We start from the raw sequence: 121,896 nt of genomic DNA on the forward strand, positions 1-121,896 counted from the left end.
AAAACACACCAATATCAAATGTTACCCTAATGCGGAGCAGCAGCTTAATTCCAAAGGTCTTCTTTCTAATTAGGAACCCTGTTCACATAAGTCCAACTAAGTTCACTTAAGTCCAACTGCCATCCAAAAAAAAAAAGCCCGCAAAAATTACACCCCACAGAAAGCAGCCTTACCATCTTTGAGATACTGTCTCCTTCACTAACCGTGAACAACCTCTCCAAATTAGCTCCGCCTATGCCAGCGCCCACTAATGAAACACCCGTCCACACAGCCTCCTGAGACCTAATCGATTCGAAATGACTACGCAACCTTCGCCTGGGTCTAGGCAGATCCTCATATTCACTACAGACTCTCATCGTGATTCTGCCTACCCTGGACACTACGCACCCGGGCAGGGCAGCCCCGAGCCAAACACACACAGTCATAGACCAACCCTATGAAGAACACCATGAAGGACACGCCTGAAAAGATGAGAGAAAACTCTCAGCAAGAAGAATGACACTGGGACCAAAGTCACCATCGGGCAAGAAGACCTGCCGGACTGCAGTGGCGATGATGTGAAGAGGCTCCACAGAACCCCCTGAAACAAAACGTAGGACTTCACGGTCCCTGACGAGAAGGGATTGTCGAGCCCGACAAGACGTATGCGCAGGAAGCCTGGCTTCAAGACCTAAGAACATAACGATGCAGGGAAGAAGTCCCAGTCGCGGAAGTGGGTCGTCCAGAAACTTCCGAGACACAAGACCGATGCATGCTTTAAGATGCTAACACAAGAAGAGCAGCAGCCAAATAGTGCTATGCCCACGGATCCAAGCATTCGAGACCCTAAGGACGATGCTCAAGTCCTCACACCACAGTCGTTGAGCTTAAAGATGACCTCGAGTCCCGAGAAAGGGCCAAGATACACAACACAGACCACACAAATGACACAACACCACACACAGGCTGGAACTGCCCTGCCCAGGATGCGCTAGCATCACATCCTTTACCTTCCCAAATATGACTGTGCCCCGGGACAGCCCTCGCCACTATGCTAACGTCAAAGACCCCATTTTGCAATCGTCCACCTCGGCCCCTCTCCAGCGCCTGATTATCTAGTTAACTTTTGGATGCCCGGGTGGCATCCAAGTCCATCCTTGATGCAGTCCATCCAGCACACTTACCTGAAAAGTAAAATTACTGAAAGGAAAACTGGTTCTGTTGTACCTCAGACCAGCACATTCACACATGACTACTCAACCTCACATTCACATGAAAAAAAAAAGTACCCAGTTGTATTCATAGAGGCGCCAGTCACATCTTCACTCTAATACCACATGCCAAGCCACCTCCGTACAGCGCTCCTCTCGGCTCTACTGCGTCACCCTGCACATCTTGTCTCTCCACATCTAAAAAGAGAAAAAAAAAATATCAAACATTACCCTGATGCAGAGCAATAGCTTAATTCCAAAGGTCTTGTTTCTACTTTGGAACACTGTTCAACTAGGACCAACTACAGCCTGCCACCAAAACAAAAAAAAAAGTAAGCCCACAAACATTACACCCCACACAAATCAGCCTAAACATCTTTGAGGTAGCATCTCCTTCGCTAACTGTGAACAGCCTCTCTGACTTGGCTCTGCTTATGCCAACACCCACTAATGAAACGCCCACGCACCCAACCTACTGAGAGCAAATCGATTCCAGATGACTACCCAACCTTTGCCTCAGTCTCAACAGATCCACATATTAACTATCAACTCTCATCACTGTTCTGCCTGCCCTGAACTCTACACACCCAGGCAGGGGGGCTCCAAGCCAGACACACACACACACACAAGACCTAAGAATGTAATGACATAGGGAAGAAGCTCCAGTCGCAGAAGTGGGCCATCCGGAAACTTCCGAGACACAAGACCGAAGCATGCTTTAAGATTCTAACGCAAGAAGACCAGCAGCCGATTGGTGCTATGCGCAGGGGTGCAAGCATTCGAGACCCTAGGGAGGGTGCCCGAGGCACCACACGGTGCTTCTGGAGCTTAAAGACGACCTCGAGACCCGAGAAAGGTCTAAGACGCAGAACATGGACCACACGAACAACATGACAACAGACAGGCTGGAACTGCCCTGCCCGGGATGCGCTAGTGTCACACTGAACAGTAAGCCACATCTTTTACCTGCCTAAAGGAGACTGTGCCCCAGGACAGCCCTCGCCACTACGCTAACTTCAGAGACCCCTTTTTACAACTATCAACCTCATCCCCTTGGCCCCTCACGGGCGCCAGTCTCTCAACTTAGCTTTTGGATGGCCAGGGGTTGGAAACCATCCTTGACGCAATCCACAAAAAACAGCCATCCGATATCTTCCTGCAGTCACCAGCTTCCTCCTCTTCCTCTGCAAAAGGAAAAAAAAAAAAAAAATCTCAAAAACAACCACAGCACCAGCAATAAGCATCTTGAGAGGAGATGCCAACCTCTTCCACAACACCCGCATCCTCCCAAATGCCGTGGCGTTCCGCTCGCCTGCTCCACACTGATTCTGGAGGCCAAAGCTACAGTGACAATTATTTATGGCTCCTAAGATACCAAGAAACACAACGTTACCAATGCGCTTATGTGAAATCACCAGCTCTGTGCTCATCCTTGCTACTATCGGGCTCACCTCAAATGCGAGAGGCTAGAACAGACCAGACCCCATCAACGCCCAAACCCAACTGCAAAACCTGTCTAAGACAGAATCGTGAACCCGCCTCCCTTTCCCAGCCATCCCCCAGCGCCAAAACTTTAGAAACCCCTTCTCTTCTCCCGAGCCATCAGGGAAGGAGCCCCACTTCTTCTTGACAGATCTGCACATTAACTATAAACTCTCATCCCTATTGTGCCTGCCCTGGACTCTACACACCCAGCCAGCGAGGCTCCGAGCCAAACACACACAGTTACAGACCGGTGCTACACAGAACACTAAAAACAACGCACCACAAAGATGAGAGAAAACTCTCAGCAAGAAGGATGACACATGGACCAAAGTCACCGTCAAGCAAGAAGACCTGGGGGACCATGACGATGATGTGAAGAGGCTCGACGGAACCCCCTGAAACAAAGTGCAGAACATCATCTGTGATAAGAGACTGCCGAGACTGACAAGATGTATGCGCAGGAAGCCTGGCTTCAAGACCTAAGAACATAATGACAAAGGAAGGAAGTCCCAGTCATGGAAGTGAGCCATCCATAAGCTTCTGAGACACAAGACCAATGTACGCTTTAAGCATGTAACACAAGAAGAACGGTAGCCAACTGGTGCTATGACCACAGGTGCAGGCATTCCAGACCCTAGGGATGGCACCTGAGGCGCCACACCATGCTCCTTGAGCTTAAAGACGACCTCGAGACCCAAAAAAGGTCTAAGATGCAGAACATATGAATGACACTACAACAGACACAGGCTGGAACTGCCCTGTGCGGGACATGCTAGTGTCACGCTGAACAGTAAGCCACATCCTTTACCTGCCCAAAGGGGACTATGCTCCAGGACAGCCCTCTCTGCTATGCTAACTTCAAAGACTCCTTTTTGCAACTGTCAACCTTGTCCCCTTGGCCCCTCTCCAGCACTGGTCTCTCAACTTAGCTTTTGGAGGGCCCGGGGTTAGAAACCATCCTTGATGCAATCCACAGAAAACAGCCATCTGATATGTTCCTGTGGTCACCAGGTGTCTCCTCTTCCTCTGCAAAAGAAAAACCAAAAACTTAAAAGTAACCACAGCACCAGCAATAAGCATCTTGAAAGGAAATGCCAACTTCTTCCACAACATCCTCATCCTCCTAAACATCGTCACATTTTGCTTGCCTGCTCTGCGCCAATTCCAGAGTCCGAGGCTGCAGCAACAATTATTTATGGCACCTAAGATACCAAGAAATACAACATTACCACTGCGTTTCTGCCAAATCACCAGTCCCATGCTCCTCCTCGATACTATCTGGCTCGCCTCAAATGTGGACCTGAGCCATCTCCAAAGCTGCAATCGATAGAAGGACCGGCAGAGCTCTGACCCTGGAGAAGCCCAGCAGCAGAATGAGCTGCCCCAGCAGAGGCCATGGTTTATGTACCCCAGGCACCCCCCGCCGCTCTTCCCACAATCACCAGGGAAAGGGGTCGGGTGGACCGCTGCAAGGCATGGAGTCTGCTGGAGGAGCGGTGAGCCTCTCTGCAAACCATTCCTTGGTATTCACTGTAAGAGTCCGACCTTATCTGCTAGAAGCACATACCATCTAAAAAATAAGCTGTGAATCTCAAGGAATGCAATTAGAAGCTGAGCTATCAAGTATAACTAGCAAATTTTCATTCAGATTAACCTCAAACCAGGACATTTGCACATGGCTTCGCAACCTCAAACTTAAAACCCTAATGTCACATAAACACTGATTGCATCTTCTCTCTAATACCACACACCGACCCACCTTCTTTTGCTACTCCGCTCTCCTCCTACACAGCTTGTCCCTCTGCATCTGAAAAACAACAATAAGAAACACATTACCCAGACACACATCAATTTCTACTTAAGAATACCATCTAGAGTGCAAAGACAGCATGCCAGTAAAAAAAAAAACAAAAAACACACACACACGTTACGACCCACGCAAAGCAGCCTTAATAACTTTGAGATCCCTACTCCTCCACTACTGCTGAATAGCCCTGCCTACATAGCTCTGCTTTTCCCAAAGAACATTAATGAAACAACTTTCCGCACAACCTGCTGATGGCTACTCCAGCTGGAATGACCATACCACCTTTGCTTCAACAGTCTAGGCAGACCCACATATTAACAGTAGATTCTCATCGCTACTGCAGCTACCCCTGACGTTACGTTCCCGGACAGGGTGGCTCAGAGCCAGAACACACACGCACAAACCGACAGTACATGGAACGCGTCTCAAAGATGAGAGAAAACCCTCAGCAAGAAGGATGACACCTGAATGGAAGTCATTATCAGGCAAGATGACCTGCAGGACTGTAAATGTGACTTGAGGAGGCTCTGCGGAAGCCCCAGAAAATGTGTAGATCGTAGCCTGTGACAAGTAACAACTACCAAAACTGAGAAGATGTAGGCCTGGGAAGCCTGCCTTCAAGACCTAAGAAATTAAGGATGCAGGGCTAAAAACCCAGTCCCTGAAAATGGACTGCTAGAAGGCAGAACCGCTGGGAATAAAACCACAGGTGAGAACCGTTCAGAGTTTTCCATCGCAGAAGACCGAGCCACACTTTAAGCTTGTAACTCAAGAAAATCAGCACCTAAATACAGGCATTTGAGACTCTATGGATGGTGCCCAAGGTGCATGCCTTGCTCCTTGAGTGTTAAGAGGACATCAAGACTCAAAAGTTTAAGACGCAGAAGAGGCAACACAAACTACACAGACACAGGCTGGAACCGCCCTGCCCAGCGCAACATAGCATCATGCCGAAGACTAACCCGCTCCCTTTATCTGCCCAAAGGGGACCGTTCCCAGACGTCCCTCTGCCCTACACTAACTTTAAAACCCCTCCCTGCAATTGTCAACCCTGTCTGCTTCCTCCAGGTCCTTCCCTAGCCCTGGCCCCTCCACTTAGCTTTCAGAGGGCCGGGGGTCCAAAGCCGCTGTCAATGAAAGAATGATGTGTCAGCTATCTGGGACTTTCTTGCAGTCACCAGGTTCCTCCTCATCATCTGAAATAAAAAAAAGCAACCACACTAAACAGTGCTGGCAAGAAGTATCACAGAAGTCAATGCTGACCTCTTCCACAACTCCCCCTTCCTCAAAAGCGTAATGGCATTCTGCTCATTGCAGAGTCTGATGCCGTGGCCATCTCAGCTCCTAGCACCTGAGATACCAAGAAATTAGCATTAGATACCAAAATTAGCATTGCACTTGTGAGTAATGACTGGCCCCATGATCCTCCTCGCTACTGCCCCGGCTCACCTCAAATGCTTCTCTAATTCCAAAAGATGGCTTGCAGAGCCCCTACAAAACCAAACGTTAAATTCGTAACCGAGTCACCATATACTACTTCACTATGAGACACTGACATGGCTCACACCTGCCTCATCTGCTTGGCCCGCTCATCCCCATGTGGCTGTGCCCCTCTGAGCCTGCGTGCCGCACCTGACAAAAAAACCCCACCCAAACAGAAGGCACAAGCTGAGATACTGCCAAAACCCTCAGCCTGAGTGCAATAATTCTCATACCCCACTCAGTTACCTTGCCCGCTAGTCCACCTGGCCTCCATACTGTGGGGCTGCCACCTTGAGGCTTGCGCACCCCCTGTAAGGCAGAACCAAAGGACTTTTAGAACTTTGCCCACAATACAACACCTGAAAGAGAACTGTGACTTCAGCCCTACCCACTGCTACTCACCTTGCCCCCGCTCAGCCCCTGTGCCCATATCGAATATTGCCCATTGCTTCAAATCAAAAAAATAGGATACCACAGTGTAGTCATAGAACCACCGGGCACATCGCCCCTCTCAGACCACACGCCGACCCACCTTCTTACCGCACGGCTCTCCTACGTTGCCTGATACAGCTTGTCCCTCGTGCTTCTGATAAACAATATCAAACTAATAACCTGAATGCAGAGCGATACCTTCATAATACGAAAAGTCTTGTTCCAATTTAGAAATACTATCTCAGCTCCAACTGCAGCCTACCATTAAAAACCCCACTGAATTTAAGGCCCACACAAAGCACCCTGGACATCTCTGAAATGCGGTCTCCTTCAGTACCGCTGAACAGCCCCTCCCACATATCTCTGCTCTTCCCCATAAAACATTACTCTAAGTCATGTCCGTACAACATGCTGATGTCTACTCCAGCTGAGGCGACTGTACCGCCCTGGCCTCAGTCTAGGCAGATCCACATACTAACCGTAGACTCTTACCGCTGTTCAGCCTACCCCCTTACTCTACATCCCTGGGCAGGCCGGCTCTGAACCAAACACACACAAGCACAGACCAACACTACACAGAATACTATAAAAAGTGTGCCTCAGAGATGAGAGAAACCTCTCTGCAAGAAGAATGACACCAGGACGGAAGTCACCGTCGGGCAAGACGACCTGCGGGTCCCTGATGGTGATGTGAAGAGGCTCTACGGAACTCCCTGAAACCACGTGTAGAATGTCTGGGTCCGTGATAAGAAGAGACTCTCTAAAATGAGAAGATGTGTGCACAGGAAACCTGGCTTTGAGACCTAAGAACATAACGACGCACAGCAGAAATCCCAGAAGTCCCTGAAAATGGACCGCTTAGAGAGAAGAACTGCTCATCCAACCGGGAACAACTCTGCAAGAGACCGACTGGAAACTTCCCAGACTCGAGAGCAATCCATCATTTAAGCTTGTAATGCAACGAAAAAAGCTTTGCCCGATTGATGCTCTGCCAATATGTACTGACATTTGAGACCCTAGGGGCTGCGACCGAGGTGCATGCTGTTGCCCTTCAGCACAGAGGGCACCAAGGACATGGACAATCCAGGAAGGTCTAAAACACAGAAGACAGACCACACCAACTACACAGCAACAGACACAGGCTGGAACTGCCCTGCCCAGTGCAACCTAGCATCATGCCGAAGACTAACCCGCTCCCTTTACCTGCCCCGAGGGGACCACCCCTGGAAACGCCTCTGCTCTATGCTGACTTTAAGTCCCCTCCCTGCAACTGCCATCCTTGTCCCCTCCCTGCAACTGCCATCCTTGTCCCCTCCCTGCAACTGCCATCCTTGTCCCCTCCCTGCAACTGCCATCCTTGTCCCCTCCCTGCAACTGCCATCCTTGTCCCCTCCCTGCAACTGCCATCCTTGTCCCCTCCCTGCAACTGCCATCCTTGTCCCCTCCCTGCAACTGCCATCCTTGTCCCCTCCCTCCCCTGACTCCGCTCCAGTGCTGGTCCCTCAACTTACCTTTTGGGGAGCGGGGAGTCTGACTCCATCCTCAACAAAGAAAACCACAATCAGCCAACAGGATGAACCCTTCAGTTGTCAGGTTCTTCATCTACAAAAGAGTCCACACGCAACAGGGCGGTCGGTCAACAACGCATCAGCCAACACAGACCCTTCCTCCAACAACCTACTCCTCTGAAGGCTCTGGCCTTCTGCTCGCTTGCACTGTGCAAACTCTAAAGTCAGATGCTGCAGCTGTATCTGAGCTGGCAGAGGCAGGACACGTTAACAACCACAAAACAACAGAAAAACTGCAAAGAATAAATGTGGTTTTGTTACATCGGCAACAAAGGAATGCCAAAAGCGGCACCTGGGCAAAGGCCCACAAGCAACGCTGTAGCTGCCGCAGAGCTCAGCTGATGCTAGCTGATTGCCAAGCACCCTGTTTTCACTGGTCTATCGGGATTGACGCAGGTAGAGTTTAACCACTGTGCTTCAGTCTTTCCCACAGCAGAGCAAGGGTCTCAAGTGTGTTCCTTAGGGTGCTTCTGAGCCTACAACAGGCCTCTTATAAGTCAACAGGTGTTCTACTTGTTAAGCACAGAAGACTGAATACCGCTTAAGATACAAATCTTTTTCTACACCCCACCCTTAGAGTGACCTCTAAGTCACTTGAGCATGTTTAGAACCGTGCTCACCAACATTCCCTTTTCACCGGCCCCCACAGGCTATCTTTGGTTGTGCCATCTAAGAGACCAAGACAGAGAAAATAATGATTGCACTTAAAGCAATCACCAGCCCCATGCACCTGCTCTCTACTACCCTGCTCACCTCAAACACTCATCCGGTTCCATAGGCTGCCCGCACATACCTGAAAACCAAAGACAAGCACTCCACTGAGCTGCCGGACACCGATTGTACTAGAACCACCTGACCTGTTTGAGTCCCTTATCAGCATGTGGCATCACCCCTCTGAGCCTGGGTGGGGCACCTGCAAAAACCCAAGCAAGACAGTACATGCTGAGATACCGCCCAAATCCATAGCCTGCGTGCACCGATTCCCTTCTCCCGCCCCTTTACCTTGACAGCTTGCCGGCCCATCCTCCATCAGTTTGGGTTGCTGCCTGAAGGCTTGCACGCCACCTGTAAAATCCACATCAAACGGGTTGCTTAAAACTTGACCCACAATACAACACCTGAAAAAGTAACTGCAACTTCAGCCCATCGCTTACCTTGCCCTAGTCAGCCCTGGCAGCTAAATCCAATATCGCTTCAAGCTCCAAACTGAAAAAATACATTACCATACTGCAGTCATAGATCCACACATCCCATCTTCACTTTAATACCACCCACTGACCCACTTTGTTATGATGCTCCCCTCCGCTCTCCCATGTTGTTCTGCACAGCTTGTCCCTCATACATCTGATATAACTATATCAAACCAGTCAGCTGGATGCAGATCAATACCTTCATAACACTGAAATTCTTCTTCCTATTTAGAAAGACCACCTTGGCTGTAACTACAGCCTAACATTAGAAAAACCACATTAACTTTAAGCCCCACACAAAACAGCCTTGACATCTTTGAGATGCAATCTCCTTCACTATTGAACACTATTGAACAACCCCTCCCACATAGCTCTGCTCTTCCCGTAAAAGATTAATGAAGAACCTGTCCACACAGCCTGCTGATGACTACAAAAACCTTTACCTCAGTCTAAGCAGATCAACATATTAACCACAGACTCTTATTGCTGCACCTCCTACTCCTGACGCTACACACCCAGGCACGGCAGCCCCGAGCCAAACATACGTATATGCACAAACCAACACTACACATAACACTACAAACAATGTGCCTCCAAAATGAGGGAAAACTCTCAGCAGGAAAAGTGATGCTTATGAAAGAAAAATCTCATCAAGAAGAACGCACCTAAATGGAAGTCACCCTTGGGGAAGAAGGCCTGCGTGCCCCTCATGGTGACATGAGGAGGCTCTAGAGAAGCCCCAGAAAATGGGTAGAATGACATGGCCCAAGACAAGAAGTGACTTTCAAAACTGAGTGGACATATGCACAGGAAGCCTGGCTTCAAGACCTAAGAACATAATGATGCATCTCAGAAGTTTCCAAATGACCCACTTACACAACTAGGACTTCTTCCCTGCAAGACCGATCTACACGTTAAGCATGTAAGACAAGAATAGCAGCAGATGATTGGTGCTGCGCCCACAGGTGCAGGCATTCAAGACTGTAGGGATGGCACCTGAGGCACTACGCTGTGCTCCTGGAGCTTAAAGATGACCTTGCAACCCAAGAAAGGTCTAAGACACAGAACATGGACCACACGAACGACATGACAACAGACACAGGCTGGCACTGCCCTGCCCGGGATGTGCTAGCATCATGCTGAACAGTAAGCCACATCCTTTACTTGCCCAAAGGGGACTGTGCCCCAGGACAGCCCTCACCACTACGCTAACTTCAAAGACCCCTTTCAGCAACTGTCAACCCCATCCCCTTGGCCCCTCTCAGGCATCAGTGTCTCAACTTAGCTTGCGGATGGCCAGGGGTTGGAAACCATCCTTGACACAATCCACAAAAAACAGCCATCCGATATCTTCCTGCAGTCACCAGCTTCCTCCTCTTCCTCTGCAAAAGGAAAAAACCCATGAATCCCCAGAGCAACCACAGCATCAGCAATGAGCATCTTGAGAGGAGATGCCAACCTCTTCCACAACACCCGCATCCTCCCAAACGCCGTGGCATTCCACTTACCTGTTCCACACTGATTCTGGAGGCCAAAGCTACAGTGACAAAATTATTTATGGCACCTAAGATACCAAGAAACACAACGTTACCAATGCGCTTATGTGAAATCACCAGTTCTGTGCTCATCCTCGCTACTATCGGGCTCACCTCAAATGCGAGAGGCTAGAACAGACCAGACCCCATCAACACCCAAACCCAACTGCAAAACCTGTCTAAGACAGAATCATGAACCCGCCTCCCTTTCCCAGCCATCCCCCAGCGCCAAAACTTTAGAAACCCCTTCTCTTCTCCTGAGCCATCAAAGAAAGAATCCCACTTCTTCCTGACAGCTCCTGCCCTCCGTTGGCTGGCTTGAGCCCCTGCATCAGTCACTCCTTGGGAGCTGCTCTTCCAAGCCCTGCCCTGTGTTCAGCAGTCACCTCCTGTCTTGTGTGTTACTACGGACTCCAGGCTCTGCTACAAATCCATAAAGTCAGTGAAACCCTGATATGATCTACCAGGGGCCTGCCGCAAGCCACAACAGCTCTAGGGCCACCATGATACTCTGCATACCACTGGGGAAGAAAATGAGCTGTCCCATACCCTGAAAGGCAACATGCCTTACATCCCTGCCGCTTCCTCAAATCGCTAAAATCCAATATATATACACATACAAGACATTCATCTTAACTCCTACTCAATAGTCTCATAACTGGCCCAATTAAGGCTAATAAAAACAATTACTAAGAGTGTTGTACAAAGCTAGAAAACACAGAATTCTATCTTCAATAAAGTGCGGAATTACAGTAAGACACACAGTACCTGGAATAACAAAAGAAGAGAGACATACTATTAAACCACCTAGCCAAACTAAACATTCATTGCAAAACTACTGTTCTGAAAAAAAAAACATACAAGAAAAGTAACATACAAGTCCATTTTCTACTATATATGGCATTAAGCCTTACATTAGTTGAAAAGTCTTACCTCTAATTTCTTACCTATACTAGTCTTAATATTAAAAGAGAGCTACCCAAACAGCTGAAAAAGCTCCAAAGCTGCACTTTACTTAATAAACCACAGAGCTCTCACCCTGGAAAAGCCCAGCAGCACAACCAGCTCCTGAGCCCAGGCTGTGGCTCATATACCCCGGGCCCCGCCCACTGCCCTTCCCACAATCCTCTGGGTAAAGGGCGGGGCCAAGAAGCATAAAAGTGCCCAGAGGAGCAGCATGTTTTGTTATTTGCCTTAAGTTTACAGTGTGTGAGGTAGCAAAGAAGGAGGGTGACCTTTACTAGAGGAGATACCTGCTATTTTACTACAACCCTATTGCATCAACAACATGACCAGGTAGGCAATTAGACTGTTTTTTTTGTGGAACGTAGGTAGAAAAAAAACCACCACAATTTATGTACTGGAGTATCATTTAAAAAAAAAATCCCAACATACTACTATGGGCTTATTCTTTGTTTCTAGTAAGACCATGTGTGTTACTGAGCTTCTGCCCATATTCTGGATGAGACTGAATGACAAAACAGAATCAGATTCCATAAGAAAACGTTCTCAACAATATCTTCCTCTGCAAAATAAGTTATTTACTCTAAATTAGCAGCAATGTTGAGTCATATTGATGATCTCTTTTTGACTTACTTATTCAACAGCGCTACTTCAGTCACAAAAGACAGAAAGCAACAAAAAAGCATGGAAATATAAGTAATGTACCTGAAACTGCATAAAGTACATTGATTAATGTCTAAGTAGCTAGAACAAAAATAAGTTGTAAAAGGCAACAAAAATAATCATGGCAGATATATTGATAAAAGTAGATAAAGGCTAAGAAAAGATCCAAGCCTACAATAGACATCGTTAGGGTACCAGATACAAAATAGAAACATAATATAATGCAGAAACCAAACAGACTGCTCTAGAGCACAGAGATGATTTTGGAAAAGGCTCTGGCAGAATGAGAGGCCTTGTCAGAGAGATTAGAGAGGTCCCGAAGGGGCCAGAGAAACCAAAGATGTCTTGGGATATGATGAGCTCAAAAGGGAATCGAGCAAAGATATGGTTGTTCTCAGGGGACAGACTGCAAGTGCACCAAAAAGATGAGAGGAACAAAAGACTGATGGGGTTAGCGGTTGTGGACTCTGGAAAGGTTCTGAGGGGAAAAGAGGGGTTCAAAGTGCCCTCCGGGACTAAAACAGGGCTCTGGGGCATAGGGGATGTCTCATGAGAGCTCGGTGATGGGAGCGGGAGAGTACCAGTAAGCCTCAGAGATAACAAGGCAGAACTCTGAAGGGGATTTTGACAAAGTACAGATGATGTTAGGGGGCCGGGGACAGAATGAAGGCATCCTAAACAGCAAAGAGGAAGTTAAGGGCACTCTGAAGAGTGCAAAAAAAAAAACACAATCAAAAGGGAGCTGAAGTGCTGACAGTGCTGTGGGGTATGAGAAAGGACTCGGAGGACACAGCTTTAGAAAGCAGAGGCATTATGGGGGGCAGGGTAGGAAAAGAAGGCTCAGAGACACAGCGAGGGCTTAGGAGTCTTGGGAGGGGGTCTGGGCAAACTACATGAATGAATGAGAGAGGAACTGAACAGAGATGCCCTCGATGGCAGAGAGAAACATGACAGGGCGCCACGTAGCAAAGAAAGACGAGAGGCTCTGATGGAACAAAAGACATAGGGAGGTAAAATGCTAGGAGAGGCTGTGGAGTTTGAGAAAAGTCTTGGGAAGCTTCGTGAGGGTGGAGAGGCGTCGAGCAGGGCGGGTAGACAAAAGAAGGCTGGGGAGGACAAGGAGGAACTCGGATGATCATCTGAGGGGAGTATGGATGTTCCCATGTGGCCGGGGACTGAACGCAGGAATCCTAGGTAGCATAGAGGAACAAATGAGAGCTCTACGACTCAAAGATGGACCCACCTAAAATGCTACGAGATGGATGTGGAGGGCCAGGAAACTCCTGGGGGGCATCGTGACCAGGAGAAGAAAAGTCCCGATGGAGCCAGAGAGACAGAAAAATGATAGGAAGCGTGATGATTAAATCCAGGGGGAATCTGAACTGAGTAAATGTTGCCTTGGAGGCCAGGGAACTAATAGAGGCAGGGCTAGAAGGAGAAGACAACAGAGGAATGGGGCTGGGTGTTGAAGAAGAGCCTGGGAAGACCCTCCTGACGAGCAGCGAGGTTCAGACTGGACTCCCTTGCTTTCTAAACTCCTTCTCGGAGAGGAGTCCGGGTGCGGCTGGATCCAGTCTTAGCCTCCAACTGTAAAGGACAATTTGGACCCGGGTTCTGTCACAGAGTCGGTTTAATACAGCTTGAGCTGGGTACCTTGGAAGAGGGACCCCCTCAATACTTTTCCTGTGCTTTGTAAAGCCTCAAAATCTATGACATAAGCAGTTTGTGCCCCTGTTCACAGGACAAGCGTGTGTCTCATCTCTGATAAAATTGTTTGGCCATTATGTGTCCTCTTTGATGACTGGAGTTTTGGTGCAAATGCTTTTACCTTCTGACCTGGTTTTGTGACCTCTTTGTCACATCTGCACCTGTATTTTATCCTCCTTCTGCTGACTCGGGATAGAATGGTCCCTTTCTTCATTTCCAAGAATTAGAGTTCCCTTTCCTTTGATCATAACGGTCACTGTAGTTCATAATGTTAAGCATATAATCTTCCTTAGTGTTACTTATACAATTTCATTGTGTTAGTTAAGTTAAAATGTATCAAAGTAAAACAAAACTACTATCCATCCTTCTAGGACTAAGAAGGAGTTCAGCCAAAGTTTGCTATGTTGCTGGGTTACATCTTGCAGGTAAGGCTTCACCAGTCTAGGTGCTTATGCTAAGCAAAACTTCAGTGTTGGACACCGGCTCACAGATACGGAGTCGGTAAGCCTTCTGAGGGAAAGAGAGGTGTGTGCGAGGTCCACGACAAAGATGAAGATGTACTGAGGGCAACCCTGAAGGCATCTATAGCGGTTGTGACACCATGAGAGGGGTCCTGAATGGGCCAGAGAGACCAAAGAAGGTACAGGAACATGAGGAGGAAGTCCGGGGGGGATTGCAATGGAGTACGGATGTCCTCAGGAGGCCGGGGACCAAATGGAAGCATCCTAGGTGGCGCAGAGGATGATAGGAGGGCTCTGAGGCACGAACAAACCTGAGGACGGGTTTCTGAGGGAAAGAGCTCAAACATAATTTTATAAGTAACAGGGATTAAGAAAATAAGGAAAAAAATTAAAAGATAGAAACAGTGAACTCAAAATGTGTAGAAAGAAAATCAAAAACCAGAATGTGCTAAGGAAAGACAAGAAATAATTAAAACTAAAGACGGCAAAGGAGATAAATGTAGACAGAAAATCTTAAGAGCATCCATGATTAAAGAAGCAAGGAAACAAATTACAAAATAACAATGGCAAACTAAATCGGAGATGTAGAAGGAAAAATTAAAAAGCAACAGCACTAAGGAAAGACAATAAATAATTTTAAAATGACAGCAAAGGGAACAAAAGTAGGCATAGTAAGATCAGTTAAAAAGTGCTAGCTGGTAGGGTAAATAAAGAGAAATATTACTAAATAGGGATGGCGAACAAAAACAGATGTAGAAAGAAACTTTTAAATGCGACGGCAGTAAGAAAAGACAAGAAATAAAAGAGAAGCAATAAAGATAACAAACAGGATAAAAGTAAGGAATTTAAGAAGTGATGGGGACTGGGGAAACAAAAGGAAATAACTAGGAAATATGGAATGCAAAGTGTAATGGAGATGTAGAAAGAAAATTCTAAAAAGGCTCTGCATTAATGAAATAAAAAAATTTAAAATATACCCAGTGAATGAGATAAAAGTGGACAGAAAGAACCTTTTAAAAGCAAGAGTGGTTATGGAAAGAAAGGAAAAAAGATAAAAACATAGGACAGCAAACTAAATAAAAATGTTTACAGGCAACGAAGTACAAAACCAATGCAGAACAAAGAAAAATCGGTATTGGCAGCTTCATGAAAGTAGACAGAGAATTTTTAAAGTGAGGTGGTAAGAGAAAGACAGGAAAAATTAAAAGGTGAGGATGGCAAACTGGATAAAAGTTGACATAGTAAGAAAATTTAAAAACCAAACAGATTAAGAAAAGAGGGAGAAAAAAATAGGGTCAGCAACCTGAATAAATAAAGACAATGAAACAAAATGTTAAAAGTAACAAAGCAGAGGACAAGCAAGAAGAATTAAAAAACGCAGATGGGAACCTGCGTAAGTGGAGACACAGAAAGAAAATTTGGAAAGCAACGGGGCACTGGCCATACAGGTAGTTAGTTAAATAGCAGGAGATAGAGTTGGACTAACAGCCACAGACAGACAATGGAAGAGGGATGGAGGGTGGAGCAGAGGGAGTCACTGGAAATAGAGATGGGTCACTGGGTAGAGGGAGACCTACAAATGCAATTTTCACAAGCAATAGTGAAGAAGGCAGTGTGGGAAGAATGAAATAATAGCAGATAGGGAGCTGGGAAGGCAGAGGCACAGAAAGGAAACGGAGAAGGGGACAGAGTACAGGGTGGCATTGGCAGAAGAGCAAAAACTTTTGGGGAGCCAGAGTCTAGGACAGGCAAGGACACGGGCAGAGATCACGAGAAGCATGGCAGGGAAGGGCCTGGACACACATGAGAGGGCATGTGACTCGCCACAGCTCCTAGCGCAGGTGGGAGACCTTCATGGCCCAGAGGCTTCTCTCTCTGCCCCTTGCTCCTCAGTGGTGCTGGCAGCCTGACCCTTGCCTGCCTAGGAGCGGGTGGTGGGTGCCTCGATGCTCTTCTCCCATGAGGCATCCCAGAGGCACGGTGGCTCACACGTGCAGACGACAGGCAGTGAGCTCCTGGCGCTCTGTGCTGGTGGTGCGCTCTGTCGGGGATGGCTGGGAGGGATCCTTCCTTGCTGTGGGAACTGTCTGTGCCTTGCTGGAGGCACATGCCTGTGGAACCCCCTTTGTGTCACTCTTCAGCCAGCTCCAGCAGGCAGCTGTGCCCAGGCAGGCCCCTCAGCACAGCAGAGCCAGCTGTGACCTCAGCCTCACTGGCTGAACCTGAGCCTGGCCCAGCCCATCCTCCCCTCATGGGTCTCACCTGGGCTGCCTCAGCCCCAGCTGGAGCCCACTGGGAAGAGGGGCCATTGCCAAAGCCCCACAGCACATCACCCCCTCCCCTGAGCCTGTCCCCAGCAATGAGCTCTGCACCCTGGGGGCAGCAAGTGCCTCCAGGGACACAGAGGAGGCAGGAAGTGTTTATTCCTTAACGTGCCCAGGAAATCCCGGCAGTGAGTTGGCTACAAGGCTCAGTGCCCAAAGGCGGCAGGACAGAGGGACAGAAGGGAAGAAAAAAGCAAAAAAACCACAAGAGATAGAGAAATAAATGAGACAGACGGGGACCAGGGGAGAGAGGTGGAAGTAACCAGCAGGATAAGACGAGACAACACACAGGAGCAGGGGAAAAGCTTAATAGAAGTAATCTGTGGTGGATTGACCTTGGCTGGCCCCTGGGTACCCACCCAGCCTCTCTATCGTTGCCCTTCCTCAACGAGACAAGGGGAGAAGTTAAAATGAAAAAGCTTGTAGGTTGAGACAAGGACAAAGAGATCGCTCATAGTCACAAGAACAACAGACTCAACTTGGGGAAATTCACTTATTGTCAATCAAATAACAAGAAATAAGAACGAATTTAAAAAAACACCTTCCCACCACCCCTCTCTTTTTCTGGGATCATCTTCACTCATGACTTCCCTACATTGTACCCCCAGACAATGGAGGTGTCAGGGAGTTGGGATTGTGGTCAGTTCATCTCGCATTGTCTCTGCTGCTCCTTCCTCCTCACACTATTTTTCCACTCCAACAGCAGGGCCGCCACGTGTTGCAGGGACTCTCTGCTCCACTCCTGGCCAGTGTTGCTGATGGGCTCAGCTTTGACCAACGGCAGGTCCCTCTCTGAGCTGGCTGCACCCAACATGGTCTTCTCACAGAACCCACCCCCGCAGCCCCTGCCCCCTGCAACTCAGCCAACAAAACCTTGTCACTTAAACCCAATGCAACAGCAATCTACTACAGTGCAAAGAAGGGGGGGTGAAAAAACAGGGAAAGGGAGCCACAGGGGAAAGAAGACAGCTATGGGCTACGGAGGAAGCAACAGGGAGCGAGACAGAGAGAGAACCATGAAGGCAAAAATTGGCTATGAGACAGATCTTTTAATACGATAAAATCCTTTATATAATATAGTAGATACAGGTTTTTATTTTGAACTCCTTTTTATATACATACACTCATATTTTTCAATATGTATAAAAATGAGAAATTGTTCTTTATTTCAATGCCTCATACCCATATATACAGGTTTTATTAAACACACATTCCCCACATGAATTTTCAGGCATTTTTTCGGCTGTGAGCTGCGTCTTTTAGGGGGAACCCCATGTGACATGTGCACACCCTCAAAAAGGTCTTGTTTTGCCTTAGAAATACCATCTGGAGTACAATTACAGCCTGACATTAAAAAAAAAAACACACAACATACAAACATTACACCCCACACAAAGCAGCCTTAACATCTTCGTGATGCAGTCTGCTTCACTACTGCTGAACAGCCCCTCCCACATAGCTCTGCTCATCCCAAAACAACCCCATTAATTAAAGAGCTGCCCACACACCCTGCTGATGGCTACTTGATGGGAGTTGACTGTACCACCTTTGCCTCAACAGTCTAGGTAGATCAACAAACTAACCATAGACTCTTATTGATGTTCCACCTATCCCAGAGTTTACATGACCGGGCAGAGCAGCTTTGAGCCAAACACACACAAGCACAGACCAACATTACACAGAACACTACAAACCTCACAAAAGAGGGAAAACTCTCAGCAAGAAGGATGACACCAACATAAGCGACTGTCGGGCAAGAAGACCTGCAAGACCACAATGGTGACACGAGAAGGCTCTAGGGAAACCCCAAGAAATGAGTACAATGTAATGGTCCAGGACAACAAGTGACTCAAACTGAGATGTACGTGCAGGAAGCCTGGCTTCAAGACCTAAGAACTTAAGGATGCAGGGAAGAAGTCCCAGTCACTGAAAATGGATGGCTAGAGAACAGAGCTGCTCACGCAACCAGAAACAATGCTGCAGTTGAGGACCACCCAGAAACTTCCGAGATGCAAGGCCGATCCACTGTTTAAGCTTATAATGCAAGAAAAGTGGGGCCTGACTAGGGCAGTGCCAATGAGTACTGGCATTCAGGACTCTTGGGATGGTGCCTGAAGTACAGGCTGTGCTCCTCAAGTGTAAAGAGAGCATCGAGACCCAAGGAAGGTTTAGGACACAGAAGACAGACCACACAAACAACACAACAGATGCAGGCTGGAACCGCCCTGCCCGGCTCATGCTACCATTGTGCTGAAGACTAACCCGTTCCCTTTACCTGCCCAAAGGGGATGGCTCCAGGACAGCCCTCTGCCCTTCTCTAACTTTAAGATGCCTCCCTGCAAATGACAAACTTCTCCTCTTCCAGCCCCTCCCCAACCCTGGCCACTCAGCTTAGCTTTCAGAGGGCTGGAGGTCTTAAATCCGATGTCGACAGAAAAAAAAAAAAAAACACACACACACACAGCACATCGACTGTCTGGGACATTCCTGTAGTCACCAGGTTCATCATCATCATCTACAATTAAAGAAAACCAAACAGTGACAGCAAGAAGTTTCAGAGAGGCCACCGCCAACCTCTTCCACAATTTCCCCTTCCTCAAAAGCACAATGGGATTCCACTCACCTGCTCCTTCCAGAGTCAAATGCTGTGGCCATCATTGCTTGAGATACCAAGAAACAAAATTACTGTTGCACATGTGAGAAATCACCAGCCACAAGCTCCTCCTCACTGCTGCCTCGGCTCACCTCTAATGCTCATCCACTTCCAAAGATGGCTCACAGGGCACCTGCAAAACCAGAAGATAAATAATTAACCAGGTTGCCGTATAATACTTCACTATTAAGACACCAATGTGGCCCACAACTGCCTCACTTTCTCAGCACGCTCATCAGCATGCGGCTTAGTCCCTCTGAGCCTGCGTCCTGCACCTGAAAAAAAAAGCGAACCAAAAGACATATGCTGACATACTGCCCAACACCTCAGCCTGCCTACAGCCATTCCTGTCTCCTACTCCTTTACCCTGGCCTCTCGCCCACCTGCCCTCCATGGTTTTGGGCTGCTGCTTTGAGGCTTACAGACTACCTGGAAAACAGACACAACGGACACTAAAAACTTCACCCACAATATAACATCTGAGAAGAACTGCTGTTTCAGCCCACTATTCATTGACCGCCTTGCCCGAGAGTCACATCCGGTGCCAATATCCTGCTTTACTCCTCACTTCATACCTTCAAAATGAAAAAAAAACCCACACCCCACCACCAAGCCATAATATAATGACATAGCCACCAGTCACATCTTCCCTCCAGCACCGTGAACTGACCCACCTTCTTATAGGGTTCCACTTGCCTTCTCCATGGCTCTTTGGTGCACATCTTGTCCCTCTGCATCTGAAAAAAATAGTAAACAAGTCACCCAGATGTTGATCAGTAGCTGAACAATTCCAGAGGTCTTGTTTCCATTTAGGAATATCATCTAGGCTCCGACTACAGCCTGCCATTAAAAAAAATTGGACCCAACGTTAATCCCCACACATACAAGCCTTTACACCTTCAATCTGCTTCACTACTGCCAAACAGGCCCTCCCAGGAGGCTCCAATCATCCCCATAAAACACTATGGAAATGACTGTCCCTGCCAATGGCTGCGTGATCCCAGATGACTGTACAACCTTTGGCTAAACAGTCTTGGCAGATCAACATATTACCCATAGACTCTTACTGCTGTTCCACCTACCCCTGACTCTACACCCCCAGGCAGGGCAGCTCCACGCCAAACACACCCACGTGCAGCCCAACACCACACAGCACTATAGACAACAACGTGACTCCAAGATGAGAGAGAACTCTCCACAAGAAGAATGACTTTCAGACAAGAGACGCTGTTGGTCAAGAAGACCGATGGCCACAGCACGGACGTGAGGAGGCTCTGTGGTAAAGTCATAAAAATCATAAAAGAGTCAAATGTAACAGCCCATTCCAAGAAGTTCCTGTCAAAATGGAGATGACATATGTGCAGGAAGCCTGGCTTCAAGACCTGAGAATGTAAGGATGCAGGGAAGAAATCCCAGTTCATAAAAGCAGATGGCTAGAGCTGCTATAGCTCAGAGAACAGAGCTGCTCATGCAGCCACGAACGATGCTGCAGAAGAGGACCATCCAGAAACTTCCAAGAGGCAAGTCCAATCTGCACTTTAAAATTGTTATGCAAGAAGTGCCCATTGGGTGCTCTGCCAATTAGCACAGGCATTCGAGACTCTACAGGGGCTGCCCAAGGCACATGCTGTGCTCCTTGAGTGCAAAGAGAAACGAGGATATCAAAACCTAAGGAAAGTCCAAGACACAGAAGACAGAGCACACAAACTACACAACAACAGACACAGGCCAGAACTGCCCTGCCCAGCACACACTAGCTTTGTGCTGAAGAGTAACCCACTCCCTTTACCTACTCAGAGGAGACTCCTCCTGGATAGCCCTCTGCTCTACCCTGACTTGAAAACTCCTCCCTGAAACTGTCAACCTTGGCCCCCCTCCAGCACCTGTGCCTCTACTTAGCTTTCAGACAGCCAGGGGTCTGAATTCATCCTTGACAAAAAACCCACAACAAACAGCTAACTGATGTGTTCCTGCAATCACCAGGTTCCTCTTCATCTGTAAAACAAAAAGAAACCGTGGCTCCAGCAGTGACCACCCTGATAGTAGAGGCCAACCTCTTCTACGGCACCCTCCTCCTCAGAGGTGCCATGGCAATCCGCTCACCTGTTTCACACCGATTCCAGAGTCAGAGGCTGCAGCAACAATTATTTATGACACCTAAGATACCAACAAACACAAAATTACCATTGTATTTCTGTGAAATCACCAGTGCTATGCTCCTCCTCAATACTATCCAGCTCACCTCAAATGCAAGGGACTAGAACAGACCGGACCCTCTTGACACCCAAATCCAAATGCAAAACCAATATGACAAAGACTGATGAACCTGCCTCCATGTCCTAGCCAACCCCCAGCACCAAAACTTTTAGAAACCTCTTCTCCTCAACTGTCAGGGAAGGACCCCCACTTCTTCTTGACAGCTCCCATTCTATGTTTGCAACACTGAAACCCCTGTGTCAGCCACTCCTCAGGAGCTGCTCTTCTGAGCCATGCCCTGTGTTCAGCAGGCACCTCCTATCTTCTGTCTTCCCACAGACTCTGGACTCTGCTATAGACCCACAAAATAAGTAATGCTCTGACACAATCTACGAGGGGCCTGCTGCAAGCTGCAAAAACTCTAGGGACACCACGGCACTCTTTGGGCAATGGGGAAAGGTGATGAGCCATGCCATACCCTGAATGACACTACGCCTTACATCCCTGCTGCTTTCTTGAGAAGTGCTAAAGTACAATATGCAGATGCATACAAAATGCTCACCCTAACCCCTACAACATAGTCTCATCATCAACCCAATTAAGTGAAACAAGATCAGCAACTCACACAGCATACTGCAAAACCGGTGGAAAAAACCACAGGCCCATCTTCAATAAAGTCAGGAATTCTAGGAAAATGCAGCACTCCTAGAATAAAGAAAAGCACACTATTAAACCATCTGGGCATCCCCTAAACACTCATCACAAAGTTACTGACCTGAAAAAAAGGAAACAAAAAAGCTGCATACCAGTCAACTTTCTACTATACAGGTGGCAGGATGTGTACTGGTCCTGAAAGTCTTAGCTCAGCCTTCTTACCTCTGCCTCCCTAAACACCAAAACATGCCTGCCCCAAAGCTGCAGCCAAGTGAAGGACCAGCAGAGCACCAACCCCAGAGGAGCCCAGCAGCAGAACAAGCTCCTGAGCTGAGCCTGGGGCTCATATACCCCGGGCCCCGCCCACTGCCATTGGGCCCCGCCCACTGCCCTTCCCACAATCCCCTGGAGAAAGGGGCAGGGACAATGCCCCAGAAGACAAAAAGGTGGCGACGGGAGCAGCAGCTCCTTTTCTTATGCCTTAAGTTCCCAGCAGGCAAAGCAACAGTCATTTTTATTTCTATTGGGCACTTGCCTCTGGTGATTCTCTTACCGCTGTTGAGTTCTGTCTACTTGTTGCTGTAGAGAAGAGAGTTCTGCACGCGTCACATTATTTTTGCGATCTTCAGATATTTTCATGGTTAATTGTTAATTGTATTTTATGGTTTTAGAAGAGTGCTGGAAGCAGGTGATTTCCAGAAGACTGATGAGCACTTTCTGGATCCTGGAGGACTAAATCGCCATAGAGAGGCGCCTCGGCCAACTGGGGGGCGTCCTGGAGGACTAAAGTGCCATAGAGAGGCGTGTGGGAGGACTGAGCGGGCAGTTCCGGGCTCCTGGAGGACTAAATCGCCATGGAGAGGCGCGTCGGCCAACTGAGGGGTGTACTGGAGGACTAAAGTGGCATAGAGAGGCGCTTGGGAGGACTGAGAGGGTTCCTGGAGGACTAAAGTGATATAGAGACACGCGTGGGAGGACTGAGCGGGCACTTCCGGGCTCCTGGAGGACTAAATCGCCATGGGGAGGCGCGTTGGCCGATTGAGGGGTATCCTGGAGGACTAAAGTGCCATAGAGAGGCGCGTCGGCTGACTGAGCGGCGCCCTGGAGGACTAAAGGGCCATAGAGAGGCGCGTCGGCTGACTGAGCGGCGCCCTGGAGGACCAAAGGGCCATAGAGAGGCGCGTCGGCTGACTGAGCGGCCTCCTGGAGGACCAAAGGGCCATAGAGAGGCGCGTCGGCTGACTGAGCGGCCTCCTGGAGGACCAAAGGGCCATAGAGAGGCGCGTCGGCTGACTGAGCGGCACCCTGGAGGACCAAAGGGCCATAGAGAGGCGCGTCGGCTGACTGAGCGGCGCCCTGGAGGACCAAAGGGCCATAGAGAGGCGCGTCGGCTGACTGAGCGGCGCCCTGGAGGACCAAAGGGCCATAGAGAGGCGCGTCGGCTGACTGAGCGGCGCCCTGGAGGACCAAAGGGCCATAGAGACGCGCGTCGGCTGACTGAGCGGCGCCCTGGAGGACCAAAGGGCCATAGAGACGCGCGTCGGCTGACTGAGCGGCGCCCTGGAGGACCAAAGGGCCATAGAGAGGCGCGTCGGCTGACTGAGCGGCGCCCTGGAGGACCAAAGGGCCATAGAGAGGCGCGTCGGCTGACTGAGCGGCGCCCTGGAGGACCAAAGGGCCATAGAGAGGCGCGTCGGCTGACTGAGCGGCGCCCTGGAGGACCAAAGGGCCATAGAGAGGCGCGTCGGCTGACTGAGCGGCGCCCTGGAGGACCAAAGGGCCATAGAGAGGCGCGTCGGCTGACTGAGCGGCGCCCTGGAGGACCAAAGTGCCATAGAGAGGCGCGTCGGCTGACTGAGCGGCGCCCTGGAGGACCAAAGGGCCATAGAGAGGCGCGTCGGCTGACTGAGCGGCGCCCTGGAGGACCAAAGGGCCATAGAGAGGCGCGTCGGCTGACTGAGCGGCGCCCTGGAGGACCAAAGTGCCATAGAGAGGCGCGTCGGCTGACTGAGCGGCGCCCTGGAGGACTAAAGTGCCATAGAGAGGCGCGTCGGCTGACTGAGGGGCCATGGAAATGGACACCCGGAAAACTGCCGGGCACTGCCGGGGGCGCGGTAACGCGTAAGAGCCGATACTGGAGCGCCGACCGCCGCTCTCGAGGCCGGGCGGGCTGCACCGATCCCGCTCGAGGCGGCGGGCAGCTCGATGGAGTCCCGGCGGTCCTGGTTCGCCCTCCGGCCGCCGCGCTCTCGAGACCGGTCTCCGCGAAGCCGCGCGCGAGCTGCGGAAGCAACGCACAGCGCCGCCGGGGGCGGGTCCAAGGCGGGCCGGAGGCGGGGCCACAGCGCACGGAGGAGCGCACACCTGCAGGACCATCCTTCAGCCGCCGGGCGGCAGCACCCCCTTAGTTATTTACACATTATTTATTTAGGGAATTTATATCACCTGTTTGCACTTATGTAGAAAGTCTGCTTAGACTTACACATTAACATTTATGATACAGAACATCTATTTAGACTGTCTGCTTACACATCTATTTTGACACTAATATATCTTTATAAATACATTTTTTAAAATATTTTTATGTTCTAGGATCTTTCGTATAACACAGAAGCACAGAATCATAGAATCCTTAGACATAGAGGTTTTTATTTTGAACTTATTTTACATACATAATATTATTTCTCAATATATATATTTCTCATATATAAATGAGAGATTGTTCTCTATTTCCATGCCTCACACCCATAGTTACAGGTTTTCACATTTTTTAATGCATCCCAAGATTTTCAGACGTTTTGGGGCTGTGAACCACCTCTTTTGGGACACCCTCACGTAACCCCACGTCCCCCACTCACCTGCTCCTCCGCTGCATCATCGCTGCCCCAATGACATCGAGGTACCCCCAAATGACATCATCGCAACCCTGAGACACACAGACATCCTTCTATTCACCCCAAAAAAATGCCCAAAACACCCAGACCCAGGGCTGGCCCCTTCCCCTCAGGGAGGCTCCGCCACCAGCTGCAAACCTGGGCTGGGGCATCTCTCGAGCAGCACGAGGCGCCTACGACGAGGCACCTGGAAAACAAAAATCCCCAATTATAGCTCAGCATTTTAAAAAATAGCCCGGAAGGGAGTAGAGGAATTCTGTCAGAGGGACAGGACAGGAGCTGAGCTACAGGAGGATTCTGGGGAAGCAGCTCAGCTCCAAACACAGCACAGCCTGCAAAAGCCAGCGCCAGCTCAACTCTTAAAGTCAGGATTAAGTCTAATTGCTACCATTTTGAACACGTTCTTAGTGCAACAGTAAACCTTCTCACTGGTGTTGGGAAATGCCTTGTCTCTTCCCTTTTGTTGAAAAGGTGAGTGTTAGGTTTATATACACCAAATAAAAACACTTACACTATAAAAGTATTTGACTTTGCTCTGGCACTAATTTCACTTGCACAGTTGCAAATTGATACCATAACACTCTCCCTCTCCAAAGTACATAGTTATAATTGGACTACAAGGTTTTCTGTGTGTTACGCAATGAGGAGGGACATCTGGACAGTGGCACTGCCCGAGAGAGATGCCACTGGGCTGCCGGGAAAACGCGCCACTGAAAGCCAAACAGAAATAAAGTACTTCAGAGCACGCCATCTAAATATTGGGGAGGGGGGTGGGGGGGTGGAACCTGTTACATTCAGTTGCCTCTTTTTAAAGCTTTAGAGCAAATACCTTCCTCCATCGCCAGGGCACCTTGTGGCACTTCATCTCCCTTCCCCTCTCTCGTCCCATCAAAGCCCTTGTCGGTCTCTGCTCCGCAGCTCCTTTATCCTCCTCTCCGCATCCAGGGGGTCCCTGCTCGGTTCCTCTCTCACTCACTCATCTCTCCTTTGCTGAGATGCTCTGTCGGGCTCCGGTGCTCCCAGAGCATTTGGCAGGAGCTAGTGTCCCCTGGGTGGGGGAAGCAGGTGTCATGGGGGTCCCAGTGGGATGTGGGGGGGACCGGGGGGGACTCCAGGGGGTCCCAGAGGGTTCTGGGGTGTCCTGGGGGGACCCAGGGGACTCTGGAGTGTTCTGGGGGATGTGTTTGAGGGTCCCAGGGGGAACGCAGGGGGTCCCAGAAGGCTCCAGAGAGTCCTGGGGGAATATGAGGGGTCCATGGGGTCCTGGAGGGCTCCGGGGAGGGGGTGTAGGAGGGTCCCAGGGGGCTCCAGGGGATCCTGGAAGGCACCGGGGGCGCTCTCAGGAGGTGTGGGGGTTCCCAACAGGATATGGGGGGGTAGCAGGAGGCACTCCAGGTGGTCCCAGAGGTCTCTGGGGCGTCCTGGAGGCGATCTGTGGGGTGCTGGAGAGGGTGTGTGAGGGTCCCAGGGGGCTACAAGGAGTCCTGGGGGAATGTGGGGGGTCCCACAAGGGTCCCAGAGAGCCCGGGGGAAGACAAAGGGTCCCAGGGGGTCCTGGAGGACTCTGAGGGGCTCTCATGGGGTTGGGGGGAGGTCGCAGAAGGGTCCCAGGGGGATGTGGGGGATACCGGGGGCGGGCTCCAGTGGGTCCCAGAAGGCTCTGGGGGGCTCTAGGGGATCCTAGAGCAGGTGTCAGAGCGACCCAGAGGGCTCCAGGGGGTCCTGGAGGGGTCCCAGAAGTCTCCAGGGAACCCTGGGGGGCACGAGGGGTCCCAGGAGATCCTGGGGGGCTCTCAGGGGGTGGGGGGGATCCCACGAGGGTCCCACAGAAATGTGGGGGGCAGACGCGGGCCAAAGCCAAAAGCCATTGTCCAGCAGGAGGGGCAGCCCCGCCATGACCTGCTGGACTCATGTCCAGTGCCGGTGGGAGCTTTCGGAGCAGCTCTGGGCGTTGGGCACACTCCTGCCCTGAGTCCGGTGGGTCTTTTAACGATCGTTAGTGACGTTAAGAGCTGTGGTGACAGCCCGCTCTAAGGAGAGAGGGGATTTCTCCATCCCATCCCGCATGGGGTGCCCACGGACCCCCGGGACTTGTGCACTGATGCTCTTTGAACCAATTCCTCAGGGGCACAGGCAGCCAGCCCCCTCCTGGCACAAGACCCAGCTCATGGCAACGCCAGGAGAAGCAGCCTGAAGAAGCCGGCCGTCACCTCCTCGCTGAAGAGACAAGGTAAGCCTTGGCCACACGCCTCGGGACGCTCAGGGACCAGGTGGATGCTCACAGCCCTTCGGTCTGTGCTGCTGTGACCCCTGCGGAGGGGACAGCCAAGCCCTCGCCATCCATCGGTGGCTCTAAGAGGCGAAAATCGGGCTCGGGCAGCTTGGTGTTAGTGGTAGCTGTGTGTCTGGCGTGGCTCGGGGTGTCGGCGTGGCTCTGGTTGGCCATAGACGTGGTCGTTGTTAGAGAAGGACAATGCCAGTGTCCTCCCAGGGTGGCTCTTTGGTGGATTTTTGGCACGGAAAGCTTAAAAAAGTTGGCTTTTGGTAGGGCCGGTGTTGTTATGAGTGGGCAGGTGTTAGTATCACCTAATGCCATAACGTGCTTTCCTGGGTAAAATGAGCAGGTGAATCAGCTCAGACACTGTTGTCAGCTGGTTTCCATTAGTTTTTTGCCACTGCCGGTGTTTGCAGCATCTCTTAATGGCCAGAGCTGCCGGGGGGAACTTGTTGTGGCCAGAGCCGCTGTGGTTTCTAGTGGCAAATCCTTGCTTGGAAGCACAGTCCGGTGAGGGGAGCGTGCCAGCAGTGGAGGAGATGGGAGCTGGGGTCACCCCGGGGAGGTGGTTGTGGGCACCAGCATCATGCCTTGTCTCTGAGCAAATGGCTGTGTGTTTATGTGTGCTCCTACGTGATGGTCGTAGAGGGAAGGGTCAGCCCAATGCCATGAAAACCTGGAAAGCAACTCGGAGCCCTTCAGAGAAAGCCGCTCTCCTTGCTGGTTGTGGTCTGGGCAGGAGCTTGCGTTTAGTGCTTTTGTTCCTCCCAGCTTTAGTTTTGGCCTAGAAAGGGGTACAGATCTCTTCTCTTTCCCCGAGGTAGTGTTGTTCCCGCAGATGCCCACCTGTGCCCCAGGGGATTTCAGTGCTCTGGGCAGGGGGTGAGGAGGTGTCGGGTCCTGCTCTCGGGGATGGGGGCTGTGGAGGCAGCTCCCAGGCGTAATGGTACGGTGGCACTGAGAGCAGAGCGGGTTTCGGAAGTGGATTAAAGCATCCCTGCCTGGGACGGGGAAGGTGGGGGGCCCAGGACCCCCCAGGAATTCTTTTAAGTGCTGCATTCTTCCACCCTAACTGGGATGGGGAGGGGAGGGGGGCACAGCAAGAAGCACACACACACACACAGCAAAAAACAGTCCCCAGGCACAAGGGACCCCCCCAGCGCTAAGGCATTCCCCACTCCCCCCCTTCTTCCTACCCACACACAGGGACCTCACTCATAAGGGCCCCCCCCCATTTTACCCCCACCCAGGGGGGCCCTGAAGCCTAAAGGGGCTCCCCAGACCCCGACTGAGGGGGACCCTGAAGCCCAAAGGGCCCCCTCCCCCCCTTACGCCGCCACCCAGGGGAGGGTCCCACCCCACACACAGTCACAGCTCGATGTTGGTGCTCACCCTCCCACTCAAAAAAAAAAAAAAAAAATCTCAAACACTTGAGACAGCCCTCCCGAGCCCCCACCCAAGGGAAAAAGGCCAAAACAACACCAAACACTCACCACACCAGTCACCTGGAAAACAAAACAACAGTTCAACACCCCACAAGGATAGGAACCCCCGCAAATCACCAGGGCATCCAGGCCCACCCACCCACCATGGCAAGGGGGGCAACACGGCCACACACGGGGCAGACTGGGAGGCATCTGGGGGGGCAAGGTCAGCCTTGAGGCACCCACAAGCTGGGGACTCTCCCCGACCCAGCCAAGGGCAACAACCACTGCACCAAAACACTCCAAATAGAAACACTTTCCACAGGCTAATACTCTATCAGTCACATTATTAACAAAAAAAACCAGCATGGAGCCCCACACCACTATCAAAGACACCAGCAAGAGTCAGACCCGGACCCTGCGGGAGGAAGCAAAGGCCTCAGGGCTCCTGCACCGGGCCAATGACTTCCCAGGGGGGCAGCCGTCCCACAGAGAAAACGCCTCAGACTTCCTCAGTGCCAGGGAAATGGGGCCCTGCCTGGGACAAAATCATCCAGGGGCCAGGGCCTGGGTCTCCCTCCTCCTCCTCCCCGCACCTGCTGAGCTGGAAAACACCCACACCTTGAAACATCCCCCCAGAGCTGGCCGGAAAGGGAATAGTGGCACCACAAGGCCCTCTTCCCCAGGCACACCTTACTGGAAAATAACATCCCCCAGGGAATAATTAATCCTCTCTGTGTCGTCCCCTCCCAAAGCAGGAAACACCTCCCCGACACAGAAGGCGCCCACCCCCTTCATCATCGAGCGGATTCCCAACATCCCCCATCGCAGAACTGCACATCAAATTCCAGGACGGCCACCACAGCGCCAGCCCCACCACCGAGCCCCTCCTCGAGCTCGCCTCACTGGCCACCAATCCCTTCCCCTGACCCCCCCCACCCTGGGGCAAGGGGGCCCAGGACTGCGCCCCACGCACCTGCAGGGACAATAGCGCACCCGCCACTGTTGCTGCTCCGGCACAAACACCTGGAAAATAAAAAAGTGTCATCCCCCCTCACTGGGTGCCTGGAGTCTCCCTGCACCCAGCGTGGCAGGGGGGGAACACCGTGGGGACCCCCCCACCCCGGGCACAGGGGGCTGTTGCGTTAACGGGCAAAACGGTTTTGGCAGAAAATAAACCCCCTTGCGTTCTAACACTCCTCACCCAGGCGGGAGGCCAGGTGCGGCTGGGTTTAAATTCTGAGGGATGCCCAATTCACCACGATCAGCCCAGTCGCATTTAATACATGCAGCTGTTACAATCTGGATACACTAATAGTGGACTGCACCTTCAGTCTAGTCGTGCTCATGAACTAACACGGCCACTCTCTTTGGCCACGTTCCATGAGAAACCGATACAATCAGCTACTTAGTGCAGTTTATTTAAGCAACAGATATATAGGTTTTTATGGTTGCCGGTGATAAATACACTGTCTGCAAAGCACGTGCAAATAAAAGTCTTGTTAATTACACAAAACACACAACAAAGTTATAAACAATACAGCCTGGCTACAAATATAGGGAAAAGACTCTCTATAGGGATTTCTAAGTTTCCCGAGGAAGCATACGGTATAGTCCAAGTCTTACCCACAGTCGTCCCTACGAGGGAGAAGAAAGGCTCAGCCCGTTGACTGTTCCTGGAAGTCAAAGGCAGTCTGTGATGGAGTCCTCCTTGACTTGTTCACAATGGTGTCTTCCCTCATATCCCCCCTTTCTTGGGCTATTTTTATACTATTTTTAACCTTCAAGGTGGAGTTTGAGTGACTCTAGTCATAAATACCTTCATTATGACTGGTGTAAAATTCTCTCGCCTCACATTTAAAGGTGGAGTTTACAAAAAATTCAGGGCAGAGACTCCAGGAGGAGCAGTCGCACCTGGGAGGCGGGTAGCCTTCGGGACAGAGGTGTGTTTTGGCATTATGATGACATCATAATGAGCAAAGTTCACACAAAGGACAGCATTTCATCAAAATTCGACAGACTGTTGGCTCAGAGTAGTAAATATGCAGCTTATCTGTTCCATAGGACCATCCTGTTCCCATATCTGCTGGATTTTCACAGGAAGAGACTGCGGACTCTCCATTCCACTTTGCCCCCCATGTTGCTTTGCAAGCACTATTGTACAGGGAATCACAGATTCTTCCCATCCCAGCTACAGCTATATTCTACCCTAGAAACTTTTTGATTTTATACCTTTCCTTAATGTGTGAACAATGCTCTTATTTTTGATCATTTTAGTAATAACTCCACAGGGGCTCACGCCAAGGGGATTCCCCACAGCCCTGGGTTCAAAGCAGGGGGCTTCACCCAGCCAGGGTTGGGGAGGGTCCAGGGGGGACCCAGGGAGCAGCACCCAGCCCCCTCCCGGGAGGGGGAAAAAGACCACCCCCCCACCCCAAAAGGGGCTCTGTGGGTCCCGACCCACCTGTCCCCATGCTCCAGGGCTCAGCTCCGTCCCGGCGGCTGCTCCGGGGGCTGCGGGGGCGGGGGGAAAGAGATGAGAGAACACAACTCCTTCCCCAGGTCAGGGACGGGGACGGGAGCGGAGACGGGGACGGGAGCGGAGACGGGGACGGGAGCGGAGACGGGAGCGGAGACGGGAGCGGAGACGGGAGCGGAGACGGGAGCGGAGACGGGAGCGGAGACGGGGACGGGACGGGAGCGGAGACGGGAGCGGAGACGGGAGCGGAGACGGGGACGGGACGGGGTCGGAGTGAGGGATGGGGACGGGAACCGTCACGGGACAGGGTCGAGGTCGGGACAGGGATGGGGTGAGGAACCGGGACGGGGCGACGGACCGGGACGAGACAGGGACAGGGACGCACCGCCGACCCCCGCTCCCCACATGGCGCATGCGCAGAAGGCGACGGGCGCTCCCAGGGGGCCGCGCGGCTGGGGCGTGGCTGGGGCGTGTCCGTGGGCGGCCCCAGGGGCGGTGCCTCCCGCCAGGGGCGGAGTGTGTGGTCCGCGCGCGCCGGCCATGCCGCGCTCCCGCCGAGCCGCGCGCCGTGAGTGGGGGCCCGGGCGCGGTGCAGGGCGGGAAGGCGGTGGACCCGGGGTGGGGGGCGGAGGGGCCGGGAGGGACCGGGGAGGCCGCGGCGGAGCTACAGGGATGCGGGGGCCGCCGGGCCGGGCCGGGCCGCACCGCACCGCCCTGCTCTGTCCTGTCCTGCCCTCCCGCAGTGGGGCGCGGGGGCCCGCACGGGCCTTAGAGCCCTCGCAGGCCCCATGGCCCGCGTAGGCCTCGGGCCTCCGGCTTAGTGACGCCCGCGCCGCCTCTCCCCCCTGCGGCCGGACTGACAGGAGCCTGTCACCGCCCCCCGCCCCCATCCGCAGGTGTCCCCGGCAGCGCCCGGGCGGGCTCGCCCGCCAGCGATGAGGAGGCCGGCAGCGAGGTGCTGAGCCACTGCAGCAGCGCCAGCGAGGGGGCCAGCCCCACCGAGGAGGCCGCAGGTGAGCCCCAGGGGCTGCGTCCCTGTCTGCCTCTGTGTGTCCCCCACGAGTGGCGGTGCTGCTGCTGCATCCCCCACCCGTGGGTCCTGCCCTAACCTTCGCGCCCGGGCACTGGTGTGACGTGGGTGCCACCCGGGCAGGGAGCGAGGCGGCGGCTGAGCAAGGCCAGGAGGAGGAGGTGGAGGACAGGCTGAAGGAGCAAGTAGACAACCTCCTGGACAAGAGGTGAGGAGCGGCTGTCACCCCCCGTGGGCATGCCTGGCCCGCTGCCCCGTACCTACCATCACTGCCAGCCACAGGCAGGACCATGCCTTGTCCCGGGCCACCCCACCCCATGACCTCCCGTGGTCTCTCGCAGTGCCAAGACACGGCAGGCGGCACTGCAGAGTCTGCGCCTGGCCTTCTCCTCCAAAACCCTCTCCGAGTTCCTGCTGGAGCGCCGCCTCACGCTCACTGACTGCCTGGAGAAGTGTCTCAAGAAAGGTCTGGGCGCAGGCAGGCACTGGGACTGGGGGTGGCAGGGCCGGTGCCCAGTCTCTAAGGGAGGTCTCTCATGCTGCCCACAGGTAAAGGGGAGGAACAGGCGCTGGCAGGCACTGTCCTCACCCTCCTCTGCCTCCAGATGGGCTCTGGCCCGGAGGGGGAAGAGGTGTTTCGCAGCCTGAAGCCCCTGCTTGTCAGTGTCCTGACAGACAGCACGGCCAGCACTGGCGCCCGGCAGAGCGTAAGGCCTGGCCCCTTTCCTCTTGGGCATGGGGCGGGGAACTCAGTGGTGGGGAGAGCCCAGGCGATGCCTTGGGGGCCCCTGCAGTCACGGGAGGGCAGCAGGATTGGGTGCTGTGGGGAGCTGTGGGGTAAAGCAGGGGCACCCTGACCCCGCTTCCCCTTGGGAGGGTGCTGGATCTGGCCCAACACTGCCTCCTCTGACTGCCTTTTCCCCACGTGTCTCGCCAGTGTGCCACGGCCCTGGGCATGTGTTGCTACATTGCTGCGGCTGACCTCAAGGTAACTGCGCCTGGGTGTCATCTGTACCCCTGCCAGAGGGCCTATGGTGCCAGGGCACCTTGGAGCTGAGCTGGGGAAGGGGCACAGGGATATCAGTGACAGTCCAGGCCCCTTCCCTGGGCAGTATGGAGCTGAGCTGAGTGGGGACGCCCACCTTGCAGAGATGGGGTGTCATGGGTGGAGGAGTCCCCCTTGCCCTGGAGAGCTCCTGGTGCCCCTGGGATGGATGGGTCCCCTTCAGTCCCCAGTGCACGGCTTCACTTCAGCAACTTCCTGGCAGCTGTGGTCTGACGGTCAGGTTTCCCCCCTCCAGGACCTGGTCTCATGCCTGTCCTGCTTGGAGGGCATTTTCAGCTCCCCCAGTGCAGGCGAGGGGGGCTCAGCACCCGCCCAGCATGGCCCTCTACACTGCAGCGCACTCCAGTCGTGGTCCCTGCTCCTCACCATCTGTCCCCCCTCCCACATCAAGAGTGTCTTGGACAAGTGAGTGGGGCTTGGTGGGGTGCAGGGGCTGCTATGGGGCAGACAGCTGCAGAGGGGGGAGCCCCTGGAGTGGTACCTGACCTCCCTGACTGCACTCCTGCCTTCCTGTCCCAGTTGCTGGCTGAAGCTGCCCCCACTGCTGTCCAGCAGCAGTGTCGCGCTGCGCATCCTGGCCGGGGAAACCATCGCACTGGTCTTCGAGCTGGCCCAGGACATGGAGGTACTGCGGGGCACTGCAGCGGTAGGTGGTAGCGGGTGGGTAGGCAGCAGAGCAGCAGGGAGCTGCTGGCATGGGCACCCTCCCCTTGCCCTGCTGAGCTGGCACTGATGTCATTGGGACGCTCCAGGCTGGTGTCACCAGTGGGTGCCCAGGCAGAGGGTCTGGCCCCAGTGATCCCTCAGCACTGTCCTGGTGATGGCAGCGGTGAGCAGTGCTCAGAGCTGCATCCTCTTCAAACCCCCCTGTTTTTTTGGCAGGAAGACTTGTGCCACCAAGATACAGAGTTCCTGTGTGCCCAACTCAAGGTTCTGGCTACCGAGAGTAACAAGTACCGAGCCAAGACAGACCGAAGGAAGCAGCGCTCCATCTTCCGGGACATCCTGCGCTTCATCGAGGTACCGGAGGCTGGCAGTGCCCTTCCCTGCCGAACCCCTGGCTGTGCAGCTGCTGCCCAGCTGCCTGGCGATTCCCCCTCTCTCTGTGAGAGCCAGGGGATGCACAGGGCTGGCACCCAGATTATTGCTGGTGCTCCTCTCTCCACTCAGAGCGGGGAGTACCAGGAGGAGACGATCCGATTTGGCCTGGAGTGCATGTACCTGGACAGCTGGGCACGCCAGAGGACCTACCAAGCCTTTAAAGAGGTGCTGGGCTCCGGTATCTGCCACCACCTCCAGGTAGGGTCTGGGCGGCTGCACTGGGGGTGCTGGGCTGGTGCCAGTGGGTGCTGACAGGCCCCTGCTTCCACAGAACAACGAGCTGCTACGGGAGATCTTCGGCCTCGGGCCCCCCTTGGTGCTGGATGCGGCCGCTCTGAAAGCCAGCAAGGTCTCCCGCTTCGAGAAGGTGAGTGTCTCCACAAAGGTTTGTGCCCGCAGTCCCCTCCCGTGCCACGGTGGGCTTCAGCCAAGCGCCTGAGTGTGGTGGGCACCAGTGGGGAGGTGGGCAGAGGGGCAGTCCCTAACCCATATCTCCTTCCCTCCACTCCCAGCACCTCTACAACTCGGCTGCCTTCAAAGCCCGCACGAAAGCCCGGAGCCGGGTGCGGGACAAGCGGGCGGACGTGCTGTGACGGGCAGAGGGGGGCAGAGCCCCCAGCCCACCTGGACTCCAGACCCAGCACTGTGAGGGGCAGGTGCCCCCAGCCCTCGGGCTTTTATTCATGTACAGCAGAGTATTTAATGCCTGGAGCTGCCCCGCCAGGGGCTGCCCCCTCTTTTATTTTTTTAACCAAAAACAAAAAAGAAGGATAAAAGAAGAGTGGGAGGGGTGGCATGCTGCTGTGTGCCCACTCTGTGGCTGGGGCTCTGTGTGGCACGGTGGGAGGGGGGTCTCACAGGGCTCCTGCAGCCCCTTTCACAGGCAGGGCTCATGTCCCTCCTCCCCAGTCCCATGGGGGCACTGGGGTAGCCTGGCACAGCCTGAAGGGCTGGGTGGGAGGGCAGAGCCACGCAGGGCTGCGGGGCAGCTGGCCCTCGTGTCAGTGCCTAGGGCAGGAGTGCTCCCCCGGCTCCCCCTTACCACGCTGGGCACAGCCCCTGCCTCCCCGCAGCCGGTCTGGCACCCAGGGGTGGTGGCAGAGCAGCGTGGGGTGGCAGTCGCTGCCCAGCCCTGCCAGCTGCCCGCCCTGAGCCCTTTTCCAGCCAAATGCTTTATATGAAATAGTCCTCTTGTGGGAAATTAATTACAGGGGGGTGGCACAGCGGGCGAGTCCTGGTGCTGCCCATGCAGCCTCAGGGGCCGCTGCCCGGGCAGGCAGGGGGCCACGCCAGCTGGGAGTGCTTGTCACTCTGGGAATGTGTCTATGGTGGTGGTTTTCTAAGACTTTGATTACAGGAGGTAATTAAAAGGCTAATTGGAGGGTGCCTTGTGCCTTGTTGTGAAGAGGAAGGGCTGTCACTGGGGTGTGTGCCAGTCCTTGCAGCCCTGATTCTTTCTCTCACAGCTTCAGGTGGGGGCCAGCATTGTCCCCCCCACCCCCTGCGCCCCGTGCGGCAATGCTGCCAGGTCTGAGCAGGATGGAGGCGTGGGTAGAGCTGCCCACTCCCCCCTCCCGCCCTTCGGTGCCCCTTGCTGTGGTGGCCTGGTGCCCGTGGCAGGGCCGGGAGCAGGTCAGCGGTGCCCACCGGGCTCAGCGCTGGCGTTGAGGCGAGCCCAGAGCTGCCTGCTGGCTACCCGCAGCTGGCGCACGTCGTCCTCCTGGCTCTCTAGCCACTGGGCCAGCGCCCGCACCGACTGGCTCTGCAGGACTGCAGGGAGAGGATGGGGACAGGCTGGGGAGGGGTGGCCTGGCGCTCCCACAGTCCCCCTGGCGCACACACCCCCCCAGTGCCACCTACCACTCAAGTAGACGGCCAGCGTGGCCAGGACCAGGCTCGCCAGTGCCAGGAGCCCCAGCAGGGCCAGGAGCAGGGGGTGGCTGGGGCCAAGGCAGGGGCAGGGGCCAGCAGCGGGCATGGGGCGCAGGGTGGGCAGGAGTGGCAGGGGCCTGGGGGACGTGGGGCGAGGTGGGAGCCGGTGCAGGCTGCGGGAGGGAGCCGGGCCGTTGCCTGTGGGCAAGGAAGAGAAGGAGTCAGAGCCCAGCCCCAGGCATGGCCGGGTCTGGCATGGGCCCCTCTGACCCTGCTCTCACCCTCTACACCCTTGTGCCCGCCTGAGGCCCAGTGCAGGTCGCTGATGGACTCCACGGGGCGCAGGCTGATGGTTCCAGGCTCACTGCTGTCAGGGTCCCCAGGTTCTGCGGGCGCTGCACCCTCGGCCTTTCCCATGCTGTCTGCTGGGAGCAGAGGCAGAGCGTGAGCGTGGGCCCTGCCTGCCCTGGGCACCCCTGTGGTGACCAGACCCCTCCTGGAGCTGACCCTGGCTTTGACTCGAGCCCTGTGCTGTGCTGGGGTGGGCAGCCAACGCCGGTGTTCCCTTGGCACAGCCCTGCGGCTGCTGGCGGGCAAGCACTGGCTGCAACCCCCCAGTCCCAACGCTGTCATCGGAGCAGTTAGCAGGCACCTGGTGGCCACGATCCCAGAACCTCATTAGTGGGGCTGGAATCTGGCCCTGGCTTGGGGGCAGGAATGTGCCATCCCCCCAGCCTGGGTAGCTCAGGTAGCGCGGGGCTGGCTGGGGCTCCCCGGGCCAGCTGGGAGCCGTCGGGCAGGGCCAGGGCAGTGCCGGCTCTGGTCTGCGGCATGGCTTGGCTTGCCCCATGGGCACCGTGCTCACACGCTGCTTAGGGATGCAGGGATGGAGATGTGGGGCACATGCTGTACCAGGGGGTCCTGCTGTCCACCATCCAGGTGGGCATGTTCCCCATGGGAGCAAGAGGGCTTTTGGGGAGCAGGCATGGCTCTGTCACCCTCCCGGGAAGTGGCCATGCCTACGCTGGGGCAGAGGGAAAGGATTTTTTTCTGGGTGTTTGCATGTTTTTCAGTAGTGGGCAGGGCCCGGGTGCTGTGCCAGCAGTGGAGCAGGGCAGAGTGGCACCGTGCCCACTCCCAATCCCTCCCGGGGTCAGCAGCATGTTGCAGGGCAGTGTGGCGCCGCACCGCTGCCGTCAGGGTGGTGCGTGCCGCCAGCAGGGCTGGCAGGCATCAGGGCTGGGGGTCCTCAGCTGGTGCCCAGGGTACCCCCAGAGCCTCCCCAGGGCCCTGCCCTTGGCTGGGGGCTGACCCACGGGTACCCCCATCACCCCTGCATCTGCTCCCCACAGTTGGGGGCACTGCTGGCCATGTAGGTTTGGTGCAGGGGTCTCTGCCAGCCACCTGTCTGCCCCCTCCCCAAACCCTGCTGCCTGCGCCCACAGCCCTCCAAGACCCCCTTCTTCCCTGGGGCAGGCATCTCTGCCCACAGCCCCTGCAGTGGAGGGCAGGGTTTGGCCGCTGTTTCCATCCCAACCCCACGGCCCTGTGCCGCCCCGTGCCACCCGATCCCCCCCGGGGTGCCAGGGCCCCCGCCAGCCCCCAGCCCACTCCCCAGCCTACCTTCTCCAGCCTCCCTGGGCATGGCTCCCTGCGCCTGGGCGGCGTGAGTGGGCAGCAAAGCGGTGTGGGGCCCCCGGGAGCTGGGCACTGGGATCCTAGTGTGCCAACTGCGCCGCTTAAAATAGGACAGTGAGAAACACGGTGGAGGGGGAGTAAAAATAGCCGTGGGGAGGAGGGGGACCAGCGGCGTGGTCAGGGCTGCCGGCAGCACGGTGCCAGTGTGGCGAAGGCAGAGCAGCCTATGGCAGTGCCCCGTGTCCCCTTCCCAGCGTAAAGGGGCTGCCAGGTCACCATGGGATAGGGGTGACCGCAGGGCAGAGCCTGCATGGGGAAACTGAGGCACAGGTGGGCCCAGCTGGAGCCAAACTGGGGTCTCTGCTGCCTCCTGGCAGCAATGGCAATTGTGCCCAGCCTGCGGGTACCATGGAGCCCCCCCAGATTTACCTGCAAGGACAGCTGTCCCAGAAGGATTTATTTAAGTTAGCGAGACCATAGGCAGCCCCAGGCAGCAGCACTGCTGGGGTTGGGGACCATTGCGGTCCCCGACCCTGGTCACCAGCCCCACGTGCCCCGTGGTAGGCAGGTGTCAGCGGGCGGGAGGTTGTTGTGCCCGTAGAAGCTGTGATCATGGGTGGGCGATAGGCAGGAGGTGGCAGGGCCGGGCTTGACTCGCTGGGCACAGCCCTCGCCGGCCCAGCCGCGGTAGCAGTGGCAGCGGAAAGCAGCCGTCGGGCTGGTGCCAGGGCCAAGGTGCAGGAGGCTGCCCAGGTCGTGGGGCTGCCGGCGCACGCAGCGCCCGTGCCCATGGCACTGCCCGTAGCTGCACTCCCAGGCTGCTGCCGTCACGTTGGCCACGTAGGGACCCAGGGTGGACACAAGGTAGTGGCGCAGGCTGGCACAGCTCTCCTGGGGGGGGAAGCACCAGTCAGAACCCGCCCTGGCACTGGGGTCCCTCCGGCCACCCTTCCCTGGTGAGCACAGGGGATGTGGCCATCCCGTATGTCCCATGCCTGTGCCACCTCCTGCTGCCCACCACGTGCCGGCTCTGGTGCTGGTGCAACGAGGGGCCGTACTCACAGCCGAGCGGGAGTATGACATGTCTCCCCAGAGCACAAGTCCAGCTGCACCCAGCGCTGCGCTCTCCCCGATGGTGTGCACCAGGTCAGCCTGCCGGGGACAGAGAGAGACATTACCGAGCTGGGGGGCACAAGACATGCCCCGGCATGCCCACCACCCCAGGCCTGTGGCACTTACCAGCTCCAGAAATTGGGGTGAGCGGCGGAAGGAGAGGCGGGAGTAGGCAACCACGGGCAGGAGGCCGTTGGCCCCAAAGTTGGCCACCCGCAGGGCCTCGCGCAGGCGGTGGTGCACATAGCGGTGGCGCAGGGCAGGTGGCAGCGCCGGCGGCAGGTAGATGCTGGGGTAGAGGGCGGAGGAGGCAGCCCAGAGCCAGCCCAGCTGGTTGTTCCGCCGCACCTCCACCAGCCGGCACTGCCCGGTGTAGTTGGCCTCCTTGGCCCAGTTGGTGTTGAAGCAGTCAGGGAAGCGGTAGAAACCCCAAAGTCCCCCCGGGCGCAGGGTCCGGCCCAGCAGAAGCGTCTCCTCCATCAGAGCCTGCGCCGCCTGCTCAAACTCCTGCCGGGCCAGCTTTAGCCGCCGCTGCACCGGCAGGAGGCCATGCCGGTCCCGCACCCACTGCTCCGAGGCCACCCGGTAAATCCTCTTGGCCCCCCAGTTTTGGGCCCAGAGGGGCCTCCACTCCTCCCAGTCCACCACGGCCAGGCCATGGAAAGTGGGACGCAGGAGGTGGTCAATGTCCCTGGCCACCCTGGCAAGGTGGGCATCAAGGGGGATGCGCTGGGGGATGCCCCCATTGCGGGGGACGCCCTGCCGTGACAGGTAGGGGTACAGCCCGAACTTGTTCTTGTAGAAGATGGTGATGTTCTGGCCGGCGAAGTGGCTGTCCTGGTTCTCCATGATGCCATAGTCACCGAGGGGCAGCCCCACACCAAAGCGGCGCTGGCAGCGGCCGGTGGGGATGTTCCACACCACGGCAAAGGGCTGGCCACCTGCCAGGGGCTCCGGTGCTGGGCTCTCCCCGCCGGCCGTGGCCAGCACCAGGCAGGCCCACAGCACCAGCGCCAGCACCATCCTGTGTCGCCGGCTGCCCGTGGGGCTGGCACCCTGTGGGGAAAGGAGAGCGGTGGGACATGAGGTGGTGGGGTGCAGCAGGCACCCCAGCCATGCCAGCGCTGCCGCCCCAGCCTGTGGTGCCCTGGGATCAGCCATGGGGGCTGGGCTGCCCCACAGGCACATGCTGCCCACCCCAAAATCCCACGGAATTCAGCAAACTTGGGTGTTTCAGACACCTCCTGCCTCACCGCTGCCAGCGGGCACCTGTGCCTGCTGTGCCCCACTGCCCAGGGCCCCAGCCATGGCATGACTCTGCTGTGGCACTGCAAACTGCTGACCTCCTGTGCCTCAGTTTCCCCGCCAGCTCATGGTGACCGGCACTGTGACCCCTTCTTCCCCATTTTGTATCAGGGCCGAGCCATGCCAGGCACCCTGACAAAGGGCTGAACCCCCCGAGATGCATGGTGGAGCCAGAGGGGCAGCTCTGTGTCTCCCAGCTCAGGCAAGAGCCGGAGGGGGCCGGGTGCCCCTGCCTGGTGCCAGCCAGCCGCCTGGGGCAAGGGGATTAGTAAGGGGATGGGCGTGAGGGCTGCATGACACAGCAAGGACAGCGCTAATCCCCCCCGGCACAGGGCCCGGCTGCTCTCCATGACCTTCCCGCTACGGTGCCTCCGGCCCTTGCTGCCACCAGCTGCCTGGGGGGGCCGGGCCACCTGGCCCCGTCATGGTGCAAGGCAGGGGACCTTGCAGCCCACACTGTCCTGCCCTGCTCCCCACAGTGCCCCTCCAGCCATTGTGTGCCCCGGTTTCCCCAGGCTGCTCAGCCGCAATGGCAGACGCGGCATGCCGTCAACCCCAGCTGCCCCCTAGCGAGTCGCACTGGTGGGACTGGGTGGCGCTCCTGGGACCAGTCCCAAGCCCACAGCCTGGGGTGGGCCTGGCTCCCTGCCACATTCGTGGTCCCAGGGCCCCGGCCAGGTGACCCGGGGGCCAGGTGGGAGCGGAGCCAGCGTGCCCGAACAGGGCAGGGTGTGGGAACCACCTCACGCCGGCAGCGGGGCCAGGGGAAAGTGGGGAGCTGGTGCCAGTCCCAAAGAACGGCAGGCAGTCAGGCAGCGCCAGGGCAGGCAGCCCCCGTCCGTGCCACTTTTAATCACCGGCTCAGGGTCCCAGCCCCTCATATGTCCTTCTTCATCCAGAAGATGGGCAGCCCTTTGGCATCGCGGTGGGGGGTCTCCAGGAGGCTCTCTCCACTGCTCTCGGCCAGCACCCCCCTTGCCCAGACTACAGTGGGCGGTGGGGGTGGCGGGGGGGCAGCAGGAGGCGGGAGGGGAGGCGGGGGGGTGGAGGGCACCCTTGGCCTGGTGATGGTGGCGGTGGCAGTGCCAGGAATGGTGGAGAAGAGCCGCAGCACCTCAGCAGGTATGGCAGGGCTAAGGAAGGCCACGCTCTGCACCGGCTCGCCCAGGGCGTAGCCCAGGTGGGCGTAGAAATGCTGCTTATCATGGGTGGTGAGGTGCAGGCAGCGGAAGCCCCGGGCCCGGGCCCACCGCTCGGTGGCCTCCATCAGCCGCCGCCCGTAGCCCTGGCCCCGCAGTGCCCGGGCCACCACCACGCTCTCCACGAAGAGGTCGCGGGGACGGCCAGCTACACGGGAGAGCCGGACATGGCCCACGAGCTGGCAGGGACCCTCCCTGGCAGCAGGACCCTCGGCGCGGCCCTGGCTCCGCAGCAGCAGCAGGCAGGCGGGGAAGGCATCTGAGGAGCGCTGGAGCGTGTGGAGCCGCGACGCCCGGCTCTTCCCCCACTCCTCGCCCAGCAGCTTGGCGCAGGCCTCCAGCAGCTCCGGCCTCTGGTGCAGGGGGACCAGGCTGAGCTCCTCCGACACAGAGCCCATTCTTCTCACTGATGGGAGACCAAGCAGGCGACAGCTTAGAGGCGGCGGGGGACAGACCATGTGTTCCCTCAGTCCCGGCACGGGCGTGACTCCCTGGTGGCACAGCTGGATTGGATCACGGGGGTCAGCAGCAGGTCCGAGGTTGAATGATGGCACCATGGCAGAAAAGCAGCACACGGTGCCGGCTCCAGACACACATGCCATGAGACCCACGGGCAGGTCTGGCATCGCTGAGCCTGTGGAGGGGCAGGGGCAGGAGGCACAAGGCTGGCCTTGCCCCCTCCCCAGACCTGCCACCAGCTCCTGCCACCTGAACACCTGCCTGAGACCAGCCAGCTTGTCACGCATGTGTCCCCAACCTGCGAGAGAGGGCTGCAGCACCATGGAGCTGAGCAGATCCCAGTCATGCCGCACCAGTGCAGGGGCTCAGGGGGCCATGCCAGCCCCCAAGGGACCAGGAGCCCCTGCTACAACCAGTGAGCGGTGGGGATCCCTCTCCCGGCCTGGTGGCTGTTCCCCTTGAGAAGGAGAAGCCGCAGGCAGCAGGCAGGAGGAACTGCCGTGCTGGCTTACAAGCTGGGGTTGAGCAAACTGCTCTGCTTCCCCCTCTGGGGGTGGAGGGCCCAGCCCTGCCCCCCACACCCTTGGGGTGCCACCCAGAGTCACTCCCCCAGCTCCAAGACCCCTGACTCCCAGCACAGCCTGCACTCCCCCACTTCAGAGGCCAGGCAGCACCCCAAGGCCCCACTGACACCCCCAGGCTGGTGAAGCTTTTCCTTCTGTCTCTCCAGCAAACCCATGCTGGGACCCTGCCAGCACCCCTCTGCACTCGGGGGGGGCCCTGAGTGGAGGGAGAAGCCCCCCAACACCTGCCTTCCTGCCTGCTTCTGCCTGCAGCTCCCTGCCAAGCTTCCCCCACCCCAGTACCCAGTTTGCCCACCATGCCTGCCCCTCTCCAGCCCCTCTCCAGGAGTACAGGGCTGCCCACCCTCGCTGCTGCACACCGTACCTGCCACTCACCCTGCTCACACGCACCCTGCTCATACACGCCATGCTCACACTCACCCTGCCTGCTGCTGCCGGCTCCTGCGCTCTCAGTGTCTGCGCGGTAGCGCGGCAGGAAGCAACCCAGGCTCATGGCCAACCGCAGTGCCTGGTTCTGCTTCCCTGGTGTGAATGACACGTTTGTCCAGGGCCCACCCCCGCCAGCACACAAACCAGACTGCTCCCCCACACAGGGTGCCCACCCTGCCTGCACCCCCTCCATCACTCTAAACAACACTGCACCCACACGTGGTGCACAAACCTGAACAGCACGACCCAGCTGATCACTGTCACCACTGCATGGCTGCACCTCCTGAACACGTGGACCCCAATCCATCACTGATCCATCACTGACCCCATCATTGACCTATCACCTACCCATCATTGACCCCACCACTGACCCATCATGACACATCATTGGTCCCATCACTGACCCCATCATTGACCCACCATTGACCCTATCATCGATCCATCATGACCCATCATTGACCCCAGCACTGACCCAGCACTAACTCATCAAAACTCATCACTGACCCCATCACTGACCCATCATTGAACGACCTATTGACCCCAGCACTGACCCAGAAAGATCCACCACTGACCCATCATGACCCATCATTGACTCCATCACTGACTCCATCATTGACCCACCATTGACATCATCATTGACCCCAGCAGTGACCCACCAAGACCCATCACCGGACCCCATCATTGACCCCATCGCCCACACACCACTGACCCACCATGACCCCTCTCTTCCTCCCCTTTTCCCCTCCCCGCTCCCCGGCCCGGCTCGCCCGTACCGCTCTGCCGGCCCCGCCGCCTGCGCCACTTCCGCCCTCCAGCGCTCACTTCCGCCCCGGCCGCAGGAAGCGCGCCCCCTGGCGGGCGGAGGCCCGCCCACCGCCTGTGCGCATGCGCAGTGCGGCGCGGGGCGCGATGGCTGGTACCGCCGTCGTGGCGGGCCCCGCCGTCCCCGGCCGCCAGCCGGCCTCTCGCCCCGCTCCCGCCCGGCCACACGCACCCCGTCCCCGGCCGCGCCGCCCCCGGGGCGCCGCCGACCCGCGGCAGCACGGGCGGGGGAGCGGGGGCGTCCCCCCTCCCTGGTACCAGCCGAGGGCGGGTGGAACCCGGCCCTGCCGCCCCGGCAACGGCAACCAGGGGTTGGGGTTTGAAGGAGCCGCGGCGACTTAATGTCGTTTAGACACTGTTCTGTCGGCTGGTGAGCCCTCCTTGCCCTGTAAGGGGAAAAAGAAGGAAACCCGAGGGCTGAAGTATAAACGGGTTTAATAGAACAAGGCTAAATAATCGACATAAAGAGCCAATATTGGTCCCGAAACCTGCATGAAATATACGAGGACACCCAGCCCATCCCACCAGCAGAAAGCTGTGCGCACCCAGCAGTGACAGTAAATGTGGGACACTGCACCTTCGGGAGGAAGGGACGGGCTCAGGGGTCCAGCAGCAGGGCAAGGGGTTCTGGGGATGGCAGCATCAAGGGAGAGAGAGAAAACCCTTCAGTAAACCTTCAAAACCTGACCCAGCTCGGGTCCTCCTCCTCCTCCTCACACCTGGGTAGCTCAAAAACACCAAGACCTTGACAGCCACACACCAAAGCTGGCTATAAAGTAAATACTTTCACAAATTCAGACACTAGTCTAAAAATGCAGTTTTCCCCTAGCATTACTCAAAAGTAAAGTTACTGAAAGAGAAATTAATCCTGTGTGGCTCAAGCCCGGACAGCGGGGGACCTGGCCAACTCCGGCAGTGGTGGGTCCCTGCGGCTGAGCGCAGGGGCGGGCTGCTAGCATCCCACTGTGGCCACCAGCATTCGAGCGAGGGGAGCCCCATGGCCTCATGTGGGAGAGGGAAGAGCCTTGGTGGGGCTGGGGGCGGCTCCCCAGCTCAACACGGCCACTTGTAGGGGTGGCATCAGGCTCCAGGACAGAGGGGATGGGGGACAGAGGGGTCCCTGCAACAAGAGGAACAACCCCAGTACAGATGAGCCCCAGCCCCATCATGGGAGAGGAGGAAGAGGGAATCAGTCCTGTCCCCCAGTGAGAAGAGGGGTCTTGGGGAAGAAGGGGGCTGGGGGTGTGACTTTGGGGTGCTTTGTGACATCATTGTCACCCAGCCCTGGCCCCACAGTGTCTGGGAGGACAGCGTTGGGACAGCGTGGAAACAAGGAGCTCCCCAAGTGTTGCCACCGCTGTTCCACTGCCCTGACAGATCAGCCCCGGGTGGTCCCTGTTCCCCTCACCCCTTCCATCCCTCCCTCCCTCCTGCAGGATGGAGAGGAGACCCCCCAGCTGCCCCAGGCGGGCCTGGGAGGAGAAGGAAGGAGCCCCCCCAGCTCCCAGCTCCTGGGCGAAGCCCAATGAGACGTGTGAGGTCCAGCTGCTGCTTGTGGGTGAGTGTGTGGGCACTGGGGGCAGGGGGCTGCCCACCCTGCCCTGCCCCACATCTCCAGCCAGGCTGCCATCAGGGCTCCCAACATGGCATCCCCAGTGCCAGCGTGTCCCTCACCTGGGCACACCAGGATCTCCTCCCCGTGCTGCCCTCCAGCATCTTGCCCTTGCCCCTGAGGTGCAAAGGGGACACAAGTGTCCCAGCCTTGAGCCCAGGGCTGGTGACATCCCCAGGAGCTGGGCAGAGAAGTCAGATGTTCCCCGCCCCTTGCCGCCCCTCCCAGCCCTGCCTGCTCTCTCCTGCCCAGATCCGTGCCCTTCCACCTTGGCTGTGTACAGGGAGGAAAAGAAAAGCCTGGACATCATCCAAGCCTCCCTCAGCAGCAGACCAAAGGTACCCATGGCCACTTCTACAAGGCTGCACCCATGTCCCTTGGCCAGTCTTCCTGCCCCCATCCCATGCTCAGAAGGTGCTGGGGGCTGTGCTGTCCCCCCTGATGCTTGTCTTCCCATCTGTCCCCTTCCTGGCTGGCAGGAAGAGGCACAGAAGCTGGAGTTCCTGGCCTCCGTCTGCACCATCTGCAGCACCAGCAGCATGGACTCCACCGAGTGGAGCATGCTTTACTTCTGCCAGCAGGAGGTGGTGGAGGTCATCGAGGTGAGGGGACGGCCAGCCAGGCCGAGGCAGGGGCAGGGGGCAGCGGCAGGAGAAGGCTCGGCCGGGATGAGTGCTGCTCTGGGACTCCATCCTTGGAGATGCTCCAAAGCCACCTGGGTGGCCCAGATGGAGCCGGGGCTTGGACCCAATGAGGTTTGCAGGTCCCTCAGCCAGCCTGTGGCCCTGTGATGGGCACAGCCCTTCCCACCACCGGGCTTGGGACCACTGGGTGCTGGGTGGGAAGGGGGTGCCAGGATTGGGGCACCTGGGCTCTGACAGCCCCGCAGGCTCTTGCTGGGCAAAGGAGACTGCCCCGTCCTGACCTGCCCCACCCTGTGCTCCCCAGGCACTGCTGCAAGAGGAGCCCCCTGACCAGCTGAGCACCACAGTGCGGCAGCAAGCCATGCTGGCCATCATCTCCATGAGGTACCTGCCTCAGCCCCCAGCTTGGCTGCCCTGTTGCTGGGTGGCCCCGACAGTACCGGTCCAGGTGGGGCATCCCAGTCCCGGGTCTGAGAGGGAGGCAGGGAGCAGGGCAGGGGGTGCCCTGGGATTTTCCCTGCAAAGTCGAGTCTCAGTGTCATCAGGGGGGTTGAAGTGTCCCCGACGGCACGGGGATCAGCCCAGGTTTCCAGCACTGGGGTCTGCCTCCTCCTTGCCGGGTCTGAAGAGCACCTCTCTGTCCCTGCAGTAGAGTGAAGCTGCTTCTGCAGGAGAAGAAGAACAGCATCCTCCACACCTGCTTCTGCAGCGTCTTCCACCTGCCCCCGCAGGACACCCAGGGCCCCAATGCTTACCTCTACTCTAAGGTATGCCGCTCCCCCACCCTGAGATCCTTTCCTGGGCACCGAAGGGCCACAGCTGCCCCTGCCCCGCCCAGGCTTCCAGGGCTGCCCACAACACTGTGTGCCCCCCACAGACCCTGGCCGCGTTGGACAGCATGCTGCAGTCGCTGGTGTGCAGCGCCGGCACCCTCAGCACCATGGAGCTGCAGAACATCTTCCAGGTCTGGCCTTGGTACAGGGTGCCCGTGGGCAGCAACCCCCCCCAGCTTGAGCAGTGTGTCCCCCCCCAGCACCTGGTGCAAGGAGGGAGCCAGGGAACATCCCTCCTTCCCTGCCATGACCCCCCCACCAGCCCCCTTCCTCCTGGCTGCTGCCAGAGCCCCTTCTCCTCCCACCCCAGCCCACCATGCAGCCTTCCCCACTGCCCCTTCTGCCCCACACTCCCTCCCGGGTGGACCTGCCTGTCTGGCAAGGGGAGCCCAGCCCTGGGGCTTTCCCCCTCCGGCTTCACCACAGGCCATAACCCACAGGCCCCACCACAGGTTCCCAGAGAGGTGGTCAAAGCCTTGGATGGGGGGCGGAGGGACGTTTTTAGGGGGAGAGTGAGTAGAATGCAGCAGAGGCAGCAGCAGAGGGATGCGGCGACCTGCTTGGCTTCATGAGGTTGCTGCCAAGGGGCAAGAAGCACGCATGCCCCATCCCAGGCATGGCCCCGGAGCAAGCCCGGCTGTGCTGTGCCATGCCACCTCCCTGGCACACCAACAGCTTTTCTCCTCCCAGCTCCTGCTGCCCTTCACCAGTTCCCAGCCAAAAGTGGTAGAGGAGAGGGCCATGGCGCGGATTGCCAGGCTGGCCAACTTCATCACCACCTATTCCCTGCCACAGGTACCAAGCTCCCACTCTGGGCAGCCCCAGTCCCCCCATCCCTGTGTCGCTGAGCCCCAGCACCTCCTGGGGGAGCTGGGCACCCAGTCAGCAGGAGGTTGGGAGCTGGGGTCTTTGTCCTGCCCCTGTCCTGTCCGTGCTGTCTCCTAGGAACCCGGGTCCAGCAGTCCTGCCCTGCTCCGGGCTGCTGCCTGGCTGCCCTGGGAGCAGCTGGGGCTCAGCTTGTGCCTGGGCTCCCTCTCTTCCCCCAGATCTGCCCCTGCTTTGTACAAGCCACTGACCCCGGACATCAGTGCTCCAAGACACATCAGTTTGTGATGCTGGGGAAGCTGGTGGGGCACCTCACCCTCTGCTGCACCTGCAAGGACAGGGGGACCCGCCACGAGGCTGCAGAAGCTCTCCATCACCTGCACACCTTCATCATGCAGCAGCTAAGTAAGAGAAGCCGCGTCAGGTGGGGTCCCCTCAGGCATGGGCAGCCAGCGGCCACTCTCCTTAACAAGAGAAAGCCTGAAGCAACCTTCCTGCAGTCTGAAAAGCCATTTCCCATCACTCCTGCTCACAATAGCCCTGGGCCATCCTGGGGTATCTGCTCCCTGGACCTGTCCTGGTGCCCTCTTTCTTTGCCAGCGCCTTTTTTGACCAGTGCTCTCAGACTGCATCTCCAGCTCTGCACCCTCTCTCTGAGCACCCCGGTTTTGTTCCTCCCCAGGCAGGTGTCCCAGGCTGCACAACAAAGGGCAGCTGAAGCTCCAGGAGGACTGGCCAAGGAAGCAGTCCTGGCACCATTCGCGAAGTGGCCGTGCCATCAAAATCTTCTTGGTAAGAAGGGCCTTTGGCTCCTGGTCAGGGGGGCAGCATGAGTGAAGGGACATCTGACGCATGGGGATGGCAGGGGCTCACACTGTTCCTGAGCAGGGGTTAGGCAAACCCCAGTGAGCTTCGGTTCCCCGCGGGACCCTGACCCCCACCTTCGGTCTCCTCCCCGGCGCAGCCTGACTCTGCATCCTGCTCTCACTGCACAGCCAAGATTCTCTGGGTGACGCTCTAGGTGACAAATCTCCCCTCTTTTCTTTCATCCTGCAGATGTTCATGAAATACCTCCAGCCCACAGACCAGGTAGACATCATCCTCATAGCCATCAAGAGCTTCAGATCCCCAAGTATCTACAGCATCAGCGCAGCCGCCTACATGGTGGACATCCTTGTGGAGGACCCTGCCTTCCAGCCGGGGCAGGTGAGTAGCCCGTGGGTGGCACAGCTGATGCTCCAGCCCACCAGGGGACCGTTCCTCCCTGGTCACTGGCCAGCACTGGTGCAATCTCAAGCCGGCATACCACAACAGGAACAGAAGCAGCTCCCAGTGGGAGCTGGGGAAATGGCCGCGCTCACCCTGCTGACATCCCCACTGTCTTCCCTCCAGGTGCTGACCATTGTGTGGACCATCTATGGAAACTTGCCCTCCATCACGGCGGCGGTAGCCCACAACAGCCTGAACAGGGCCCTGCTGGTGCTGACGAACAAACACCCCGCTGAGGTCGTGGCCAGCCTGCTGCAGTGCTCCCCAACGTGCACACAGTACAGAACCCACCAGCCTTTGAGGCTCCTCTCACAGTGGGAGAGGGGCCCTAACACCCTCCTGAGGGATGTCAGCCCGGTCATCCTCCAGGGTGTCCCCGCTGACAGAGCCCCGGGTCTCCACAGTGTCGCCATGGCCATGTGGAAGATAATGTTCTCCAAGCCCCAGGCTGCGAAGAAGGTGCTGCAGGAGCTGGTCAGCATGCTGATGAACCAGCCGCTGCGCAAGACCTCCACCTCCTCCAAGGACAACCCACGCATCCTCTCCCTGGCCGTGAGTTGCTGAATGAGGCCTTGCTGACCTCTGGAGCTGCTCTCAGCTGTCCGGAGCCCCCACCCCCCTTCCCTGGCCAACACAAACCTTGACCTCCCCAGGGGCGCATGGACATCTCAGTGTCTGGGTGTCTTCTGCAGGCAACCAGGACGATAAACGAGATCCTTCTGCAGCCCACTTGCTTGCGGGAGGTGGATGCGATTTTCCCCCAGCTTTTCCTGGCACTGCTTTTTCAAGTGTCATTCACCACGGAGCTGACACTGCAGGAGGTGCAGATCTTCTGGAAGGAGCATCAACAGTATCAGCTCACTCCCATCAGGTGTTCCATCCCTGGCCTCTCATCCCTACCAGACACCTGGAGCCAAGACGAGGATCCCGGTGGGAGCTGGCCATTTCTCCTTGTGCAGGTCTGCAGTGAATTCTATCAGAGTGCTGCTCTGCGTCATGGGTTTTGAGAGGCAGGTGCTGGCCATCGAGGCGCAGGGTGGCTGGGATGCCCTGCTCAGAGCCCACACCCACCTCATGGGAGTGAGCATTTTGGCCAGGTGAGAGCCTTTTCTCCCCCCACCTTGGGGACCAGGCACCCCAGGCCACACTGGTGACGTCCAGGCAGGTGCAAACCCCAGGGAGATGTGCCCATCTGGCTTGGGCCTGACAGTGCCTCCTTCCCCCTGCAGGGAGATGATGGAGACCCCAAGACCCCTGTGCTACACCATCTTCTGCCATCTGGCAGAGCTCCTCAGTGTGGAGGGCCATACCTGGGAGATGGTCGCCATGGTCTTCCTCACTGAGGTGAGCCTGATGGTACCTCTCCAAGCTCCCTCTGAAGCTCAGTTCTCCCATGCCCACCACTGCGGGAGGAGCTGGGGCGGTGGGTGGGCTCCAGCTGGTACCATGGAGGAGCAGGCGAGCAACCAGTGTGGTGTGGTGTGGGGCACGGGGCCACTCTGCAATCCCTGCCACCTGCGTCTGGACTTAGTCTTGTCCCGGCATCCTTGCCCAGAGCTGATGGTCAGAGCCATCACTGCACCTCGCCACCTCCCGCTGCATGTTTTTCAGATGCTGGGCTGCACCAACCTCAGTGAAGATGTGGACCGTGCCCTGGAAATCTTCCCCATGTATCTGCAGAGCCAGTGCCTGGGGATGCCCAGCCTGGTGCTCAGGGCCATCCTCAAGCTCACCAAGAGGCCCAGCACGGTGAGTAGGGGACAGCTGGGACAGCCGGGACAGCAGCCCAGCAGTGGCTTGGTCTTTTCTGGGCATCAGGAGCTGAGCTGGCTGCTGGCAGCTCTCACACCTCCCCAGCCCTCTGCCCCATGCAAGGAGAGAGGCAGCAGTGCCAATGGGAACAGGCTCCCACTGTCAGGATGTCCCAGCAGGAATGCCAGCAGCAGAGCCACCAGCCTGAGCATCTCGGTCTCCAGAGACTGGCCGTGGGGTGCTGAGCCCCAGGGTGAAACACAGCAGACATGGTGGGGTCTGCTGACAGCTCAGGCAGCTTTCCAGGCAGTGCTAGTTGCCCACCAGCCTGCCCAGGGGGGTTGGTGGAGAAGAGGACAGACGAGGGGCTGGAAAAGAGCTCTGTCCTCCCACTCTGCACCCTGCTCTTCTCATGGCTATGCCGGTGAGCCCTGTTTGTAATCGACGCTGCCTGCCGAGAAGCCAGCGGGGAGGCCAGTGGTCCTGGAGAGCGTTCTCCCCTCTGCGATTAGTCGCTGCTTTACAAAAAAGGAGGTGGCGTGTTTCCCACAGGCAAGGAGAACCCTGGTCCTGCTGCCACACATCATGGAGCTGCTGCAGGATGCTGACAGTGATGCCAGCGCTGTGGCCCTGCCCGTGCTCAGCAACATGCTCTGTCTGCTGGAGAGGAAGGCGTCCAGCCTCACTGCCCTGGCGCTGGCTGACAAGCTCCGGCCGCTCTTTGAAGATGTAAGGGTGGGGGAGAGCCCCGTGCCCCCTGCACCGGGCACCTCTATTCGTGCCTCCCACTGCAGCCCCCGTGCTCTGCAAGAGGGATGCTCTGCCCCACCGCCCCCAGACCCCATCGCTGCCCTTGGCAGCTTTGTGCTGCATGCCAAACCCTCCACATGGACTCACCCCTCCTGCCAAGGGGGGGATGATGGTGGCAGGACTGTGGTGGGTGTGCTGAGCCCCACCGATGCACACCCTGGCCCTGGCAGCATCCCCCATCCCTCTGCAGGGTCTCCCTCTCCAGCCCGCAGCCCTGGGGACACTAGCCCCCCTGGGCAGACCTTCTGCATGCCACAGCTCACTCCCTTTTGGAGCAGGGCTGCCTGCATCCATTTTGGGGATGTTCGTCTCTATGTCAGCCCCTTGCTTGCTTGCCATGGGCTTGGTGCTGAGGTCCTCCTCCCCTCCTCCCCCAGGAGTCGGACACCGTGCGAGAGCTCTCCATCCGTCTGTTCCAAGACACGATGGGGCTCGTGGTGGGTGCTGAAAAGAAGCAAATGAAGAAGAAGGTGTGGGACAGCCTGCTGCCACTGCTCCTTCACCTGCATGACCAGGACAAGAGCGTGGCTAAGGTAGGATTCCCAACCCGACCGGTCCTGTGGGCAGGGCAATGCTGACACTGGACCCTTCAAATGTGTGTCACCATGAGGTCTAGCTTGCTGGGTTCCTAGGACCAGGCAGAACGCCCCTCCCTGCCCACAGCTGCCTTTCTCCTCCTGCTGCCTGGATGGATGGGGAGGTGGATCCTTTTCCCACCCAGTTCCCTCTGCACAGCCCATGGCACGAGTCCCTGCAGCCCCAGAGACTGAGCTACAGCTCCACAGCAGCCTGGGGCCACCAAGGCCAAAACACTGAAGCCCCGACGGGCTTCCAGCCATAGAGGATGGCTGCCTTTATCTTCCCCTGGGGTGCTGCACCTCATGGCAGTATCAGTCCCCAGCTGGTGCGCCTTCCCTGCACAGGTCGGGACAGGCTCTGGGATCTGCTGAGAGAGGGGACATGGGGTCCTGGTGGTGGTGAGGGTTGTGGCATTTCTGCTTCTCACCAGGCCTCCCAGAAAGCCCTCTGCAGCGCCAGCCGTTTCCTGAAGTGGAGGCAGCTGGCGCAGCTGGATGAGACGGCGCAGGTATGGAGGATCTGCGAGTGCCTGGTAAGCCCAGCCCCAGCCTCCGCGGCATCTGCCCCGGGCGAGCCCTGCCCCATGCCCAGTGCGGGGGACGGAGGGCTGTGCCCCCATGGCTGCATGCACCCTCCCGCAGCACCCTCTGCTCCAGGCTGTCCTCACCCTCAGGGTCCCAAAGGGGACCCTGCCACCAGGATGGCACCCCAGCGTCCCCAGGGAGCCCTCTGCTCCCTCCGAACCCCGATGCCACACGGCGAGGACCTGGGAACGTCCCACTGGAGGGAAAAAGGGGGGTCCTGGGCAGGGGGCGGCCCGACCGGGGGGCAGCTCTGTGCCAGCCCTGTGCCCTTCTCCTCTCTCCAGCTGGCCAGGAACAGGAGCAAGGCCAAGGACTACCTGCATCAGAGCCAGCCCTACCTAAAGAGCCTGCAGGAGTCCCTGCGGCGGGAGGCTGTTAGGTTCATCGGTGAGCCACGAGCCCCGGGGTCCCTCCCTCTCCCAGGGTCCCTGTGTCCTGGCGCACAGGGTGTCCTGTGGGACACCCCTTCACCCCCTCCCACCCCTGCCTGCACAGGTGGGGCTGGCAGGAGGCTCATCCATCCCTTCCTCCATGCTGCACCCCGGGCTTAGCCCTCCCTGGTGTCTGTGCGGCTGGGCGGGCTGGGTGGCAGGGATGAAACGAGGAAAGCCAAGGCCGCCTTGGAATTAAACCTGGTTAGGGATGTCAAGCTCAACAGGAAGGGCTTCTACAAGTATATTGGAAGCAAAAGGAAGACCAGAGAAGTTGTGGGCCCACTTTTGAATGAAACAGGAGCCATGGTGATGGAGGATGAGGAGAAGGCGGAGTTACTGAATGCCTTCTTTGCTTCGGTCTTTACTGCTCGGCCCAGCCCTCAGGAGTCCCAGGCACTGGGGGAAGTAATGGAGAAAGACGAAGACTTCCCTTGGGTTGAGGAGGATCAAGTGAGGGATCAATGAGATCAATTAGATATTCACAAGTCCATGGGCCCTGATGGGAAGCACCCGAGAGTGCTGAGGGAGCTGGTGGAAGTCATTGCTGGGCCGCTCTCCATCATCTTTGAAAGGGCCTGGAGAACAGGCAAGGTGCCTGAGGACTGGAGGAAAGCCAGCGTCGCTCCAGTCTTCAAAAAAGGCAAGAAGGAGGAGCCGGGGAACTACAGGCCAGTCAGCCTCACCTCCATCCCTGGAAAGATGATGGAACAGCTCGTTCTGGGCGTCATCTCAAGGCATGTGGAAGAAAAGAAAGCTATCAGAAGTACTCAACATGGATTCACCAAGGGGAAATCATGTCTGACTAATCTGATAGCCTTCTACGATGGCATGACTGGATGGATAGATGAGGGGAGGGCAGTAGATGTGGTCTACCTTGTCTTAAGCAAGGCGTTCAACACAGTCTCCCACAGCATCCTCATAGGGAAGCTTAGGAAATGTGGGCTTGATGAATGGACAGTAAGGTGGATAGATAACTGTTTGAAAGACAGAGCTCAGAGGGTCGTGATTAGGGGCACAGAGTCTAGTTGGAGGTCAGTGACGAGTGGTGTTCCCCAGGGGTCAGTACTGGGTCCAGTCCTCTTCAATGTATTCATCAATGACCTGGATGAGGGGATAGAGTGCACCCTCAGCAAGTTTGCTGATGACACAAAGCTGGGGGGTTGGCTGACACACCAGAAGGCTGTGCTGCCATCCAGAGAGACCTGGACAGGCTGGAGATCTGGGAAGAGAGGAATCTTATGAAATTCCATAAGGGCAAGTAAGTGTAGGGTGCGGCACCTGGGGAGGAATAACCCCATGCACCAGGACAGGTTTCGGGGTGACCCACTGGAGAGCAGCTCTGTGGGAAGGGACCTGGGAGTCCTGGGGGACAACAGGGTGCCCATGAGCCAGCAATAGGCCTTGTGGCCAAGAAGGCCAATGGCATCCTGGGGTGCATCAAGAAGAGTGTGGCCAGCAGGTCGAGGGAGATCATCCTCCCCCTCTACTCTGCCCTGGTGAGGCCGCACCTGGAGTACTGTGTCCAGTTCTGGGCTCCCCAGCTCAAGAAGGACAGGGAACTGCTGGAGAGGGTGCAGCAGAGAGCTAACAAGATGATGAGGGGACTCAAACACCTCTCTTATGAAGAAAGGCTGAGGGATTTGTGTCTCTTCAGTCTGGAAAAAAGATGTCTGAGGGGGGATCTTATCAACACTTATAAATACTTAAAGGGTGGGTGTCAGGAGGATGGGGTCAGGCTCTTTTCAGTGGTGCCCAGCGACAGGACAAGAGGTAAAGGGCACAAACTTGAGCATCGGAAGTTCCACCTAAACATGAGGAGGAATTTCTTTACTTTGAGGGTGGCAGAGCCCTGGCACAGGCTGCCCAGAGAGGTGGTGGAGTCTCCGACTCTGGAGACATTCAAAACCTGCCTGGACGCGTTCCTGTGCAACCTGCTCTGGGTGACCCTGCTCTGGAAGGGGGTTGGACAGGATGATCTCCAGAGGTCCCTTCCAACCCTATGATTCTATGATGGGCAGTGAGGTCCCCGACAGGCAGCGGGGTCCCTGATACGCTATGTCCCCTCAGGGCTCATCGGACGGCAGATGAATGAGCACAAGGAGATGGAGAACATCATAGAGGGTGAGTGAGGGCAGTGGGGAGGAGGAAGGACCCCAGCACGGAGCTCCCCAGCCAGCCTGGGCTGTGGGGACAGGGGTGTTTCTGGAGGCCTCCAGATGAGTCTTCTGCCCCACAGCTCCCTGTTGGCCCTGGGAATCATGGGGTGCAACGTGCCCTGCCTGAAGGGGACACAGGGCTGTCACTTCACCTCTGCTGCTTTGTCCCCACAGTCCTTGAAGACACAAGGAAAGATGCCAGCCCCATGGTCTCTTCCCTGGCGACTCAGACGGTCCTCATCCTCAAACAAGAAAGGCTGAAGTCGAGGTTTAGCCTTCAATGGCTGAACTTACAGCTGACGAGGGCATGGCTGAGGTGGCACTCAGCCCCCAGTGAGGACTCTGCTGAGGCACAGACAAAGCAGCAGCCCAAGCCCTGGGACACTCTGCAGGCTGGGCTGTCTCCTTGCCCCCACACCTAACAGGAAAGAGACCTCAGCCCTGGAGGAGCCGGCATCCTCTGGAGAGTGGCAGGACAGTGGTCCAGGGCAACGCCTTGCCTACGCACTGCGTCTGGGCCACAAAGTCACAGCTGCTCTGCTAGGTGAGGTGAAGGAGAAGCCCAAGCCAGAGGCTGAGGCAAAAGCCGAAGTTGAAACTGAAGGTTCCTGTCATGCTTTGGGATGAACTCGCCACTTAAACAAACAATGGATGCTCTCTAAATCCTCTCCCAAGTGAGAGGAGAATGAGAGAGACTTATGAGTTGAAAAGAAATTACTTTAATTAAATATTAATAATAAAATAATTTAAAGATAATAATATTAATAAGGAAATAACAAAATATACGCAAAACTGTATCAAGCTCCCAGGATGACGATCACATCACCAGCACTGGAAAAGTCCCAGACTGGACTCAGTGACAGATGCGAGCTGAACTCAGACCTGGATTCAGGAACGCTTATATCGTGAGCAAAGCCGGATGAACAGACAGAATCCTCCTCCAGAGGATGCCGGCCATTGAAGAAAGAGGCTGACCGCTTTGATCCCCCAGCTTTATACCGAGCATGGGGCAGATGGGGTGGAATACCCCCGTTGGTCAGTTTTGGGTCCCCTGTCCTGTCCACTCCTCCCTGCAGGAGCGACCCCTCTGCTTTTCCACCTCTGACCCTCCAACAGGGCAAATAGCGGAGTTAGCTCTGGAATTGGCTGTTACAGCAATAAGTATAAGCAGGAACCTCTCTGCATCCCATCCCTTGGTATTCACTGTAAACATCAGGCCTTATCTGCCAGAAACGGGTACTGTCTGAAAAATATGTCGTTGATTTCAGACAGTTATAAGAGGCTTAACTGGAAAGCAAAATTACTGAAAAGAAAATGAGTTTGTTTTACCTCAAACCAGGACACCGCCCCTCCCCTCTCCAGCGCCATGCTGGCGTAAATCACTTTTTCTGCCTCCCACCATCTGAGGAGCTGGCGCTGCCCTGGGCTGACATGGTCAAGTCTGGGACCTACAAAGCCACTGCTGCTCTGGCTCCAGCAGCATTGTCCCCTCCATGTCCCCAGCAGCAAGGACAGCTCTACCTCCTTCACCGCACCACCCATCCCCACCGGCCCTGCAACCACTCCTGCCCACTGCCCTGGGATGTCAGAATTCACAAGAGGTCACACGGTGAAACCAAGCCCTCTGGAGTGGCACCTTTGAGCCGTGTCCCAGGGGCAAACCAGACCCCCCTGGCACTCCACAGCCCTCCAGGATGCTCCGGGCACACGTGGTGACACTCTGGCTGCTTATCCCTGGGGAAGGGAGCCCAACCAGGCCAGAGGGTGTTCCCGCTGTCCTTCCACACCTCCCCAGGTGCCAGAGAGAAAAGAGACTCAATGCGCAGACAGGAATTTTCAGCACAAAAGCGGATTTTAGCCCTTTTGAGCACGACCAGGACAGGCCCTCCCGCATCCCCCCTTCCCAGCAGACACCCGCTACCCCCGGCGTGGCCAAGGACGGGTCCCTGGGACCCCCTGTTGCCCCCTAAAGCCCACGGGGGGCCCCAGCCCCGCCACCCCCGGCACCCTCCCGGCACCGGGGCAGGGACGGACCCCTGCGGGGGAGCCGCGCCGAGGGGGCGTGGCTTGGCGCCGAGGGACGTGTCCGACGCTGAGGGGGCGTGGCTTTGGCGCCAAGGGGGCGGGGCATGTGGTTGGCGTCACCCAGGGGACAGCAGGGCGGGGCGGGAGCGCGCTTCCGGGGAAGGGGAGGGGCGTGGCCGCAGGGAGGCGGGGGCGCCTGGCTGCTCGCAGCCAATAGGCGCGGTCGGGGGCGTGGTCTGCCCGCCCGCGGGCGGCGGGGCAGGCACCACGTGCGGTGGCAGCATGGCGGCGGCGGGCGGCAGGAGGGCCAAGGCCAAGGGGGTGGCGGCGGGACGGCGGCGGCCGCGGGCGGCGGTGAGGGCTGGGACGGGACGGGACGGGATGGGTCGGGTCGGGTCGGTCTGGGGGCGAGGAGGGGCTGCTCCGGCGGGATCGCTCCTGCGGGTGTCACCGCGTGCGTCCCGTTGATTATCCGGTGCGTCCCCCAGGTCCCGGGAGCCGAGGGGAGGCCGCGGGCGGCGGCCGGCCGGCCCGTCGATGAGGAGGTGTCCAGTGACTCCGAAACGGAGATGTAAGGGCTGCGGCGGGGCGGGTAGCGGTACCGGTGGGGGTGGTGGTCCCGGTCCCGGTGCTCACGCGTGTCCCCGCAGCCCGTCGTTGGGCCGGCGGCGGCAGGAGGCGGCGGAGGAGGAGATAGACGAGACGCCGCAGGAGAAGAAGCTGCGCCTGGCCAAGCAGTACCTGGAGGAGCTCCGCCAGTACGGTGAGTCCCGCCCGGCCCCCGGTGCCGGAGCCCCGGCGGAACGGCCCCGGGCGCTGAGGCCGGCCCTCACACCCTATGTCTGCCGCAGAGGAGGAGCGGGCGGCGGAGGAGGCGGAGGAGGAGGCGGCGTACCCGGCGGATCTCATCGGCGACCGGCTGAGGGAGGACGTGGTAAGCGGGCAGGTGGACGCCTCCCCCCGATCCCGGTGGCGGCGGCGGGCTCTGCCCCCCTCTGCGGGGCCGGGGCTGCCTCCGCTGAACCCCTGCTTCTTCCCCAGCTCGAGCAGAAGGGCCAGCTCCAGCGCCTGGTCGCCAAAGACGTAAGTGCCCAGTGCTGGGGGGCTGCTGGACCACAAGTGCTGGCTTTGAGGGTCACTTGGGCACAGCCACGGCTGGCACCCTGAGTCGCCATGTGGCTACGGGACCAGGGCCCTTCTCCTGGCTGGGGTGCCAGCTGCTGGCGCCATGGAGAGGGGAGGGTGTGTTGCTGGGGTACTGCTGTGCCTGGGGAAGGGGCGGCCCAGCTCACATCCCGCTCTTCCTGCAGGTGCAGCCTCCGGATCCGGCCAGCATCCGCGTGCTGCGGGGGCACCAGCTGCCTGTCACCTGCCTGGTCATCTCTCCGGATGACAGGTTCATCTTTTCTGCTTCCAAGGACGGCACCGTCATCAAATGCAAGTGTTGGGGCAGCGACTGGCTGTTCCCCCAGCCAAGACCCTGCGGGGAACCCGCAGCAGCAGGGCCGCGGGTGCCTGTGGAGGTGGCTTGGCCTCCAGCCCCTCCAGGGATGTGGACATCCATCGTTTTGGGCTCTGGGGGGGGGCTTGTTAGCATTTTCCAGAGTAGTGGGAGGCTCACAGCGGGTGATGGCGGTGCCTTTTCCGCAGGGGAGGTGGAGAGCGGGAAGAGGCTGTGTGTGGTACCCGGGGGGAAGAAGGGCACGGAGGAGCAGAACATGGGGCATGCATCCCACATCCTCTGCATGGCCATCTCATCGGATGGCAAGTACCTGGTACGGGAGAGGGGGCTGGCGCTGCCGCATGGGGCAGAGAGGTGGTGGTGGGGCGTGTCTCCTCCTGCGGTCCTGGGGAGCAGTGTCTCATGCTCAAATATACCTTGCTGGGTTAAAGCAGCCCCTACCCCCACCAGAGTCAAGAACAGGTCCCTGGGACCCCCCAGAGCATGTGGGGTGGGAGCAGAGGCTGGGGCAGGCCGTGGGTCCCCAAGGGGCAGGTCTCGGGCACCCCCTGTGTTCTGCCAGGCTACAGGAGACCGGAACAAGCTGATCATGATCTGGGACACAGCCACATGCAAGCGCCTGCACATCTTCACCGGGCATCACGACGCCGTCTCAGTGAGTTCGGGGCATTGGCTGCAGTGCCTGCAGGGCCATGCGGCACCATCCTCCTGCCTGCAGGGCCAGGTGGCACCGTCCTCCTCGGTGCCCCTCACCCCTGCCCCTGTGTCCGTCTGTCTGTCCGTCCGCAGGGCTTGTCCTTCCGGAAGGGCACGCACCAGCTGTACAGTGCCTCCCACGACCGCAGCGTCAAGGTCTGGGATGTGGCGGAGAATGCATACGTGGAGACCCTGTAAGACTTGGCGGGGGGACAGACCCCACTGGGGGAAGCGATGTGGCAGAGGGCCGTGCCCACTGCAGCTCTTTATCATCTCCCCCTCCAGGTTTGGGCACCAGGATGTCATCACAGGGCTGGACAGCCTGAGCCGGGAGTGCTGCGTGACGGCAGGGGGACGGGACGGCACCGTGCGGCTCTGGAAGATCCCTGAGGAGTCGCAGCTCGTGTTTTACGGCCACCAGTAGGTCTGGGGCAGGAGAGGGGGCTGTGGGTATGGCTGGGGCAGCGCCGTATGGGTGCAGGCATCGCCAGGAACCTGCCAGCACCCTGAGGATGCTGACGCCCTGGTGAGCCCTTGTCTCCCAAACAGGATCCCAAAGCACACTCTGAACTGACGGGAGTTGCCCTTTCCCTTCGCAGGGGCTCCATCGACTGTATCCAGCTCATCAACGAGGAGCACATGGTGTCGGGCGCTGATGATGGGTGAGCAGGGGGCTGGGGTGGTGCGTGGGGCGGGCAGGGAGTGCCCACATGGCCCCCTCACCCCCCTTCCTGGCAGGTCCGTAGCCCTGTGGGGGCTGACAAAGAAGAAGCCACTGGCACTGGCCCGGCAGGCCCACGGCATGCAGGATTCCCAGGGCCTGCAGGAGCCATACTGGATCTCCGCGGTGGCCCCCCTGCGCAACAGTGACCTCCTGGCTACAGGTGGGTGGCAGCGGCTTTGGAGCAGGGGTTTGGGGGTGTGTTGGGGGCGTTGTCCTGCTCCCTTCCCCAGGTCAGGGTGCACAGCAGTCTCCTCTCTCTGTCCCAGGCTCCCACAATGCCAGCGTGAAGCTCTGGAAGTGCAGCGAGGGATTTCGGAAGCTGGAGCCCCTCTGGGACATCCCCTTGGTATGGAGGGGGGAGGCTAGGGATGCGGAAGTGGGGCTGGTGGGGAGATTCCTCACTGGGGGCTCTCCCTGGGCAGTGGGAGGAGGCCGCGGGAGCCCCTCACCTCTGCCCTCTCCCTTCCAGGTGGGTTTTGTCAACAGCCTCAAGTTCTCGTCAGCTGGTGACTTCCTGGTGGCTGGTGTCGGGCAGGAGCACCGGTACCGTTCCCCCTCCCCGGTGCTTCCCCAGGGTGCAGCAACCCCCCTCCTGCGGTGCTTGGTGGTGGGTGACCCTCATCTCTCTCATCTACAGGCTTGGCCGGTGGTGGAGAATCAAAAAAGCCAAAAACAGCATCTGCATCATCCCCCTGAGGCAGAGGGATGCAGCCCCCAGCCCCAAAGCCCCCGATGGCTCCTAGCCCCCCAGCCCCAGAGCCGGGTCAGTAAAACCCTGTCCCTGGAGCTGCATCCCGTGTCCTTCGTGTCCCACCTTCCTGCGGACGGCAGGACAGGAGCAGGGCGTGTCGCATGGCCCCCAGCCCCTGCTGGCTCCCGTATCATGACATGGCTCTGCCCTCTGCGAGGGTCTGCCCCCTTTCCCTCAGGTTCGGCCGGACCTGAGCTCTGGAAGAGTCTATTTAAAAAAAAAACAAAAAACAAACCCACTTTATTTACATAAATTACAAAAAAAAAAATCACACTGTTTCTCACAAAAAAAAATCTACTCTTAAAAACTTTGTTGGGCTCAAATACCTGGGTCCTGTTACTCGCCTGCCAGACCCCCCTGGGCTTTGCAGAGGCTGGGGGGCAGTGGGTATTTATTTGCCCCCGCTGCTGCCCCGTCTCATGAGGGGGTGAGAAGCACTATGCACAGCAAGGGGAGGGATTGAGGGGGCTTGGGCCCAGCCCAGCAGTGGCAGTGCTCAGCAGCTTTCCTGGGGCCGAAAACAAGGAGGAAAAGGTGAAACTGTGCAAAGGGCCTGGAGGGGGGTGCTCTGCTGGCCCAGGGAGGGGGGACACGGGGCACAGCTTGGCACAGGGCGGGACGTGAAAGGCCCTGCACCAGGAAAGGGGGGTGGGCGGTGGGGCAAGGGCAGCGTGTGCCGGCACAAGGCTCGGCGTGGAGGGAAGTGCGGCGTGGCTTGGTGCAAGCGAAGCGTGACTCAGTGCAGCTGGGCAAGAGGATGCCGGCTTGGGCACCATGGCTTGGTGCGAGGGATGGGGGGACTTGCGCCACGGCTGGTGCAGGGGCTGGGGAATGTGCAGCACAGCTCAGTTCGGGGGCCAGGGGCTGTGCACTATGGCTCAGTGCAAGGGATGGGGGGGACATTCACCATGGCTCAGTACAGGTGTCGGGGGATGACGTGCACCTTGGCACGGTGCAAGGGACAGGGGGACCTGGAGCATGGCCTGGTGCAAGGTGCATGGGGACGTGTAGCAGGGCTCAGTGCAGGGGATGGGGGAATGTGCACAATGGCTCAGTGCAGGCGATGGGACACGCACAACGGCTCGGTGCAAAGGACAGAGGGACGTGCACCACGGCTCAGTGCAAGAGATGGGGGAACATGCACCATGGCTCAGTGCAGGTGACAGGGAATGACATGCACCTCTGCAGTGCAAGGGATGGGGGAACTTGGACCATGGCCTGGTGCAAGGGACAGGGGTCATGTAGAAGGGCTCAGGGCAGGGGATGGGGGAATGTGCACCACTGCAGGTGACACAGGAGACATGCACTATTTTGTGCACCGCAGCTCAGTTGAAGGGCTGGGGATGTTCACCACGGCTCAGTGCAAGGGACCTGGTGGGGACGTTGACCATGTCTCAGTGCAGGGACAGAGGGTGGTACACCATGGCTCGGTGCTGGGGACAAGGGATGTGTAAGGTGGCTCGGTGCAGGGGATGGGTGACATGTACCGTGACCCAGCGTGTGGGATGTGTAGCTGGTGCCGGAGCAGGGGCTGAGCCTCCCGGCTGCCTCCGGCGCCCGAGCGGGCTGTGCCATGGGCGCTGCTCTCCCTGGGGACGGATCCAGGTGCCGCAGGAGCAGCAGCACCACCATGGCCTGGCCTCCCCTGGCCCTTCACAAGGACGATGTCGTGGAGTCCACCACCTCGCGGCCGTTGCACACCGTGGGCACGTACTGTGAGGCCGAGCCTGGACAGGAAGGCAGCAGTTAGGGACGGCAGCCCCCCTCCCAGGGCATCCCACTGCAGTGGGTGATGGGTGTGCAGGGAGCTGCATCCCCAGGGGCTGGGGTGGAGGGTGCCCAGGGTGGTGACAGGCACCTGGGGCAGCTGAATCCCTCGGGGTTGGGGTGACAGGTGCCCAGGGTGGCCACATCCCCCAGGGCTGGGGTGGAGGGTGCCTAGAGTGGCTGTGACTGCTCCAGGGCTGGGGTGTAGCGTCTTTGGTTGGCCATGTCCCCTTGGGGCAACGATGGGCCGCCATGAGAAGTACTCCCCCGCGGCAGGTTGTGCTGCAGCCTTGGGGCTTGCAGCCGTGGGAAATGAAGAATAGGGACAAGGGACATGGATGAGCCACAGGGGACACAGTATCCTCCATTCCCCCCATTTTCAGTCATGTCATACTCTGCACACCGCTTTCCTTCAGGAGCCCATGCTGTGGTGCTCTTTCCACTACCCTCCCCCCCACCCCAGGAAGGGGGTGCTGCCCCCAGCCCTTCCCAACCCCACCATGCTCACCATGGGACTGGCTGGAGCTGGCGGCCGCCACGCTGAACCGAGTGGTGCCCACGCGGTGGCTGGCCACGTTCTTCTGTGGCTGGAAGAGTATGATGTGGAGCTTGGGGGTGAAGAGGCAGCCAAGGACCACGGTGCCACTGAGGCTCACTGAGATGCACATGGTGGTGGTCTGGACCTGCAGACAGGAGTGGGCGTCAGGTACTCCTGCCACCAGCCCTCTGCCCCAAGCGGGGCAGGATGAAGCCCTCACTGTGGCACCGTCCACCCCCACCGGGCAGAGGGACCTGCCTGCACCCCACAGGCACATCTCACCCCACACCAGGTCTCTCCATCAGGGTGGACCCGCCGGAGACCCACTGCCCTGATGGGGCGATGCTGCCCCTGAACGTGGGTACACCCAGAGCAGCACCCCCAGTCTGGCCAACATGCTGCCTTGGGGCAATGCCCAGGGCCAGAGCCCTGCACCTCCCACTCCCACCGAGGGATCCTGGTCGTCTCTGGAAGTTCCTGACTGCAGCTGCCCCCACTGAGTCCTCCAACGTGTCTGGGAGCCCTTGCCACGGGTTTGAGGTGTTGCCAGGTGCACCCCATGCTCTCCATTCCCTGGCACTGCTTGGCTCCCCAGGGACCATGCTGGATGTGGGTTGACATTCAGGCCCTGATGGGGGGGATATTGGGATGGGCCAGGGGCTGTCTTGTGCCTCTGCGTGGCGAGGCTGAAGGATGGCAATGACTCCTCCATGGTCAGATCGCAGGGGTCTCTGGAGGTCTCAGGGCCCTTTCCCATCATCACTCCAGCAAACAGTCTGTCAAGGATGGGGGTCTTCTCCCCAGGACTCATTGCCCCCTTCAGCCACCCTTCACTTGGTCATGAAAGCCCCAATGCAGAGGTGACTGTCACCAGGTCCATGGCCAAAGACCCTTCCCTTGGCCCACACATCTCCTAGCCCCAAACCCTGTGGGGCCCAAATCACCAAGACCACTCAGATCAAGCCCTGTTAAAGCCTCCCCCAAAACTCAGGCTCGTACTCTGTAGTCGCTGGAGGTCACGTAGAAGATGGGCAGGAAGGCCAGCCAGATGATGCAGGTCGTGTACATGGTGAACCCGATGAACTTGGCCTCATTGAAGTTTTCGGGGCATTTCCGTGTCTTGAAGGCATAGACAGTGCAGAGGACAATCAAGAGGACGTTGTAGGTGAGCGAAATGAGCATGTTGGAGTCGCGGTTGTTGCACTTGAGGGTGACAATGTACCTCTTGTCAGGCTCAGTCTCCTTGCCTGTGCCAGGGGTCTCCACCAGCAGCCAGATAATGACAATGATCAGCTGGCAAGAGATGAGGGCCATGCAGATGACCACCTGCGATGTGGGGCTTATGAACCGGGGGCGCTGGACCCCCTCCTTCACCCCACTGAAGATCCTGGCGATGCGATTCGTCTTGGTCAAGAGTGCTGAATAGCAGACAGCAAAGGATGTGCCCAGCCCCAGACGACGGAGTGTGCACACCTCGGTGGAGGGCTTCGCGATGAAGATAAAGGTCATGCTGTAGCACATGAGGACCCCAGTCAAGAGGATGTAGCAGAGCTCCCGGCCAGAGGCCTTCACAATGGGGGTGTCATTGTTCTTCATGAAGACTCCAAAAACAAAGAGGGTGGAGATAAAACCCAGGCAAGAGATAGTGACGGGGCCAATGGCCCAGACATCTTTCCAGCGGATGTACTCTTGGGGCAACTCATAGCAGCCATTCAGGGTCTCGTTGGGCCAGTAACCGAGACCACAGTCCATGCAGGTGAACTCATCCAGCAAGTACTCGTAGGGCTGGCAGGGGATGCAGATCCAGCAGCATATGTCGCCGGGCTGCATGCTCTTTATCTCATTCTTCTTGCAGGGGTCGCTGCACTGGGACACAGGGATGGAGGTCTCAGCCCACGGGATGAGGCTGGTGTTGAGGGTGAGCCCCTCAGCCCAGTAGCCCACCTTCTGATACCGATACCGCCCATACATGCGGTGATAGTTGAAGATGTTGTAGCGCCCAATCCCATCACCGTAGCGGTCAAATCGAACAACACTCTTGGTGTCTGCTGGCCTGAACGGGGCTGGAGGGAGGAGAAGGAGAGATGGTGACTGCCGTGGGGCAGGAGAGCGCTCACTCCCGGTGTGGCAGCAGGGCTCCATCAAAGCATCACATCCCACCATGACCATAGGCAAATGTCTAACCTGTTCCCTGCCTTCTCTCTCACACTTGCTGCCTATGCACACATTAGGAGCAGGAAAGCAACAGTGGAGACCTACCTCCCCACGTGCCTTAGAGCTCGGCAGCCCCAGACAGCTCTGCAGGGACAGAGAGGTGGATTTTGCAGCCGCCATGGCTCTCGATGACACCTGAGTAGCTGCGCTTGGCCCCAGTCTCAGAGGACACACTTCTAATTCACCCCAAACTATGTAGGTCCCTGCTCAAGGGTCTCCCTCCAGTTTAATCCCCGAAATGTGAATAAATCATGGCACTTGCAAGTGAGGTCTCTAAGGTCCCACGTTCCTGGAGGGGCCCCTGTGGGGCTGGTCCCACCCAGCTCTAGCAGGATGGAGTTGGTCACCAGCTTCTCCACACTGGGGATAGAAGTCCTGGATTGCCTCCTGAGGGTGATGGTGGGCTGTTGGCATCCTGGGACAACCACAGCCCATGGCACAGGGGTCCCCAGGTGTGGGCAGGCTGGAGCAACTGGGGGGTTTGGGGTCAAATCTGGGTCGTCTTCCTCCTCCCTGCCATCCCTGCCTCATGCCTCCTACCCATCCCTTTCCAGTTAGGCAGCCAAACCCCATCTCCATCTCTGGACTCACCATCAAAATTAACATTGAGCATAAAGTCCTTGTAGAACCTCTTGCCATTGACGGGCTTCATGGCGTCGCAGAGCTTGGTGACATTGGGGCATAGTGCCTGGTGCATGTTGTGGAGAGAGTGAGCCATGGCATAAACTGCGTTGATCACAAATGTGATCTTGGACTCTGGCTCAAACTTGCCTGTCTTTAGGGAGTACTGGCTACAGTCCTGCGTGTGGAAGCTGCACTTGAACTTCTGCTCCCAAAACTCCCGAAACCAGGGATTTCGGCTGTTATTGTAGGGGTTGAGATTACGGAAGTAGGCAGCAAACTCTTTAATGGGGTAGGCTGCCAGCTCAATGGTGATGGCTCCCTCCGCCACCGCTTCGCTCCCAGCCACCACGCTCTCCAGGGCTCCCCACCCATCGCTGGCCACCCATGTGAAGGACACATTGACTCTCTGGGCAGCTGCCAGCAGCTCCCGGGCATCTTCACTTCGGGTGAACAGCACAACCACTCTGGCATTGGGCTTCTGCAGCAGAGCCCGGACCACCCCATCGTAGGTCTTCTTGTTCATGGAGCGTCCCACCTTCTCTGAGGTGGCGATGCAGATGTTGCGCATGCGGGCTTCTTGCTCAAAGGCCTCGATCCCCGTCTCCCCATAGTCGCCTTCTGAGGCCACGGTGGAGACGTAGGTCCAGTTGAAAAAGCGGAGGATCTCCGCCATGGCTTTGGCTTGGTAGAAGTCTGGCGGGACGGTGCGGGCGAAGTAGTCGTAACGGGACTTGTCGCTGAGTTTGGCACTGGTAGAGGCGTAACTGATCTGTGGGATCTGGAAGAGCCGCAGAAGGTTGGCTACCTGCGTGGAGGAGGAGACGTGAGCACCTGAAGACGTGGCCCAGCGAGGGACATTCCCACTGGAGAACCCCTGCCCAACACCAGGTGTTGCATGGTGCTCCCAAGCACGACTGTGGGGCTGATGAGCAGTCCCCCAGCCTGGAGGTCCTGGTTGGTGGAGGGATGGAGGGACGCCACATTCACAGGGTGGCCTGAGCCCTCACAAGCGCTCATTTCTTTTATTTTTTTTTAGCATTTCATTTCCCCTCTGAAATCCGGGCCTGGGGAGGGGATAAATGGATTCATGGCAAAAGCAGAACCCGCCCCATGGGTGACCTGTGGGAAATGCTCATGGGCAAGGAGAAAGCTGGGGCGGCTGCGGAGCTGGGCCTGGGGACTGGTGCCTGCACATCCTGCATTGGGAACCCCAGCAAGACCGGCACCTTCCAGCTGCTCAGCTGAAGCCCTCATTAGCTTCAAAGGGGAAAAAAAACCCACTAATGAGGTTGTTAAAAACCCAGGCTCTTGGAGCAGCAAGGGGAGGGGCTCGGGCACGCCAGTGGGGACGGTGAGCCTGCCCACATCTCACTGCTCCCCAGGCAAGACACGCAGCTTAATTAATGTTGGACGAATGTTCTCCATGACAAAGTCCCCTAATGGCAAGAAGGCCCCCAAGCGCAGCAATGCCGCTGCCTGACCTCGCCACACAACACAACGGGAGCTGCCAGCCCGCCATGCTGCCCCAGCACAGGCTGCCCGCGCCGCCTGGGGTCCGGACGGTGTCCCCCTGGCCATGGGGACACCCCAGGTCCTCCAGCAAGGGAAGGGACAAGCTCCCACATGAGCCGGACCGAGGTGGTGCCTCCATCGCCCAGCCCTGGTTTCCTCCACCCCATGGCCGGGGGGATGCGGGAACCCCCGGGGAGCAGCAGCCGTGGTTTGACACACCCAGGGGACTCATTAAATCTTAGCGAGCGTGTAGCCCACTGGCAGCCCCCAGGACTCGGCTGGCCCCTCTGGCTGCCTGCATCCTCGGGGGATGCTCTTCTCCCTGCCAAAGCCGGCCCCTGGGTCTGCAGAGCCACGGTTTTGGAGAGGGAGCTGCAGCCCACCCAGGGTGACAGCCGGGTCCGAGGCTCGAGGTGCCCGTTCCCATGGGATCACTGGGGATGTGGAGGCAGTAGCCCCCTGTGCCCACCCCTGTGGCTGAGCCCCTGCGAGGCGGGTGCCCCTCGCAGCTGGCAACACCTCGAGGGATGGGTTTGGGGGGGGCAGAAGGGATGGTGCCCCCTCACAGTGCGCAGCTCTGCCTGCCAGGATCGATGTCCCCACACCCCCACCACAGTGTCCCCTGAGCCATTCTGACATCAGGAGTGTCACCGCCATGCCCCGGGGGGTGTCCCTGTGCCTGGCCACTCACCCATCCCATGGGGGACAGGACCCCCAGGGCTGTAGGTGAGCCAAACCCTGCTCCTGCACCGTGGTGGGACAGCCACCCACTGGGTGCTAGGGCACTGCAGCAGTTCCCCCCCAACCCCAGCACTCTGCTGGCCAGAGGGGGCAGGGACAAACATGGCACAGCTGTGGTCACGCAGGCCTTGTGGTGGGGGCAGCAGGTCCACTGGGTGCTGGAGGTGGCCACCCGCAGTACCTGCCACATCCAGGCCTGGTGGCATCATGCCGTCACCCATTGATGGGAGGAGCAGTGCCTACAGGCACGGGCAGCATGTCAGGTGAGAGAGGGACAGCATCCTGCTCCAGTCCCATGCCAGGATGTGCCAGGCCAGGGACTGGGACTGGTGATGCCAGGAGGCAGCTTGCACCATCCAGGCCCACTGGTGGTGGCAAGGGACGTGGCCGCGTGGTGACACCAAGGACATGGACCTGAGCATCAAGATCATCCCGGGCTAAGGAGTTGTGCTTGCCACCACGACCCCAGGAGGGGAATAAACCCCCGTCCCCACGTAGGACAGATCCACTGGCTTGGCTCCCATGGCTTATGGTGGGTGGGGGGCTCCCCACAGCCTCCGAGGGGACTCCGGTCACCATCAGGGCTGCAGCCACCCCACGGTGGCAGAGAGATGGCTCTCTCAGGTGCCAGGCCGGCATTCCCTCCCTGTTGCAGAAAGGGGCACAGCATCACCACGAGGGATGTGAGAGCATCCCTGTGCTGCATTGGCAGCAGCATCATCACACTGCCACCAGGGTTTTACCCCCACCTCCATTTCTGCCGACCCCCCAGCCCCATCCAAGCCCCTCTTGCTGGGGGTGGTACCTGGATGGAAACATCGCTGTAGGAGCCCCCGATGACACCGGTGATGGCAGTGGGCACATCATCATGGATAGCGTAGGAGCCATCAGGGCAGATGTGCTCGGAGCCGTCTACCCTGGTGAGGGAGGCGCGGACAAAGTCGAGGGACTGCTCGAGGGCGTAGGTGTCCTTGGAGCAGGTGTCGAGGATGTGGGCGCCCAGCTTCACCCCTGGCAGGATGCTCCCGTCCTTGTTGATCTCGTCCAGGGCAAAGAGCATGGCCTCCAGGCGCTGGATGCCCCGGTGCTCATTGATCTTGCCACAGTCTTCGGTCCCCACTCCTTTCTCATGGACGGGGAAGAGGCCCCCGATCACCAGGTCCCCGTCCGTGCTGATCTCCTTCTTTCCAGCCATGCCGTGCCCGGCAGCCAGGCAGGTGGCCAGGCGCATCAGCCACAGCCAGGCGGCCAAGGGGACCGCCATGGGGTGCACCGGCGCCGGCCAGGGGTCCTGTGCCACCCCGTGTCACCCCTTGTCACCCGTCAAGGCAAGGGCAGGCAGTCCCCAGGCATCGGGTGGCAGGTGGTGGCGTGGCGTCGGCAGGAGGGGCGTCGTGCTGCCCCAGCAGAGCCCTCGGCACCTGGAAAAGGGAAGAGAAAAGCCACTGGGTCTGCAGGGTGCAAGGCAAGCTGGGGACCATCCCCACAGGCGAGCAAGGGCACAAGCCTGCCTGTGCCCCCCCACCTGCAGTGCCTGTAGAAAGGAGCCGCCGCAGAAGGGTGAGCTGAGCGGATGCGACAGCTCCGGCAAAAAATTGGGACCACCACGATGCCAGTGAGTGACACGGGCCCCAGGAGACAAATGGGGCACAGGGACCTGTCCCCCCACCCAGCGCTCCTGGGATGCACTGGCACAGGCAGGGGGAAGGCAGAGCTGGCTCTGTCAGCAGCACCGGGCAGAGGGGGTACCGGGGGGCAGCTTGCCGGCCCCTAAAATATCAGGGCAGGAGGGAGGAGCCAGGGATTGTCACCCAGGGCAGGGAAAGCCAATGCCGTCTCTGAGCTGAGCCCCCGACCCAGGCAGCAGCATTAGGGTGCCAATGGCTTCCAACCTCCAGCCAAGAGCGCTGCCAAAAGCGGCCGGCCGTGAGCCCACTGTGCCCACAGCAGTATTTAATCCCCACCCCATACCCTCCCCGGAGCCCACCCGCCCGGCGCTACCCTTGGCGCTGCCTGTGGCACCTGGGCTGGAGCAGGGATGCACTGCCGGCTTCATCCTTCCCGCAGCAATGCACAGGGCAGGATCTGTCAGCCACGGTGCTTCAGAGCCTGTTCTCTCACCACCGCCCCTTCCTTCCCCGTATACTAAATTCAGAGATTTCAGTAAAAGTAAGAGCCAGGTTTGCTGACTCCCTCTGCAGAAAGCACGGAGGCGCGGGGGAATCAAAGGCTTTTGCAGCAGACAGGCCTTTTTTTGGCAGGAGATGCAGTCCCTTCAGAGATCAGTTGTCTTTTCCCAAACCACGAGAGAGATTTGTTTCCCATTTGAAGCCGACTGCTGAAATCCCGCAGGGCCAGCATTTCAGGGGCTGTGGGAGAAGAAGACCCCCCGGCAGCCCAGAAACCTCAGGTTGCTCCAGCACGGGGAGCTGCTGGTGCCGCGGTGGGTCCCAGGGCTCACCCGCAGCCCAGCAGAGCAGGGCTTGCAGGGGCGCACAGGGTGGGAGGGCGATGCTGGAGAGTGCTGACCCCTCTGCAGCCCCCCACAACCAGTACCAAGGCCATTCTCCCCAAGTAGGAGCCCCCCATGGTGCCCCCGCACAGGTGATGCCCATGGCCGGAGAAGCCCTCTGGCAAGCAGCTGGAGCTGATGGTGACGCCCAGGGGGATGCGGGCAGCAGTGTGGCACAGGGGACAACAGGGTGGGGTAGTGAGATGCATGCAGACCTCCTCCTGCACACTCCAAAGTGCCTGTCCCCAGGTGCTGCCTGCCTGTGATGAGCCCTCAGCCACCTCAGGGCATCTCCTACCCAACCCCGCCAATTTGAAGGAGTTTGGGGGAGAGGCTGAGGAAAGCTCCCTGCCTTATTTCAGGCAGTGAATGCTTTTGAGGGACCCAGGGTTTCCTCAAGAAGGAAAGAGGCCACAGGCACACGGATTATTATTGATGGAGCCCATCGGGGGCAGGCTGAGCCCGGCACAGGGGTCCAGCAGCACCAGAAGCCCATCTCCTTTGGGTCTGTCTCTTCTGGGGCAGCCGGTGGGACCCACCAGACAAAAGTCACCTTCATGCAAAGCTCTCCCAAAAGGGCAAACCATCACCCACCTCGCAGCGAGCCCCAAGGGATGCTGTGAGCAGGACTGTGGCCATCCCCACAGCTACTCAGCTGGGCTGGCATGGTGCCGGGGGGAGGACAGCCCCATAGGAACATCTTGGGAAGCAAAACACCCGTCAGGGAAGAGGCAAGTCCAGCCCAACAGACACAGTAGGGCTGGAAGGCTCCTGCCGGCTGCTGGCAGCCTACCCTCCTGAAACCATGGGTGAATAGGATGGGTGAGAAGGTGCCATTGCTCCTACGTGTCCCCGGCGCTTCCCACCCAGCCCCTGCCAAGAGACCTGACCCTCTCTGACACCAGCACCCGTAGGGGTGGCATGGGGCATGGGTGAGAGCAGCCGTGCTGGGAGGGTGCAGGGTGAGCCCAGCTTGCACAAGCCACCATCGTCACCTCCCACCAGGGTCCCCTGGAGGTCCTACAACCACCGAGCTCTGCTGGGACCCCTGCACCTCCATTCTGCCCCACAGCCTGCGAGCCCTGGGGAAGCCAAAGCACCTTCCCCTGGACACTTGCCCCATCACCCCCACCACCACGGCCGTTGGGCTGCTCTTGCCCAGCCTGGTGGGAGAGCAGGGGGTCGGGGAGGCGAAGGCAAGAGGAGATGACACAGCCCTGGCCCCTGCACCCCGGCAGCGAGGTGGGAGAGGAGGGAGCTGCCCGCCCCACTGCAGCCCGCCAGGGGACTGGGGTCACGGGCTCGGCCGTCCGTCCCCAAATCCCGTCTCAAACCCACCCTGGGCTCCGGCTGCCGCGGCAGCCCCCCTCCCCCGAGCCACTGCCCTCCCCGGCCGGGGACAGCGGAAGGAGGGACCCGAGGGGCGGCAGCCGGGGCGGGGACGGCTTGTCCCCGCCGTGCCGGGCGGTCACCCCCGCTCCCCCGTCCCGGTGACCGCGGGCAGCCCCTGCCGGGGCCGGGGCGGGGGCTGCAGCGGCGGGGTCCCGCTGGGTGCCCGCTGCAGGGGGTCGGTGCTGCCGGGGCACCGGGGGGACGCGGACCCCCCGAGCCCTTCTCCCGGAGCCCCGCGGCCCCGCGTCTTGCGCCGGCCAGGGGGGAGCCGGCGGGACCGGCCCCGGTGCCCCCGCCCCGCCGGCACCCCCGGCCCAGCCGGTGCCGGTGCCCGAGCTCGGCTCCCCTCCCGCAGCTCCGGCAGCCCCGGCTCCGGGCACTGGCCGCCGAGCCCCGCCGTGCCGCGGCCCCCGACGGCTGCGGGGTATCGCCGGTCGCCGTGCCCCTCCACCGCGGGCACCGGCGCTCTGGGGACGCCGGCGGGGCACGGCGCGACCCGAGGCCACGGGGACGGGCGCGGCCGGGAGCGCCGGAGTGGGACCGCAGCCCTTACCTGGGCCCGGCGGGCTGCGCCGGGAGCCGGTGCCGGTGCCGCGGCTGCCTCGGAGCTGCGGCTGCCGCCGCCTCTCGCCACCGCCTCTGACACTCCGCCAGCCCCAGCCCAGCGGAGCCGCTCCGCCCCCCGCCCGGCCCGGCCCGGCCCCAGGGCAGCGGCACCCCCGGGGCCGCCCCGCCCGCCCCCGGCACCGCCGAGCCGGGCAGTGCACCGGCAAGGCGGGGAGGCTGGAAGGTCTTGGGCAAAGCCTGGAAGGTCTTGGGCAAAGCCGGGGGGTACGTGGCCGGATCCAGGAGGACACATCCAGGGAAGGCAGGACACGGGGGGACACGGCCAGATCCAGGAGGACACATGCAAGACACAAGCAGACCAGGCAGGACACAGCCAGGGAAGGTGGGACACGGGCAGGACACGGCCAGATCCAGGCAGGACACAGGCATGGAAGGCAGGACACAGGCAAGGGATGGCCAGATGCAGGCTGGGCAGAGGCAGGACCAGGTCCCCTGGCAGACCTGGCAGGCACAGCTCAGCGCCCGCTCCCCCAGCCCCGAAGCCCCCACCTCAGTCTCAGCTCAGTGAGAGGGGTCCCAGCCCCAGCTCCAGCTCCACAGCCACAACCTGGTGCCCCCTGGGGCCTTTTCTACCCCCTGCCCGGCACAGCCCCCCACCCAGCCTGTCCCCTGCTCCCCAAGCCCTTGGGGGGGAACCCAGGGGACCAACATCACCCCACTGGCCCCTGCACTCCTCGCAGCCCCCGGCACTCACCGTCGGCCCAAGCACCAAGCTGGGGGAAGGCTTCAGACAATGGATGCTCCCTGAGATGCCTCCTCTGAAGGCAGAGGCAGCAGCTGGATTTAGTGTTCTGTATCTTCACCACTTGCCCAAACCCTTTCTGGAGCCATTCGGCTGCCCAGGATCCTGCCACGCGTCCCCATCAATCCTGTGCTGGCAGCCTGGCTGTCCCAGAGATCTCCGTGACATGGAGACAGGAATGGGACCGTGGATGACACAGGAGCTGCAGGGATGGGCAGGGGCCAGGGATGCCTCTGGGGCACCACCCCAAGCAACTGCCTCACCACCTCCTGCCTGTTTCCCCACTGCCAGCTGCGGTGCTTGCAGGCTGCGGGTTAGGGCACTGCATCAAGAGTCAGACCCACTCTGTGTGTGTCCACCCCCCCCAGCAGTCCTGATTTGGGGGGGATAACCCAGGACCTCCGTGGCAAGGTCCCTCCTGGGGACACACAGCACCAGGACCCCAGTCCCCACCGTCCCGTCTCCTTCCAAGACTGTTAGCACAGACGGAGCAGGGCACCGGGGAGAGGAGGGTGCCTGGGCTGGGGGACCTCGGCACTGCTGGCCGGGGGGAGCAGAGAACCAGGGAGGGCTGGAGACATGCCATGCTGTGCCAAAGGATACTGGCACTGCCAAGGTCCCGCTTCTTCCCTGGCAGACAGGACCTGGCATGAGCCTCACACGCGCCCCGGCGCTGGCTGCATCCTGCCGGCTGCTGCTTCGGCTCTGCTGACAGCAGAGGGACGATAGCAAAGCCCCCCCAGCCCCCATCTTCCGTGGGGTTAGGGGCCAAGTGGCATTAAGATCCGCTGCCTGGCTCCAGTCCCCCCCCTGTCCCGAGCCTCAGCCAAGCATAAATATTTCAGGGGGCTTGGCAGTTTTGTAATAACCGCAACAAAGATAAACACCGGGAAGAGCAATATTTTTCCATGTGGGCTGGAGGAGTTTAATATTTTATCACTCAGAACACAAAATATTTATGAACAACCTCATGTCAATCACTGGCTCAGGACTAATCATGACCTTTCCAAGCCAGGGAGGACACGTCCCCACTGTGGAGGGACAGCCAGGCCTCCCCTGATTCTTGTCCCCCCACCCCAAGACCTGGTTTTGGGCTGCCACATCCAACTGGCGAGGAACAAGCCCTGGGCTGTTGGTGGCACTGGGATAGGGAAGGGGCTGAGCTCTGCCAGCCTGGCGAGGTGCTCCAGCCCCTGGCATCATCCCGGGGCACCATAGCGGTGATGTCCTGGCTGTTCCCTCATCCCTGTCTGGGGGACTGGGAACTGGGACTAGCATGGGCATCCCTCCCTGCCTGCACCCCTTGGCTGCTGGACCAGGCAGATGCGAGGCACTGCGCAGGTCCCCCCACCACAGGAGCACAGCAGTGCCAGGCCCACCAGCAGCCCGGGGACCTGGCTTTTCAGCAGGTTCCCAAGACGTGCAGGGACACCACCTCCCTCCATCCCAGGGTGGGCAGAGAACCAGGGAGGGCTGAAGAAATGCCATGCCGGCCTTTTCCTGCCCCCCCCGACCTTTTCCTGCTCCCCCTGCAGCCTGCAGAAGCTGGGGATGGTCCCCGCAGCCCTGCTGGGTTGCCCAGGCAGGAGTGAGCCAAGCAGGGGGGACGCAGAGCCCTCAGGCAGCTCCCCAGCTTGGTCGGGACATGGGGGGCAGCCCAGCAGCCCCAGCCACAGCCCACTCCCCACCACGGGGCAGGACGGCGCGATTGGCCAAGAGGCAGTCAGCAATGCCACCGGCCACCGGTGAGGAAAAGCATCCACTTTATTACAGACCCCAAAAGCGCCCGTGGCAGTGCCAGGAGGACCAGCTTTACATGGGATGTTTCCATTTTTCAGCAAGGGGAACAGAAGAGGGGGGACAAACCCAACCGACCCTACTCACGGCTCTTTGGTGCTAGAAAACACACGGTGGTGCCGCAGAGAGAAGCGGTGGGTAAGAGGGGGCACTGGCACAGATGAGGGGGTGCCATCCCACGACCACCCCCCCGAAACGCCTGTGAGGAATTTGCGATGCATCTAGAGACACACAAACGGCAAATGCATTTCGCTGCCCACCCCCAAGCCTGCACCTACCCCATGCCGCCGAGTGCTGCAGGTGACCCCCCCGCCTCCCGGCGTCCCCGAAACCATCAAACACCCTTTCTGCAAAGAGGGAGAGTGGGTCCCGGGGGCAATCAGCGACCGAAGTCCCTTGGCTGGAGAGGAAGGAGGTGGGAAAGGCGACCAGTTCCCAGTAACTCAGACCCTGACGGGAGGCGAGGCAGCCAGGTCCCTGCTTCACTCTTCTCCTCTCTCAGCAGCGATGGGCTCCTTGGTCCACTTGTCCGTGGCCTCTTGGCTGCCTGCGTAGCCCGCATCAGGCAGCAGACCTGGGGCTCCCTCCCCGTCCCCGGTGACCTCCAGGTCCAGCTCCTCGAAGGAGGAGCCGCTGGCTCCCGACTCGCTGTAGCTGTGCTCGCTGCGGTTGTCCGCCTCCTCCCGGCCACGGCTGGCTGGGAAGGGCAGCAGGATGGAGGTGGCCACCGAGGTGTCTCTGCTGTCAGTTGTGGCCTCCATGCTGATGGAGCTCGTCTCACTCATGGTGTCAGCCCCTGGGATGGAGAGAGAAGGGGAGGGAGTGAGTGCTGCGGGAAGGAGGTGGTGGGGATGGAGATGGGGTGCCACAGCCTTTGAAGCCACCAGAAACCTCAGAGGCATCAGGCCACGGAGGAGACGAGCCCCTACCTCTTGTCACCTCCTGTGCCTTTGAGAAGCGACTGGGCCAAGACAAGCAGGAGCTGGACTCAAGCAGCTCCCTGAAATCAGGGCACCCCCCAACTAGCCCAAACAACCCCTGGCTTCCCAGCCGTGCCCTGGCCCCACTGCTGCTCTCCCTGCACACACCAAGGACCTGGCAAGCCCTTCCCTGAGGAGAATGCCCGGCCTGGGAGCTGGTGGACAACCTGCCCCTGGCATGGCACCAGGAACGAGGAGAGGAGCTGGACGCTGTGCTGCGAGGGTGACAGGGAGCTGCAGCATTGCTTGAGCGCCCAAGGGGATGGTGGCACGCTGCAGGTCCTCAGATGTGCTGCCGTCAGAGGCGGTTGTACGTCCAGCCTGATGCCAGGGCATCCTAACGCTGCCTTCATCACCCCCTACAACCCGCTCCCGGCATCAGCTCCGGCGTCAGTGCGAAGGCATGCAGGGCAACGGCAGATGGGACTCAGGGTGCCAGAGGATGGGGGGAGCCTTCCCAGCTCACTCGGCCCTTCTCCACGTCACCTGCCTGCCAGCCCACAGCCCCTCTCATGGCACAGCCCCCCCGGGGGCTGCCCCTGCCTGCCCGGGCAGACCCCTGGGCCCACCGCCCCCTCCCCAGATCCCTGCCTCGTTAGCTCGGTTGACAACACAATTAAGGAGTCGACAACGAGAGGAGCGTGTCAGATTGAGACCAGCAGCTCGGTGCTGTTGCCAGAGCAACCAGCCGGGAGACAAAACACTCCTATAAAACATTAATCATTGTTAATTATGACATCACAGATCCACATGGTTAATTATGACATCACAGATCCACGTCACTGATTACACCATCACAGATCCACGCTGTTAATTACGACAGCGGCAGCAAACTCTGGGCAGGCTCCTCCATCACGGCCCTCCCCACTCCACCTTCTCCCCGCCTGCCTCGCGCCGATGGGAAGTATGTGCCGAGCTCAGCCACGTCCCGGCACCCCCACTCCCCCGGGGGCTCCATCCATGCCCTTGTCGAGGATCATGTCCCACATCAGGAGGGAAACCAGGAGGAGAACCCCGCTCGGCAGCAGCTCCAGCGGAGGACCACGGCTTGCCACCAGCGGGGCTGGGAAGTTGCAAAGAGGGTGGTGACAGCCACGGAGGGGCTCACAGGTGGAACAGGAGAGCCCTCTCCTCCATACTGGCTCCTGCCGGCATGGCTCCATCCCCAGCCACCAGCATAGGGCTCCCGCAGGCATCTCCAGCCTCCCCAGGCCCCCGCAGCCAGGGTGCCCAGAGCTGGGCTGATCACCTTCCTCCAGCTGCGCAGCAGCCACCAGTCTCCTGGAGGAGACACGCCAGGGAGGGAATTTTCCTTCCAAACACCCTTAAATCCCTTTTTCTTGCTATTTTTCTTCCTGGCCTGGGCAGTTGCCAGCAGAACTGCTTGTAAATGGCAGTCCTCTGTCTTCTGAGCAGCATCATCCCACAGTCCTGCCGGCTGAGCAAGGGCTGTTCAGAGAGGACCGAGCTGCGGTAGCAGGATGGGGAGCGGCCGGGAAAGACTCACAGATGCAGCTTCATCCCGCCTGGATGGCGTATTGTCTTCATCCCACCTGGATGGCGTATTGGCTTCATCCCGCCTGGCGGGTGCCCAGAGAGGAGCCTGAGCCTCCAGCCTCTTGCCTTGTCCATGGCATTCAACTCCTTTGGCATCTGGCCCAAGCTGAGCTCTCGGTTGCCCACCCAAGCAGGGCCTGGTGATCACCCCCATGAAAAAGAGAAAAGAACCGTCGCCTGCTGACACGCACTGCCTTTGCTGCAGCATCACAGAGCGCCTCGACATGGAAACTACATTTACTCTAAGTTAAAAAGGATGTTCTGCATGCTGCTGGTGAGGCGCTCAATGAAGGGGCAGCAGTGACCAAGCGGGCAGCAGAAAGCCAGGAGATGCCATCCCACCTGGCAGGACTGTGGCAGGGCAGTGGGTCAGCAGGTAGCCTCCGGGAAGATGGAGAGCTGCAGGGGACGGAGGGGAGCACGCCGACCCTGAGCCTTGAAGCCAATTAAGGGTTTGCAAGATCTCTAGCGGAGATCTGAAAAAAAAAAAAAAATCCAATTTGGCCAAATTGGTGGCCTGAGGTGATACGGACACGTTCCCGCCATGGCTTCATGACAGCTCACATAATTCGTGGTCATCTCACGTCCCTCTGAAACCAAGGACAAGAGTGACCCCGACCCCCCACGCCGTGCCCTGCCTGCACAGCACGCCTCCGCATCGCCTCAGGAGCCGTTTTGGCTGGGAAGCCACCACATCACTCCATGCCACAAAGCAAAGGAGCTCTCGAGGAGTGGAGCAGAGGCTCAGGAAGGGGAAGATGCGGATGAAGCTGCCACCACGGGAAATCACCACTGTCCTCACCCCCAGCAGCCGCCTCCCTCTCCCTCGCTCCAAGGGTGACAATAAATCGAGTCCTGTTTCCTTTCAGCCAGGCACTTTTTCACTGCTCTGTCACTTCTGATCATGTTTGAGCAGCCTCAGCTGGCAAATTTGCCCATTTCAGCATCCTCGCTCTGCTCTGCGCAGGACAAGGCTGGCTCTGGCACGGCCACCCAGCCTGGCTGGGGACGGATGGCCAGGGCGGGCAGGACTGAGAGACGGAGCTGCTGCTGCTAGGGATGGCGTGGGGTCAGCTCTGGCGGGGGGACATGGCAGGAACCCCCCATCTGTCCCAGCAGAGCCCAGAGAGGCCAGGCGGGGAGCGCGGCAGGGCTCCAAGAGGGCCACCAAAGCCTCGTTGGAAGGTGCCTTGTGGGCCAGGAGGAGTTCAGCTCTCACATCACGAGCATGGAGGTTTCCAGCAGCCCTCATGTCCACTTCTCCATCTTGCCCCAGGCACCTTGCTTGGTCCCCGAATGAGCTGCTGCCCATCCCCTGCATCCCACTTCCCAAGGCTGGTCCCTGCACCAGGATCCAGCCCAGCAGCTGGATCCAGCATGGCTTTTCCCTCTGTCATGCGTTGAGGTGCCAGCTGTGCTGTGGAACCCCCCCGCCTGCATTCTGCTCCCTCAAGGACAGCGTAGCCATCCTGCTACACCTTCACTCAGCAGGAACATGGAACCCAGGAAGTTTTAATTTGGGAAAAAAGGCACAGCCCAGGGTGAAGTCACACTGGGGTGTTGAGGAGCCCCTCAAAGGCCACCTAAGAAGGGAAGCCAAGCAGCCAACACTGAGATACCAGCCAGAGATGGCTGCAATGGGAACCACTAGCCCCACGCTGCTAACGAGCCCGGCGGGGAGCCGTCCCCCCCGGGCAGCTCAGCCCTGTGCCACCCCAGGTACTGGCATCCCCAAATCCCCCCAGGAAGGAGGACCGTCTCTCCTCCCACATTGCCCCAGCGGGACACTGATGCCCAAGCATCGCCCCCCTCTTAGTACAACCGGGCCCTCTCCTTCCCCTTGTTCGATCAAATATTCATCGCCTCTGTCACTAAATAATAGATCAATGCGCTGCCAGGAGGGGCACAGCTCCTCCACGCTTGCCGGAGCTCGCACACAGCCATCAGGAGAGGGGCTGGGGCAGGCAGACCGGCAGGAAGGCATGGCAGGAGCTGCCTGCTGAGACCCTTCTCGGGAGGAACAGGCAGGCAGAACGGGCAGGGCTCTTCGGAGGAGGGAAGGAAGTGGGGATGAGGCAGAGCACACCAGGGAAGGTGTCCCCCGCGGCACTGGGGCTCAGCGGGTGATGCCATTGGTGGCACCCAGACATTGCTGGACAGGCTCAGCTCCAGGAAAACCAGTACCTGAGACTCCGGGCAGAGCCATGTGCTTAGAAACCATCTGTGTTCATGCCAGCAAGCCCGTGTCGCGCGAGGCTGCTTTTGTTTGCTTTCACCTTCTGCACGCCGCAGCGGGGTCACACTGGAGAGCACGCTGCCCAGAGTGAGCCGGCAGCGAGGGCCCACTGAGCGCTGCACTGATGCCAAAGCCCCGGAAAATAATTAAGTACAAAACAACTAATCGTGATTGACATTGGCCCCCTGGAGACCCGTCAGCCGCCTTCCAAAAATGCTTCCTGTCTTTCCGATAACCCTGACGACGGTGAAGAAGGGACAGAGTTGGTGCAGAGGCAGCTGCAGCCCCTGGCCCCTTCTATGTGTGCCAAGTGTGTTCGTCCTCGGCGGAGCTGCCAGCACCGAAAGCAGAGACCCTGGACCACGTCCTGCAGCCTTTATGGCCACTGGCTTCACTCGGAGCCGCAGCACCCAGCGCTGCCTTGCAGGGAGAGCCCAGGAGCAAGGAGGACAGCAGATGACAGCCTGAATGGAGAGCTGTACTCCAAGGTCAGGAGGCTCAGGAAAACAAATCCAAGCTGTTCTTGCAAATCCAAGTCACTCGGTTCTGCCTGGCACCAGCCACACTGACAGGCGAGGAGGAACGGCAGCGCCTTACGCCAGGAACTCCTGAAGTCTTTAATTCAAGGGAAGTGTAATACAGCTGCTGGCGGGTAGTTTTGTGAGCCATGACCGAAAGGTGCCGCGTCCACACAGAGCGTTACTAAATACGATGCTCGCTCTGAAATCGCATGCTCATTGCTGTTATTTCGGTGTTTTGGGAGGGGGGAGGGGAAGAGATGGCTTCATCTGCTGCCACATCAGGAGTGAGAGCCCAAAGCTGCTGCACGTAGAGCATCCTCAGCTGCTGCAGGGAGAGGAAAAGGGACTCAGCACCCCCCCAGTTCCCCCGCTCGCCCTGTGAGGCAGCAGGGTATCAGAGCCCTGCATCGGGATTTGCGCAGCTCAGGCACGGCCAGAGGAGCCGAGTGCCACCAGCAGGGACCACCACCCTCTCCCACCCTCCCAGGAGCATCCCAGCACGGCCCGAGCCTCCATTGGGGCAGGACCACTTGAAACACTGGCAGAGCTGGGGTGGATCAAGAAATAACCCAAATCCACGCAATCGTGGTTGAGGCGGGACCGTACTGAAAAGCAAACAGGGATGTTGCTGCACCCTCTGTCCAGCCGGCAGAAGCAAGCTGGAAAGCTGTCACAGACACTCCAGGATCAGCAGGGTCATGAAGATCTTATGGCCGTCATGCCTGTTGAGGCATCTCCCTTGGGCGTTTCCTCAAGGAAGAAGGGAGTAAAACAGGATGGGAAAAGAGATTGTGGCTTTCTCTTCCTCCAACTCAGAGGTGGCTGCACAGATCCCAGCAGAGAAAATACTTGGGAAGGGAGGACCACTCTCAATCCATAAGGCATCACCATCAAGGCATTGTCTTCAAGGTGTCATCTTCAAGGTGACATCTTCAAGGCATCTCCATTGAGCGGCTGGGCAGAGAGGAGATCTGCTGGCTGCCCCCTCTAGCAGGATCTCCTCTCGCACCGAGGCTCAGAAAACCCACGCGGGACTTTGGCAGCGAGATGTGGAGCCTGAGGAGGCCAGTGGCCACCTCCCACCTTGGCTCCCGACTTTGACCTTGCAGCTGAAGCAGGGTCAGCCCGAAGGCCACTCAAGCACTGCAGCTGGGGCAGTACCACCAGCTGCAGACCAAGTCCCCAGCATCAGCAGGCCGGTGGCAGTGGGACAAGGATGCTCACCAGGCACCATCTCCCTTTGCACGAGCCCAGGACCTCCCCACAGGGTGCCACCCTCCCCAGATGACAGCAGTTGTGCTGGCCCAGGGCACTGTGACATTACGGGGATGCCGCAGATCATGGGGACCTCTGAGATCCTCAGGCAGGAGCAGCACAAGCAGCCCGAAGGCTTGCCACGTCCTTGGCCCTCTCTGATGACTGGAGCAAGGATGTGATGCCCCACCAGACCTAGTTCTTCTGCCGTGCCCAGCAGCAATGGTGACTGCAGTGGTGACATCCAAGCTCAACTCTTTAGTCAAGGCCAACCTCTCACAGCTATTATTATTTTAAGCTGTCTTTGTGCAGACTCAGCAGATGGCACCACATCAGATTGCACCTACAAAAGCCCATCTATGCGACTGGAAGGGGAGGGGTGGCAGAGGAGCTGCCCAGAGCTGCTGCCGGGGAGCCTGGTCTGGGGCAGGGGTCTCTCACATGAAAAAGTCCAACATCACTTGCTGTCTAGAATTGGAAAAACCTTCCCAATGTTTCTTCCCGCAGGGCACGGCACCCCCCACAGTGGAGCACTGGCAGCGGCATCCCAGGGAAAGCACGGAGACAGCTGGGGCGCAGGGCAGCAGCTGCACCGAGCATCCCCTGGCTGTGCTGCGGGGCCTGCACCTTCTGAGTGGTGCAGAAAGGAGGACACACAGCTGCTGAAGCCACCGACCTGAAGCAGCTTTTGCTCACACAGGTTCTGTCATCCCTCTCCAAAACTAAGGGACAACCATGGGAAGCTGCTGGAGTGAGTGGGCTGCGCGGGGGTGCCTTTGGCCAACCCAGGCCGGTGCCCAAAGCAGCCGCCTCGACACAAGGCAGACAAAAATGCAAAGAACCGAGTGAGCACGGGACCTCGAAGCGCTGGAAAACTGCTCCATTTACTCTTCATTACAGCGCTAAATGGACAGAGCTCCCAGAAAGCAATTCCCAGGCTTGCTTTTACGCCGCACGCGATTAAGAATTAAAGCAATCCAAACCTGAAGATGTGTTAAAACAAACGACCAAACTCCCCAGGAGTCGAGGAGAGCCGTCATGGTTTTTTCATGCCTGTTACATAAGCACGGGCGACCTGCAGGGCGGGAGGAGGTGGTTGCCCCCGCCAGCAGCCGGCTCAGCCATGCCGTCCAGCGCCCAGGGATGCTCGGCTAGCCGGCTCCCGCATCTTGCAGACATGTGAGCACATGGGCCGGCAATAGCAACTAGCATTTTGGGTTACTATAGCACTGCTGTTCTGCGCCTACGGCCATTGTGGTCCCTTCCTGTATGAATACATCCAGGCTCCAACAGATCTCGCTGAGCAGATGCTATCGGGTAACTCCACCACCAGCTACAGCAACCTGGTATTTAAGCTCTCCACAATCCCAATATGTAACAGATGAAGATGAGATCAAGGAAGATGTATATGACAAGGAGAAAAACAAGCCCAGCTGCAACCAAAAGCTGCGAGATACAGCTCTGCTCTGACAACAGTGGGCTGGTGGCTCGGCGGCAGCTTGGCCCTTGCCCCGACGCGGCAGGGGTGACTGGGTACTCCCTGAGGCACAGTGTGACACCTCAGGGACGAGATCCTACCTCAGCCTGGGGTGAGGGGACAAGGTGTGCTGAGACTCAGTGGTTGGGCGCCTGGTGGGCGCAGGTCAGCCCCTCTCTGCCTGCTCAGGGGGCAGCACCGGGAACACTGGGACCCCCACCTTTGGGAGGGCTGATGCCGATGGAAGACAGAGCCCATGCACAAGCCAGGGATACCTGTGATGTCTGTCTGGGCATCCTCAGCCTCGACTGCAGCAGCCCTGCTCTTCCTCTCCAGTTCTTTCATTTCAGGCACGTAGAAGTCCCCTTGGCGAGCGAGGGGACACACGAAGTAGATGCGGTCTTCCTTATAGATCTCGATCCGGGGGTGGGCGCACAGCTTCCTCTCCTGAAAGACAGCAAGTGACCACCAGTGAGAGATGTACCCTCGCCCCCTACCCCAGCAGCCCCCCACCACGTGGGCCTGCCAGCTTGGCAGCGTCGCAGACTGACTCGCTTTGCCCACAGACATGGGGCCCAGCGAGGAGCTGTGGGTCCCCTCCCGAAACTGCAGTGATGCTTTCCCCATCACCACAGCCCCCCACGTGCCAGGGGGCCAGCAGGTTCGGCCCCGGGGGTGAGCAGCCGGCCAGGCTCAAGGAGGAGATGCCAAAGCCCTGGGGAGACTCAGCTCCCCCAGCTCAGCCTCGGGTTTGGTGTGCTCATTTTGGGATGGAGCGAGGGGTTTTGGGGAGCCCGGCAGCTGCTTCACATGGACCTGCCAAGTCTCCAGTTCCTCCTGGCAGCACAGCCCCATGAGCAGGCGTAGCACTTCTCCGCTAATTAATATAATCCAGAGCTGCTCAAGCAGCTCCTTTCAGAACAGCGAGGGCAGGGGAAGTGGGAGATGAATCCCTGGCATTTCAGACAACTCCCCCTCCTGCTCTTCCTCGCCCCATCTCCCCCCGGCAGCACGCTCCAAGACCTCAGCCCCACTCCAGACCACCAGGGACCCATGATGGGGGCCATGTCCCCCCAGGCTGTGCCCCGGCCCATGCCGAGATGGGGCTGCAGGGATTCTCGGGGGGCCGGGGCCGGGCCGAGGAGCAGCTGGACCCCTTTGCCACCCCCTCCTCGCCCGCCCGCCCGCCAGCTGCTCGCTGGCAAGAGGGGGCGGCTGATTAAAAGCCGGGTGAGAAGGGAGAGTGCCTCTTCAGTGTTCGTTTGTTCTTTCTTTCTTTCTTTCTTTCTTTCTTTCTTTCTTTCTTTCTTTTCTTTCTTTTCTTTCTTTTCTTTCTTTCCCCTTTTCAAATCACTGACAGCTTTTATTTAACCCCGCAAGCACCTTGATTATCCTCCTCTTTCTCCCTGCCCTGACTATCCACCTCTTCCTCCTTGTCCTGACTATCCTTCTCTTCCTCCCTGACCCAATGATCCTATTCTTCCTCCCTGCCTCAACTATCCTCATCCTCCTTCCTGCCACGTCCCCCCTGGCACGGCTTGCCCAGACATCCTCCGGCAGCATCCCCACCCACCCAGGGCTCTCTGAAGCCAGGGCTGGCCCCTCTCCAAGGACGAGCCCTATGGACGCATCAATCATGACCTTACAAAACCCTGTTCATTCCTGACCCTCTTCACCCCTGGGGATGGACCAAGCTGATTTCGAATCATTTATTGCCCAGCCAAATTCCAGCACCGGGCAGAATCCACAGCAGACAGGAGCCAACGCTGACCCTCTCCCCGGCACTGTCAGCAAGGCCACCTGCAGAGCCACCTCCATGCTGGCCGGATGCTGCACAAGGAAGACAGGGAGAAAACCCCAGATGAGGCATTTTGGGGTCTATTTTCCCAAGAAAGACCGCAGGAGCTGGCTCTGCAGACCCCCAGTTTACCCAGTGGCACCACAGCAGCAGAAACACAAACCCCAGCAGAAGCTTCACCCGTCCCATCCCAATGCCTTCAAGCCTGGATTTCAGCAGAGTCCCTCCTCCTACCAAGGAGGAACCACATTCACAAGCCCCGTGCCGCAGGGACGCGCAGGGATGCAGGCAGGCTTCCAAGGTGCATGGAGCCCGGAGTTCCCACTCACAGGCAGGTGAAACACTAACACTCGCAGATCAAAACTGTATTAAATAAAAACAAGACAGGCTGTTTTTAGCAGCACAGCAGAGGCGGCTCATATCACTCCTGCTTTTTCAGCGACAACGCAGACAAGAGTCCTCCCCGCCGCTCTGCCCCTTGCTCTACCAACCACCAGCCCATCAGCCAATCTTCAGCTCCATTCGTTATTTTAGGTTACTGCAACACATACCAGAGACGGGTATCTCCAAGATTCACAGGTTTTTTGGATGCATCCATTTTGGAGCTGTCCCTCCACCACTAAATGCAGGCGGGGACAACTCAAAAGGATCCTTAAGCAAAAAGACCTTCACTAAATTCATGTGAGGCCTCTAAACAGTCTAAAACCTCAGGGCTCCAGTCCAGCCTCCAAGACATCCCAAGCTGACTTCCCAAAGCCCACCCTGGGATTCCTAAAGTGTGGATCAGGGACATACCCTCTCCCTACAATTTATCTAGGCTGCTACAACTCCCCTTCCAATTACACAGCTATAGTAGTGACTCCCCCAAAGCACAAACAATGCCTCCTCCACGCACACAACATGTGGGAATTGTGGCTTTTTAAGGAATAAAAATGCACACCTGTATGAAGAGCAGGGTCCCGGACTGGCTCTTGAGACAAATGCTGCTTTGCACTCAAGGATTATCCTATAAGAGAGAGGAGGATGCTCCTCCCTGCCAGGATGTCCCCTGAAGCCAGAAGAGCCCAGGTGCCCTGCAGCCAAAGCCCATGGCCGTGGACCAGGTTGGTGCGATGACGCTGAAGTGGCTGGACGCTCACTGTCAATACCAACGCCTGCTTTGTTACGGACAGCTACAACGATGCTTAATACTTGCCTCCTTCCCAATTCATCCAGGGTTTTCCTCAAAAGGAAATGGAGGGATACCAGAGCCTGGTGGCCCCAAGTCATGCCTGTACAAATGAAGCTGGGAGCCAGGCTAGCGAGCTGGCCTCTGCTTCTGCGCTTCTTCCCGGAGCAACCCAGCTCCTGGCAGCGCTGCTGCAGAGCTCAGCACCAGCAGCCAGGCTCAGGAGAGGACAACGTCCCCACGAAGCAGCAGGGAGGTGGCAGTTGGGAACACTGTCCTGTCCAGGCTGGGACCAAAGCGGTGAGGCTGCATAAAGACTTGAAAGGGCAGAGGCAATGAGGTGGGAAGCAAAGAGAACAGAAATGCATAATGGGATTATCCAAAGAAATGGATAAGGGGATCATCCAAAGGGGATGCAAGGGAGATCGCCCCTGTGATCATCCCAAAGGAGCTCAGGAGGCAGGCAGAGACAGAGGTCCAGCAAAGTGCAACCAAGAGGTGGGAGGCAGCACAGGACAGCGCGCTTTTAGGATTATCCCAGTGGAGAGGAAGGCTGCAAGGCTGCCGCCAGGGAAAGAAACAACCCAGAGAGACTGGAGAGCAGAGTCTAAAGACGAAGGCGTAAGCAGAGAGCGAATTAGCGAAGGCTCAACAACATGGCAAAACAAGAGAGAGGCTCAACAGGCAATAACGCAGCGTGCAGCTGAGGAGGAAGCCCCTTGCTAACTGTGCAGCTAGGCCAACAGATGGAGCAGCAAGGTGGACGTGGAGTTTGCAAGGCAGAGCCCTCGAGTCAAATCAAATGCAGTCTCACACGGGTGGAGGAGCTCAGCGAGAGGCCAACAGTGGGATGCCGATGGTGTCGGCGCCATGCTTCTGGCTAGGACAGCAGGACCCGGTAAGTAGGGCAGGGAAGGGGGCTCGTCCCTTCACAAGGTCATGCTGTGCCACCTCCCTTCCCAGCCTCCACCGGCAGCTCGCCCTTCCTATGGCCAGCGAAGATGGAGGCGGCAGCACAGCGCACAAGGCTTATTTCTATGCAGGACCCAAAGCACAGGATTTATTGTGTGTAATCCATACAGTCAAGCTACGCATACACAGCAAAGGCCAGTGCATCCAGAGCCCACCAGTTCAGTCCTGACACGCACAGCAGCTCCGGCATACTCCTGCTATGTCAGACCCGCTGCTTCCCATGGAGCCAACTCCTTCTTGGCCCATCTGAGGGCCATGGTGGGGTGCTGCTCACCCTCTCTTGGGAACAAGGATTTATCTAGAGAAAGACTCTTGCACTCCTCTTTCCCAGGTGAAATAACACCCTGTCCAATTGTTTCCCAATTGGAAACAACACAATCTTTACCCCTGGGTTGTTTCCAAATCACCCACCACCCCTGATTCCCTCTTGGACTTTCTCCAGGTTGGCCTCATCCCTCTAGGAACAGAGCATCCCCCAGCCTCCTGCATCAGGAAGGACAAGGATTATACACCAAACCAGCATTTCAGGAGACCTACCCCAGCAGCAGGAGGTGGCACCTCCTTGGCAGCACAAATTTTCCTCTCCCCACTCGTCCATTAAGGAATAGACCCCATTGTCTGCCCACGGAATGGCTTGGGCACGGTATCCCGGAGGGAGGATGCCCCGGCTTCCACGGGCAGGCAGGAGAGCAGTCCCAGGGCTGTGAGACATGTGATGAGGTAGCTGAGACATGATCTGCAGTCATTAAAATCCCAGCAGAATCGTGCCAAAACGGAAGGAGGTGGCAGGGTGCTCGCACCATGCTGTGCCCCTCGGCACCTGCCGGGAAGCGAAGGTGAGCTGGGGCACAGCGGGGACCAGCTTTGTCACTCTGTCAGGCTCATCGGCTCAGGAATTCAAATGCCACCAACAGGATCTGCTTCATCTCCCACTGCTGGAAGAATTCAGCTTGTTAGGAGACCAACAAATGAGCCTTGCAGATGCTCTCAGGATCTGTGCCATGCCCGGGCATGCTGGTGCTCAGGCTCCAGCTGAACCCACCGTCTGCCCCAAAACACTTCTAGGGTCACTAGGAAGGCGGTGGGGAAGCAGCTGCTGTCCTTGCCCCGCTTCTGGCCACAAGCCCTCCAGCCCCACAGCCCACGTGACGCACCACCAAGACCTCCTGGCACGGCTCTGGGGTGATGGCTAAGCCATGCCAGCAGCTCCTGCAGTCACCCAGCAGACAGCCCCCTCTTCTACCTTAGGGTCCCCAGGCAGGCCCCTGAGCTGCACCCTCTGCCACCGGCCAGGGATGCACCCTTCAGGGATCCGCTGCTGGGCACTGCCGAAAAGCTGGGACAGGCCAGAGCCTGCCAGCAACAGGGAACGGGATGGGGCAGGATCCAGCCTGAGCATCGACTTCTCTCCTCGTGGTCCCAGCCTAGAGAGCAACTCCCCAGAGTAGCCAATGAGTACGTGGCCCAAGCCTTCACCAGGAGACTCAAGAAGCTGTGAGCTGCTTACCAGGGGCTGTCAGAACATCATTTCAGCACAGTGTGCCCAGTGCTGCCACTCGCCTCTGCTCTTACGGCGATGGGATGTGCCACCACCTTCGCAGCTGAGCAGAAGGCTACGGTGTGCACAGGGCTGACTCCATCCCCATCCTGCAGCGACCCCAGAACGACGCCAGCCACACGAGGGGGTTTTCCGTAAGCAGCTGGAGAGTGGGGTCAGCCCGACGCCAGGTTACAGCCAGGTCTGCACTGCTACTGAATCGGACCAGCAGCCTCAAGTATGATTCACTAAACGCCAGTGACGGGGAGTCTGGCTCCTGCCCGGGGGGGGGAGCGGGGGGGATGCAAAGGGACTCCCCTCCCTCCATTTATTACGCCATCGCACCTGGAGGAGGAACAGACGGTGGGTGCGAACATATGGGGGGCTTGTGCCCATCGCTGGGGGTTGCTGCTCACTGGGGGGCCTCACCAGCATCCCCCCAGCCAGCCAGAGCATCATCACACCCTCACTGCCACGAGCCTCCTCTCGCCCGTGCCACCAGCACTTAGGCTGCTCTGGTTAGTGCCAGCAAGTCAGCTGGCACTCGGCAGAGTGCAGGGGGACCCCCAGGGGACCCGCCAGCCCCCTCCCATCTGCCCAGGCAGCACCACTCCCCCACGTCTTGCTTCCAGCTGGAGGCATCCATCCTCTCCTCCTCCTGGTGAAGGGGTCGGATGCTTCAGTCCCAGGGATTTTAAAGAAACAACAAAACCACGTGGAGCTGAAGGGCCCTAAAATCAGTTGCTAAAATTAGAGCTGAAACTGAGCCACCAGCTAGGACCGGAGGGAGCGCGCTGTGTGCCACATCCTCCTCGCTTCCTCACACGCTCCACGCTTGGTGTGTCATCCCAGCTTATCTTAGACCACGGGCGCTAGGTAGTGCAGAGATGCTTTGCAATGCAGTTTGCACAGCATCCAGCAGCCTTCGGCACTCTCCCAGTTCAGCCAGGGAACAGACTCCTTGCTGAGCCACCCCGCCATCCCAGACCCAGACTGGGGATGTCCCTGTTTCCATTTCTCCTTGCCCAGACAGCAGCTTGAGGTTAACCACTGCTTTGGGCCCAAGTCTGAGTTGACGACAGCAAGAAAAATAAAGGCACCCCTTCCTCCCCAGGTTACAAACTTGGTTTCAATGCGCACTTGCAGCCCAGAAAGCCGAGTGTCTGCTGGGCTGCACTACAAGCAGCGTGGCCAGCAGGCTGAGGGAGGGGGTGCTCCCCCTCTGCTCTGCTCCGTGAGACCCCACCAGGAGCGCTGCCTCCAGTTCTGGGGTCCCCAGCACAAGACAGCCGCGGACATGGCAGAGCAGGTCCAGAGGAGGCCACAGAAACGGTTCAGGGGCTGGAACACCTCTGCTATGGAGAAAGGCTGAGAGAGTCGGCGTAGTTCAGCTTGGAGAAGATAAGGCTCCGGGGGGACCTTTCAATATATAAAGGGGGCTTGTAAGAAAGATGGAGAGAGACTTTTTACCAGGGTACGTAGCAAGAGGACAAGGGGCGATGGTTTTAATCAGAAACAGAGCAGGTTTAGATTAGACATAAGGGAGAAATGTTTTATGGTGAGGGTGGTGAGACACTGGACCAGGTTGCCGAGAGAAGCTGTGGATGCCTCATTCCTGGAGGTGCTCAACCAACTGCATGGGGCTTTGAGCAACCTCATCTAGTGCAAGATGTCCCTGCCCATGGCAGGAGGGCAGGACTGGGTGATCTTTGAAGGTCTCTTCCAACCCAAACCCTTCTGTGATTCTGGTCCTCACTTCTGTGAGAACCACAGCTTCTCTGGCCAAGACGCAGCCTGACCATAGGAGATCAGGATGAAGCCTGGGTGCCCAAGGGCTGCCTGCTGAGGGGCAGGAGTCTGGCAGGGGCTGGGGAGGGACCATTGGCCCACGAGATGGTTTGGGCAGAAGGGAGGACAAGCTGCTGGAGGGATTGGCAGGCAGATGTTCTTTACACCAGTAATACCTCAAGCATCAAGGAACCCCCAACATCTCAGCTTGCAGCTCACAGGATTGGAAGGGACCTCTGGAGATCATCCAGTCCAACCCCCTGCCAGAGCAGGGTCACCTAGAGCAGGTTGCACAGGAATGCGTCCAGGCTCAAGCTGGGTGCAGGTGGAGCCGGCAGGCCCTGCCTCCCGGTGCGGCCAGCGCTCAGAGCCAGCTCCAGCACTCGGCACAGCACTCAACACCAGCCTGCCAAGGGCTGCGAAACAGCTGCTGCTTCCCAGCCTGGAGAAACTCACATTTCAGAGGTGGTGAGACTGCTCCCACGCACGTGCACTTTACTTTCAAATCCTCCAGGCTGTGAGGTGTTTCAGAAACAGAAGGTGATATTATTGCAATCAAGAAAAGGCCATTTCCGTCAGCCAGCAGGAAAAACGAGCGGCACCACCAGCACTACAGCAGCGGAAAATGGTCTCGCCAAAGGAGAGCAAATCCTCCAGACAGCAAAATACAGCGCCTGGCAATTAGCACCTATCGCGCCCATCAGCATCCCTCCCTATCCTAGCATCCTTCCCCCGCTGCCCGCAGCAGGGAACCAGGAATCTGCCTGCAACCAGGACACTGCCCTGCCGACACAGCAGTGTGGTGGCTTTGGGACAGGCAGGTGACAATCAGCCCCCGAGATTCCCTCCGTCATGGTGAGAGGGAATGCATTTGGACCGTGGGAGCCGCGAAACGCCAGGCTCGATAGCTGGGAGAGAGAGTTTTTCATTTTCACCTTGGCAAAGGCAGCCTGCCATGCAATTTACACCTTGCCTGCCTGCCTGCGCTTCCCAGGGATGAACCACCCAGCTGCTCCTGCCCCAGAGGAGCCACGGGAGCTGCAAAGCGGCAGCTGTCAGGCAGAACCAAGGGGCAAAGGAATGAGCCTGGCTGGGCTGGTGGCTACGGGAGGTCCCAGCACCCCGGGAGGGTTGATGGAGACCAGACACAGGCTCCCAGGTCGCTGCTGGAAGCTGCTGTGAATGTTGTGAACACTTTTCTCTTCCCTGGGATGGAGATTGAGATTCCTTCCCGTCCTCCAGCAAAAGGGAGGAAGCTCCAGCCCTGCCTCGCTGCAGGTGCAGACGTGCTCCGGACCTCCTCCCCTTCCAGCACACACTTGAGCTGCAAGAGAAATCCTGCAGCACATCCAGGAGCATCCCCCATCTTCAGAGCTGAGCTGGGCAGCAAGTCCCAGAGAGACAAAACCTTTCAAAAAGTAGCCACAGGCAGCCAGAGCCACCGGCGTGAGGGAAGGACAAGCCCTGGACAAGGTTGCCAGCCCAGACATGCTCAGGTACGCTAGTCCGTGTACTTCCAGGGACATACTTTACTGCCCCCAACTACGGGAATGTCACCTGCAGAATAAGGAGCAGATGGTGCAAACACACACAATTCATGGGGCTTGGGTCCCCCCCGGTGTCACAGTTATTTGGTAGTAATTAGTCCTGGAGCAGACAGTTTAAGAAGCAAAGCAAACTTTGTCATTAAAAAAAAATTAATTTTCCTAAAAACTCAGTGCTTTCCATGTTCCCACATTCTCCCTTGCTCCTGTACCTGCCACAGGTAAGCAAAGCCAGCTGGGGAGATGGTTCTCACCAGCTTCCCAGAGCTCCACTATATATTCTCATGCTCTTCCTCCTACCCAACCCCAACTGCATCCCTTCCTCTCCTCCTTTCCCATCACTGCCACACACAAGCCCTCTGACGGGAACTTTGGTTTTAACCACTCGGAAAGCTCAAACACTGGATTTTCATTATAAGACAAGAAATCCACGTAAATCCACATATTTTCTCCTCCCCATCCCTAGGAACTCCATTGCTACGGGAGCACATCAACAGCCACACACAAAAGGAGGCAGATGAGACTGCAGGACAGGAGGACCACAGCTGGAAAGGGCTGCCTCTGCTTCGGAGTGCAGGTCTCTGGGGACCCACGCTCTCCTTCCAGCCCTCAGAGGATGCTTTTTCAGCATTAATCACAAAGTTGAAGAGGTTGATGCAATGATCTCTGCCATCACGGATGACTGGAGCGATGCTAAATCACTTTCCCTGCTCTGTTGCCTCGGTGAGGCTGCCAGGAGCAGCAGCTGTGGCGATTTCTCTGTCTCTTATCAAGGCAGGGCCTTTCAGGAAAGGAATCATCGCCCAAGACGTTCTCCTGCCTGTCCCACCTTGGCCAGGCACCCCACCGCACTGCAGCCTCCCACCCAACACGGGGCACCATGCAGGTAAAAAGAGTCTCTTTGAAACATGAGTTCTTCGCTAGGCTGCTCGCAGGGAGAGTAAGCCCTAACCTAGAGCACAACTCCTCCCCGAGACACCCAACAACAGGTTGTTTCTTGTGGTGAGACATCTTCTTCCACGGCTAACTCACAGCTGAGAACCTGGAGGGCTCCTCATCCAGGTGGACATTCCCAATCCACCTTGATGTCTTTATCCCCTGGGCCACCACTAGCTTGAGTACCTGCCCTTCTGCAACAGGGACGTTCAGTGGAGGCTTGTCCTTCCCAACCTTCTCACACACACGTCCTCACTCATAACAGGTCCTATGCTGAAACCCTGGTGTGGCAAAACCAAAGCAACAGAGATGGAGCAGAGGCAGGAGTGCCTGGTGTCCACAGCATATGGGAGCTCTTGGTCTCCTGAGCCAAGGTCCGGTCCATCCCTCCCAAACCTCAACCCTTTCCTCTTGTTCTTCAGCTCCACAAGCCATCCTCCTGGGATTGTAAGCATCTCCAGTTGCTCTCCTGCAGCTTGTCAACAGGACAAACTCAGGACACATGTCACATTAATGGCCCCAGGAAGAAAATGTCACAGTGGAATAAATACCCCCCATCGCTTCCTACCTCCTTGAACAACCTTGTCTTTCTGCAACGCCCCCGGCTCCGAGGCTTCATGGAATATATTTCACGATGAGCTAAGCTCAGCCTCACACCATCCCTTCGCAGCTGAGAAAGCTGAAGAACCTAACCTTGCTGAACTTGCACAGATAAAGCCACCGGCAGCCCGAAGCAAAGCCAGGGGGCAACCATCTGATTCCCAGACAAAATAGCCCTTCCCTCCCCACTGATGGGGACTTCACGTCAGGCTTATTGGCCTCATTTAGAAGGCAAGAAAGGCCACCAAAGAAGATCGAGCAGGTTTCAGCCTGGTTTGCTGAGGAGGAACAGGTAAGATGATCGTGACGCCCATCAGCATGTCACCAGTACAGCACATTGGCAAATCTGATGGCAGAAAGCAAGTTTCCAGGACAGGAGGATCTTCCAAGCTATCGGCTAAGTGCAGGCAACAGTGGAGGACGACTGTTTGACCTCCTGCTCAGGGAGGCCCAGGCTTGCCTCGGGTGGCAGGGATCCCTCCCGGGCTCTCCACTGCAGGACACCTGCCCACAGGCCACCACTCACTCACCTTCAGTTCACTGCTCCTCCTGCTCCTGTGTCTCCTTCTCTTGCCCTGGGGACAGACGTCCCTGTGTTTTAAAAGCAAGCCAGAGCCCAGGACAAGCACCTTTCTGAATTTTTACAAACGAATAAGAGACATTTCCCCGCAGGCTTCCAGGAAAGTCGCCTTCAAATCCCCACGTCCAAGAGCTTGCACCTCTACCCCAAAAAGCCAGCGATCCTGTGAGGCAAAGGGCAGTGAGCCAGCGACCCTGGCGAACCCCAGCGTGGTGACAACTCCCGCCAGTGAGCTTGGCTAATGAAGGCCCCAGAGCCTCCAGCCACCGCACACCGCCGGCGGTAACGATTTGCCCGAGGAAATCCCCAGCGCAAACAAACAGCGCTGGCGGGTAGAAAGCAAAAAGGCAAAGAGACAGCAGGCTGCCTGCCGCACGGGAGGAGGTGGAAACGCAGGCAGAGGCGAGGAGGGGGTAAAGGAGGCAAACAAATGGCACCAGGTAAATCCATCAGGGACCTCAGGACACCTCCAGACACCCTCCAGCCAGGACATGCCATTTCGGCGGCGGCAGGTGCTGACTGACCTCTCCAGCCACCCCAGAGCAGGCACGGGGAGGCAAGGTGGGGCTAGGTGCCTGCCCTCACATCCTCCTCCTCCTCCTCTTCAGCACACCAGGGGCCCGGGCACAGGGTCCCGGGGGGCTCATTACTTGGTGGAGAGAGGAGAGTGCCTGCCGAGCTTGCTGCTGTGTGCTGGAGCATGTGGGGAGGCAAAGGCTGGCGGTGCTGGCGGGGACACAAGCCAAGCGCCTCCAAAGCCAGGCTCTTCTGCCGGCAATGGAGGCAGCAGGGGAGGGCAGCAGCTGCTTTCAGCGACCTTTGCAGTCTGGTGACTGCTCCTCCGCCAGCACAGGATTGTGAGTTTGATTGTGCAGATCAATCAGGAGTTGAAATCGAAGCCAGTTAAGCGAGGACAGAGCCCAGCCTGACTCTGCCCTTCCACAAGCCTGCAGCTTTCCAGGTCCCATACACTCCCAGAGGTGCTGCATGAGCTGGGAAAGCCCCAGATATGCACTGCGCTGCTCAGCTTCTCAGGTCTTTCCCTGACAGGGAGCAACTTCCCCATCTCCACCACTGCTCCACTCTCCCGGGTACCCCAAACTACGTGCAGCCCTGTGTAACATCACCGACAGCAGCACATGAGCCAACACTGCAGTCAGCAGAGCTGCCCTGGATCCCCATCAGTTCCTCCTCTTCCCAGCGCCATGGTGCTCACCCTCAAGCTCTGGGTATCTGGAGGATGGGGAGGACTCTGGGGAAGCATCTCTGCACCTCTGTCCCCATCTTCCCTTCCCTAACCAGCTGCAGTTTGTCACGGGCAGGGAGCAGGCTCTGACTGCACCGCTGCAGCCCCATCCCAGGAAGGCTGCTGGGTCCAGGCTAGCAAGAGAGGAGGGGCTTGGACGCTGGGCCCGTGCCACACAGCACAGCACAAAGCTAGAGCTGAGCTGATGCAACGAGTCCCATGGCAGTTCCTGATAGGAGACACAGCTTTGCAGAGTAACTGGTGGGAGATGCAGGCGAGGGCTTCTCAGGGAGGCAAGAACCAAGCAAGGGAGGAAGAAGTTAACATGGCACCTAGAGAAGCACGTGAGAGAGGAGGAGGAGGATGCAAGAACAGAGAGGAACCGATGGCTGCTCTCCTCTGCTGCGAGCCCACAGCATCAGGCAGCTCCTGCAGCCGAAGTAGACACTTCCGCTTTGCTCATCTCCTGAACACTCAGCAGAGACGTACCAGAGCAAGTCTTTCTCTGACACTGACCTCTTGATAAGCTTTTGCCAACTCACAGTCTGGTTACTGTACCGCTGGGCGGATGCTACCCCAAGCTGTGAATATGCACAGCGTGAAAAGAAGAGCAGCTGGCCACAGCAGATGATAGATATCTACCTTTCTTCATGTCAAGGAGCTGCCATCAGCTCCTGGCAGAAATAAAACTCAGAGGAGCAGCTGAGAGGAACTGGCCATCCAGTGGCAGCGAGAAAATGCCCATGTCCACAGTGGGAATGAGGCCATGTTTTCCCTCCCTCCATCCATCCTCGACAGGGTGCCTTACAACCCCATGGAGGGGAACAGAGCCCGGCAGCAAATGCGTGAAGCTGGCAGGCAGCCGCAGACAGGTCTGCTCTGTGAACAGCCACAGCGCATCCCCTTCATCCACATGGGGCCAGGACACACCTTCAGATTTCATCCGAAAAACAACAGCCCCCAGCACCGCGCTGGGACAGGGATTCCCAGACCAACCGCTCTCCCAGATGCCTTAAAGGCCTGTCCTTGACCTTCAAGAAGCACTTTTGCCTTAGGATCCACCCTGCAGAGCTGCAAAGATAAGGGAAACAGACACTATAACAGCTTTAAATACACCAGGAGATCTTCTGATCGGTGGTGTGTGGAAATGGGGGACAGAAGCAGAAGTTTCCAGGGGTCCTGCGATGCGAACATGTGCCCATCCACAAGTCATCCCTGTGGTAAGCAGCCAGTCAGGGATGCAAAGCGGTTACAAACCTGCCTCTCCCTGCCGCAGTCGGCTCCGTCGCCCCCCCTTCATCCCTGCAGGGTTATTATAATTCCTCCCATTAGCAGAAGATGAACAGGTAAAACCATCCGTCTACAGAGCGAGCACCCGGTGGTCATCATACAAGCCGCCAAAAAAAAAAAAAAAATCACCTCAATTACTCCATAGCACCAGAAACTCCCAGACATCCTCCCGCTCCCTCAGACCCTTTGAAATGTAAAGCCATACCATCTGTGTCATTTAATTTGGAGCTCAGCCTCAGACCAGCAGAGCCTCACTGAGCTTTAGGAGGAACGCAGCCATGCAAAACGTAGATGTGCAAAATCCAGATGTCAGTGGCCTGGAAGACAAGCACACCCCAAGCCCCACCAGTGACTTCATTTTGTGGCCCCAGTGCCTCCGTTTTGCCGTCCCAGCTCCAGAGGAGGCTGGCTGCCAGTCCCTCCCCCCTCCGTGCTGGCTCAGGACTCCCAGCTCTCTTGGAGGGGCTGGCAGCCAGCACCCCTCGGATGCTGCCTGGGTGCAAGCTGGAGCGGAGCTCAGGCTCCCTGCTGCTCTCACAATCCTGAAAGGCACCAAAAGCCTTCCTCAGATCTATATTTTGAACCCTCCTAAGAGGTGAGTTTTGGAGAAAGCAGATATGGCAGCTGTGGGAATCTGCACCTGTCCCAAAAGCTGTACGTAGGCTCTGCTCCAAGTCAGCACAGAAACCCCTTTCTAGTTTCTCTCTGCTACCCAGAAGGAGAGGTGGCTCTCCATCATCATCTCCCCTCTTAGGCAGGTTTCTTCTCCTCCTCCGTGCTGGAGGCACATCCTTTTTCACATTACAGCCCCCGACCTCCTACCAGCCCTGGCAGGGCAGAGGCACCCTACCTAAGGGAGAACATCCAGCAGAAATGCATCTGCTCAAGCCAGGCATGAGCCTCCACCTCCTCACGCTCACCACAGCTTCGAGGAGCCCAGGAAAGGCAAACGTTGGGTGCGTTGGGGACAAAGAAATGGGATGCTGCCTTAGCACACACAGAGGCGCTGGTCCATCAAGCGCTGACCCACTCTCGAGGTAACAGGTACCTTCGGTCTCTTACCAACGCCAGACACCACAGAAGAGAAGCTGAGAGAAGTCAGCTCACAGGTGACAAAGGAGAAGCACTGACTCATCCCTGAGCCAGTCCCCAGGGAGCTGCTGCCTCCTCTGCCTGCTGTGGTCTAACAGCAGGGGAATGAACCCCCGCTGTCCCTTTTCTCGCTCCTGTGCAATCGGGTGAAGAGGAGAGGTGCCTGCTGGCCACAAAGGCGAAGAGGTTCACCACAGCTTGCCACTTGCCCGGGATTGAGCAGGGGAAGCAGCACAGGAAGCCTGGACATCCCCAGCAGGCTGCAGATCTCCATCAGCTGCCTCGGGCTGCTTCTAACCTGGAGTCATCCCTGTCAGCTCTGCACACGGGTGCTGGAGTTACAGACTGCCAACATATCTATTAAAGGCTTCAATTTTCCCCAGTTTGGCTGAAGTAGAGAGGCTGGAATAAGCTGCCACATGCTGGAAAAGAAACAGGACAAAAGGAGTCCCGGAGCTGAGGGATCCCAGGCACTCTCCAAAAGCCTGCAAGCCAAGAATTAAGCACAGCTTGACCTTCCTCTTTCAAGGAGCTCACAGACCAGGCTGCAAGCTGTTCCAGAGCCCTGCAATGGCAGAGGCAGCTGGAGACCACAAAGATGAAGCCAGTCCTGGCAAATCCAGAGGAGTTCAAGAGGGCCAGGATTTGGCAGCGTGATTTTCCACAGCCTGTCGGGACAACTTAAGTCCAGCACCAAGTGTTTGCTCCTCAAAGCAGGATGGGACATATTGGTTGTACGTACGTCTGCACCAAACCATTGCACCTCTCCGTACCCTGTTGTGAGTCCCTACAGGTGTGGGCAGAGTGACGGCCACCAGGCAACAGCAGAAACAGAGGAAGAGCACAGACTGAGCCCGTGAAAGCCTCCCCAAGATGAGAGTAGCTCCATGGTCACAAGGACTGGCAGCTCAGGACACCTCCAGCCTGCTGCCTCTGCCCGAGGCCACCAGCACGCGGCAGCATCAACTCCAACAGCATCCAAAGGGCAGCAGCTGCTGCAGGCAGGCAGCGATGACAGGGTCAGATAGATAGATAGATACACATAGCCCTGTCAAAAGAAGAGACCCTAAGGGACTTTCAGTGTGACCCTCTGGTTCAGAGCAAACAGCTGGGCTCAGCCGCCTTGCCATCGGTGCCACAGACACCAACGCAGCCCCAAAGCCAGCGCCCCGTCTGCAGCACGTAAGCTCTTGGCACAGGAAGGAGCGAGAACCAATTTTGTTCTTTCATCCCTGTGATCTGATCACCACCCAACCTCGCGACTCATCCATCCATATTTTGACTTGATGCGGAAGAGAAGTGTTTTCTTTCTCCTGCTCTCCCCAAAGCGAGGCCTTTCCTACATTTAACTAGCATTGAAAAAAGTGCAAGTTAGTCATAGCACAATGGTCCCTTTTCTGGAGGTAAAAATGCCACTGCTTTCAAATGCATTATCTCCCTGCTCCACAGGTTTCAAAGTGGGAGCTTCACATGCAGGGAAACTGGGCCAACAGCGTTTGCTGGAAAAGAGCAGTATTTCTAAGAAGCTGTTTCGCATTTGATCGGGTTCATTTTGCTGTTTCTCCAGCCTGGCACAGCTGGCAAGGTCTGGCTCGGAGGGCTACGGGGAAGAACCAGCCCAGAAAAAAATCATTAGGAACCTGCTAAAATAATTGCAGAGAGGGAAATCAATTTCATCCTCAAATTAATTGACTAGCTGGTAAGGAGGGAAGACCCCAAGGTTTGGGACTGTGTTGCTGCTTGAGAGCACCGGATCCATTTCCAACGCCTGACAAAGAAAACCTTTTGAGCCGACTGCATCCTCTGGGATTCTCTATAAATACATCCGTGGAGAGCACACGTACAGACTGAGTCGATAAAGAGATCTGACAGAAAAGCACTGTAGTATTTTACTCTCCCTCCTTGCCCAAGGCAAACCATTTCGGTTCTTTCTCTTCCTTGGACAGCCATACGAAATATCCCCAGCTTCCTCTGTGATCATTAATGCTCGCTGCAAAGGCGAAGGTGGGAGCAAACCTTTGTGTCTGAGCAGATTCATCTCTGTGACAATTTTGCAAGGCTGGGTAAGTTGTTACGAGGCTGCGAGCCCCAGCTTTCCAAATTGGTGGCCAGGAGAACAAGGTGGCTTCTTCGCTCCCTCCTGGGATGAATTCCATCCCAGCAGGACCACTGGCTGGCAGGCAGCATCGGGCCACCAGGGATGCCCGCATGGTTTAGCATGCATGGGAAGGCAGGCACTTGAAGTTTGCTCTCCTTTGGAAATGCTCCTGGAAAAGGAGCTGGGATGGCAGTAGGATCAAAATGCTGTATTGTCACAGGAAAGCACCTGCGGTGGCAGAGACCCAGGGCTGAGCCACCAGCTGGAACAACCTCCCCAGGGCTGCGGTGGAGTCCCCATTGCTGGAGGCTTTCAAGATGCAATTAGGTGCTAGATAACCTCATCCAGGCTCCCTTTCCCATGAAAGGCTGGACCAGAAGATCTTTCAAGGTCCCTTCCAACCTAGGCTGTTCCCATTCTTTGATCAATTAGAACTGGGGAGGCCATGGTGGCCAGGAGCCTGTGTCCCACGCCAGCCACTTCCTTGCAACCAGGAGTCCTCTGCCTGCTGCTGGGGCAGACACTCGCATGGAGCCAACACAAAGTTGGGGGAAAACTGGGTGATTTCACACGTGAAACAAGCTGCAGAGCCAGGGAAGGAGCCTTTGTAACTACCGAAGCTCAAAACTGGCCAGAAAACCTCTTTTCTGCTCAAAGCAGCGATGCCGCCAGAGCTGCGGTTTTACACCCGCTCCCATGTAGCCGAACAGCAGAGACGAAACAGGAGCCATGCTTCCAAGAGGCAAAGGCACTCCCGAGCACGAGGCAGCAGAGCAGCAGGTACAGCACCGGCACACACACCGGCATGCCTGGCACAAATCGGCCCAAACGGCTCCATCAGGGCAGCGCCCAGCTCTGGACATGAAGCACGGCCAGCGTTAAGTCACTGCTCGCCTGCAAGGAGCAGGGAAAAACTGACAGCAGCTGAGTAGTGGCCTGGGGCTGCCAAATTCCTCTGGAGAAGCGGGAAAGCAGGGATGCCTGCTGCGAGTGGCAGGAGACGTGACGCAGAGCCCCGGATCCCCATATGTTCCATTAGCGGCACAGGAGGAGCACGTCTCCCTGCAGACACCGGTTAAACAGACCTGCTCTGCCACACCATCCAACCCCGAGCTGGGTCCAAGGGTCCCTACAGCATTAAATGACATTGCCCACCAAAAACCCCTTCCACCTGGCTCTGCTCCCCAGCCTGACCTCCTGGGCATCCTGCCCTCCCCTGCCTGCTCCCCCCCACAGTGCTGAAGGCGAGGTCACTTGCAGGACTGAAACTTCTTCGGAGGGTTCTGTCACTTAAAATATTTAATAAATAAAAGTCGCTGCGAACGCACCAACTGATGTGATGTGACATGCAGCTGGGGGTTGCCAACCAGCAGGGAGCGGGTGGCCTCGCTGGAGAGGGACCACTGAAAACCAGCTGTCAGTGCAGGTCAGCAGGAGACAAACGTGCCTGTGAAGGCACCAAGCCCATGTAGGGACACCTCGGGGTCCCTCTCCAGCTCCTGCAGTTGCATGTCACTACCCAGAGAGGTTCGGGGTGGAGCATTGCAGTGCCCACCCCTTGCCTGCTCCTCCTGCCCAGACCAAGATCAAGAGCTTCATGAGCTCCTGGCCGAGAGCACACACCAGCCAAGGGTGTCCTCCAACACTGCTGGCCAAGCTACTCCGGCACTCATCCTCAACATCAAGCAGGCTGGTGGGGAACCAGGGGTGGGTAAGGAGAGACTTGTAGCTTGCTGGGACGCCCATCCTTAAACTGTTTTCCCCAAAAACAAGATAAGGCCAAAATCTCATCTATTGACATCAAAAAAAAACCCCAAAAATCACCTCTTTCTGTTTCTGATGCCAGTAAGTGTGTTAAAGTCAAGGTGAGAGGAGGGAGAATGATGGAATGTACACACAACACCACACACCCCAACGCCCACCAGCCCTGAGTCAACCAGAAACACTTGCCCAAAGCCATCTCTGATACTGCCCTCTCCTGCTCTCCCTTCTTCTTTTCCTGTGGCCATGAGCAGTGGCAGAAGACCTCAGCAGCACATGACAGGTTGGAAGAGACATCCCCCATGCCTCCTTTGGGAGAGCAGACTGCAAACACCCAACACACCCCCAAGCCCCATGGGGTTCCTAAAGGAGAAGAAAGACTCAATCCACTATGTAGCACTCATGGATATGAGTGACAGACAATGAAGACAACACCGTTGAGGGCTTCCTTGGTCATAGGATAAACCAAGCCAGAGCAGCATTTGAGTTGTGTTTTGTTTCTAAGAGGGGAATATAAGTAGGATGGGACTTGTTTCTTCGCCCTCATTTCCAAACCCTGCTGCTGGATGGCTATCACCAGTGGGATGGTTTGTCATCAATTCCCCACCTTGAGTGAGGCCATAATGCTGAGGTCAAAAAAACGACAAAAGCAAGAAAAATCCAGAAAGGTAAAAACTCTCACCCTTCAGCAGGAGTCTATCTGCACCACCCACCCTGAGCATCCACACCTCCCCAGGGTTTCCCACCATCAGCCACCTCCCCACCCCAACCAAGTACCACCCACTGGAGATGTTACTGGTCTGTGGCTACACCCACACCGGAGGTATCCAAGGGACAACCACTGCCCCTAGGTACACAACCAGCGGGCACCGGGTGGTAGCGAGGTCCATCTGCAGTGCATAAGCCACACGTGACCCGACCTACAGCCTGGCTTGGTACCCGTGCAGACACATGCAATGGCTCCCAAAACACTTCCCCCAGAGTCCATATCCTTACGCCAAGCCCCTGCCAGCCCAGGGCCCAGCAGCCTGTCATGCTGTCAGCTCTAGTCTCGTCTCTGCCATCAATATAAATTAGCACGTCAAATACTCTATGACTCTCAAGGGCTTTTTCTGCCCACCCCCCTCCCCCCCCCCCCGCCCGTTTTTATTTGATGCACGAGGATCTCTTAACAGCAACACCAGACAACCTCCTGCCTTCCTGGGAACTCTACAGACCTATATTCAAGTGCATGTGGGCTTAAACTGAAGGTCATCCCACCTAGCCAGGCAGCTGAGGCACCACCTCTCTCCCCGGCACCCCAAACCTCTCTCAAGGCATCCACAAACAGATCCCCATTGTCACCTTGGGGCACAGGAAATGGGAAGGAGGAGGATGGAGAGTCCCCTCTCCCAGAAAGCCACAAGCATATTCTGCGCGGTGACCCACTGATGCAAGGAGGGAAGAGATCATCTGCATGAGTCCTTCCAGACCCACATGATGAGACACTGAGGGCAGCAAAGTCCCCAGTTGGTGGTGATAAGTTCTGGGTAAAGGTATCCTGCTCCTTATCCTCCCTGGGAAGATGGACATCCTTGGGCAGTGGTCTTCAGCCTGTGGTCCCCAGAGCTCACAGAAGACCAAAGGAGTTCAGGAAGACAAGCAAAGCTACGGTTGAGGAACAGCACCAGCAGAGAGGGCTGGGCATCTACAGTACTTCCTAGACCCCCAGAGGAAAACCTCAGGCCGGAGATGCTGCTGTGATCCAGTCTCACGCACACACGCAGATTGCAGCCTGGACCGCTCACACACAACAAGCTGGTATTTAAAAAGGCTTCATTCACAGACCCCAAAATAAACACAACTAAATCAGCCAGGAGAAAGAATTTAAGTGGAAAAACATCCCAATAATTGAGCCCTCTTTGCAAGTGTTTTACCAGCTGCCAACCCCAGACCCCTGACACAGCCAAGCAAAAAGATCGCTCCACGGTTTCACCTTTAAATCACAAAGTGGGATGGGAACACAGTTCGACACACCGTCATTTATAACAACTCTGAGAAAAGCGATGTCAACAGACCCAAGCAAAGCCAGCGGCCACGGCAGTGCAGTGAGGGGAGCACGATGGAAAGACGAGGTGTGGCCATACTCAGAAGGGCGCTGGGCAGCGAGGCTTAGCTGCCCCAAAGGACCACGTGGAGGTTCCCAATTCCCCATAGATAGAAAGCGGTTCACATTAAGAAGCCGTTCAGGCCCACTGGGTAGCAGAGGAGAGTTTGAAGGATGGCACAGATCCCGGACACATCAGCTGGGGGAAACCTCGGTGGCACCAAGGAGAAAGGAGTGTTCAGCGAGTATTTCTGCGATGGATTTAGGACAAAGCCAGACAACACAGGCAGAGGACGCGGGTGAAATGTTTGCTCTTCCATGGGAAGATATAAGAGACACGGCTCACCGGTCCAGATAACGTACATTTAATACATGCTGAAGTCCCAGGTGACAAGCCGTCTGCCTGTCAAAGGGTGATCTCTGGCCAGCTGGAGATGCTAGGAAGTCCCAGGAGAGACAGCAGCCTGTACCTGCCAGTATTGAAAATGGGAAATAGCTGACTTGGGCAAGCACAGGCTGGTCAGGCAAAGACTGAGCCACAGCAAAATAAATGGATGGCTGCAACCGGACCAGATCACCAGGAAGCAAAGGAGACTGGCATAATTAATGCCAACCAACACATGCTTACAGCTGTCAGATCCTGTTGTCAAATGTGATTTATTTTTACGGGGATCGCAGGCTTGACTGATAAATAAACCAGTGCTCATGTCACTCATTCGAGCAGAGGGAAGACATAGGACTTGGTACCATTTCCCATTTTTAATCAAGAAACTACAACTCCAAAGGACAGTGGCACATGTCTGAAGTCACTGTTAGCTGGCTCAGAACAAACCCATGATGGGGGGGTCCGTGGCAGGGGACAAAATCTCCCCCACAGGTCTGTGCACCACAGCAATAAGACCATTGCTGAAATAAAGCATCCATTTGTGCTACTGACAAGTCAAAGAACTTTCTAAGATGAAAACAGGTCCAAAAAAGGATCTCGGAATTAAGATTGGAAAATCCAGAAAATACTGGAAAATATGCCAGTGGAAGACTTTACAAGCTCTGTATATTTAGTTTATCAAAGAGAGAGGCAAGAGGTGACTGCATCCTAAACTGCCATAGCTGAGAAGCGGAGCACAGCTCTCTCTAAGCCAGCGGCCTAAGGAATAACATGTTTCGCTGGCTGTAAACAGGAGCAAACCATGTCCTTCTAGCACCTTACAGAGCACTCTGCCAAGCACCCTGCCTCAGCTTCCCATAGATGGAGGGCCAAGGTGCAGACGACCGTGGCATCCTGTGCCAAGCAGGAGACAACCTGATAGCTTCCCAAATCCTTCCTGGCATCACAGAGCCCATGCCGGCCACTGCTGCTTGAGATGTGCACTGCAAAGCAGTGATTCACAAGCCCATGGAGGAACATTGTAGTACAGAGCCATGGGAAAGGAAAAGAATAGGTTTTTTGGTGAAATTTGGAGGTCCAAGACCAGGCTGGATAGGGCTTTGAGCAACCTGGTCTAGTCGGAGGTGTCCCTGCCCATGGCAGGGGGTTGGAACTAGATGGTCTTTAAGGTCCCTTCCAACGTGAACCATTCTATGATTCTAGGATGCCTTTTCAAGACCAGATAAAGAGACTAAACCCCAGCTTGTCCAAGTTTGGAGCCAGTCAGCTCATGCTCTGGTTCAGGGCAGGATACAAGGCAGCCAGGATGATGCTGGCATCGCTCTCCTCCTTTGTCCTTCCACTTCCACATCCTCCTCGGCTGGAGAGAACATAAAACTGACCCAAAACCCCACGGAAAGAGGCCAGGTTGAGCCAGTCACTTCTAGGGCTGCAGTGGGAGACACTTGCCAGCTCTGTCTCAGAGGCAATTAGCCACCCCTCTGGCTGCCAGAGGAGACCCGGGTTTGGGAGATCCAAGCCCACCTGCCTGGCAGTGTCCGCTAAATGCCAGCGCGGATGCAGAGAAATGCAGGCACACACAGCCTGCCGTGGAGAGCTCATTACACCCAAGCCAGAATAAAAACTCCTTGAAATGGATGGAGGTTACAAGGGAATAACCCGCTCCCAGAGCTGTCAGAAAGGGTCTCCACCAGGGAAGAGCTTTGCAGGAGCTCTCCTTTGCATCCAGGAGTTGGGACTGATGGGTCTGACCGGCAGCTCTGGCGTGGGGCAGGAGTGTACGCCCTGGGAAAGTGGGGCATACCTGCCTGGCAGCTGGGAGAGGCATCGGCAGGAGCAATTAGGGAAGAAATGCTTTCTAGGGACACTAAATAACCCCAGTCTATGCCTTAAATAACCCATGCTCGGAGCAGCGAGCCAGCAGGCTCTCCTGGGCATCTCCAAAGGCAATTCTAGCCAGCAAGTTGCTGCTGCCACCAGCCTGCCATCCCAGGGGAAGGATGTCCTCTTACCTACCATGGACGGCTGCATCCATTTCCCCACAGTTCCTGAAAGAGTCATGGAAACGCCAGCTCCTGAGCCCCATGAGAGCCAGGGAAGTGAGGAGGCACGCTGCAAGGTCAGCCTGACCACAGCGCCTCCTGCTCCATGCCAGTCCATCTCCCTTCCGTCTCTAACACAAAGAGATTCCGCCATCCTATTTATTTTTTTAATTATTGTTATCAATTTTATTTTTACTCTTCTGAAGCAGCATCAGGCTGGGACACACAAAGCCCAGGCTGCTGAAAGCCAGCACCACTGCACCCGCACTGCTCGGGAAACCCGAGCCATGGACATCCCCAGTAACTTCAGCACAGCACCAGCGAGTCCAGAGGGAGCCACTCTCCTGCTCCACGTCCACCAGCCTTTGGTCTCAGGGGCCCAACATCCCCAGCAGTTAACCTCAGGGGATGCTGCAGGAAGGACCCTAGAGGGCCACCCTCCAGCTCTGCCCCAGACTTCCCCACCACATCTCGCTGTCCTGCTCCCTCAACCGGTCCCCAGACCCTCAGCTTCTTTACCGCACACATCTCCTCCAGTCCCCTTCTCTTCCCATTCCCCTCCCCTATTCTTCAGCGTCTCTAAAGCCTTCTCCACCCTCACTCCCCACCTTCCACCCCTCTCCCTGCCTCCTCCACCTCCCTCTCCATCCCCTGCTCTCCCACACCTCCTTCCTATGACTAGGCGGCCATGCCATCCTCCCTCCACTTCAGATAATGCCCTCTCTCCACGGGAGCCGTTGTTTCATCTCTACTGCTGAGCCCCCTTTCATGGCTCCTGGCTTTTGCCATCCCACCCGCTTCCTCCCTGCTGCCGCCTGGATGGGAGGGCAGCGGGGAACCTGCACGTTTGATGGGCCTGACCCCCAGCTCTCATTAACAGCACTCTTCTCAAGGCAGGCACAGCGTGAAATAAATAAATAAAGCAAATCTCTGTTTCACTGCTGTCTCGGGTTGCTTAAGGGAGCCGGGTGCCGGGGGTGGGATGAAGGATGCTATTTGGAGAAGCTGTCTCCATGGCAACCCCCATTCCCACCACCAACGGGCACAGGTCACCTGTTTCCATGAAAGTTTCCCCCCCCTCCCGCCCCATCCCTCCACCCCAGGAAGTGTCAGCCCAGCCCCAGGGCGGTCCAGCCCAAGGGAGAAGCGTCAGGGATGCTGCTGGCATGGCTACAAACAGCCTCCAAAGTCCCCCACACCACGTCAGAGAGAGCCAGGGCATCCCCACTGTGCAGTGTGCGGGGACCAGCAGCACCCACCGCCCCTGCCCCATGCCAGCCAGGCAACCCATCGCCTCCCTGCCTGCATCCCCACGGTCAGTCTAACACAGGCAGAGGGGCCATGCTCTGCTGCGGGACTTGGGGACGGACGCAGGCACGCACCCTGACACACATGCTGTTGTTCCCTCCCTCCGCACGCATCCCTGGGTGCTGCATTTCCATGCGATTTCAGTTATTTATTTTAATTTGAAATCGTCCGCTCCCATTAAATGCTGCCAGGTGCTCCCAGAACAACCCGTGGTTCCCATTTTAGCTCTAACAACTCCTGTCTCTCATGCGACAGATGCACTTGCCGGGACCTTTCCCCAAGTAAGGCAGCGTCAGCCCCACGTCGCTGAGCGCTGCCGCAGCCAACCTGATGCTCCCACCCACGCCAGCCCCCTCCCCGCAAGCCCACACGTCCGCTGCAGGGCTGGCAGCAGTGCCCGGTACCCCCCGCACCAAAACAGCTGGAAGAGCTCCAGGAAGAGACATAGAGAGGATGGAGCGAGAAGATGAGAACGAGGAAATGGTTCTGCTCTCCACCAGCTCCCCAGCACGGGGAAGGGACGAGCAGCAACAGTCTCACCCACTGCTGGTGTTAATGCATCTTCTGCTGGTACCAGCCCGCACGTGCCTAAGGCCAGGGCGGACAAGCGGGTCAGCAGAGAGCCCCCACCTGACGTTCTGGGGTTGGTACGCAGGCAGCCACCCTGCGGCACAGCGCAGGCTGGAGGGATTCACACGGTTCACCCACAGGGCTGGGAGTTTTGCCAGGAAAAGCAAGTTTATAAATAGTGCATTTCAACACGAACAAACAAAAGCAGCAGAACTCGACAGTCAGATAAGCCAGGGGCTGAGCGCTGGGCCCTCCCCAGCATCCTCCCCCTCCAGGAGGGACCATCCCTTCCCTCCATCGCCTGGCTGGCCAGGACCACCCTTGCTCTCTGGAAAGCCTGCATCTGGAGGTGTGTGTCAGATGTGCTGCTTGGGAACACCCTTGCCACAGCTGGTCTGGCAGCCAGAGCAAGGCAGCAGAGCCGGCTTCAAAAAGACCAGAAACAGAGGGGATGGCCACCTGCTCCGCTCAGGGGCAAGGGCGAACACAGCCAACAGCAGCCATCTGCCCAGCCAGGGCCAAGGGCCACAAATTTCAATGTATTGCTTGAAAGTCTTCATAAGCCCATGGGCCAGAAGAAAGTTTCTAACTTCTCCTCCCACTCCTGTGGAAGACAGCTGCCCCGCGGGTGAGGCTGCCACTTGAAACAGAAGTTTCATGGCACGATGCGTTACACCGAAGGGGCACATACCTGCCAGATCCTAACAACAAGCAAGATGCTCAAGGGGAAAACCAACTTTTATCTTTGCGTTAAAGAGAAAAGCAGCAAGTTGTCAGATGAGAACTTGCTTCTCGTAAGCACAAAACAGCAAAGACACCCCTGCGCCTTCAGAGCGAATGGGAGGACATCCCTGCTGGGGAACTACCTGCCAGATTGCAAAAGGAGCAGATCTTGATGGCAGTGCCCAAGGGAAGAGATCAAGAGATGACATGTCGGAGCAGCCCCATCAGCTGTCAGCAAGAGAAGCCTCTGACAGTCCACCAAACACGTGCAATGCTCTTCATGCCACACTTTCTTACCTTGATGTAGGTGTCAAGGGCTGGGTGGACACGGTTAACTGCTAGATGGATGGACAACGGTGTAGTGAATGGGAAGGTGGCCATAACCACATGGCTGGGAGCAGGGAAGGAGAAGATCTTGAAGCCATACTTCTGGAACCGCTTGATCTGCTCTTCTGATGGCTTTGCATCTCCCTCGCTCAGGATTCGGCCTATGGCAAAGCGGCACTTCTCCGGAGCCACCTGATTGAGGGAGACAGACAGCATCAGAAGAGAGAGGTTTAAGACCTGCCAAAATCTCAACCTGCTGAGCATGGAGGCAGGAGACCACCAAGAACCAGGGTAAATGCTATGGCCCAGCACGATCAGGCACACCAAACCATCTGCCCTAACCAAGACTGATCCAGGCCCACACTGTCCCCCCAGCCTAAGCTCACAGCCCAGTGTGGAAGGTACTGCTCCCCTCCTTGGGGAGCAGAGGGACTTGCAGCAGAGAAGAACTAAACCCCACTGGGCTGCTCACCCAAACCCACCCCGCGTGACAGCCACTGCAGAAAGTGTCTCTCCTGACCCCGCCATGAGAGATCCAACTGTTGAGACATCATCGTCGCCATCCCCATCTGCAGGACATCCCTGCGACTCCAAAGTGGAGCTAAAAAGAGATGCAACCACAACCTGCCAGCTTGCCTCCGTCCCAGCCCCAGGGAGATCACCCTGCAGGGGCACCTGCCCCCAGCAGTCATCCGGACATGCAGCCCACCAGCATGGGCCACCAGCACTAAGTCAGAAAGAAATCCAGAGGCTGCCAGGTCTCACCTAAGCAGGCATGCTCAGTCTGGCACAGTTTTAGGAGTGGGGAAACTGAGGCACATAAAACTTGCATGCAGTCACCAAGCTCTCTGTAGCAACACAAAGAGAAACACACCTCCTTGCATCCTGGGCCCCAACAACATGCAAAACATAAAACATGCTCTCCTTCCAGATCTGGGGATGCCTCCCATTAAGACAGGATACTGTGGGGCTCCCAGCCCAGCAAGGGGGGTGCTCAAGGCTCTGCTCCCGGTACAGTGACGGCCCACAGGACTCTGGCATCTCCACACCAAAGTTGACCCAGGCCACAGTTTCATTTCTGGTTTTTAACAAAATCCCACCACTCGAGTTCATGTTTGCCCATGGCACGAGGCAGGAACATAGCAGGGGACAGGAGAGCCCAGCAACTCCCGCCAATACCACCTAAGGGCATGATGTGCCTTCCTACCGCTGAGATCGGAGCCCAGCTCCCTCCTTTGTCCCCAGCAGAGCTGCTGTCCTTTGCACCCCCAAAGAGATGCTGGAAGGAGCCAGCAGGCAGAGACAAGGCTCCTGCCCCCAGGGCACACTGGCCTAAGAAAGGAGCCCAGGGGGCAGAGGAGGCACCAAGTAAGGGGGCATCATCCAAGTGCTCGTGCTTCCCTGCCACTTGCTGTCAAGCCTGCTGGATAGTGAGACAATGCGGCAGCCAGCACCCAAGAGCGGCAGACGCACAAGTCTGGCCACCTTCTGCCACCCTCTTCTGGTGAGGGCTGAAGAACCAAAGTCTCCAAACACCCACCACACAAGGCAGCAAAACTCACCAGGACCAGTCAGGATGCCCGACCGCAGCAGCAAGACAGACAGACACGCTGCAAGCACTGGCATCACAAAGCTCTCGTGGGGATGACGGGAGGCAGAGAGGGTGCACACAAGGCCAGTGTGTTACCACTTCCCATCCCCACGTGCCCCCCAAGGATTCCCCCAAGGGGATCTCCACTCTGCTGTCCCCAATCTCATCCCTGACTCTGCCTGTGCTCACCAACGCCTTCTCCTGCAGCATAACTACCCACATCGCACTGCTTGTCCTCCCTTTCTCTTAAACACCCTTTAATGCTGCACGGCAGGACCATCCTGGAGGGGAAACACAAGCAGATGTAAATAGGAAGGAAGAAAACAGGGTGTCAGAAGCAGCAGCAGCCATCAGGCTGGGGAGCGACGTGCCTGACGGCTCGCTCTTGCCCTCCTGTGCTGCAAGAGGGAGCTGCAGACAGGGCTGGGCCGAGCATCGCTGCTTTGAGGATGGGAAGGAGAAGCAGATCCACCCCAAAGACAGCAAGAGGCAGCAGTAAAAGGCATCCAAGGGGAAAGGTCCAGATGAAGCAAAGAGATAAGGGAAATCTAGATAAAATTCCTTTAAACACGCCATCTCCACTTGCATCCTGAGCAAAGACAGCCCACCCCCAGCCCCAGAGCAATCAACAGAGCGGGCAGCATCACTGGGGCCAGGCGCGTTTGCTGCCTCCCTTCTCCTTTTAACTTTCGTTTTCATAGCACGCAGCCCCGCAGCCACTTTCTCAAGGGCAGCAGCAAGGCAGATTTGCTTCTTCCCCTGCCTGGCAAAGCCTGTCTCAAGGGAGGGAAGGAAACAATCTGGTTAAAACCAGCCTTTTCCCTAACAAATTCATCCTTTTGGGGTGGCCTCTGCTCCCTCAGGCACCCCAACAGAGAAGTTCTAGAAACAATTAGTTAACCTATTCATCTACAGCTTTGCCTATGGGAGCAAAACCCATTCCTGCATTCAGAAAGCGTTTTCGCCTCATCCATCCAACGCTTGGGCACAGGCCGGTGTCTGAGCACACGAACATGTGCACTGCAGGCGAAAGGCCCTAGCACGTGCCTACAGCTGAATATGAGCAGAAGCGCTTGGCTGGAGCTGAGCACAAACACGTCTGCCACATCCAGTCCTTGCTGACAAGTTATTTTTGTTCCTGGCAGAGGTGGGAGAAGGAGGGAGAAGTCCTCTGGGCTGCTAAATATTAAATAAAAAGGAAAAAGAAAAAAAAAGTGCAAATTAATATTAATCTTGTCCATTAAAACACATAAAACATTGCTGGCAGCGGCTTGGCAGCACTCAGGGAGCATCCTTGTGCGAATGCCGGAGAGCCAGGAGCCAGCAGGGAGCCCGGGGATGCCAGTGACAGTGGCCACCCTGAGGCGTGGTGTGACCCCGAGGCAGCCCACAGGCTCCAGGCCACAGGGCCCCCCCAGCCCCACTCCGGGCCGAGAGCCAGCACACAGCCACTGCTCCCCAACTCTGGCATTCCCGTCCTCTCTCCTCACAAGAGCCTCCTTTGCCCAAGAGTCCACCAGCACAGCAAATGCTGCACTGACACCTGCAGGTCATCAACCCCTTCCTGCCACAGCCCCGTGGGCACCAAACCCCCCAGGAGCCGGTGGCCGAGAGCCAGGCTCCAGGCAACTGTCTGGCCAGAGCCCACCGGCACTCAGCCAGGGACACCACAGGACACAGCGGTCAGCGAGCACGTTCTGCTGCCTGATGACAAAAGGTCTATTTTCGGTGACAAGTCAACATTTGTGGTAGGTGGCCAGCTCTGGGCGGACCAGCCTCTGCCAGAGGATGCTTCACTGAGGTCAGGAGAGCACTGAGAATGAGGAGGAAGAGGAGGAGGTCATCTCCTCCTCCCAGGGGAAAGGCAGCCTGGGTGACCAATCCCACCTCACTGGACCTCCAGGAATGAGAAGCCAGCAGTGCACCCCATCTCCTGTTCCGTGCCACCATGGCTACAGCAGGTACAAGCACACAGGGGCATCCCAAAGGACGTCGGGGTGTTCAGTGCCTGAGCCAGCACACCAGGCACGAGCATTGCAGCTGCCCACCAAGCGATCTACACAAAACTGGCCCCTTCTTTACCTGCTCAGAGGCAAGGCAGCCCTCTGCCCAAGGACATCCTCACTCCCAGCACCCTACCTGGCCTGGCCTGCCTGTCAGTGACACGCAGATCAACCAATTCAGGAGCCACAGATCAGCCTGGAGAAGGTCCCACCAGCACTCCAGCTCCTCTGGTAGAACCCAGGTCTGATGGCATGCTCAGGGGTGTCAGGCGAGAGGAGGCTCCTGCTGCCGTACGGAGCCCCAGGCACCACAGCTACATCCTGCACGGCCCTGCTGTGCCCCAGCCACTACTGTGCCTATGGAGGCAGGAGGCTAGGGTTGATGTCACCTGCCCAATGTCATGAGCAAAGACAGCCCTTCCAGAGAAGGGCAAGGTCTGCAGGGCTGCCTGCCAAGCCTTTGAGGGCAGGTTAGGTTCCCGTCACAACAGCCAACTGCATGGCCTCCAGAGCTTGGGATGGCTGGACACAGAGATGCATTATAGGCTTCGTTGGTCCCCGAGAGCTTCCAGCACCCTCCAGGCTCACTCCACACATATGCAGCACCCAGAGCCCTCGCTGTGCCCATCCTAGAGCACCACCTGTCCAGCAGGCTCCAAGAGGGAGGCAAATCCCCAGCATCACCACCAGGATCTCCCAGCCTGACGCACAGACTTGGGGCCACACACCCTCCATAACATCTAGAGACCCACATGAATTCACTACCATCCTTCGCGAGGGACCCACCATGAATTGTAGCTCCCCACAGTATCCTGCCCTGTGCAAGGAGCTCCTCTCGCACACCAGCTGAAGGCACCCACACCCCACACCAGATCAGTGGCCAGTCCATGGGCAAGCAAGTACAGACCCCTCAGCAGCGGTGGAGGGAAGAGGGTCTCCAGATCCAGGAGCATGCTGTAGTCCAGACTGGGCACCAGCTAGGCCACCAGGCAGAGGTCCCAGAGCGCCTTGACCACAACAGACCAAGAGCTGCCTCCACCAGATGAGCCCTGAATCCAGAGAAACCTCCCCCAGTCACTGACACCAAGACGGGCCTCCTTGGCCACCAGGTGCCATTCAGCCATGCTGGCAGAGAAGGTCTTCCCCTCATGAGAGGTCCAACTGCAAAAGGAGAAACAGATGGCTTCCAAAACCCTGGATGGCTACCGGAGACACAGAAACACATTCTGCAGCTCCACTGCCTGCTCCAACTGCAGGGTAAGGGCAGAGACACAACAACTGCAGGGAAGAGGAGAAAAGAGACAGGACCAGAAAGAGGAGGCAGCTTCATCCTGCATGGACACCCCAACTTTCCAGGGTCACATAGGAGCCGCTCCTTCCCAGCCTCGCCTGGTGCTGCCAGGGAAACCACTCCCTGTGCCTGCCATGGCAGGAGTCACAAATATCCTTATCAGGATCTGTGGGCCCCAGCAGTAAAAGCTTTCACTAGTCCGTGCTTTGGCAAACAGACAGGCAAGGCACAGCGCCCAAGCAGAAGGTCTGCAGGGCAACCACAGGCATGCCCACATGACATCCCTGGAGCAGGGCAGCACCAAGCACGGACGCTGAGCCCTTCTGACAGCACCAGCTGCCCAGCTCTGCCCCCAGAGACACTGAGGGAAGACGCAGTAAAACCAGGGCTCTCAATTCCAGAGGAGGACCTCGACACGAGGACAAGGACACAAATTAGTGGCCAATTCCCCCAACACTTATCCTCACCCCATGGCTCCCATCCCTCACCCACTCCAAACACAACACTTTTTGTGGACAAAAGTCTTCAAGCACATCTAGCGGAACCCTGCCTCTGTCTGGCTCATCATGGAGAGGACACGTCCTCCCCGCCACCCTCCTTCCCAGGCCAGGAAGAGGCACTGCAGGGAGGCTCTTCTCTGTCTCCCATGATCCAGAAGCAAAAACTGGAAGGTAAAGATAAGTCAGCTTGTCACAGGATAAAAAGACACAAAGTGTTTGAGTGCACCAGGCTCTGCTGAGCACAGTCAACTTAGTGTTTTCTCGCCTCTGATACCTTCCTGCCACAGCGCTTCAAGGAGCCGCTCAGCACTACGTTTTCATGTACGAGTTCCCTCTAAGCTGGTCCAACCCTTGGGAACACCATTGTGCAAGCAACGATGCTAGTACATGGCCCATGAGGGTTCCTAAAGCAGGGCCAGTCTCCCCCAGAGCAGAAGCCCTGGGCGAATGCTATCAGCCCAAGCACCGTGCCCCACGCCAGCCCCCAGCACACATGCCCAAGCACACACAGAGCACTTCAGGCCACCCCGCCATCCCTCCCCCCCACAGCATTCCTTCACAGTCACACTAGCTACTGCAGAATTACCGGGTAGCCAGGCTGTCTGCCGCGGACAAATGCCCACATGCCATCATCCGGAGACCCCAGTGCCACCGAGCATCAGCAGCCAGGCTCCTCACCCCCCAGCAAGTTCTGGTGCACTTTTGCCTGCTCCTTGTCCTGGACTGTACCCGCTGGAGTACTCAGCTCTGGCTGGCAGCCATCAGGCAGTGCACTTTCTGCTCACCCCTCAGCCTGAAGAGCATCATGGAGTAACTGTTTCATCAGACAGGAGCCCTCAGCATGCACCACCTGAGGTTTCAGTAAGAACTCTCAGGGGATGCAAGGACTACAGGGAAGCTCCAAAATACATGAGAGCACTAGAAACAAGAGAAGGAGTATGGATGAGGACATAGGAAGCTGAAGAGACCATCTGCTTTGAAACACAAAGGTGCAAGTCCAGAAGGAGCCTCAGCTGCACTTCCTGCAGCCAGGAGATCTGCCAAGGAATGCCTCACCTTGGGGTCATAGACGTTGGCCTCTGCTCCATAACCAGATCCATTTTCCTGCTAATAACTTGTTCAGCAGGAGCTATCAGAAGATAGCAAGATTCACTCAGCCAATGCCCTCCAGGATTATCCAAAAAACCATCTGCTTTCAGCCGCCTTTCCCCACAGAGCATCCTCTGTAGATCTGGGAAAACTTGTGAACCTCAGTGCACATCTACAGAGGATGAGCTTCAAGTGCCTGAAATAGAGTCAGGAAGCATCCCGAGCCGGGAAAACGGTGCTAACCACAACAGCTTGCCAGCCCCACCGGGCACACCTTACCGTGTGAGGGTTGTCGTAGTAGACGCCGATGGAGCAGAGCTTTGAAGAGATGCTGCAGCCGTCCGTGAAGAGCTGCCCAGATTCCCCATACGGGCCTACCCTGAACTTGTAGGCCAGCGTGATGCTGCCGAGAGGCGGGGAGCCAGCACTCACAACCACCTCCGTGAAGAGCCCCGAGTAGACAACGAAACCGAAGACAGTCAGCAGCAGCAGCACGACCAGCGCCGCAATCAGCCCAAGGAGCACCCAGTCAGACATGATGGACACTTGGTGCTCCAGGTTTCCTGATGGACTAGTGGCGAGAGGAGAGAAGAAAAAGGAGGGGAGTTAAGCTAGCACTTGGATAAGCAATTGCTCTCTAAAGCTATTTATTTGCAGCTAAAGACACCCCCTTCCAACTCCTCTTATGTGTGAAGCTCAAAGACAGTGGAAATCCCCTAGAAACCTCCTGTATATTAGTCCCATGTTGCATCAGCCTGTTCCAATTGGTCACCAGGTACAAATTATACTGCTTCAGCACCTCTTGGGAATGAGGTGGTTAGGAGGGAGGATGGAGAGGCATCATCCCCATCTCCCCAGAACCAGCCACACTGTTCACGTTCAGCCCCGCATCCAGGAGAGACTGAAAACTACCTCAGGAGCCTGCATCACTCAACAAATCAACAGATAGACAGCACTGGGCTAAGGATCAGGGGACCGTAATAAAATAATTTATCATTTCTAGATACCAGACCCAACATGGTGACCAGGGCATCCCCTTTGTCAAAAAGTCTAGAAGCCCAGGCCTTTAATGACCCAAACAAGGACCACGCTGGTTCAGAGCTGAGCCCTGCATCCAGATCCAAGTACCCAGAGAGGCTCAGGGGAAGCTGAAGATGCTAGAAAAAGCATCCCCAACACACTTAGGTGGAACAAATTACTGGTATTCCTTTTAGATGGCTTTTTTTAACCTAAATGAGTTCTTATAACCCCAACCAAGGCTTCCTGTTTTGTTTGCTGCCTTTTCTCTCTCGCGCTGACTGTGGGACCCAGCAGCCTGGCGAACGCCTCCTGCTTGTTTTCACCCACCAAGTGCAACCGCTCTGGGGAGTCGCAACCCAACCCAGCGCAGGAGAGTTGTTTGTGTTTTATTCTCCCTTGAAACACAGCTCTGATCACAAGGATTGGCTGCGATGCTGCCCTGGGACTTTGACCGGAGCTAGGTTTGAAAGCGAAGATTGAAGTAAACAACTCACTTTTACCTCCGTGTTATAAACACACTTTGTCCAAAAAAAAGTTGCTCACAGCAGCTGCTGCTCGCTCAGCTTTATGGCAAGAGAAAAAGCCACATCCTGGTAGGAACTGCAGGCAGCTCCGCTCGACCCCGTCGAGGAGCGGTTTAGCCAGACCAAGCCCTGTAGAGCCGTCACCGCTCCTGGCACCACCAGGCTGGGGACTGGATCGCGCCATGGCCCTACTCACCTGAAAAACCAGCTCAGCCCAGAAACGGTTCACGACATCTGCCCCACAGGGGTGTGGGATCCGCCGCGCTGCAGCAGGAAAAAATAAATATCATTGCTTCCTTTCAAACTCACGAGGTCAAAAGCAAAACAGAGTGACGGCAGAGCACCAGAAAGGCGCCCCGTCGGCTCTGACCTGCTCCCCAGAGGAGGGGTGTCCCGAGGAACACCTTCTCCCACAGGACCCCGCAGGCTGAGATTTCTTCCCAAAACTCTGCGGGTGAATGCACGGGCACTGAGAAACATGGAAATTGGGACAGAATGGTGAAGGAGGGCGACGTCCTGCAGCTGCCTCTGCTGGCGCATCCCACCCTGGGCTCACCCGGGACACTCAAGCCGCAGCGGGTGCTGCTCCCAGGGGACCTCGCAGCCGAGCGCTCCCGGACCCATAGCCTGGCTGGAGCTATACATCCATCGCGACTCCCAGCAGCGCCTCACCTCCTCCCTATAGCCAACACAGATTTATTACTTCAAATCACGGTTTTGGCGATTCTCCCTGAGCTGCCAACAGCCAACCCGAGGGCCCTGGAGATGGCCAGCCCCAGGGGAGAAGAGGGTATTTTGGGCTATTCTTCCCGGTTCCCGTGGCTCGTTTCCTGCCGGTAGCAGGCACGGGCCCTTTCCCACCTGCCCTCCTCACGGGCAGCAGGAGCAGAGCTCGCCCGGCCCCTGCCCAGCCCGGAGGCCGTTTCACTCCGGTGCCCGTGCGGAGGGGAGGGTTTGACCCGAGCGGCCCCAAGTGCCGGCAGCGGGAGGCACCCGGCCCTGCCTGCCCGGACCCGCGGCTCCCGGCCCTGCCTGGCGGCGAGCGGCGCCCTCACCACCAGCGCAGCCACCGGCTGCAACTCCCGCCGCCGGAGCGGGGAGGGACCCGCCGAGCCGCCGCCGGGCCCGGCCGGCGCCCACCGGCTCCAAGCAGGCCGCGGCCTGGGGCGGGGGGGACCGGAACGGAGCGGTGCTGGTCTGCCCGGCCCCGACACCGCCCCCCACGCAGAGACGCCCCCCCGCCCCGGTAACGGCCGGAGGGATCGCGGCGGGTCCCTACACTCCTCACCCGGGGCTCGCCGGTGACGGCCGGGCCGGAGCAATCCCGGCGCCTCGCTGGCCCCGCCCCGCCGGGACCGCCCCGCCGCCGGCAGCGGCGGCTGCGCGCGGACACCGGGGCGGGGCGGGGCGGGGCGGGGCAGCGGGCGGGGCGGGGCGCTGGGCCCTGCCACTGGCGGAGAGGGGAAAGGGGCGGGGCCTCCGGCGGGGGGGCGGGGCTGGCCCTGCTGGGACTGCGGGAGCGCCCTGGGGGGGGTTGAGCGCGCCCCCTGGCGGGCGGCAGTAGGGCACACCCCCGCCGAGCGGGGTCCGAGGCGCTCCCTGTCGGTGCGGCGGGGCCCGGCCAGGCCCCGCTCCCGGCCGCCCCCCGGCCCTTCCCAGGACACCCACGGTCCGGGAGCCCCTCACTGCGCGGGGCAGGAGGACTGTGGGTGCAGGGCCTGCAGGCCCGCAGCCCATCTTGCCCCCGAGGCCCAGCGGCAAGACCAGCTCTCCCCTCACGTACAGCTGGACGTGAACGGTAAACGACGACGATATGTACTCCAGCTTCTCCTGTGCCAGGGCTGCGGCAGTGCGGCACGCGTCCCTGCTGGATGAGCTGCCCCAGGCTTTGGGCTCCGTAACAGCCGGAGCCGCCGGTCAATGGTCTCGGTCCCTCAGGCGCTGGATACGCAGGTGCTGCAGCGCTGGAGGAGGCACCGGCCACACGTCATGGCCCTGACCACAGGCCTGGCCGGTCGGGGCAGTGGGCAGAGCTGCTCTTCAGCGTCAGGGCCCTTCGCACCAAACCCGGAGAGGGTTTTGAGCTCGCAGGTTCCCACAGGAACGTCGCAGGGGCTGTGGCAGCCTGGCAGAAACAGCGTGGCCTCTGCCCATGTTCGGGCTTTCCCACTGCCCAGCTGGAGGGAAAACCAGCCGAGAGCTCAGCGGGCACGGATGGCACCAGCCAACAAGGGGGAGCACCAGGAGAGATAAGAAAGAGTTAGGTGTTTGTTTCATTCAAGGGTTTTGGGGCTTGGGCCAGATGTTCTCGGCTCGTTTGTCCCTCCCTCAGCCTGGTGCAGGTGTGGGGCACTCCGCAGCAGCGGCCAGGAGGCTCACCGCTTTCCTTTCCATCAGCTGGGCTTTATCACCCAGAGGGCAACCACATTAACTAGTTGCTGAAGACCAACAAAACTTCAGCCAGACCAGGAGCTCGTCAGGAGCACCACCATCTTGCACGCCTCTCCCCACCCCAAGCTCTGATGTGCTCGGACAACTGTTACGAGGCAGCTTCACAGCCTGCTCCCACTTCGGGACACCCTCGGGAGCATGCCCCGTCCTGCAGCTCCCACACAGAGGATGCAGCACCACAGAGCACCAGTGCTCAGCCCTCAGCCTTTGCTGCTTCTCAGACAACTCCTCAGGCCCCCATTTCTTTCCAAGGAGTGGCACCAAGCACAGTACCCAAGAGGAGCAAGCAGCCTTCCCACCTCCTGCTCCTCCTTCAAGAGAGACAGGCTAGAAGGACTGAGACATAATTTCCTCCTTTTCTTCCCCCCGTATAAAAGCAATCTTCACACCTCCCTCTACACCAAGCTTTCTCCAGCCTCTTCAGCCCTCTTAGCAGGGAAAGTTTGCTGGTACACCCAAAAACCCACCACCTCCAATAACCGAGCCACCTCCAGACACAGCGACAAGAAGCAGCGGAGTTTGCTGCCGTCTCTCCTGCTGTGGTTTCACATCCGTTTCCCACATATGTCCCAACCCCCTTTGTCGGGGCTGTTTGCACCGGCAGTTCTAGGCACTGCTTTTCACCCATGTGAAGCCAAAGACCTCATTTATGAACAGTAGTTTGAAATACTGTAATACTTGCCTTTCTCCAGCAGCTTCCTTTCTCCAGCACCTTCCTAGTGAGGATCTCAAGCCTTTCTGTAAACCGCAATTAGTTAAACCTTAGAGGCCCTCCTTCTATTTGCTGTTACAGCTCTTTTGCAGCTGGAAGAAAATATTTCAGCTTGGTTACGTGTCTCATCTGGAGCTGTGCTGTGAATCACTGGCAGGAAGAGGAACAGAACTCAAAAGCTCTTTAACTGCCAGCTCTGGCCATCAGATGCTTCTCTTTCCTCCAGCCTTGCAGTTATTTAACTCGGCACACATCTAATACTTAACACAAACCTTTTCCCATTACAACAGCAAACGCTAAAATTCAGGTCTCATTTAACAGCTTCATACCTTTGCTCAAACTACCTCGAGGCGGAAGGATGTAAAACATGAGCTCTCTGGTGGGCTCCCAAGTTGTCCTCACCTGCTCAGCACTGCTCAGCCACACCGCACACCCACCGCTGGCCTCTGACGGTGCCAGCCGGACGGGCCAGCTCTCCAGCAGGGGTCCTGGGTGGCCAATATGGTGGACACTTGGTCCCAGCAGACTTGTTCGGGCGGTGCTGGGCCGCACGCGTCTCTGATGGTGTATGCAGATCAGCCCATTCTCATTTAATTCTCTCCCAGCGGCAGACAGCAACGGAGGTGGGCTGTGAGCAGGAGCAGATGTGGGCAGGCTGGCCTTGCACGGTCCCACCTGTCCGGCTCCCCGCAACAGTTCCAAACACTTCCTCTGGAGACATGGGGGTGAGTAGAAGGTTCCCAATACACTTTTATTTAGAACTAGCGTGTACCTGTCTTTTCTTGTGTGTGCACTGACTTCAGTCTCTGGTGAGTTTTATTACTTTAGGGGGAACCATCTCATTATTATGGCTTTTATTTTGCTGTGATAAATTAAAAAAAAAAAATTGTGTTCTTACAAATCATTCTCCATTCCCCTTTTCTATACTTATTCCATTTTGACTTCATATTTTAAAAGAGGAATGCACAGAATTAGACAGATTACTCCAGGTATTTTGCTAGGCCCTTTGTCTTAATCCTGACTTCTGTCATGGGAAATTTCCATGGATACTACAAGGAAACTTTCATGAAGTTATGGAAGAAAAACTTTTGTAGGTCATAGCTTATGAGCTCTTCCTTTTGCTATCAAAGCACTGATCAGCAGATTAGAATTCTGCACCTCTGATTAACAGCTATTTAGCGAGATACTGAGGTGGTTTTTATTTAACAAATTGTGAT

General features: G+C 57.6%; 7 protein-coding genes and 1 long non-coding RNA gene across 19 annotated transcripts; 2 read left to right on the forward strand and 6 right to left on the reverse strand.

The window, feature by feature from the left end:
- Nucleotides 1–24,883: 24,883 nt before the first annotated feature.
- On the reverse strand, nucleotides 24,884–31,799 carry LOC141749392 (uncharacterized). The gene is made up of 5 exons (XR_012589346.1): nucleotides 31,368–31,799; nucleotides 30,530–30,579; nucleotides 29,880–29,929; nucleotides 26,034–29,507; nucleotides 24,884–25,914 (listed from the first exon to the last, which is right to left on the reverse strand). It is a non-coding gene; the product is annotated as an uncharacterized LOC141749392 (long non-coding RNA).
- A 53-nt stretch (nucleotides 31,800–31,852) lies between these two features.
- Nucleotides 31,853–35,959, forward strand: IFRD2 (interferon related developmental regulator 2). Of its 2 annotated transcripts, XM_074602784.1 has the most exons (12): nucleotides 31,853–31,950; nucleotides 32,279–32,395; nucleotides 32,536–32,620; nucleotides 32,754–32,878; nucleotides 32,962–33,119; nucleotides 33,350–33,400; nucleotides 33,714–33,883; nucleotides 33,998–34,103; nucleotides 34,361–34,498; nucleotides 34,649–34,777; nucleotides 34,851–34,946; nucleotides 35,092–35,959. In XM_074602784.1, exons 1-12 carry the CDS (start codon nucleotides 31,923–31,925, stop codon nucleotides 35,170–35,172), a joined length of 1,284 nt encoding a protein of 427 aa, XP_074458885.1. In that variant the 5' UTR covers nucleotides 31,853–31,922; the 3' UTR covers nucleotides 35,173–35,959. The 2 variants fall into 2 exon arrangements, with proteins under 2 accessions (XP_074458885.1, XP_074458886.1); XM_074602785.1 differs by lacking the exons at nucleotides 32,536–32,620; nucleotides 32,754–32,878 and having other exon boundaries at nucleotides 31,863–31,950; nucleotides 35,092–35,232.
- Nucleotides 35,282–38,194, reverse strand: LSMEM2 (leucine rich single-pass membrane protein 2). 6 transcript variants are annotated; one of them, XM_074602792.1, is made up of 4 exons: nucleotides 38,075–38,194; nucleotides 36,733–36,873; nucleotides 36,440–36,649; nucleotides 35,282–36,349 (listed from the first exon to the last, which is right to left on the reverse strand). In XM_074602792.1, exons 1-4 carry the CDS (start codon nucleotides 38,094–38,096, stop codon nucleotides 36,213–36,215), a joined length of 510 nt encoding a protein of 169 aa, XP_074458893.1. In that variant the 5' UTR covers nucleotides 38,097–38,194; the 3' UTR covers nucleotides 35,282–36,212. The 6 variants fall into 6 exon arrangements, with proteins under 6 accessions (XP_074458893.1, XP_074458892.1, XP_074458891.1 ...); XM_074602791.1 differs by having other exon boundaries at nucleotides 35,284–36,349; nucleotides 36,733–36,876; nucleotides 38,075–38,172; XM_074602790.1 differs by having other exon boundaries at nucleotides 35,956–36,649.
- A 338-nt stretch (nucleotides 38,195–38,532) lies between these two features.
- Nucleotides 38,533–43,991, reverse strand: HYAL3 (hyaluronidase 3). 4 transcript variants are annotated; one of them, XM_074602938.1, is made up of 5 exons: nucleotides 43,952–43,991; nucleotides 41,365–42,112; nucleotides 39,329–40,258; nucleotides 39,152–39,241; nucleotides 38,533–38,980 (listed from the first exon to the last, which is right to left on the reverse strand). In XM_074602938.1, exons 2-5 carry the CDS (start codon nucleotides 41,386–41,388, stop codon nucleotides 38,627–38,629), a joined length of 1,398 nt encoding a protein of 465 aa, XP_074459039.1. In that variant the 5' UTR covers nucleotides 41,389–42,112; nucleotides 43,952–43,991; the 3' UTR covers nucleotides 38,533–38,626. The 4 variants fall into 4 exon arrangements, with proteins under 4 accessions (XP_074459039.1, XP_074459037.1, XP_074459038.1 ...); XM_074602936.1 differs by lacking the exons at nucleotides 41,365–42,112; nucleotides 43,952–43,991 and adding an exon at nucleotides 43,411–43,534 and having other exon boundaries at nucleotides 38,627–39,241; XM_074602937.1 differs by lacking the exon at nucleotides 43,952–43,991 and having other exon boundaries at nucleotides 38,627–39,241; nucleotides 41,365–41,482.
- Nucleotides 41,385–42,104, reverse strand: NAA80 (N-alpha-acetyltransferase 80, NatH catalytic subunit). The gene has a single exon (XM_074602940.1). The coding sequence runs from the start codon at nucleotides 42,102–42,104 to the stop codon at nucleotides 41,385–41,387; it is 720 nt and encodes a 239-aa protein (XP_074459041.1).
- A 13,783-nt stretch (nucleotides 43,992–57,774) lies between the features above and the next one.
- On the forward strand, nucleotides 57,775–61,476 carry RRP9 (ribosomal RNA processing 9, U3 small nucleolar RNA binding protein). Its single transcript, XM_074602641.1, has 15 exons — nucleotides 57,775–57,877; nucleotides 58,012–58,094; nucleotides 58,174–58,286; nucleotides 58,375–58,457; nucleotides 58,565–58,606; nucleotides 58,834–58,960; nucleotides 59,174–59,298; nucleotides 59,548–59,640; nucleotides 59,775–59,875; nucleotides 59,967–60,101; nucleotides 60,281–60,343; nucleotides 60,420–60,565; nucleotides 60,672–60,751; nucleotides 60,875–60,948; nucleotides 61,043–61,476. Exons 1-15 carry the CDS (start codon nucleotides 57,806–57,808, stop codon nucleotides 61,146–61,148), a joined length of 1,443 nt encoding a protein of 480 aa, XP_074458742.1. The 5' UTR covers nucleotides 57,775–57,805; the 3' UTR covers nucleotides 61,149–61,476.
- Nucleotides 61,378–73,139, reverse strand: GRM2 (glutamate metabotropic receptor 2). Its single transcript, XM_074602636.1, has 6 exons — nucleotides 73,010–73,139; nucleotides 69,358–69,973; nucleotides 66,267–67,104; nucleotides 64,461–65,524; nucleotides 63,432–63,606; nucleotides 61,378–62,883 (listed from the first exon to the last, which is right to left on the reverse strand). The coding sequence occupies exons 2-6, from the start codon at nucleotides 69,814–69,816 to the stop codon at nucleotides 62,810–62,812; spliced, it is 2,610 nt and encodes an 869-aa protein (XP_074458737.1). The 5' UTR covers nucleotides 69,817–69,973; nucleotides 73,010–73,139; the 3' UTR covers nucleotides 61,378–62,809.
- A 2,432-nt stretch (nucleotides 73,140–75,571) lies between these two features.
- TEX264 (testis expressed 264, ER-phagy receptor) lies at nucleotides 75,572–118,905 on the reverse strand. Of its 3 annotated transcripts, none has more exons than XM_074602640.1 (7): nucleotides 118,805–118,887; nucleotides 118,073–118,195; nucleotides 117,713–117,780; nucleotides 116,252–116,543; nucleotides 109,469–109,690; nucleotides 83,923–84,094; nucleotides 75,572–76,418 (listed from the first exon to the last, which is right to left on the reverse strand). In XM_074602640.1, exons 4-7 carry the CDS (start codon nucleotides 116,507–116,509, stop codon nucleotides 76,105–76,107), a joined length of 966 nt encoding a protein of 321 aa, XP_074458741.1. In that variant the 5' UTR covers nucleotides 116,510–116,543; nucleotides 117,713–117,780; nucleotides 118,073–118,195; nucleotides 118,805–118,887; the 3' UTR covers nucleotides 75,572–76,104. The 3 variants fall into 3 exon arrangements, with proteins under 3 accessions (XP_074458741.1, XP_074458740.1, XP_074458739.1); XM_074602639.1 differs by having other exon boundaries at nucleotides 117,887–118,195; nucleotides 118,805–118,873; XM_074602638.1 differs by lacking the exon at nucleotides 118,073–118,195 and having other exon boundaries at nucleotides 118,805–118,905.
- Between the last annotated feature and the right edge of the window lie 2,991 nt (nucleotides 118,906–121,896).

Source organism: Larus michahellis, chromosome 10 (genome assembly GCF_964199755.1).
Source record: "Larus michahellis chromosome 10, bLarMic1.1, whole genome shotgun sequence".
Classification (NCBI taxonomy): domain Eukaryota; kingdom Metazoa; phylum Chordata; class Aves; order Charadriiformes; family Laridae; genus Larus; species Larus michahellis.

What these genes read in the sequence shown, in the direction of transcription:
- IFRD2 (XM_074602784.1), top strand. Translation starts at nt 31,923, where the DNA reads ATGCCGCGCTCCCGCCGAGCCGCGCGCC. An exon ending in GACAACCTCCTGGACAAGAG is followed by an intron (nt 32,621 to 32,753) that starts GTGAGGAGCGGC and finishes GGTCTCTCGCAG; the next exon opens with TGCCAAGACACGGCAGGCGG. An exon ending in TTGCTGCGGCTGACCTCAAG is followed by an intron (nt 33,401 to 33,713) that starts GTAACTGCGCCT and finishes TCCCCCCTCCAG; the next exon opens with GACCTGGTCTCATGCCTGTC.
- LSMEM2 (XM_074602787.1), bottom strand. Translation starts at nt 37,084, where the DNA reads ATGACAGCGTTGGGACTGGGGGGTTGCAGCCAGTGCTTGCCCGCCAGC. An exon ending in CGGGCACAAGGGTGTAGAGG is followed by an intron (nt 36,650 to 36,732) that starts GTGAGAGCAGGG and finishes CCTTGCCCACAG; the next exon opens with GCAACGGCCCGGCTCCCTCC.
- NAA80 (XM_074602940.1), bottom strand. Translation starts at nt 42,104, where the DNA reads ATGGGCTCTGTGTCGGAGGAGCTCAGCCTGGTCCCCCTGCACCAGAGG.
- HYAL3 (XM_074602936.1), bottom strand. Translation starts at nt 43,485, where the DNA reads ATGGATTGGGGTCCACGTGTTCAGGAGGTGCAGCCATGCAGTGGTGAC. An exon ending in AGCTGGGTCGTGCTGTTCAG is followed by an intron (nt 40,259 to 43,410) that starts GTTTGTGCACCA and finishes CTTTCCCCACAG; the next exon opens with GGTGCCAGCCCCACGGGCAG. An exon ending in CACCCCAATTTCTGGAGCTG is followed by an intron (nt 39,242 to 39,328) that starts GTAAGTGCCACA and finishes TGTCCCCGGCAG; the next exon opens with GCTGACCTGGTGCACACCAT.
- RRP9 (XM_074602641.1), top strand. Translation starts at nt 57,806, where the DNA reads ATGGCGGCGGCGGGCGGCAGGAGGGCCAAGGCCAAGGGGGTGGCGGCG. An exon ending in AGTGACTCCGAAACGGAGAT is followed by an intron (nt 58,095 to 58,173) that starts GTAAGGGCTGCG and finishes GTGTCCCCGCAG; the next exon opens with CCCGTCGTTGGGCCGGCGGC. An exon ending in GGACGGCACCGTCATCAAAT is followed by an intron (nt 58,961 to 59,173) that starts GCAAGTGTTGGG and finishes CCTTTTCCGCAG; the next exon opens with GGGAGGTGGAGAGCGGGAAG.
- GRM2 (XM_074602636.1), bottom strand. Translation starts at nt 69,816, where the DNA reads ATGGCGGTCCCCTTGGCCGCCTGGCTGTGGCTGATGCGCCTGGCCACC. An exon ending in ACAGCGATGTTTCCATCCAG is followed by an intron (nt 67,105 to 69,357) that starts GTACCACCCCCA and finishes TCCTCCACGCAG; the next exon opens with GTAGCCAACCTTCTGCGGCT. An exon ending in GCTCAATGTTAATTTTGATG is followed by an intron (nt 65,525 to 66,266) that starts GTGAGTCCAGAG and finishes TCCTCCCTCCAG; the next exon opens with CCCCGTTCAGGCCAGCAGAC.
- TEX264 (XM_074602638.1), bottom strand. Translation starts at nt 116,509, where the DNA reads ATGTCTGACTGGGTGCTCCTTGGGCTGATTGCGGCGCTGGTCGTGCTG. An exon ending in ACTACGACAACCCTCACACG is followed by an intron (nt 109,691 to 116,251) that starts GTAAGGTGTGCC and finishes TCCCTCAATCAG; the next exon opens with GTGGCTCCGGAGAAGTGCCG. An exon ending in TGCCCAGACAGACATCACAG is followed by an intron (nt 76,419 to 83,922) that starts GTATCCCTGGCT and finishes TCTCCATCCCAG; the next exon opens with GGGCTGACACCATGAGTGAG.